Source organism: Lampetra planeri, chromosome 39, assembly GCF_965212315.1.
Source record: "Lampetra planeri chromosome 39, kcLamPlan1.2.h2, whole genome shotgun sequence".
NCBI lineage: Eukaryota > Metazoa > Chordata > Hyperoartia > Petromyzontiformes > Petromyzontidae > Lampetra > Lampetra planeri.
The window spans coordinates 1,385,988-1,528,779 of record NC_136145.1 but is presented as its reverse complement, the minus strand read 5'-3'; the positions used below and the strand labels follow the sequence as shown (position 1 = coordinate 1,528,779).

At 50.2% G+C, this 142,792-nt stretch overlaps 6 protein-coding genes across 10 annotated transcripts in view; 4 read left to right on the top strand and 2 right to left on the bottom strand.

Moving 5' to 3' along the window:
• The window catches only part of LOC144731394 (synaptic vesicle glycoprotein 2C-like), an 18,942-nt gene extending 16,142 nt beyond the window's left edge, over window positions 1–2,800 (top strand). Inside the window, exons 11-13 of the mRNA XM_078612412.1 lie at window positions 618–821; window positions 1,971–2,130; window positions 2,601–2,800. Coding sequence (XP_078468538.1) covers window positions 618–821; window positions 1,971–2,130; window positions 2,601–2,784 — 548 coding nt within the window. The 3' untranslated portion in view covers window positions 2,785–2,800. The remainder of the gene's footprint in view (window positions 1–617; window positions 822–1,970; window positions 2,131–2,600) is intronic.
• Window positions 2,801–15,522: 12,722 nt separating this feature from the next.
• Window positions 15,523–18,101, top strand: LOC144731466 (proteinase-activated receptor 2-like). The gene is made up of 2 exons (XM_078612524.1): window positions 15,523–15,660; window positions 16,441–18,101. The coding sequence occupies exons 1-2, from the start codon at window positions 15,597–15,599 to the stop codon at window positions 17,655–17,657; spliced, it is 1,281 nt and encodes a 426-aa protein (XP_078468650.1). The 5' UTR covers window positions 15,523–15,596; the 3' UTR covers window positions 17,658–18,101.
• A 5,847-nt stretch (window positions 18,102–23,948) lies between these two features.
• On the top strand, window positions 23,949–38,678 carry AGGF1 (angiogenic factor with G-patch and FHA domains 1). Of its 5 annotated transcripts, XM_078612519.1 has the most exons (15): window positions 23,949–24,024; window positions 24,209–24,298; window positions 26,958–27,532; window positions 28,441–28,543; window positions 28,642–28,904; window positions 29,384–29,536; window positions 30,346–30,673; window positions 31,397–31,505; window positions 31,634–31,685; window positions 31,780–31,881; window positions 32,886–33,054; window positions 33,704–33,786; window positions 34,867–34,994; window positions 35,994–36,093; window positions 37,372–38,678. In XM_078612519.1, the coding sequence occupies exons 3-15, from the start codon at window positions 26,993–26,995 to the stop codon at window positions 37,591–37,593; spliced, it is 2,352 nt and encodes a 783-aa protein (XP_078468645.1). In that variant the 5' UTR covers window positions 23,949–24,024; window positions 24,209–24,298; window positions 26,958–26,992; the 3' UTR covers window positions 37,594–38,678. The 5 variants fall into 5 exon arrangements, with proteins under 5 accessions (XP_078468645.1, XP_078468646.1, XP_078468644.1 ...); XM_078612520.1 differs by having other exon boundaries at window positions 23,964–24,298; window positions 31,400–31,505; XM_078612518.1 differs by having other exon boundaries at window positions 23,964–24,298.
• Window positions 38,679–39,295: 617 nt separating this feature from the next.
• Window positions 39,296–51,487, top strand: LOC144731464 (pentatricopeptide repeat-containing protein 2, mitochondrial-like). The gene is made up of 10 exons (XM_078612517.1): window positions 39,296–39,725; window positions 41,558–41,650; window positions 42,537–42,666; window positions 43,562–43,679; window positions 44,747–44,825; window positions 45,652–45,743; window positions 46,673–46,786; window positions 47,036–47,110; window positions 47,836–47,949; window positions 48,878–51,487. Exons 1-10 carry the CDS (start codon window positions 39,560–39,562, stop codon window positions 49,115–49,117), a joined length of 1,221 nt encoding a protein of 406 aa, XP_078468643.1. The 5' UTR covers window positions 39,296–39,559; the 3' UTR covers window positions 49,118–51,487.
• LOC144731462 (uncharacterized) lies at window positions 47,459–94,996 on the bottom strand. The gene is made up of 7 exons (XM_078612516.1): window positions 94,882–94,996; window positions 93,045–93,209; window positions 82,018–82,220; window positions 73,848–73,952; window positions 69,845–71,650; window positions 62,976–63,167; window positions 47,459–57,932 (listed from the first exon to the last, which is right to left on the bottom strand). Exons 4-7 carry the CDS (start codon window positions 73,911–73,913, stop codon window positions 57,108–57,110), a joined length of 2,889 nt encoding a protein of 962 aa, XP_078468642.1. The 5' UTR covers window positions 73,914–73,952; window positions 82,018–82,220; window positions 93,045–93,209; window positions 94,882–94,996; the 3' UTR covers window positions 47,459–57,107.
• Window positions 94,997–106,166: 11,170 nt separating this feature from the next.
• LOC144731461 (semaphorin-4D-like) lies at window positions 106,167–141,395 on the bottom strand. The gene is made up of 15 exons (XM_078612515.1): window positions 140,842–141,395; window positions 130,259–130,411; window positions 125,596–125,744; window positions 124,450–124,509; window positions 122,761–122,856; window positions 122,470–122,560; window positions 121,852–121,968; window positions 121,112–121,254; window positions 120,296–120,495; window positions 119,020–119,155; window positions 117,568–117,790; window positions 116,712–116,827; window positions 116,153–116,316; window positions 114,676–114,740; window positions 106,167–111,689 (listed from the first exon to the last, which is right to left on the bottom strand). The coding sequence occupies exons 2-15, from the start codon at window positions 130,371–130,373 to the stop codon at window positions 111,250–111,252; spliced, it is 2,115 nt and encodes a 704-aa protein (XP_078468641.1). The 5' UTR covers window positions 130,374–130,411; window positions 140,842–141,395; the 3' UTR covers window positions 106,167–111,249.
• Between the last annotated feature and the right edge of the window lie 1,397 nt (window positions 141,396–142,792).

The following is a 142,792-nucleotide window of genomic DNA, read 5'->3' as shown; positions in this document are numbered from 1 at the left end:
CCTGACACAACCATCTCGCCCCACCACCTCGGTGTGGAAAAGTGAATGTCGTTGCTCTGCATCACGATCAGCCACGCGCAGAAGAGGAATGCCCCCGTACCTGCTATCCCCATCCAAGTACAGTTATACTCCGACGTACGTCTCCCCGTTTTATGTCGTTTCGCGAATACGTCGTCGCTTTATTATTCATGATCAACGTTTTTGGGTTAGATCGCGTTATTTATAAATGTGTCGTAACCCTCCACCACCCGACACGGCCAATCAACAAACAAGTGTCACGCTGACAAAAAACTAATAGTTCACTACTTTAGCCCACCGGTGTGTTGAAGCGTGAATCCACAACATTTACAGTTTTTTCAGTACGACGTTTCGCTGGTAATTAAATCCAGCATCATCGGGCAATTTGCCAGAATGGCGAATTGCTGATTGGCCGTGTCGGGTGGTGGAGGGTTACGACACATTTATAAATAACGCGATCTAACCCAAAAAACTTTATTATGAATAATATTCAGAGCTCTGATGAGATCAGGCGCATTCAGAGTGACTTGCTGATGAGAATACTATTTAGACTGCATTATAATAACTATTATTACCGTCCGGTGCCTGTGCTGCCTTAGATCTCTACGACTTCAAGTTCGTGAACAGCCGGCTGATCAACAGCACGTTCCTCCACAACAAGAAGGGCTGCCACATCGACTTCAGCAGCGACTACAGCGCCTACTGGGTCTACTTCGTCACCTTCCTGGGCACCCTCGCCGTGCTGCCGGGCAACATCGTCTCCGCGCTGCTCATGGACAAGATCGGCCGCCTCAACATGCTGGGTAGCGCCTCCAGCCGCCACCACTGCAGGGTTCACCCGCACCGCGTGTCCTCAACGCGGAGGTCGTCGTGGAGGGCGGGGGGGGGGCTGATGGTGGTGGCTATGCACGTGGCATGTGGCACGTGCTCTGGCACTGCGTCGGGGGGGGGGGGGGGCGAGGGTTGGCGGATCACCGCGCGAATGTCGGGAAACTCCCTTCCCGTCAGTGTCGACGAGGTTGCCCATACCCAGAAGCAAGCAGCGCTGCAGAAATGTTCCAAGTCGGTATGGGATAGAGCGTTTCCCCCTCGCATTTGTGTGGGTTTTCTCCAGGTGCTCCGGTTTTAGGCCCACATGGGAACACTCGTGAATTGGTCGATAACACCTTCATATGGTGTGCCATGGTGGCGAGATGTTAACTACCTCGCCTGGTATACAGGAGGTCATGGGTTCGAACCCGACCCTGACGCCTGCTGTGTATTTGGAGTTTGCGTGTCTCTCTGGCTATATAGCTCAGTGGGCCTTACCTGGTAAAATAAAAAAAAATAGTACACTATGAGACCTCCTTTACCAGTGTCAAAATATAGTAATAGGTTTTTACCCTTTCAACTGGTACAAAAACTGACACCTTTATACAAGGGATCATGTTTACAATAACCACAACACAAGCAGTCAAAATGCAAAGAAAAATAAACAACTCTGATAATGATATGCACTGTCCTTGAAGTTGATTGGTCCACACCCGAGACAGCTTTTCTTAGAGCCTAGTCTCCATTGGTGTTGGACCAAATGACGCCAAAAGACCTAGTCTCCATTGGTGTTGGACCAGATGACGCCAAAAGGCGTATTATTACAATAAAAATTGTTCAAATATATAGAGGACTGAAGATCTTGGGCAAGTGTTGGTGCCGGATCATTGCGTGGCTTGTCTGTGGTTCTTCCTCGCTCCTCTGCGTCGTTCTCTCTCTACGAGAGAGAGAGAGCGAATCCTGTGCACATTATAAGTTGACATTATTATCGTTACGTAAACATTGGGGGGTTTGTGTGTGTGAGTGTACCGTTTCCAACAAAGTAGAAAAACAGAACCAGGTTACAGGGGACGGCAGTGCCCGCTAGAGTCAAATGTGCCTAGAGGATCACCCGGCTCTCACTTCGTTGCCCCGTGTGCCAGGCGGCTCCATGGTGCTGTCGGGGATCAGCTGCTTCCTGCTGTGGTTCGGCAACAGCGAGGCGACCATGATCGGCATGCTGTGCCTCTACAACGGCCTCACCATCTCCGCTTGGAACTCGCTCGACGTCCTCACCGTGGAGCTCTTCCCCACCGACCGCAGGTGGCCTGCCATCGGCGCGTCGTCTCGCGACCCACAGGCGACGCCGTTGACGTTGTTGCCCTGAAACTCCCCACCGCTGGGACAAGGCCCTCCCCCCCCCCCCCTCCCTCCATTCTAACCCTCCACTCCTTCCTTGCCTCAGCTGCTCATGTCCGTTCGCGAGCTTCGAACTCTGCGATGTCGCCTGCCGCCCCTTCCGCTGTATCCCTCTGCTTCTCTTCGCTTCGCTCGTTCGCCACTCGAATTGAGTTAGTTCCCTCTCTCACCGCTCCTCACTCGTTCTCATGACTCCTCCACCGTCGCCGGCGTGACGTTGTCATCCTTGCGCGGCACACCTAGGCCACCAGAAACGGCTGGCAGGCACGGCTCGCCTTCAAGCCCGTATCACCCGGCGCATACAGCGCACCTGGGCCAGCACACCTCACCTGCTCTTGTCGTTGCTTCCGCGCTTGTGTCTGCGCCACGGTCAGGGCCACGGGGTTCGGCTTCCTGAACGCGCTCTGCAAGGCGGCCACGGTGATGGGGAACCTGATCTTCGGCTCGCTCGTCTCCATCACCAAGGCCATCCCCATCCTGCTGGCGTCCAGCGTGCTCGTGGCCGGCGGCCTCGTCTCGCTGCGGCTGCCCGACACGCGGAACCAGGTCCTCATGTGAAGCCGACGACCCGCGGGAGGCGAGAGCAGGGAGCGGGCGGGCGGGCGATCGCTCAGACACAAACCTGCAGCGTGATCTTGTGTGACGGGGCGGGGGGGGGGGGCGGTAAGGGTGGGGGGCTTATGATAACTTGGCGGGGGCGGGAAGGAGGTGCATGACACAGTCAGTGTCAAACAAACGTTCGATGCTAAACACAACGATTGAATGAATACGATTTGCCAAAATTTGGTCAATTGCTCACAGAGTTGCTGAATTGGTGAGACCAACCGGCAACGTCGCTCCCCTTGTGGCAGACTGGTGCCCACTTGGTGGCCGGTGCTGCGTTCACCCGGGGAGAGCTGCCACACCTACAGGGTAGTCCGTGGTCGGGGTGGTGGTGATCCGCTTGTGACCACCGTGCGTTCTGCTCTCACTCTCGCCCCCTGTGTTTGATACGAGGAGAGGCAATACCAACAGTTCTTGACTTGACTGTCACAATTTATAGAGGGGGCTCAGCCCCTCCCCCCTCCCCCGCTCCCCCCGAGACGCTGCCAGCCTCGCCGTGGAGCGCAGAGAGAGGCTGCGTCTGATGCTGGACAACCCCGAGCGAGACATTGATTCGCTCCGCTGTTGCTCTTCGCACGTTGTCGATAAGGGGGGGGGGGGGGCAGCGGAAGGGGGGGGGGAAGAAATCTTAAAAGAGTTGCAAATGCGCCCCGCTAGCGTGTTGTGCGTGCGTTAGCCAACACAAGCGTGAAATTGCATTTTTGTCGGTGATGTTCAGCACTCGGCGCCCACCTCTGTATTCGCCCTGACGACGCGCTGCTGCTCCAAATTATGACTACGGTTATTTTGGTTCGATCACAAAATGCCCACACGAATGCAAAGAGGCAGCGGGGTATATATATATATGTGTGTGTGTGTGCACGTACGGCGTTTGTCATAGGTGGTGGAGGTGCATCCCCTTGCTCACGGCACTGCTGCGGAAAGGGCATCCGCTAGAGGGAGCTACAGAGAGCCCTCCGAGAGGGTCGTTGGCCTATTATGAGAAGAGCTTTTCCCCGTTTTTTTTTCTGGCAACAAAACAGTTGCGTTAAGATGTTAAAACACCAAACTGAAACCTTTTACAATAAATCATGTCTGCATTAACCACAATACTTGTGGTCAGAATGCAAACAAATAACATACACTGATAATTAATATATGCACTGTCTTTGAAACTGAATGGTCCACCCGGTGGTGTTTTAACATCTCAACACTTAAAACATAATAAAATCTTAACACTTGTTTTGTTGCCTGAAAAAAAAGGGCGAAAACCTATTCTCATATTTCGGTACTGGCAAAGGAGGTCCCATGAAGTTGGCCTATTCTTCCACACTGCCCAGACAATATATACATATATTTACACACGTGCGTGTGTGCGGGTATATTTGTATTGTATATACAGAGGTCATTGCGTGGCTTAGGAATGGAAGTCAGTTGCAGGCAGCTTAGAGTAGACACACGTACAAAAACAAAGACAAAGATCCCCCGTATATCCTTGACATATTGTTGGGCAAGTGCTGTTCGCAAGCAGCCCCCTATGAAGGCCGGCACGGCACACGAGGGGGTGGGTGGCCAACACCATGCCCGTACACACACACATGCACACACACACATGCACACACACACGTGCACGCGCATACGCGATGGGTGGTCAAGAGTTCGTCCGCTGACCTTTTACCAGCCCCCCCCCCCCCCCGATTTCTCCCACACGCAAAAAAAACATTCCAATAAGAATTTTTGGCCAAATATTGCAATAACGAGGACCTTCTTTAAATTAAAAGTGCTGAGGCAATCGGCGAGGCTTTCCTTAATAGGTAGAGAAATAATATTGCCGTGTTTTTTTTTATCAACTGCCAGTGAGAAGAGTGGGTTCAATATGCAAGTAGGCGTTGTGCATCCGAGCGGGGGTGGATTCGCGTACGCCGCGTGGCAGACCGCTCGTTGATAGGCCGGGTCAGGGCCGGTTGGGGCCCGTTTGGGCCCCTGCAGACATCCGCTGACCAGTGCCAAAGGCAGAATCATGGCGCACGCATCTACCGCCAATGGCTGATAAGCACCCGGGGCCGCATCGTCTGCGATGAGTTCCGTCCAGTAGTTACGTTTACTGCATCAAACAAAAAAACAACAATAGAACTGGCAGTGTTTTGTAACGTTGCGAAGGAAAATTTTTTTTTTTTAAAGGAGAGCTGTTTTTTTGTTGTTGTTACCGTAAGAAATAGCCACGTCCGAAGCGAGAACGTTCGTGCTTCGTCAGATTCATATCGGCCCCGAGGATGAAGCGTGCGTGCGCGTGCCTGTGTGCGTAGTCCGACTGACTGCCGTGATCAACGTTGGCGTTTTAGATTAAATTGCCCCTCCCTGGCGTGCTTATCGGGGCCTTGCTAGTGCTATTAGTTGTACGTTATATTGAGTCTCCCGTCTCCCTAAGTCAACGAGTTAAAAGAGGAATATGAAATGCATACAGCTGGGTGTATACTAGGTAGTCAGACACTACCGTAACCAAAGCACCATTTTAAACCAAATGGGATTTTGTGAAAATTGCATCCCTCGACTGGATCTTTGCAGAGCGCATGTCCCTGGTGTCCAGGAGGTTCGGAGTTTTTTCTTTGATTGATTTCGTAGGTTTCTCTTAGGCTTGAGTCGACAGAGGTGGGTGGTGGTGGTGGGGGGGAAGACAAAGGCCCCTCCGCTTGTGTCGTTGAATTAATCTGCCGGAGCGAGGAGGGCTGGGTGCGTGAGCGTGCGACCCACCACGTGTTTACTGAGGACAGAGGACCGAACCGTGCGGAGAGAGGGGGCAGCCATCAGTTACTCGGGACCGGCGTTAAATTTGTTCACGAGACTTGTGTTTTGTTTTTTACTTAAGCCAATGATGACTGCGAGTGGATGAACATCATCGGGCGTGACGACGACGATGACGACTTAGCAACTGAAAACCCGCGACATGACTCGCTGTGACGAGACGAAATAAACTGGTCTGAATGAAGACGCAGACTAAGATAATACGATACCACTGGTCAACACACTTTTTCTGGCATAAGGTATTCCAACGGTTTTAATGTAATTTTGTGGTGCTGATTCCAAATCTGGCATCAGTTTTTGTCTATCACATCAGGTTTTTGAGATATCAAATATTGCATTTTCAATTAAAACTGCAGAAGAAAAATATTAAATAAATGTGGATATCTGCATAAAATGATACTATAAACACACTATCCTAAAAATACAGCACCATATTTTAACACTAAAGCAGTCACTGACTCGCAACAACTTGCAATCATAAGTGAGTTAATGTCGGGTAAAATCAATGAAAATGGGGTATGCCGATAGCATAAAATGAGATGTGATAGAGCAAATCTGAGATCAGATTTGGAATCAACACCCTGAAATTAGTCTAAAACAGCTGCAAAAGTCCAGGCCAGAAAAAAATCTTTTTTTTTGTTAACCAGTGTAATTCGTTGTTCGCGACCGCAGTGTGCCAAGCTGCAGCAAACATGATCATTCGTTGTGTGTGTGTATACTAGGCTCGCTGACCTGATAACATTGGGAGAGGGAACGTTGCCTGCTTCTCACAGCAAGATTTAATAAATCAGAGTGGGAGCTACATTTTCGGTTGATTTAGTAGACTAGACTTCGAGAATGGGTATATGAAATCCACGGACAAAGGCTACACTGCACAGGTTGTCGTCATCAGTTCGATTAAGACGAAAATGACAACAAATTCCGACTAAGTTAACACTGCCCGGTGCCTCCTCTTGTCTCCCGTCATTTCACCTCCTCATCAACTAAACTAAACATTCATTTTATTTTACCACTGAGCTATATAGCTCTTTTTCAGAAGCAAGCTGTCCACAACCGATAGCTCAAAGAAAGTGGCTTATCATGTGGAAATGCACTTCAGACTAATACTCTAAACGAATGCCCATTCTAAATGTGGAGGGTCAAACCGGAGAAAAGTCGAACCACGGGGATAACACGCAAACTCCAACTATACAGCAGGCGTCAGGGTCGGGGATCGAACCCACGACCTCCTGTATACCAGGCGAGGAAGTTAACATCTCGTCACCGTGTTGGCGTGGTCACCATTCGCCTTGCGAAACGGGAAGCACTTGAGATCCATAATAACGTAAAGAGCGCAGCCACCTTCAGTTACGTTGGGATGCATTTTGTGTTTTTGTTAAATGGACCACAGTGCTCACACATTAAGACCCTTGACCTTTGTAAGCGTAGCCCACGGCCCACAAGCACAAGCGATCTCAGTCCTAACGCAGCACAGTTTCAGCACAGCCTAGGGTTAGGTCAGGACCAATTTAATCTATCGGTGCACACACACGCTGCACCTCCGATTAGCGCGGTTGGCTACGTACGCTGCGAAATAAGTTCAACATACAGACCACGCCAGATGTTCCATTTTGTGTGGCCATGCCATCCGACTCGAGTTTATTAAGAAGAAAGCATAAATATCCAGGTGCCAAAAAAAATATTGACATCATTATTTATTGTGTAGTATATACTTGAAAATATATATCAGAGACATATATGGACGTTAATTCGGGAGAGAGGAATATGCACTTCGGAGAATAAATGTTTATGTTTGGTGTGGATCCAACGCTCGCGAGAGGCAGTGAGTCAAGGTGACTGACATTACGGAGTCGCGTGTGCCTCCAAGGCCCCATGTCCAAGACCAAACGCAGATCAACTGTTCTCAAAGGCACGCAACTGTGAATTCGCAATATGTCACGTAATACGATCGCAAGTAACTCCTGCATTCGTTTATGGCTTTTGTTGAGGATATTGATTCGTTCCGGGATGGAAGAGGGGTGGGTGGGGCATTGATGATGATGGTGCAGTTTTAATTGCTGTGGAACAACCTGAAGATTATGGAATGGCGGTGATGATCTGGAGCACCCATTCATCCTCCGTTGTGAAATTCCGTTCAGCAAGGTTAGTAGGATGACCTGTGCACTTACTCTTATGCCTGTCACCGAAATGCTGTTAATGAAGATGCCCGAACGAGATGGTAAAACAAACACAATTCTAGACACGATGAGGTGGGAAAACGAGGCCTGCGTCGGTCCGCAGGGGGAAACTCGTCAGGAACGCAACGCTCGTGCGGACGTTCCCGCGTTGAAGGGGAATGTTAGGGGGAGTCACTTTTAGTTTCGAGGGTGCAAAGGAAGAAAAAGTGTCGGGTGAAATTGACTCTGACTTGGAATTGCCCGAGGGACCAGTAATTTCTACTGCAATACAGAGGCGTGACTTGGAAACGTGTGGACATTTAATTCACGACTTTTTATTGGTCATTCTTAGATATTGTACAGTGTGAAAACGTGTACGATTAGTGTGCACTTTATTTAGTAATTATTTATTAGTTATTTATTTGCCCTACGTTCAGCGCCGTTGCGAGTGTTTGTGGCCCGATGTGGCTTTTAGAATTTGACAAAATAGCGGGCGTATTTCAGCCTGCTATAAAACAGTACATGCTACTCAGAGTACATCTAAACAATAATTGTAAAATATATATATATATACGGTACATACATATATATAAAATAAAAATTCTAAGACCTATATTAATATACATAGTAAAATAATTTTTAAAAAGCCTCGGCTCGATGTTTTTGCTTCACAGCAATAACGCTGGGGCGTGAAATGTCCCCTCCCCACCCCACCGTGTTATCCGTGTGCCGAGGCGACGCCTGGAATAAACCATTTTCCCACGCCACCCTCGAAAAGTCTTATCTCAGGCGGACCGCATCACCGTCAGCCGGGCAAGCTGTGTGTTGTCGACGAGGCTCAAACGGCTGATATTTAAATGCTCGGATCCCGCTTTAATTTGTTTTTCGTAGCCTCGCACGGCGTACTCGCTGGCTTGTACGCGGGGGGGCGGGGGGGAGATTTCCAGACGTAAAACTTCCCAACGATCGCACCTCCGGTTTAGCGCGTTCGGCCGCGGTACGGTGCGAAAGAAGTTCAACGTCAATTATCGCCGTTGCTTGGGGCCACTGACGAGGCCAATGCGCGCGCATTCGTGGACGCAGAGCCGCGGGAACTGCTCGCTGCTGCTCTGTCGGAGTGTCCAGCAAGTGCAGGAGCAGTCGACGACACGTCGGGGCAATGATCACGCCAACAGCCGTCGGCTTCAACGTCGCCGCCGAGAAAAGCATTTGCGATGGGGCAGCTGCGCCAACTTTGGTGCTGCAGTGGCGGAGAGTGGCGGTTTCGCCCGGCGAGTGAAGAGGAGAGTTTGTTTAATAAGCGACGACGATTGGTCCTACAGAGCGCAGAGCCCTCGGGTAGCAGTGTGATGATGTATCAATCCGTGAATTGACATTCCGCAGTAACCCTCCCACGCGAGCAGCGATGAGAGCTGTTCCACATCGAGGCAACCACTTCTCTTTTCGCATTAGGAAGCGGCGCGGCGAATATTTCCTGGCTGCGATTGCCCCAAAAATTGCCCTGGTGCACCGTGACCCCTGTAGACGCGACCGCGTTGGCGGTGGCGGGAGAGAGGGAGGGAGAGACGCGTGGGGGCAGCAGTGTCCGCCCAGCGTGTGCCGCTGCCGCTACACGAGGCCAACGCGGACCGCGCCGCGTGTCCCTCGCGTCCGTATCGACGGCTGCTTTGCAACCCCCCAGCAGCAGCACCCCGACGTGTCGCGCGTCCTTCCTTCCGTCGAGCGTTTGAACGACGCAGCTCTGGTCGGCTGCTGACCGCGCGGTGGTTCTTACGGCAAAACTCCTCCCCTTTGTGATTTGAGGATTGTGTTTTCTGCGTCGATTATTTTCCTTAAGCGTTCCCCTTTAGAGAAACTCCCCCGCCCCTCCAACCTCCCCCGTTGCTAACACGTGCAGATGAGCATGAGCCAGATGACTCGATGGATCCACGTGTTTATATGTTCGAGCAGACACTCCTCTCTCCTCCGTCCCTAACTCCCACCCCTCTCCGTGCCATTGCTAGGGCTTTCCAGATGCCGTAGTTGTGGGCTACTGCGCTCAATGCTTTTGATTCTGCGTGAGCCATGCTCGTGTGTGGGTGTGTGTGCGTGCGCTTCCTCGCTTTTCTTCGGGAAGAACAGGGAGAGGTTTAGGCAATTGAAATAACAAAATATGAAAGGCAGCTGAAAAATGTGTAATTGTCAATCATTTTTCATATTCCAGTTTACGTTTCTAGATTTCATGGAGAAAAACAATTGGGACCAAATGCGACTGTGTGAATCTAAATTGTATTGAGTTGTTTAGTTTACTGTTCCGAGGTAAAATAAGTTTTACCTGTTGGCATATCCCCTGAAAGTGTACATAAATTACCAAAAACTCAATAACTTTAATCTCTCCCGCATCAGAAACCTGTTGCCAGTATGGTTTGGGGAATACTGTACATCACAAGTTATTAATATTGTTGATTGTTGCAACAAAAAAAAATGGTCGCATGTTTATTTTCGCTCAAGGTGAAATGCAAGCTTATATCTCCACTCAAAGGCCTTTAAAATTATGACCTTTAGGCCTCCTCAACAGAGAGGGGCCTTCGTTACAGCATGGCTGCAATCAGCCCGGTGGCCTTCCCCAAACAAAAACATCCTCTTGTAATTCAACGCCATCACTTATAAATACAAATTAATCATACCATGCGAACGGAACGAAAAGCATCGACCTTAATTTGCGTATTACAACGAAACTGAGAAGCAATTTTAAGTGGCCTTGAGATGCCAGGTTGGAAGTCTGGGAGGCCGGGCGCCTTTCCTGCTGAGGTAATCCCAACAAGGCGAGGGGTGACACCTCTGGGGTTGACCTCACAGATGGGGTCAATGTGCACAGAGGTCAGCCATCGTCCTAGGGCCTCACTGCGCTGTTCCTTCTCCGAGTCACTGCTTGCTCCGTCTTCCTCTGCTCAAGAGCAATTTTCTTTTGTCAGGGTGACCTTGCTTCCTTCCTTACTGTGCATGCGAAATCACGGCAAAGCAACTGTGCTGCCAAAGTGGAGAACTAGGTGTGCTGTAACTACTGTGTCCGTAACGTGTAACTTGAGGCCGCAAGCCCTCAGCCGGTGCGAAACTTGACGGAATCCAAAACAAATTGTGCGAGTCTAGGCCGGCCCACCGAGAGCTTTTTGGAGGTTTGAGGGGGAATGCCAGATGCGGCCTTCCTCTGAGGCCACGTCAGCCCTTTCTGAAGGCCCCCTTGGGCTGCTCCCCTCCCTCTCCCCTCCTTCTCTGGACCTGAGCTAGGGTTACCACCTCCTCTAAGGTACTACAACAAAAAAACTGTGAACATGTTCATGGCAAGAAGAGGAATATCCCACAACACTTGAACAGCGTCATGTCAATTGCGTTGAGTAATGTGTTTTTTACGCAACTGACAAAAACCGGGACTTTTAACGTCTTACGTATTTCCCAGGGAAATCAACCTTAACAAAAAAAAAGACGACGATCCACGGAAAACCAGGGCGGGTGGCAACCCTACCACAAACTTAGCCCACGTAAATCGTGCTTTGCCGACACATTTTGGTTGCAGAAACGTGTGCGTTTTTTCCTGAGCGTTCTTTCCCGGGAAGGGATCAGAACGTGAGATGCTGAGGGCCACGCGAAGCACGGCTGACCGATCCTGAGCCAAGGAAGTGTGGGTGGGGGGGCGTGCTTGTGAACGTCTCTGCGTCGGCCTTCACAAGCGGTCCGACGGCAATCAGCTTGAACACTTCTCATTGAACAAAAAACGATCAAGATTCTCAATGCGGTTCCGCGCATCGCGGGTAAACCGCCTTGCGTGTTATTGCCCACTCCCCCACTCTCCCCCCGGCATCGTTCTTCCCGTGTGCTTTATGCAGAGCTTTGGGGGGCCGTTTGGAAGTCGTAAGGGATTGCATGAGGTCCCAGGGGCTGCAATTGAGCCACCCTGGTTCTTATTGTTTATTTTTAAAGGACGATTTTCCGTAGAATACAACGCATTAAAAGCGAATTACACTTTTCTCCTAAGGCAATGATGCTACCAATCAGGGGAGGGAGGGAGGGAAGGGCGGCGGTGGAAATGTGGCCAGGGAAGAAGGTGTTCGTGTGTTTGTTAAGTGTCGCTGCGTGTCACGTTCCGGCGGCGCGGGCGTGCGTGCGTCGCCACGTGCCCGGCTTGTTTCCTGTCGAATTCACGAGTGCGACGCGCACGCGCGTTCAAGTGTCCCGTGCGCTCTTCGCGGAGTGTTGTGTTCGTGGTCAGTAGCTGTCCGTGATGTAAGTTTTCATAGTGTCCTCGTGTGCCGCGTGAATGTGCTAAATAAAGAGGCGGTGCGTCCGTCACCCCACCTCTGCTCTCGTGTGCACTGGTAGCGTTTTCGGTTTTTTTTTTACAGCCAAACCTCCTCCCCCGTCCTTCGCAAGGAAGCATCGCCTCGCGCAATGCACACTGGGAGAGATTTACATCGTTGAGACGTCACAGGTAAAGGTGCCCTTCCCATTGCTTCTAGATTTGAAGCTTTCGTGACTGCAAGGATTCATACTCTTAGGTTTTTTTCGGTAAAGTCACGTAGGTAATTTTTTTAAATTAATGTAGTAAAGCAAATTTCATTCCACCACGGGGCCCTCTGGGAGTCCACAGTCGTCTGGTTCAGCGACGGTGCTGCCCTGTCCTTGAACTCCGGTCATCCTCGCAGCAGCAGCAGCAGCAGCGGCTTGTGGCCGTCCGTCGAACAAAGACGGTCACTGCAACGCGCGCTTTCAGATGCGCCTCGGAAGCCGTCTGGAACGCTCTTCCTATCGACGTTAGGAAGCTACTGGAGCTGTGCACTTTTAAATCTAGATTGAAAACTAATTTCTTTAGAACTGCTTTGCGTGTTTAGTTTGTTGTCCTTCCATCACACCTCCGATTAGCAGGGTTGACTGCGTACCGTGTGAAAGAAGTTCAACATACATACACGGGTCCCTAGAAATCATTCAACTCTGGGGGCGGGAGGGGGAATAAGGCCAGCCACACCACCCGCTGGCAAATTGTCCGTGCGTCACGCGACAAACGCCGATGCTGCCACGCGAGCCACCGGCGAGTTTCCAAATTTTTAGGGAAAACACGCACTCCGCGCCTGGCCCTACATGGCCGCTACGTGTCAAGTTGTGTAACAGCGACGCAGGAATGCTGCACAAAATGTTTCCACAAAGTCTACGCACCAGACGGGTGCGAGTTGGTAATTCGTCAGACGTCCGTGCACATAATGATGCATGCTCAATTACGCAACAAGCTTGAAACATATACAAACGTCAGAATAAATAAAAACAACATATCTGGCCAGCCATATGAGTCGGGTACAAAGTTGAATAATCTTGGGGACACACGCACGCTCGCACGCACGCAGGCACGCACGCGAACCAGCAGGCTAGCCGCGCGCTATCGCCCGCGAGCAGGGCGGGATGAGCCAGGGGGTCGGCTCTCGTGGTCCCAGTGGGAAGGGTGATGTCTTATCTCGATCCCCACAGAGCGGTCACCCCCCACCCCCCACCAACACCGCCCCGCCCCCCCCCCGTCCTTATCGTGAGAGCAGCACACCGGATTAGACGGGCGGCGTCTGCTAAACGCGTGTCCGCGCCACCGTGAATACAAAACGCGCGTGCCATGTTTGAGCTGCACGAGGGCGGGTCATGCGCATCGGGTTCAATGGACAATGGGTTTCAGCAGAGCGACTTCAGCAACGCTTCGTGACGAAGAGCTTGTGCCGCATTCGTCCGCGGGCATGCAATGCCCCTTTTGTCAGTCGACCGCTGCTAACAGGGCCTTGGCACACAGTGCCAGATCTTGTTTTGTTTGGGCCTTGCCTCGGCACCCAAGCTTTGTTTCGACTATACAATGCTCGTGCCGTATTCGTTGGAGCGATATAATTGGAGCATGATTTTGGTTCAACGGTCTCAACGAATTGCCTTCATGTAGCGATGTAATGTTTTTTTTTGTAATCTGCTCATGGGATTTAGTATTCTACCTATTGCACCTTGAACATGCGTTTGCTGTTCATGTTACTAAATGTAATTACGTAGATTTGTTGAGAGCTTTTTGGAATAAGTGAGCACAAGATTATTTAATTGGGTGGTAAGAGATCACTTAGCGACTGGTAATGGGAATCGGTTGGCAAATTGGCGTTCAATAAAACAAAATTTGATCCAGTGAAGGCTGAGCAAAGCGTAACTTTAAAACCTTTATGGTGTATTTTAAGGTAGAGACATTGATTATTCGCACATATGTTACAGATGCTCTCTTTTCAGTCCCAAAATTCCATATTCATGGGCAATCAAACAATGTTTTGCCGAAAACATTCACAACATATGGCATCAACTAATTATCATCGTCAGCCATGATCTATCCGCTGCTCGATGAAGGCCTCCACAAGCCGATAAAGCAATGCACCAATGCAGCTAGCTCCTGCACACGAGCTGACTTAATCACTCCATCGCCACCATTGGAGGCATTCCTCCCACGCATGCTCCCTCCGTCAGCTGCCACTGGGTGACCGCCACCACCACTGGCCATCATCTCTGCGGGTGGCGCGGATTGTCAAAGTCCACTTTTCCTTTTCTTCCCTTTAAAAAGGTCAAAGGTGTATTACGGCACGTTGCACTTCTTTCGCTCCGTACGTAGCCAACCGTGCAAGTCGGAAGTGCGGGATAATGGGACGTCTCTAACTTGTGGTGTCTCTAAGAAATTGCGGTGTACGTTTTCCCATCGAAGTGCTCCTCGTTTTGTCTCCCAGTGTAAATTCCAAGCTGGCACCCACTCCACGATTCATTTAAAAATGTTCAACATTTGTTTCAACCTACTTGTAAATGTCCGTGTTTCTGATTCATGCGTCGTTGTAGGTGATATACCCTGATGAAAAACGTCATTCCTATGCAAACTGGTATGTTGCTATTTATGATTTAGTTCAGTTCTCTGTGGTATCAACCCAATGTTATGGTTATTACCAACCTCTGTTTTACCTGCTAAACATATAAGGGAACAATTCCCACGCTGGTAGATTCATCTTTTCAGCAAAGTTGCTGTGCTTTTCGGACCTTCTACAAGGACAACCACAGCCAGAGACCGTCAGCACTGGCAGAAGTTGCAATACAGTGCAGCCAGGGAATGTGCAAACTAACAAGAGGAAAATAAAAACAACAACTGGATTTTAAACGAAACGTCAAAACATACTGCGAACAAGATAAACAATAAATGTTGCAGTGGAACAAATGACCGGCGTGATGTCTTAGCCAGACAGGATGTGTTTGTTTATGAAAGTCCCATTTTCGAGAAAGGCGTGCGTCATGAAATCATTACAGCATATGGTAAATCAACAATCACACGATGCGAATGTGGTCCCATTCTGCTATAGATGTAGCATAATGGCATTTTTTTACGTAACAAGACGATGCTGGCGATTACAATGTTTTACAAGAAATGTATTCAATGTAATGTTTGCATGGCTATATGAAATACAGTGGCCCTCGGATAGGATTGTTAATCCCGCTGTACACTAACGATCCATTCCCGTTCCTTCCATCCCCTCGATGTTTCCGATGCCTACTTGAGCCTGCGGTGACCGTGTAAAAAATAAGCTCGCTGGCTCCAACTGGATACAGCTATACGCAGACTGGCTCCATCCAGTTCCTGTCCGCCTCTAAGGTCCAAATCGGACGTTCCTGCTACTTTCCCACTCGCTCGCCTTCCTCCTCCTCCTCCTCAAAAAGTCACCACCCCACCCCGGGCAAGAATAAAAAGCTGCAGACACGTTTCCGGCCGGCCAGAACCCTCTTGTGGATTTCAGGAGTCAAGCAGTGAGCTGCAGAGACATGGATCGGAGATGCGTGCCTATACTTGCTGCCTTGTTGTTGGTGACGGTGGGCGCACAGAGCGGTGAGTAGTTCTAACGCACGGATTATATGGCCATGCCGCTGTTGGAATTCAGTTTCTAAATTTAACTCCATTGCAAAAGATGCGATTTTATTTGGTTTAATTCTGTCGTGGAGAGCAGCGGCTTAAGTGGGTCGTTTAAATACTCTGTTACGAACCCAAAGACCCGTGTTCGATTCCCAGCCATGGCTAAAGTCAGTGGTAAGTGATGGCTGAATTGGTCATGGGCTTTCTCCATATAGAGTTGACGAAAATACATTCAAGCTACAAATTCCAGGAACAATTTAACGTAGATACCAATGACTAATTAATGTTGTTGTGTCATTTATATAGAAATGACCGATTACTTGTGGGTGTCTAATTTAAATATAAATGTACAAATTACAAATTTAACGAAATTTCATTTAAATTACACGCCATGTAACATGTAATTCAGGGCGAACGGCATGTCGGCCTGCCCGCTTCAACTCACAACGACCAGCGTGGTGAAGTACGATCAAACAAACCTCATGGCCGACACGGCATGAGGAGGCCTGTATCCAGCAGTGGATTGACAAAAGCGCTAAATAAAGATGTATTGGTATTAAATGCCATCGTGTAGTTAATTTGACCATAGCTCACCATGCTGGTGAGTGCGGGTTGGTGAAGATGGGAAGGAACCAGGACCGATTCGAATATCACCCACCACTGACATTAGCCGTGGCTGATAATCAAACTCAGGTTTTCTGGGTTCGTAGCGCAGCGTGCTGAACCACCGCATGACCTTTCTCTTCGTATTTGCAGGCGACCACATGGCCGACGGTCGGGAGATGTATGAAAACGACACCATTTTCCCAAGGACATTCGGAGGCAAGCACAAGCAGGTGGCACACAACGGTTCGCAGAACGGCGAGGACTTCGACATCAATAGCGTGCTGCTCGACCAGCAGTCGCAGGAGAAGGCCCGTCTCGAGGGCTCGGAATGGCTGGAAGTGAGCCAGGAAGTCGAAGAGCAACTGACTGGCTCCATCACCACGGTCCTTCTGCCCGTCATTTACATCCTGGTGTTTGTGGTGGGCCTTCCTTCCAACGGGCTGGCCCTGTGGGTGCTGTGCTTCCGCGTCAAGCCCAAGAAACCCTCCACGATATACATGATCAACCTGGCGGTGGCCGACCTCTTGTTCATCCTCTTGCTGCCCTTGAAGATCACCTACCACCTCAGAGGGAACGACTGGCCGTTCGGCAAGATCGCGTGCCACGTCTTCCTCACCTCCTTCTACGGCAACATGTACTGCTCCATCCTGCTGCTCACGTGCATCAGCGTGGACCGGGGCCTCGCCATCATCTACCCGATGCGGTCGCTGCAGTGGAGGCGTAACCGCTACGCCATGGGCATCTGCGTGGGGACGTGGGTCGTCGTCCTGCTGTCCACCGTGCCGCTGCAGCTGGTGAACCCGCTGGCGTACATCGACAACCTGCACATCACCACGTGCTACGACGTCTTCCCGATCGACACGCTCCCGGGGTTCCTCTTCTACTACTACACGGCGCTTTGCGTCCTCTGCTTCCTCGTGCCGTTCCTCGTCACGGTCGCCTGCTACGCGCTCATCATCCGCTCGCTCGCTCGCACGCTCAGGAACGGCGACGGAAACAAGCGGACTCGCTCCATCCAGCTCGCCGCCCTCGTCCTCCTGACGTTCGTCCTCTGCTTCGCACCGAGCAACATCGTGCTGCTGCTGCACTTCGCGCTGCTGCGGTACAAGGGCGCAAGCGACCTCTACATCGTCTACATGCTGTGCCTGAGCTTTAGCAGTCTCAACAGCTGCCTGGACCCCTTCGTCTACTACTTTATGTCCACGGAGTGTCGCCGCAAGCTGAGCTGGAAGGTCAGAGGGCTGGCCAAGGGCGTCTCCAAAACGTCACGGAGATATTTCAGCAGCTTCAGCACTCACACCACCAGCGGATCGACCTACAGCAACGGCAGCTCCAAGTCAAGCCGCCAGCTGCTGCCCTCCGGTTGAGCGGGTCACGCCAAGAGTGGCCCATACACCGCTTTTCCACTTGCACCTCCGAGCCGTGCTAGGACAGGGGACAGCACGATGCGGATGATTTTCCACCGGTATTTTACCGAGCCGAGCCGGAACCGAGCCATGCTACGCTGACCTCACAAGACGTCTGAATCTGGCTGAGGGCCAATCTGTGTATAAAAACAGGGTCACAAGCACATTTCGTCACAACACAGCATCACCGCGCCATGTACATGCGTCTTGAAGTCACGTGTTGCATGCATAAGCTCGTGCAGTGGAAAGCAACCCGCGCTTCTCCTAACCAGTGCCGCGCTGGCTCGGTATAGCTCCGGAACAGCTCGGATGTGCAAGTGGAAAAGAGGCATTCGTTTCCATCCAAAATACCCAGAGAGGGTACAGATATCACTCGCCACTGATATTAGTCTTGGGCAGGGATAAGACTGAGATTACTGGGTTCAGAGCGCAGTGCACTAACCCACTGAGCCACCTCTCCTTCCGAATCAATGCAGTATTGTGCTCTCAATAATACAGCTCTCACAGGCACGAACGGCATTCACAGCTGTTAGCAACTTGCGCTTTGAAGGGTTCATTGTGGCTTTATCTGCGTTTTTCCAGATATGTGGTTTCCACTCGTTTAAAACTTGTTGTTTTTCTTATTATTACTGCAGCATACGTATAGAATTATGCATGGTGAAATACCGTTCGTAAAAAAATATAATATTACTAACATAAAGTATGTCGATGTTGCCAAACCTGCACAGATATGACAAGAACACCAGTTGAGTATTGTAACACAATAATAATTAGAGTTCCCTAGCCAAGAATGCCTCCCTGAGTCTCAAGGCCCTGCATTGGAATATTTTGCCAATCCCACGAATGAGTATTTCGCTTCACGTGGGAAGGAAACCAGAGGACCCGGAGAAAACCCATACATATGATGGGGTAACACTCCACGTTCTGCACAGGTATATGTAATACTGGTAGGAACCTCCTGGTTACACCAGCCCATAGGGGATTATTGTGTCCGTCGTGCAGTGAGGGGCTTGGTGGGGAGGGAGGGGCTGAGTGGGGAGGGGAGGATGGGAAGGGGCTGGGTGGGGAGGGTGGGGCTGGGTGAGGGGTGGGAGGGGTGGGGCTGGGTGGGGAGGGGCTGGTCACCCCGTGGTGCCCTTATGAAATTCAACGTTTAACCTACTCACGCCGGCTTTTGCCCGCCCTCACAGTCGGGCATATTGCGGAATACACCACGCCGCCGCCGGTTTCCCAGGTAGTTTCCCACCCAAGTACTAAGCAAGCTGAACCCTACTTAGCTTCCAAAATCAGATGATATCGGTCACATCCCAAGTAATGTGGTCAGTCAACCTGCATGTTTTATCCTCGGCCATTGTGATGCGTTTTAAATAAGTGGCCTTTATGCACCAAACGAAAATCTACCCGAGACCCTGACCTCAATATTTAACCTCTATGTGCAGCCTCTGTGACCGCAGCTCTGATATATCCAGGCACAGCTGTGGTTGGGATGAGCACGCTGCTTGTATGTCAGAATGTTCACGCTTGTGGATATGCTGTATTTATGAATAACTTATAATTATACCAAAACACATATTTCCCTCAAGCTCTGTATCCTGGATATTGTTTACTGTTAATGAACAAATAAACGCTGACGTGATAAACATACAATACGGTCATTGACATTCTTTGCCTCATTGTTATTTTCTCCCGTAAAAATACACAGAACGGAGTGGTGCTGTGCATCCAGGCCATTGTTATTCGTGCAGAATGATCGTCAGCATCTCTTCATGCGCCGCAATCAAACGCGACACAGGCGTTGCCACCTTTGGACGTAACAAAATATGGACCAATATCACGCAACACATGTCTTACACTGCGCTTGAAAATCATATATCCTGGCTAATTCAGTGTTTGGGACAAGGGCGTCACACCATGCACGCTATTTAAGAAGTCAAAATAGTCATAAAGTGTACGGCTATTGCAATTGAAAAATGTGCTGCCCATTGACAATGTATGGTGGCAGCCCTAACACAGTAGAGCCTGTAATATAGTTGATGTCCCAAATACAGGGGTGGGAACATTGTATTACTGCGGGCCGATTACGATGCTCACATCCCTTTAACAACACCTCAGTCTAAACTAAACCTTTTTTATTTTACCAGGTAAGGCCCACTGAGCTATACGGCTCTTTTTCAGAAGTGACCTGGCCACAAATGATAGCTCAACGAAGTGGCTTATTGTGTGGAAATCTATAGCAGCAAAATACAGTACTCGAAACGCATGAAGGAAAGAAAACGGAGAAAAGTCCACGCGACCACGTAAACTCCAAATATCCACCATACTCTCTGGGTCTTTCGGTAAAGTCACGTAGATAGAAAAATGTAATAAAAAATAATATATCATGACATTTCGATCGCAACACAAACAATCGTCCTCAGGCGGAAAAACATAATCCAGCAGTGGAACTGCTGAACCAGGGAGAAACACAGCGAGAGAGCTGTTACAACAAGAGGTTACATATGTGGCGAAGGTCAAGCAGGCGGGGTCTGAGCTGGAAAGGAAATCCATCCCCGCACGCAAGCACGTCAGTTGTCTTAATGGGGGAGATGAGGGAGAGAGAGATTAGGGAAAGAGATTAACATGAAATGAGCTTCCGTCCCCGCATAAGAGTATCGTCCCCGCACATGCCCACAACAGCAGTGTTAATTGGAGATTAGCACTATGTTGATGGGAGAGATTAGGCAGAGAGATTAGGGGGATTAGTAGGTTAATGTCACGTCTATGTGTAACACAAGCTGCGGTGCTGCAAACTGCGCTGTGAGAGGCAAGCGCGTCTACACAAGAAAGCCACCACAACTGTGGTCGCGCCAGTGAGACACAAAGCCCATCACACAGCCAGAACCATCGATACATCGAGGCTAAGGGAGCAGAGGTGGCCATGTTAGTTAGACCCCAGCCCGTTAATACAGACACCTAACAGCAGACTTCCAAGTTCACCACTTGTTCAGACCAACCAAACGAGATCTTGCACAATATTATTTTAATATTCTTTGGTTCTTTCGGTAAAGTCACGTATATAGAATAGTACAAATAAAGTGAATAAAAAAATAAAGAAAAATAATATTTAGAAACACAAATGTAGACTGTAGCCTGGTTCTTAATCGGAGTGAGTGTACTGGCAATCTATAATGTAGACTGTACCCTGGTTATTAAGTGTGGTGAGTGTACTGGCAGTCTATAATGTAGACTGTAGCAATGGTTATCAAGCTGTGTGAGTGTACTGGCAGTCTATAATGTCGACTGTAGCCTGGTTCTTAACCTCTGTGAGTGTAGTGGCAGTCTATCATGTAGACTGTAACCTGGTTTTTAGCTGGTGAGCGTATTGGCAGTCTATGATGTAGGCTGTAGCAATGGCTATTAAACTGAGTGAGCGTTATAACCAGGCTACAGTCTACATTATAGACTGCCAGTGCACTCACTCCGATTAAGAACCACGCTACAGTCTACATTTGTGTTTTTAAATATTATTTTTCTTTATTTTTGTATTCACTTTATTTTTATTATTATGTTTCTATCTACGTGACTTTACCGAAAGGACCAAAGAGTATGAATTTCTGCAGTCACGAAAGTTTTAAGTCAAAATTATTTTAAGTTACTTCACACCTTACATTATACGTATTTAAGCATTCATTGTGCAATTACGTATTTAATTGTAACACCTGGATAATCCCTTGTAATGGGACATCTCGTTTGCAAAGATGACCATGGAAGAAATGATAAGGCTGACAAAGGGCTGAATTTAGTGTTCATGGAAATGACGTGGATTTTGTCCAGAAAGTGGTATAATATCTGGGTATCGCACCCCTGAATAAGCCGGTATTTCGAGAACACAATGCAAGCTATATATATGTGTAAAACTTTTTTCGCACCGTACATAGCCAACCGTGTTAATCGGAGGTGCATATCCGTATTTTAACTCATTAACAGAATGTTATTTTCATGTCTAGTCAATCATTGCAATAGACGTTATTTTTGTCGCAAACATGTTTTGACGCGTATATGTTGCCATCGGACGAAACGGTAGCAAAGCGGATAGCACACTTTGTCATATAAACTTCGCCAGCTGAGTTCCATTCCCTGCTAACATCCGTGGCGAGTGATGTCCAACCCGTTCCTGTGCCTCCCCACCCTCTTCACGAACCCGCACTGACCAGCATGGTGAAGTATGGTCAACGAAGGTCACCCGTTCGATTCAATTTCCCGACGCGGCAGTGCATGACAATGGGGCAACTTTCTGTAAATCTACCCCGACTCTCTCCATCCAGCAGCAGTGTGCGTGGGTCACACCACATCACTGCGGTGTGACCCGTGGCAACTCCAACCAAGACATCTGGCCAGCGTAGAAGTCATCGAAACACTCTCTGTAGCTCCCTCCAGCGGTGGCCCTTTTCAACCAGCAGTGGGGTGAACAAGGAATTGCAGGGCTGCGCCTTTAACATTTAGCTACGGCACTGCGGGTGTATTAGCCATGCAAGACGGTGCCGTCCGCTTCACTCATAGTCGACGATAAATATCCCGTGATGTCATTCGAAGAGAAGTAGTGATTCAAGAGCCGAATGGCTCACTGGGCTATACCAAATAAATGGAACTGAAGGCCATTGTGTGCTAGCGCCATGGGGTGTCATAAAAAAAAATATTGATTTATTTTGCAAACACGTAGCAACAGCGCCCCCTACTGTGAAAACTTGGCAGGGCCTCCCAGAACAAGAGTTCAGAGACGGTATCGATATTATCTCCATATATATAAAAGGCAAAGTTGTGATTACGTGTGTCTGTTCAAAATGTTTAGCGTACTTCCCGACATGCAACAAACTTGAAATTTGCCATGTGGGTACTTTCCAGACTGTACACCATGCAAACATTATTAAAATATAGACTTTTGTATTTTTTTCTGTGGGGGGGGGGCGCAATAATGCATATATTTTGCACGGCAAGTGAGCGGTGACGTCACATACCTATCATGTCACCCGCATGCGGAAGCGTGACGTAGTGTGCCTGGTGACGTCACGCCGTGTATCCCACACAAATGCGCGGCTGGGGGGGGGAATAGGTAATAAACTTTTAATTAGCCATGTGGCTCGCTCCCATACTGTACACAATGTAAAACGTATAAAAATAGACTTTTGTATTTTGGGGGGGGGGGGGGTGACCATGAAGTGTGTGGCGAGAATCGATATCTGGTGAGCGTTTGTGATATCGATTAAACGGGAATAGGACGATTCTAAAGAAATCTACAACCTTCGATTACTTTGCGCGGTTTAAAGAATCGAATCTTGGCGCGCGAGCTTAACTTTTTTTTCCCACGGGCGTTGGGTTTTATTTTATTTTTTTATGAATCAGATAATGATAAAAGTTTTCTTTTCATTTGTATTTGTTATGTTTTTAGCGTTTTGACAAGTTTTAAAATATATATATCCCCCGGGCAACGCCGGGTACTTCCCGCTAGTATGTATATAATTTTAAACCCAGTTTTCTACTTTTATGGCCTCGTTCGAGTGAATTATTTTTCATTTTTAATGTCACAGTGTGTTTGATGAATGTCTTGAGTTATTATTTGTAATTGTGCACCAGGCTCTACCGCAGTATCCCCAAATGTTTAATTTGAAATCGATCACGGCCTTACCGGTTACGAATGATCTAACTGTTCATACGCCAATGCAATAACTTGTTAACCACGAAACAATTTTAAATGTAATTATCATCAAGCCGCACGGTGTAAGTGACCGAAGTGATATGAAGAAGGGCCATTACCACCCAGATCACCATCGCATACCGATCAACCTTTTTATCGATCAATGCAGACCTATGAGACCTTACTGGTCACCACGTGCCCCTATAAATCTCTACGTTCATCCTAAAAAATCCCATCACAAGGGAGAAACACAAATAGACAATCACCACTACTACGAAAGCTTTAAATCGAAACACATTTATACGTACGCGATCTAACCCAAGGACGAAAAAAAAACCTTTATTAAGGATAATTTTAGTGGCGAAAGCCGAGGTGGTTGACGTTTTACTTATACTTCAGTTTTAAAAAAAAAGATTCGATCCATGAAAAAATCTGAATAGGTTTTACCCTTTCTTATTCTTTCATACTTTGTTATATTTTCAACATTTCTGATTTTTTTCTTATATTTTCATACTTTCGATACTGGCCAAAAAGAAGTCCCACAAATCGACCAAAAGGAATCGATCCGCGCCGACTGGAAACGCATTCAGTAGCGGAATCGAATCGACGAGCGGGCCTAAGATGTCGGGTCCCCCCGCGCCGCTGTAACCGCTTCAGGTTCCCCGCTGCCTCCTCCACCACCACCACCAGCAACACACCCCCCCTCGTCCCGCCACAGCAACAACCACCCCCGTCCCAACGCCGCCGCCTCCTCGGCAGCGTGAGACCCTCCGGCCGTGTCGCTCTCCCTCACGCTGCTGCTGTCCTCCCCTATGCCCCTCATGGTGTCCGTGTACCGCAGGTGCGGCTCGGGTCGGGCCGCGGGGCCGTCGGGGCGAAGCGGCTCGTGCACAACGCGGCGGCGGCGGCGGCGGCGGGGAGACGGCACCAGGTAAACGCCGGTAGTTGTCGTTTGTATTTGACTTGGCGAATAGTCGAGAATCGCGGTGATTTCCCACCCCCGCCCGCTCAAGTTGAGCGAGCGTGGAATGCCCGGGCTGTCGACTCTACCATCGCCGTCAGTTTTTTATAAACACCCCCGCACCCCCCCACTCACCACCCCACCCATTCACCCCCCCACCCACTCACCACCCGCCCACTCACCACCCCACCCACTCACCCCCCACTCACCCCCCACTCACCCCCCACTCACCACCCGCCCACTCACCACCCCACCCACTCACCACCCCTCCACCCACTCACCACCCGCCCACTCACCACCCCACCCACTCACCACCCCCCCACCCACTCACCCCCCGCCCACTCACCACCCCACCCACTCACCACCCCCCCCACCCACTCACCCCCCACTCACCCCCCACTCACCACCCGCCCACTCACCACCCCACCCACTCACCACCCCACCCACTCACCCCCCACTCACCCCCCACTCACCACCCCGCCCACTCACCACCCCACCCACTCACCCCCCACTCACCCCCCACTCACCACCCGCCCACTCACCACCCCACCCACTCACCACCCCCCCACCCACTCACCCCCCGCCCACTCACCACCCCACCCACTCACCCCCCACTCACCCCCCACTCACCACCCGCCCACTCACCACCCCACCCACTCACCACCCCTCCACCCACTCACCACCCCATCCACCCACCCGCCCACTCACCACCCCACCCACTCACCCCCCACTCACCCCCCACTCACCACCCGCCCACTCACCACCCCACCCACTCACCACCCCTCCACCCACTCACCACCCCACCCACTCACCCACTCACCACCCCACCCACTCACCACCCCACCCACCCACTCACCACCCCACTCACCCACTCACCACCCCACTCACCCACTCACCACCCCACTCACCACCCCACTCACCCACTCACCACCCCACTCACCAACCCACCCACTCACCCACCCACTCACTCACCCACCCACTCACTCACCCACTCACCACCCCACCCCACTCCCCCACCCACCCCACCACTCCCACCCCACCACTCCCACAAAGTGGTAGTCGTTTTATCGACCCCCTCGAAGGGATAGTGGGCCGAGACCAACACCCCCCCCTCCTGACACGCTTCCAATTGTGAGCCGATCGATCTCGCGCTCATCCAGCGGTGGATCTGACAAGAGGGCCTCGTGTGTACGGCCAATGGACTGTACCGTGTATTTCACGCGTCTCCTCTCTAGCCACTGGTATCCGCAACATTCACGACGATGTTAAGGTATATATGTACGTATATACAGGGTGTGACATGAGTCTGGAATCGTAGGGAAAGTAAAAATTTAAAAGGCAATACCGCTTTCATTCAAATTCAACAGCGACCATTTTCCACGAGTCGAATTATCAGGACTCGTTCTTCCTTACTACTCAGACATCTTGGGCCTGCAGAAACAAAAACGTATATGAGTTCGTTATTGTTACCTATGATGCCAGACTTATTACCTATACTGCCAGACTTATAGGCCGCCCTATATATTTGAATACAATTGCGATAGTTGGTCACATAGGGGACTGCATCGTTAAACCCCATGTAGGAAGTGAGAATGTGGAGGTTAGTAGAGGTTTTATTTTGTCTACAGAGACATGTTCTTTGATCCAGGACGAGTTAAGAAGTCGGCATATTATGTCGATATGCTTGAGGCAGGGGTAGTCTGTTTTACTGCATGGGTTAGGGCAGAGGACTGGACTTGAACAAAAGTGACTGAGGAATATTGAGATTTGAATATAGCTGCACGTGGATGATCCTAGGAATTAAATTTCAGACTTGCGTAGGCCATGTGGAGTTGGGACAGAACGTGATGGGAAAGCGGTGTTGGATGTGATTGGTAAGAGTAGGAGTAGGTTGATTACTTGTGCAAGACAGAGAAGTGCAAGTCACCTAGACAGGCACTGGAATGACACCCAGAGGTTGGTGACCAATGAGAAGACCTAAAAGTCCAGATGGTGGCGATACTACATAAAGCGAACAGATGCTTGGAGGTCACTGTCAACTTCTAGCCGTGTGGAAATTCCACGTTGACCTCTTCACTTTGACATTAAACACACAAAACACGAGCGTAATCGCTGACCCAGTAGGACCATTACACGCTAACCAATGTCAGCAGTCTGTAAACGTCGCAAAGTAACCAGTTAGAATACGAACCAATTATCAGCACTGTAAACACTCCATGCTCAAGCAAGCATTGGGTGGTATTCGCCCTCGTTGGCAACCCGAGGACGGTGATGGAACTTACACTTTCCTATGCCAAGATAATGTTTATCCCATTGGACAATAACTTGATTTCCCACGAAGTGCTACTTAAGTTTATCGACCCTCGATATATCAGAGATTTGAACGGTTCACCTTTCTATTGTGAGTGAATCTTTCTAATCGCACTGCCACCCTGGCAGATGAGTTGTAATGCTCATGTGCAAATGCTAAATAATGCAAACAGTGTAGATGCTAAAATGTGTCCACACTGGTTACGCATTAACCTAATCAGACTCTCGTGGACAAGTGTAAAATATGGCACGCTGTCTAATTTATATAAATGTTTTATTTAAATGATTAATTTGAATGATTATGATTGCGTGCATGCAGAGATTTGTACCTGGACTTACGAAGACTTGAAGGAAATGGAGCAACAGGAGATGGACGACGTGTGCGGAGAAGATGAGATCAACTTGCACGGAGAGCACGTGCATGAACAAAATGGAAGTGAAGGGGGGGGTGTCCAGTGTGAGAAGTTGACTTTACAAGAAGACCCACCGCAGTGTGGAACGTGGCAGGAGGAGGAGGAAGAAGACCACACGGCGATGCGGCGAGGGGAGAGTGCGGAGACACAGGAGGGGGATGGAGGAGAGGAGACCCACACGTTGGCGGAGAGTGGAATATGGGGGGACACTGGTGACGACCACACGGAGATGCAGCGAGGGGAGAAGGTGGATACGCAGGAGAGGGACGCAGGAGAGGAGACCTTCGCCGTGGCGGAGAGTGGGACACGGGACACCGATGACGAGTTTGAGGAAGATGGCGTTAGAGCAGAGGAGCTCTCAGACCTTCCGGAGGACGCAGAGATCCTGCGGAGAGAGCTGATTCTGTGCCGTAAGCGGCTGCAGAAAGCCGAGCAGCTTCACGGCACAGTTCAGCGCTACAATGATGATCTGCGTGCTCAGGTGCCAAATCATTCTTCGAAGTCATGTGTTCAATCTTATAAAGTATGCTGTCGGCTACTTAGATGGCCTTTTTGTACATCTATTCTGCGCCTCTTATCTCGTAACATCCACCCCCATATCTCATTCAACTACATTCTTCTCTTTCACCTTTTGTCTCCTTATACTTGTTCTGTCCTGCACTGGAATCTACATAGCCCTTCTAATTGCATCTTCTTTGCCTCTTCTCTAGCCTCCCTTTCCTTTTAGAAAATATTAGCAACCTCTGCTAAGGCTATGACTTCGTCATTCCACCTCCTTTGTATGTATAACATCTTTCGCACCATACGTAGCCCACCGTGCTAATCGGAGGTACTTGTTTATTCCCAGCATCTGTCTCCGCATTCTCACCTTTATTCTTTCAAGCACACTTCCTCAGTGCCCACATCTCTGCACCATGTAATAGCACTGCTCCTTTCACTATTCCACATGCTTGATTATTACACACAAAAATAACTTGGTCGCCAGTTGTAATGAAAGTGACTGAAAATCGCTTGCCTTGACACGTGCATATTCATAAGCTGAATTGAATAAGAGCATCTTTATATTCTTGGTTCTTTCGGTAAAGTCCCGTAGAAGGGAAATAATAAAATAATATTAATATAAAACAATAAAAATTCTCACGACGTTTCGACTGCAACACAAGCAATCATCATCAGGTGTGAAATCCACAGCAGTCGAAACGTCGTGAGAATTTTTATTGTTTTATATTAATATTATTTTATTATTTCCCTTCTACGTGACTTTACCGAAAGAACCAAGAATATGAATCCCTGCAGTCACGAAGGCTTTAAATAAAAATTTAAGAGCATCTTTGGCAATAATTTGTTTATATTTCACATAGTGCTGGTGGCATGTTTGTGTTTTGACAGGTGGAGGTGCTTAGCAAGCAGGTGCACGAATTGAAGAAGTGTCGGAGGCAGAAGACGAATGCGGAAACCCAAACTGATGACACTGCCGACACTGCCCAGCTTGGTAAATAGACACTTTGGATTGTTATTATTGTTTTTTCTTAGCGCAATGACGCATCGCATGCTTTGACAAGATCGACGTTTTTAATTGTCGTACCGCAGGCTACGAGTATGGGCTTTCGGAGTATCAATCAGTAGAGGTGGCGGAGTCTGAGCAGCAGCCGCAGCAGCCTCTGGAAAATTCAACATCACGGATTCAAAATCCGACCGTGGAAGCCGCAGCTGCAGAGGCGGAGGCGGAGGGGGTGTCGCTGGCGGACAGCCTACGAGCAGCGGCCGAGGACGCCATGCAGCAGTCGGGCATGGTGTACGACGAGGGAACGGGACTGTACTACGACTACACCACAGGGTTCTACTACGACGCTGTAAGCCCACCGTTCCTGCATTGTCCGCCCATGTAATTTTAAGTGGAATTATTCTTCCCCTGCCTGTGGCTGTAAAATGGGATTTACAACTCTTTAAGTCGGTCAATTGCTGTCCTCTATTGCAAGGAAGGGTAATTGTACCAAACATTTTACATAACAATTTTCTCTTGCAATGCAGTGCTAATTATATTTGGTTAAAGTAAGTTATTTGTGCTTGTAGACCAAAAATATTTATGTGTTGCAGTTTGTGGTTAATCAACCCTTAGACTGATACGGTGTGAGCTGGTCCTCATCCAGCAGCAGAGTGACAAGAGGGCTGTAGATATTTTGTGGCAGTTTTTAACTAATTTAACCAGAAGACTGAACACCATTTATTGTTGGTTGACTGTTGGGCCTTCCACACGTATGTTTCGCACCATTGCTTAAACTATCGAATCTGTTCCTCCAGATATAAATGTTTGTGTTTTGTATTTTTACAGACCACACAAATGTATTATGACCCCAACAACGGGCATTACTATTACTTTGACAGCGAGAAGGGTACATATGAATACTACACGTCGGTTGACCTCCAGCCAGCAGAGGGCACCACCAAAACCAAGAAGAAAAAAACTAAGAAAAAGGATTTGGAGGTGAGAACTTTACATTGGCTGACTGCTCATTGCTGTTGGTTCTGTATTTTGAGTGTGGACTTGAATATAATAACAAATATGGTGGGGATATAATGTGAGGTGTGTGTTACTGAACGAGTCTAATTGTACGCTATTAATAGCATGGAAGGTATTGCAAACCAAACAGCAGCTTTTGTGAAGAAAAGTCATGTGCTTGTAGTACTATAAATATACATGATAAACGTGATATTTTATAACAAATTCTTCAGAGTATTGATTTCTACATCTGTAATTTTTGTTTTGATTAGGCAGAGCTCTATAAGGTGACAGGCTCATTGAAAAATCTGAACCTATCTGGATACTCTGGCCATTTTGATGGTAAACAATATTTTTCATTTTCTTTACACATACTACAGTACCATTTTTATTTGCTTAAACTGCAATCCATATATTTTTCATTTTCAGTAAATTTTGAAAATGCACTGTTGCCTACTTTATTGAGGGCGATATTGGCACGTAAAATAAAGATTGATTGATTTACATCTTATTGAATTGCATAGTGTGGCAAGATAGGGCAGTTGAGGCTATTATTTTAGCACCAAAGTTTCCGCTCTAGCTGCTGTTTGGTTACATGCAAACCTCCTTTCTAATTGGCCACGCGCTTCATTCGGAATATACTGCAGTAAACTATTATTGCAATGAATGTCACTACTCATTTGTATTGACAGATTCCTTCAATTGATTAACCTCGCAAATTGAATTTTAACACAGCGATCATTCTTGAAAGCAAAACATAGTGATTGTCGATATTTTCTGTTTTGGCTTTCAAGAAAGAAGAAAAAGCTCGCCGTAGTCCAAAGCGGCGCAGCAGGGAGCGGAAACGTGGCCGGGAGGCAGAGCGGGAGAGGTCTAAAAAGCGGCTAAAAACATCGGGGCGGCACCACAGAAAGGCCGCCGTCGACTGTATCACGGACGATGAAGATGAGGAAAGGGAAAGGAGGGAAAAGAGGAGGAGGCGCAGGCGGAGGAGTAGTTCCACAGAGCGCGGTAGCGAGACGGAGGAGGGGGAGATATCGGACTCTGAAGACTCCGCGTCGACCAGTAGCCACAGCTCCTCCGATAGCAGCACCCAAAGTAACGTCTGCGATGACTCGGAAGGTGATTACATGTTCAAGATGATAAATATTGCAAGTGTCAATCGGGGCGTGAACGAACATGTAAATAATGGCACTATTATCACCATACTTAGGTTGTCACAGATACATTTCGATTTAAAGCTTTCATGACTGCAGGGATTCATCTTCTTGGTTCTTTCGGTAAAGTCACGTAGAATGGAAATAATAAAATAATAAAATAAAACATTAAATAATTCTCACGACGTTTCGGCCACAACGCAAGCAGCCGTCCTCAGGTGAAGACCAGGTCTGTGAGAATTATTTTATTATGTTTTATTTTATTGTCACAGATACTTACATGTAAAGCCATTTTGTCAGTTCAATGGTTGATGAGGACCTCCCCACGATCCACAAGGTGTGTTGTTTGACTGTACTTCACCAGTGTGGGTCAGTGCCTGATTTCTGATGGCAAGGATAATAAATGTAGGAGCGTAGAATCACAGTACAACACTGAATGTGTCTGTACTTCCTCTGCTGCCCACGACTTAAGTCGACCGTCCAAGAACCATCCCGGCTCAATCCTACTTACGAGATCTGACGAGATTGGCTACATTACGGGTGATTTAGTCACGTGTTGTTTACTTAGATTTCACAGATATGTGTTCCTGTTTAAAAAAAAGTAAAACTGCCAGACTAGTACTGGTGTTGTTTTGCTGGTTAATTGGTATTTAAATTAACCGCTTTTGATGTTTCTCTTGCGCTAAAGTAGAGCAGCAGTGGCCACCCTGCATCAGGGTGATGGTGGTTCGCTCTCCAGTTCTCAATCTGGGCACTCTCTTCATCATCACATCGGACACCATCGCCACTATCGGCAGGTATGATCCCTGCCACATCAGTGACTGAAACTCGGACATTTGAGAAATCCCCCCTTTTATAGGTGTTGTTTTCCCGAAGACACAGACAGATGTCCTGATTTGACAGATACATCTATTTTGAATTTCAGGGCAAAGGACATGGACCACACCATCAGCATTCCAGAAATGGGTGTCAGCAAGGTATGAAGCTAATGGAGCACATTGTTTATAGAAGATAAGCAATTATCCTTCAGTGTTTGCAATATCATTGTATATCTTTTTTTCCCTTCGGTAGTTTCATGCAGAAGTGCACTTTGACCCTGAGAGGCAGAAGTATGTCCTCATGGACCAGGGCAGCCAGAACGGGACTATCATCAATGGAAACAGAATCCTGCAGGTACTGCACACACAGCAAAACAAATTTCATTATTTAAGACATTGTTCAATCACAATCTTAAATATGTCAGAGCTGGCAAGTTGCAAACAAGCCGATTATTTCTGGTGACGTAAGTATGTTGAACTTCTTCAGCACCGTATGTAGCCAATCGTGCTAATCGGAGGTGATATGGGATGGTAACAGTGACACAAATGATAGTGGGTTCAGTTATATTCATATGAAAGGTGAGTAGGATTGTAAAGCTCTCTTATTGAATTTTTTTACATTTTTCCCCAGTATTATTCTGATTGCGCTATCGGCGTCATGTCACGGGACAAATAAACTATTTCGAACTCTCGCAGAACATTGCAAGCCTTTGTGTAAGAGAAGATCCAACAGAAACAGATATCACAAAGCTACCTCTGAGAGCCTTTCAAGTGACCTGGTCCATGCCTTGGAGGCCAGCAATGTGTCACCCGTTCTACTACGCGAGAGAAGTTTGCCACATTACGTGCGGAGTCAGATTTAATCTAACGTGATGTATATTTGTGTGCAGTCAATTTTTACCATGATTAGATCATCGACTTGCTACACCTTCAGCTCCCGGTTTGATCATAGGTGGCAGCCTGCATTTGAACCCAGGATCTCTGGGTGGAAGCTCAGCTCTTTGTCCTGTGTGTCACCCAGCCCACCTCGTAAAGATTCCTTATGCAAGTCTCTTACGGGTGAAGTTGATGTGCATTGTGTTGGTGAGTTAATTTAGGGGGAGGGGGGCAGATTAACAGCAGGTGGTGATTAATTTAAGAGGCCCAGCAAGTTCCTGAGTAGGTCCTGGTATGGTACCTATTGTGTAGAGCAGCATATAAAACGGGCTACGAACAGCGCTAGAGAGGGGGAGGAGGAAGGGAGACATGGGCTTATGTGTCGGTGGATCCGAAGTTGGGTCCGGTGCAGCACTGGGATTAGGTTATGCAAGTCGAACACACAGACTAACGATCAACCTATCCGAACTTTCCTCTCTTCAGCCAAAAGAGCACAGCGACCCCCACCCCCTGGACCATGGTGATGAGGTGAAGTTTGGGGAGACTGTGCTCTCCTTCCACATCCACCCTGCCTCCGAGACATGCGATGGCTGCGAGCCGGGGCAAGTAATCGCGCACCTGCGTCTGAACCAGAAGCAAGCTCCACAGACTGGTAAGCTAGCATGCACAGCAAACGCACATCTGCTGGTTAGCTAATAGCCTTACCAGTGTTACATTCATCATAATTTGTATTTTAGTCACATTCTTTGTGGATCTCGTTCGTCATCATTCCCTTAGTCGAATCAGCTCAACCAGTAAACAAAAAAAGTAGCCCTACTCTTCGTTATGAAATGTTGGTGTGAGGGTAGGCAATTTCCCCACTCTCTGAATATGAGCAATATGAGCTAATCAATTAACTCACTAATTATTTGTTGTATATATAGCCAATTACCATTTTGTTTGCCTTCCTCGGTGCATAGCAGTCTCTAATAGCATCAATCATCTTAGTCCGTTTTCTTCGTTCAGACTAGTTAATTTAGTCTTGTCATAGTGCTGCTTAGATCATAGGCAAGTTTGATAAATTTCACTCACTGAATCATTTCACACAAAACACCCATTTCACAAATATTTTCTTTACCGATTTCATTCAAATGATTAACATATCTTGCTCTTGTTAACCTTTAGCTTCCAGTGTTGTCTGGGGGGGAGGGGGTTCCCTGAAATGTTGGTTTGTTTATATTTTGCTATTGCCTGGAAATTGGCTGTATAAAAATGCAATCGTCAGAATTGAAGTTGTGTGTGCATCACTGTACCGACACAAGGTTTTTCGTTGCTGAGCAAGAAAGAGAAGGAGAGAATTCGCCTCAAGGAGTTGAAACAGATGAAAGCGAAATATGGCCTTCAGGTATTGGCAGCATTTCGCGACTCCTCAAATTACATTCTTGACATTTTCTTCCTGCAGTATTTGTCATCGTAGGACCAAACGACCATACACAACAACAAGCGCGTTTAAATGTGTAAATCTGCACTCGGAAGTGTAAAGTCACATCTGAATGTCACCTATCCACTCTGTGCATGGTGTCACAAATTTTCTAAAGATGTTCACAATTCGATCGTTTCACACACAGTAATGCGTTTTTAATATCACGTACATTCACTTCTGAAGCACAGCAAAGCAGTTCGCCATGTTTATAGCAGTTTGCGCATTATTTTTTTCCAGTAACCTGTATTTGCATGTTCTCTATAGGTTTTCACGAATCGGATATTTTCACATTTGTTGCTACGTTACACAGGCGTGAATCGCTTAACGAGCGAGATACGAAAGAAGTTCAACATCAAAACATTCTGTGAAGTACGAAGACTCGTGTAACGATCATCGTTTTCCCAATGATCTCATGTTAAAAGCTGAGCTGTTTCGGCCCCAAAATTTTCCAATCTTGTACGATTTTTTTTACGTGAGAAATACGAATTTATAATTTTAATATAAAGTAATACAACATCAAATGCAACACTTGCCACACAGTCGAAGAACCACTGTGATTGCAGGTGCCTGTCCTCGGCGTTCGCAAATAATTTACGCCGCCAGCCATCCAAATTGATAAATAAAAATGATTCTTGTAGAAAGACCACTGATTTAGTGAGACACGCCTGTACTGTATATCCATTTGAAACAAAGGACATGTTTATTAAATCCACCCCTGTCTCACCAGCACACATGTGTCCACTACAGTTAGATCGGCAGGTCTTGTGTAGTGGAGAAAACTGTGGCTACTCCTGATCTCTTTCAAGACGTCTGGCTGTGTGGAAGAATCGGCCAAATACACTCAAGAGGCGCTACCTACAGCTCACTCCATTGGATGCCCTTCTGCCAGCAGTGGCACGTGCAAGCGATTGCAGATCTGCACCTTTACCTAATTCTACATGTAAGTTGAGTTTTCCTTCGGTTAACCGTCTCTGGCCCGTACCTCCTGTGTGGGTGCGTTAGGGGGGTGCGCACGAGGACCAGGAGGTGCTCAACAACTCCAAGTACGCGAACCGTGCAGAGCAGCGCAGACGCACCGTGGGGAGCGAGCACCCCCACCACAAGGACGACGCGCCGGCCTCCTTGCACGAGTGTGTGAGCTGCACACACTTGGGGGGGTCTATGTCCTGAGCACCACCTTGTGTGGAAAGCATTATATGCTGTCCAATTTCGATTTAAAGCTTTCGTGACTGCAGGGATTCATCTTCTTGGTTCTTTCGGTAAAGTGTCTCATTCTTCACCTGAAGACGGCTGCTTGCGTTGTAGCCGAAACGTCGTGAGAATTATTTTATTTTATTATGTTCTATTTTTATTATTTTATTACTTCCCTTCTACGTGACTTTACCGAAAGAACCAAGAAGATATATGCTGTCCGTTAGCCCCTAAGCAGCGTTCACAATAAAATTACCAGTCTGAAAGTGTGTATCTTTGTTGGTTACGCTTTAACAACATCGTTATTTAAAAGCACATGCGACATTACAAAATTTTCTTTAGCTTAATGTACTGCCCTTTGTCATTCCCCTGCTAGATAAAAGCTGTGTCGGTTCTGGGAATTGTTTGACCATATTTGACCCCGATGGTCAGTGCAGGTAGACAAAAGTGTGGTTGCCTGGATCAGTTTGGACTCGCCACTGATGGTAGCCATGGCTAGCGGTTGCTGGGGTCACAGTGCAGTTTATGAACCACTAATAAAATGCATAAAGGATACAATCTTAATTAAATGATGAAAGGGGCGCCACTGTGGCGAGATTTTAACTACCTCGCCTGGTATACAGGAGGTCGTGGATTCGGTCCCGACCCTGATGCCTGTATATTTGGAGTTTGCATGTTCTCCCTGTGGTTGCGTGAATTTTTATCCTGGTACTCCGGTTTTACCCTCACATTCAGAAACATCCCTTTTTAGAGCATTTGACTACTATACATTTTCACGTGATAAGCCACTTAGTTGAGCTATCATTTGTGACCAGGTCGCTTCTTAAAATGGAGATATATAACTCAGTGGGCCTTACCTGGTAAAATAAAAAATAAAAATTAGTTTTATAGCATGTAGCCCAGCCATGTTACTGCTTGACGGCCATTCTGTCCTACAGGGAGATCGACAGAGGGAACAAGGGGCGGAAGCTGCTTGAGAAGATGGGGTGGAAGCACGGAGAGGGCCTGGGAAGGGACAGTGCTGGCATTAAGGAACCGGTTGGTGCCACCACACACACACTTGTACAGGGTGTGGCAAAAAGCAGGAACCATACATCGATACAATACATTATAACACATTCCTGCGGAGGGAGCTGGTAGGAACGTTGGGTTGCTCGGTCAATGGCCAGGGTCAACGGCGGCGTGGTGTATTTCGCAAATATGGCCGACTGAGGGCGGGCACAAGCCGGCGTGAGTAGGTTAAACGTTGAGTTTTATAAGGGCACCACGGGGTGACCAGCCCCTCCCCACCCCTCCCACCCAGCCCCACCCTCCCCACCCAGCCCCTCCCCACTCTCCCCTCTCCACCCAGCCCGACCCCTCCCATTTTTGGATGCACGACGGACGAACACAATAATCCCCTGTGGGCTGGTGGAACCAGGTGGTTCCTACCAGTAACAGATGCTCCAACTGTGTATGATACATCTAAATCCGTTTCGCACAGGATGCTTGAACGTTCCTGAACATGTCCACATTGGTCTGAACACACTTGGCTTGTATTATGCAGTAAACAATATTTACAACGTGGTCCTGAAATTACGAGTTACTCAACTTTACCACAGCCTGTACTTGAGTTATCACACTGGCAGGCTGATGCAAAATGTTTTTTTAGCTTTGACGTAACTAAAATATCGTGCTTGTCGGCACAGTACAAAATTGTATTAAACTGCTTTATTTGTTAAATGCATATTAAGCGGAACAGTGCTGCATAAGTAAGCTTTTACTGTTGTGAAACTTTCATCATCATCATTAGCCTTGATCAGTCCCCTTGCTGGTTGAAGGCCTCAAGCCATTGTCATTGTTTGTGGTCCCACAATACAACAATCGTGATGAAATGGATGCTTAACTTCATAACGTATGACACAACTCTAGATTTGAAGCTTTCGTGACTGCAAGGATTAATATTCTTAGGTTTTTTCGGTAAAGTCACGTAGGTAAAAAATTAATTAATTAAAGTAAAATAAAAATAAAATAAAAATCACGACGTTTCGGAGGCAACACAAGCTTCCGTCTTCAGGTGGAACCGTCACAGCACGATTGCTGTGTCAAGTGCTGTGACGGTTCCACCTGAAGACGGAAGCTTGTGTTGCCTCCGAAACGTTGTGATTTTTATTTTATTTTACTTTTATTAATTTAAATTTTTTACCTACGTGACTTTATCGAAAAAACCTAAGAGTATGACACAACATTTAATTGCACGTTTTTTGTGTTCTATCGTTGACATTTGGGAAATGTGACCCCTTCGTACCCCCCCCCCCCCCCTTTGTTTTGCTGCAGATCAAGCCGCATGCGATGAACAAACAGGCAGGGCTGGGCTCGGCGCCTCAACTCCCAGCGGACTCTCCGCTCCTGGCGGCCGGAAACAGCCGCCGGGCCCAGAACTGGGAAAAGGCACGGGAGCGATTCGAATCGTTTGCGACGCAAAAGAGCAAAGCTGCTGCTCCTCCTCATCCTCCTAAGAAGGGCCAGTGGGTCTTAGGGAGTGGAAAGAAAACTTGATGATGTCGTCTATTGTGTATACATTAAGGAGCGGTGTATATTTGTAAACATGCAGATGAATGCAGGAAGTACATTTTGTATTCTGTACTGGGAAGTATTTAAAAAAAACGCTTGGATGTACTTTTTTTCTGAACCATTTGTGAGCATATTCTTGGTTCTTTCGGTAAAGTCACGTAGAAGGGAAATAATAAAATAATATTAGTATAAAACAATAAAAATTCTCACGACGCTTCACACCTGATAATGATTGCTTGTGTTGCAGTCGAAACGTGAGAATTTTTATTTTTTATATTAATATTTTATTATTTCCCTTCTACGTGACTTTACCGAAAGAACCAAGAATATGAATCCCTGCAGTCACGAAAGCTTTAAATCAAGATTCACTTGTGCAACTGGTTGCTCACAGTAGAGACAACCACTATTTGCAAGCTATTTTGAGTGATTTGGTTGTGCAACTGTTGGCTCATGTGTGAGCCCAACTAAAGGTAAAGGGGTGACAGAGAAACTTCGAGAGGAGCTCAATCAAGCTAGAAAATTCGGATTTGGAGCCAGGAATGTGTGTATCAAGCAAGCAAAGTGACCAAGGGTGATTATAGATTTGAGGTTTTCGTGACTGCAAGGATCCATACTCTTTGGATCTTTCGGTAAAGTCACGTAGATGAAAAATAAAAATAATTAAATTAAAATAACTAAATTAAATCACGACGTTTCGGAGGCAACACAAGCTTCCGTCATCAGGGGGAACAGCCACAGCAAAATTACTGAATTTACAGCAAAATTACTGAATTAACAGTAATTTTGCTGTAAATTCGTCAGATGCCAGATGAAAACTAATGGGAGAGAATAAAACGTACTTTTATGCAAATTCTCTCGAGTTCTGTTTAAAATGCATCTTTGTACGTGTATAGGTTGTGTTATATTGTTTTCATACATTTGAATGTAAAATATTTTTGAATGATTCATTTAGAAGTAGTCATCGAAAGTACCCGTATTGTAATCTGTATATGGCCATGAATTTTACACAAAAAATGTTCACATTTGGCATGGTACCAGCACATGTGTATAAATAAAAAAAATGCTTCAAACGTATTGTGTCGATGCTTTATTTGGCGCTATTTGATGTTTAGGTTTTGATATGGGAGTGTCGGTGTAGTGGTTCGCACCCTGTATTACAAACTTGATGTCTCGAGTTCGATTCCTTGTCAGGGTTCATACTCTTAGTTTTTTCGGTAAAGTCACGTAGGTAAAAAGTTTAAATTAAAGTTAATAAAAATAAAATAAAATTAATTTTTTTACCGAAAAAACTAAGAGTATGTATCAGCGTGCGGTAGCGTCTCGCCTGTGGTGTTTACGGTAACGCGTCTCGCTTGGCGTGTTTACGGTAATGCGTCTTTCTTAGCGTGTTTACGGTAATGCGTCTCGCTTGGCGAGTTTACGGTAATGCGTCTTTCTTAGCGTGTTTACGGTAATGCGTCTCGCTTGGCGAGTTTACGGTAATGCGTCTTTCTTAGCGTGTTTACGGTAACGCGTCTCGCTTGGCGAGTTTACGGTAATGCGTCTTTCTTAGCGTGTTTACGGTAATGCGTCTCGCTTGGCGTGTTTACGGTAACGCGTCTCGCTTGGCGAGTTTACGGTAACGCGTCTCGCTTAGCGTGTTTACGGTAACGCGTCTCGCTTAGCGTGATTACGGTAACGCGTCTCGCTTAGCGTGATTACGGTAACGCGTCTCGCTTGGCGTGTTTTCGGTAACACGTGTTTCGAGCCGCCTGCCACCGTAGAGGGCATGGCGCATGCACCCGGTAACAGCGCCACCGTGCCCACTATCACCACAACCATAATCATCACCGCCGCCGCCAGCGAGAGCGGATAAACTTACAACTCACTCGCGTGGAGGCTCCCAGAGAGACCCGTGGCCTCGTCTCCATACCGGGCCGGCGCTCTGAGCAGGCGTTTTGCTGGAGACGCCATGGGGACGCTGCTGAGGACTGCAAGGCCCGGGATGAGCCTCCTGGTCTCGGGCGCTCGGCCCCACGGACTTCGGGGTCTCATGACGTCCGGGGCCCGTGCCCGGGGCCCTCTGTGGGACGCCGACAAGCAAAAGCCTCCGTCGTGCTGGTCGTGTACGGCAGGCGGTAAGGGTGTTGCCATTGTCCTGTGTGCCGATCTTTAAAGGTGCATTGAAAAATGTTGAAACTCCGACTGATGCTCCTGCTGTTGTGGAGTGACTCATGCAGCCAGCTATGGCTGCAGGGTTTTGGTGGTACATGTTGTTGACGTCGTTTATTGTGAAAATTCGGTCACAGTTCCTATGGTCACTGTTTCATTGCCTTTATGGCTTTATTTTGGTGATTTTCGAAAAGTTTTTTGGTTTGGCCATGTTTGTTTGTTGTAGTACAGAGTTAGACTGATGGCCTTAATCTAAGTTGTCTTGTGGTTGTTGTTGTTTGAGTTGCATCCCACTGGGATGTTTGCACACAGTGTTGGTGTACGGTGCTTTTTCTGCAATATTTTGCTGTCTTTTCTTGGATTTTCTGTTTGCACATAGTCACTTAGTCACTTTAAGATGTTTTCTTGTTCATGTTTTTGTTTTCTGTTTGTTGCGGTTGCACCCGATTCAAGAGCCGAATGGCTCACAAGGCTATACCTAATAAATTAACTTGAACTTCGCGACGCGAGAGGTTACTTAAAGTCAGTGCCTCGCTGTTCTATAGCAGTAGACGAAGCCTGACTACTTTCCCTGATGCCAACCACAACCTTAACGCATGCCCTAACTCTCACCATTGCCACTATACACTATTCACCTAGCGTTACACTAGCTCCGTCATCTAAAGCTGTATCCACGCACCACCGACCTTAACCCAATAACTCAAACATTACAGCTGCCCTCACCCGAGCCGTGACACCAACCTCGCCTAAACCCTGGCCCTAAATTCATCTCGTATCCTACTCACGTTCACATCGGTAATTCAAGCCCGAACGCCAACGTGTACGCCTTACCCTTGCCAGAGCTCCGAACATAATCGCCCTAAGCCCCATCTCTAGCCATAGCCCCAACCCTCCTGTTGTAAACCCAGCAAAAGCCCCTAAATCCTACCTCACCATAACCCTCAATTCAACCCGTAACTATCGGTGTCAAAAATCCGGATAGAGTAACAAACTCACACTTGCTCCATTAAAGTATGAGATGATGTTGTTGCAGAAACATGCCAAGGGTGTCTCTTGTATAAGATGTAAAGAGATGAGGATGTATGTGAAATGCAATTGCAAGTGAAGGTATAATGCATCGACACAGCACCCATGGGTTGGCGTAAAGCCCTTGTTGGCATAGCCACGCATGGAGATTGTTGGGAGACATAAAGATTGTAGATAATGTTCGAGGCTTTGATATGAAGTGTGTTCTTTAATTCCTGTTATTGTCTGGAGTATCTATCAATGGATCCACCCCTGCGTTGTATTACATAACCCTAGGCAGTGTGCATAAGGATTGACAGTTATGAACGAGGGTTATACGTACGCAGGGTAGAGACATCCATCATGTTGACTGTTAAGAAAAGTACGTGGGTTTGGGCAGTACACCTCGCTGACGAGGCGTGATGGTTGGCGGTCGAGACTAACGTCGGAGTGGCAGCCACAAGAGGGAATGCTGTGGAAATGGAGAGGTGAAATCGCAGAGCCATGAGAGATGGTAATCGCTTGGGGAGTCCTTTATCCAGCAGTGGATTGGCCATGGCTGATTATGATTATTAAGGGTAAGCGCGGTGCTAACTTGCGGTGGCAGGGAATTGCCTGCCGCACTCCCAAAGATGTCTCGTTAGCGCTTTCCGAGATTGAAAGCGGACAGACGGCTTCTTGTGAGCACTCCAATTCGTTATCAGTAGTTCATTACTTTGCAAAATAAAGGCGTGGTGGAAAAGCATTACAAAATGCACGCATGAGCATGATTTTTCCTGCATCTTCGTTTTAGCTCGCAGGTATCTTCTCACCGACGACGTCCTCCGGTTGAGGGAGTTTCAGCAGAGGAAGATCGCTGCAGCCTGCCTCATTTACGGGAAGAGAGGTACGTGACCACGTGTCCCGTGCACGCACGCAACCTCGTGTCGGTCCACTCCTGCATGAGGGTTTCTCCATTGCCGTGTGGATCGTGGGGGGATTGTTCACATTTCACCACGCTGGGCAGTGCGGGTTGGTGAAGGTGGAGCGCATAGAAGCGTTTCAACGTGGTACAGTACAACAATGGATTTTTCTGCATTGCCATCTGCTGCCCACCATGTAGCCTAGCAGCAGCCTGGTTGGTACCCACCCATCTGAGTCTTGTCCAGGCGCACCCCTGCTTACCTTGCGAGATCTGATGAGATCGGGCGTTTTCTGACTGATATGGTCATAGGTGATGATAAATGTTATTGGCAGTCCCAGTCGCTCTCTGTTAGGGGGAAACTTGAGTTTTCAATTGAGGTACATTGTTTGTCTTCAAGCTGGTCACATCAGTGGCTACACGAAAAATAAGTCATGAAATTTGGTTTTCCACTTAAATTGGCTACAATTCCAGATTTGACATGTTGAACAAATATCACTGATTGACATGTGATGAACTCTGTGCTGGATGCATAAGATCTGCTGCACGCTGTAATGTGGATATAAGGAGTTCTGTTGAAGTGACGTGTGAAATAATAACTCCACTGGCACAGGGAGATGCACTGCTTGCTGTGTGAGTTCAGAATAGAGATACCTTCGTCTGATGACAAGTGACAGCATTTTTGCAATATAACTGGGAAAACAATATAAAAACGGTGCAGTCGTCAATATTCATCACCTGGTTAATGACAAGAAAATATTTATACATTTTTGCGAAGGTTATATTCGTTAGTATTTTTTTAGTGTAAGACATTTATTGTATGTTTACTCATGAGAAATATACACTGCATTTCCTAAATCACCTTGTGCAGATTCGTACATGGCGCTGATGGAAGAGAAGCTTGCCAATCACCAGTTGATCCTCACGGAAGATTTAAAGACCGCCATTCATATATGTCAGACGCCAGTTGACGCACAGCTAATCATCAAGCTCGTATACAGGTCAGTTGATAATGGCCAGCAGTTGTTTATAAGAGCATCTAAAAGAAGATTATTAAAGGTTTCCAACCATGGTCGGAAGAGGTTGCGCATTGGATCTATTCCTCCGTTTGTCTATGTGATGGAGGGCTTGCGATAACTGTTGTAAAGACGATCGAATGTCTACCCAACTAAAGTGTAAAATTGCGTTCCTTTAGGGTCTAACCTTTGAGAAAACCGGCCAAATTGATGACGTTCCCCCAAAATCTTGAGACACAAACCAGAGCAGGACAAGCGTATGACTTTTCCCCTGACTGCTTCCCATCGGTTTCCATACCGCTAATTGTATACCTACAAAGTCATGCATTTAAAATTGATTATCACACTCACGTTGCATGCAGTAGATTGTACGTGTAAAAAATTATATATTTTGCTTATTCACATGTGCCGTATGTAATAGGATGTGTGTTACCCCTGCAGCCACTAGAGACACTACATTCACCACAATGTCGAAGCAAACGATGTTGAATCAAATCGCGACTTTAAATCGTGACGGTTGAGGGACAAAACTTAAAAACCCACAAAATATGTTTGTCCACCAGGTGGTGTTTGTTGGGAGCAAGCAGATTCAATGGATGGAAAAAGTGAAATATTAAGTTCAATGTGCGACCATCTGTGGGGAAATGACACAATAAAAACTATCAACAGGGGATTTCAAAGTGTTCCAATGAAACTAGCATGGGTTATCTTTACAATAATATGTGTGTGTATGGGCTATCAAGTTTGTCCAGGGCACTCCTCGCTTCACTGAATAACGATGGGGTGGGTGAATCTTTCCACGTCGACTGCAGTCCAGAACCCAGTGCTGTTGACATTGACCCCGTGTCTGGCGCGATCATTTACTCGGTATTCTCGGCAGATATCACGCGGAGAACAGCAATCTCTTGTTGGGCGACTTTAATTTCGGTCCTCTGGTGTGTCGCCTCTTCTACGAGCTCGACATGGCCAAGGAAGCGGTGCAACTCCTGATGGACCACGTGAGTCACTCCCGGCTCAGGTGCCGCCATGGACACTCGCCCATCCCTCCTCTTGTCCCCCTCCGCTCACTTATCGTAACTTTAGTTAAAAAACAATTGCTCCACGGCGAAGAATCGATCCGGTTTTCTCGCTTAAATAACCACTGCCCGAATAATATTGTTTTGTGGAAAGTCAACAGTCTGATGGTTTGGCAAAACAAACAAAAAAATTTTGAGGAAAATATTTGCTTTGCATGTGGTGATACAGAACGGAGGTCTGTTCACATACAGACAGTCCCCGTGTTGCAGAATACCCGACTTACGGAAATCCGACCTTACGGGAATGTTCCCATTATTAATCATCAAATTAAATGCGCGGAAATGTTTGCGTTAGCTGCAAGTAGTGCAGCGCGGTGAGGTTGCGGATGAACACCGTGGAGCGAGGCGTAAGGCGGGCAGCGTGAGGCGGGCAGCCTTACGCCTCGCTCGAGCATCACACGGATTAAGGCAAATGGAATTTATCATTGATTTTGGGGGAAAATTGTTCAGTTTCCGACACACGGAGATTTTTGGTTACGGATCATCCTCGGGAACCGAACCCTTTCCGTAACCTGGGGACTGTCTGTGTACGTGATGCTGTACTTTGAAAGAGGCGCGGTCTGACGAGGCCAGGTGGCACTGCTGAGATCCTGCAGTTGATGATGGCTTTCAGCCACTCGTGATTGAACCACGTTATCCGTAGCCAGTTGATTTGCTTGATCGCACGAAAACAAAACATCGCTTGAAGTTTGTTTGATTTTTTTTATAATTTGTCAAAATGTTATCTCCTATGAGAATTGGTTTTGTCTTGCGACGAACATTTCTCCTCTGGATTAAAAAGGTAACTTGAAGGGATCTCGAAAGTAGTTCTGTGGAGTCTCCTTCTCTTGACCGGTGTCTGATACACGGGGTGATGATGAACGGTTACTGCAAGAGTTCTGAATGGACACTCAGTCCTGCAGCGCGATGCCAATAGAGCAACCGTAACAACAAAAAAGATCATCACGATATGTTGACAAGAGTGAAATACGTCTTCCCATGTGTTCCAGAAATTGAAGGACTTCTTTGGCGACCACACGTCCTTTGCTGTCATCACTGATATGCTGTACGAGAAAGAAGACTACGAAGGTAAGAGAAAGCACAAAGCTGAACAACCAAACTTTTTATTTCACCTGCCAAGGCCCACTGAGATATGTAGCTCTTTGTCAGAAGCAACCCGGCCACAAATGACAGCTCAACAAAGTGGCTTATTGCGTGGAAATGTATCTAAGCCAAATACTCTAAATGTATGTTTCTGATGGTAAAACATATTTCATCGTGCACGATAGCCCCCTGTTTTGGTAATATTTGATAACGTTTTATATCTCTGTCAAATCGTTGCTGATGAAGGCCTTTCCATTCCGTGTTGGTCAAGGGCATTGTTTGACCATACCTCACCACGCTGGTCAGTGCGGGATGAGCTAAGAGGAGGGTGGCCAAGGACCTATTCAGATACCGCTTGCCGCTGATGTTAGCCGTGGCCGGGAATCGAACTGTGGTTGCAGGGTCCATAGCGCGGTGTGCAAACACTAATCACAGTTTGACCCAGTAACTTAGTGTCAATCCACAACACCCATACGTAACTTGGGTACTGCATATCGTGCATTCAGATGCACTTCTGCAGCCAGCTATAACGGTTTTCCTTTCGATATTAGGAAGCCACCGAAGCTTTGCAACGTTTAAATCGAGATTGAAAGCTCACTTCTTTAGAACTGCTTTTTGTGTTTGGTTTGTTGTCCTTCCCGCACACCTCCGCTTCGCACGGTTGGCTACGTACGGTGCGAGAGGAGTTCAACACACGCACTTACAAGCCTGATTGCCATGTGTCTCTTGTTCCTGGGAAACAGGTGAGCGTTGCGAACGACATTGTCAATTGACTAATTCTCCTTTATTGTTGTACTCTGCGCTGTTCTAGGCGCTTTGAACGTCATCAAAGAGATGCGGCAACGTGGGACTCAGTATACTAAAGACACGTACCTCCTGGCGCTGGCGCTATGCTACAAACTGGTGAGCACTGCTGAAGCGAAGCCGGTGTTCCTTTGGCAGTGGCGTGTGGGTGGGGGGGTTAGGTATGTAACGATAAATCGTATTGTGGTTGAGAATCTGGTCCTTTCTGTGCGTGTTTATTTTGTGTAAAGTGTTTACGCGAGCTCTGGTACCACCAGAGGGCGCTACGTTTATGGGGTACAGTGTTCATGGGGCAACTTCATTGACTCGTGACCCTTAATCGTGGCGGTGAAATTACAACGGGGGGGTGGGGGGGGGTAAATGTGTGTTGTCTGTAATGGGTTCAACATTAAAAGCGCAACCACCACAATGTCACAATTTAAGATTTAAATCATAAATGTTCATAAAGTCGTGACGTTATAGCACAACAGACTATGCTCTTATTTCTAGATTTGAAGCTTTCGTGACTGCAATGATTCATATTCTTAGGTTTTTTTCGGTAAAGTCACGTAGGTAAAACATCAAAATTAATGAAAATAAAATAAAACAAAAATCACGACGTTTCGGAGGCAACACAAGTCTCCGTCATCAGGTGGGACCCCGCCCCCCTCCCGACCGATACGTTCCATTCATTGGCTACCACATTCTGATGAGCTCCCCCCCCCCTCTCCTCCCCCCTTCAACTTGCTTATAAGGGATTACATCTTGAATCATTGCCTCACTTGATGCAGCTAATTCGGCTGTGACGGTCCCACCTGATGACGGAGACTTGTGTTGCCTCCGAAACGTCGTGATTTTTGTTTTATTTTATTTTCATTAATTTTGATGTTTTACCTACGTGACTTTACCGAAAAAAAACCTAAGAATATGCTCTTATTATCATGACGATGATTAGCCTCGCTATGATGACGACTCATGCCGAAGGGCTCCAGCTCACGGTCCGCTCGTTGCGTCCTCTGCGGGGGGTGGGGGGGCCCCGTTGCTTCCAGAACACGCGCGAGTCGTACGAGGTCTGCCAGAGCGTGCTGGACGACGCCGAGATCAACGTGCGCCCCGTCGCCCGGCGCGGCTACTGCTTCGCCGTCATGCTGGCGATCAACCAGGTGCACGGGGGGGGGCCAGCTGCTGCCAACCCGCGGGGGCGGGAGGTGCCGCTTGCCGAGATGGACCACGTGATAATTGCACCGGCACGCACGTTAAAAACATCGCAGGGGAACGGTTAATCCGCAAACTTGGATGATCGGCCCGTGGGTAATTGAGCGTTACGTGTGTTTTTGAAGGACTTGATGAAAATAATGTTTAGTTATTGTTTAACTTCAACCCCCCCCCCGCCCAATTGTGCTTTTGCTTAGGGAGATCTCAAAAATGCCAGGGCCCTGTACAGCCGCATCCTGAAGCCAAACTCCAAGGTGTGCCTCAATCTGCAGGTGAGTGCAGGACGGATGAGAAGCCTGGGCATGCAGGATTTTTACCATTGTACAGCTTTGGCAACAGATTGTAAATTTGCTTTCATCATCATCTTCAGTTAAAGGACACATGTACAATGTGACTGGGATTGGATAAACATCCATCCAAACATCCATCCCATTGCCAAAAAATTTGACTGCAGGTTGCCTATTTGGGATTACAGCAGCAACATCACCCCCTCCTGCGAAACACTGGGCAGGACCCTCCTGAAAGAGTCTTGAGACCCAGCGAGGCTCCCCTGGGCAAATGAGTACAATAACAGTAATTGACAAATGGATTCTCATACTCATGATACATGCATAGAAGTGTGTGTGTAAGAATCATTTATTTACAATGAATGCACCTTACATGAAGACAGGAAAATCTATTCAGGGGTGTTGTGGAAAAGCTTGACAACCCAAAGCTTGATATTCAGTTAATTTTGATTATACAATACAAACTATTAACAATGTGAGTTGTGAAGTTTTCCAATTAAGCTGTCGCGGGTTATCGTGCACTGTATTAGTGGGTTGTGAATTTGTATTTTTTATTATCCAGGAGAGGCATCAATTCTTGAATGGCGTCATCATCGCCACCCTACATCGCGACGATTCCCAGAGCCCCGTTGGGGTGGGTTGATGACCTGTTCCTGGCCGGCGCCGTGGGTCCGCCCCCCCCACGTGCCCTTTGCCCCCCCCCGTGGCAGGTCCTGCTGGCTGCGCTGACGGGCTCCCGCGCTGAGATGCTGCACCTCCTCAAGTGCGTGCGCGACGGGAACATCTCCGACTTCGTGCACAAGATCGAAATCTGTCGGGACGTGGTGAGCCGGGCCGTCGGGGCGGACTCGCCTGCGGGCCGCGGCACCGCAGGCCCGGCACGGCCCTCGATAGTTGGTGGCAAGACCGACTCCCGTTAGCGAAGGGTTTGAAATCTTCTCGTCTCTTAGTCTTTTTGGCTGTTGAAATAATCGCGGGTCAGTCATCAATGACTGCAAATGAATGGCTGTGTTGAATTTGGTTTGAACTTAATTTTCCAGAAATCTATCTATCTCTGAGGGGAAACATTTTTCTCGTTATGTATGTTGAACTTCTTTCGCACCGTACTTAGCCAACCATGCCAATCGGATGTAATATTGCAATGTGACGTATTCCTCTGTAGCAGGGCTGGTGACGGCGTGAAGTTCCCTTAATTTGGAGTAAGAGGTCATTGAGGAGAGGAGATCGGGTGGTTCAGAGTACGGAGCTGGCACCGCTGAGATCGTGGGTTCTCAAGTTTAGCGAAGTTCATGTTCTCAACACGGTCGCCAATACAAAAAAAAAAAACCTTCAGATGAAATTAGTTGTGCACTTAACCCGTTCCAATGCTGTACGTGTACGTCATCAGATTTTATTCCGATTCCTTTCCGATGACGTACATGTACATCATCAGTACGAAAACGGAAGACAAAATAAAATAACTTTATCGGTACGCAAGTCCATGCACGAGGGACGTGTGGTACAGTGTGGTGGCAGCTATCATGGATTGCGGTCGTGTCGCTATAGTTCTCTGCGGCGAGTACAATGTCTTTAAAAACAACGGCACTCTGCCCTCTAAATGAGATTAACGCTGAACCGCTTGCTCGTTCCGAGATTCAGAGGTGCAACTTGCAGATGTCTCGGAATGGAAAAGGTGTTCATTTGGGTGAATTCCGGCACGCCTGATTGTGACCTTGACGGTCGCTTGCCTCCCGTTCCTCCTGCCCTGCCCAGATGTCGCAGGTGCAAAGTTCGCTGGAGGGGGAGGCGGGCGACCCGGAGGGCGAGGATCTGCAGAACCTGTTGGGGCACCTGGAGCGGATGGGCCACATCTCGGCCATGCCGTTCGACACGCTGCTGTGCAGCAAGCCCAGGAGTCAGCGTAACCTCAGCTGCCAAGCGCCGAGGATGAAGGGCAGCCGCAGCGTGGGCAAACGCATCGGGGCGCTCAGCCAGACGCTGCTCACGGAATGACGAGGACGACGAGCGTTGGTGGTGACCACTCCGCACGATGTGGCGCTGCGTTGGTTAAAATGTTTTTGTCGCGCAAGGACAATTAGTCGATGAGGTCAATCAATCCACCAAAGACTGCAATCGGCTACTTTTCTGTGGTCAATTACTTTGGTCGCTTTGAGAATGAACTAAAACTGAAGTAAAGTTATTTTTTTTTTTTACCAGGTAAGGCCCACTGAGCTATATGGCAGAAGCGACCTGGTCACAATTGGCAACTCAACGAAGTGGCTTATCGTGTGGAAAATTATAGCAGCCAAATAATCTGAACACATTTTTGAAAGTGTGGAAGTAAAAACCGGAGGACACGGAGAAAAACCCACGTGACCATAGGGAGTACATGCAAACTCCAAGTGTGCAGGCGTCGGGGTCGAGATCAAACCCACGACCTCCTGTACACCAGAAGAGGTAGTTAACATCTCAACGCCGTGGTGTTTTTTTACATAAATGCGCACATTTTAAACGAAGTTGTAACCTCACTTGTCATGCGAAGATATGAACATTAACAGCCGGAGAAGTTGAATGAGCAACATTTTGCACCGCAAACGTTCCGTAAAACTCTTTGCTAAGCGCACAGGTCAACACAACCCTGCGGCGGGGGAGGTACGGCAAGGTTGAGAGGTCGCAAAGTCGGGACGTCTCAAGCGACCAGAAGTTCCACACGCATCAAGAAGCTAAATATCGCCGAGCCAACACCACTCGGATCCTGGGTTAGAATCCGTGTTTGCTCGGTTACTAATGGCTGCACAAAAAGCCATCGCGTTCAATTTTAATTCTGCCGCTTAATTTTGGCAAAATTCCGGCTCTTTGACGATATTGGTTTCAACGTCAGGTGACGCACATTGCTCGGCGGTAAGCGAAGGGGAAACTGCTGCCCAATACCGTGTGAAGCAGAGGTCGAGTGAAAGCATCTCGGGATGCTCTGACGTTCATTCCCGTGGGCTGTTCTTCGAACACAAAGTCTTGCACTTCTCTGCGAGAGATTCAAATGGATGTTTCCCGTGTCGTGATAACGGTAGCAAAACTTAGAAATATTTCTGGGAAAAGTTTGTTGAAATTAACACGCGATGAGAACTCCGTTTGACCCCATTTCCCGGGCACATCGAGCAGTGGGCCCGCTGTCTTTACCCCTAGGCAGCGTTTCGTTTCCGCTGTGGTCTGGTGTCGGTGATATCTTTCAGTGTGGTGCTCAAGCCACGTCGCTGCTCTGAATCGGGCTGGCTCGGCTCTTGAATGTGGCTGAACCGACGAGCGATGTTCCCATGGCAAATCCTTCCGAGCCAAACTAATCCCAAGTGAGCGTGGTAGATACCCCGGGTCCCCAGTTGAAGTGACCCATGCCGCACGCTTTTACCTGGGTTCACCCCAGCATTGGTTGCAATGTCGCAAGGGCAAATCGAAATGAAAGCACATGCTTTCTGGACGTAGCACGCTTAGTCAACCTTAGAACGCGGTAAAAATGTATTAGAACATATCGGTATGTATGTTGAACTTCTTTCACACCGTACGTAGCCAACTGCGCTAATCGGAGGTGCGGGGAAAGGACCACAAACTCGTGTAACCCAAATCTACTTGAAATCACATTCGTAAAAATTACACTTTCAGACTACTGTCAGACGCCACCATTGGCTACGGAGGGTTGGGTTAAGGAGGGTGGAACTCGCAGAGCCCGACGACTTGCGTGCAGTGCTGGGTTAAGCTAGTGCGGGGCCTGTAGCATATGTTATTAAGGGGCCCTAAAGTAAAAAAAAAACAATTACTTGCATAGTAAAGTAATTGTATTTTTTCATTTGCTATACAGCCAGATAATACGATAAATCAATGACCTTAAACACCTGGTCGTTCATAAAAGTTGAAGGCAGTATAGTACGATAGTAATAGAGCAAGTGCAGAATCACTGAACCGAAATTAATAGCTTGAAATCATTTAGGGGGCCCTTGAAAGTGCGCGACTTGTAGCAGATGTAGGTACTTTTTCTACGAGAATAATGCGGCACTGCTCACGCCGCGTGGAAACCCGTATCCAGGCCCTGGTGCCGATCCTGGGCCAGAACTGGGCTATTCCTGGGCCAGCAGAGCTCGGTTTCGGGTGGCCATGGAAACGCGGCATTGAACGCGGTGGGGCAAACCGACCCGTGCCAAGAGCACTAAGCATCGGGACTCAATCGTCAAGGCGGCCACGGGTCTTTATTGGAGCTGACGTGAAGTGCGCATGACGTTTGTATGGAACACGTCTGTAAAAAGATGTAAATGTAATCTTTTTTTCTGACGACAAGATGCATTGACTGTATTTAAATACAGAATAGGTTAACTTTAATAAAAAATATGAAAAGCAGCGTTGTGATTATGTACATTATTTCACATTCGTTATCAAATACTTGTATTTAATATGCTACGGAGCAGCTACATTACGGCTTCTGTGTCGTCTCGTGGAGCGTTTGCCAATTTCCGGATTGGAATGCAATTTAATCTACAGGAAAACTAAAGGAATGGCTCATTAGAACATGTGTAATATAGCATGGGTGTGCAGCGGGTTATTAAAACAATCACATGGATCAATCGTGCATGTACATAGAAGGCCAAATACACGTCCGCAGACTGTATAAGGTAATCGTATCACGGCGTTTTGTCAATTCGCTGCTGGATATAGGCCTCCTTGTGCTGTGTCAGCCATGTGACTTATACTGGTAGGAACCTCCTGGTTACACCAGCCCACAGGGGATTATCGTGTCCGTCCGTCGTGCATCCAAAAATGGGAGGAGAGGTGGGGCTGGGTGGAGAGGGTGGGGAGGGGCTGGTCACCCCGTGGTGCCCTTATAAAACTCAACGTTTAACCTACTCACGCCGGCTTGTGCCCGCCCTCACAGTCGGGCATATTTGCGGAATACACCACGCCGCCGTTGACCCTGACCATTGACCGAGCAACCCAACGTTCCTACCAGCTCCCTCCGCAGGAATGTGTGTTAACCGTACTTCACCATGATGGTCAATGCGTGTTTGCGATGGTCGGTGGAGAGGCGGGGGATAACCGGTTCAGATATCGCTCATTTTATTGACCATGATCAGGAATCAAAACTCTGGCGGCTGGGTTCGGTCTGTAGTAGCGCAGTGCGCTGGCCACCGCGGCGCCACCCCTCCACTCCAGAAGTTAAAATGTCTCGGTGCGATATCAAAAGTGATTGGCTTCACTTGAAGGTCCGTGGTGGGGGGAGAGGCGGAGGTTTCCCTGGCCACTTGCTCCTGACTTGAGACGTCACTCTTCACGGCAGTTGGTTCTTATAACCTTCACTGCTGCTTTTTCACCCCCTTCGCTTCTCAATAGTTCATGTTAATAAATACGTAAAGTTTGATTAAACGAAGGAGTTGTACCATCGTGCCCGTGCTTAATTTGCGTTTCAACTTTCTAAGAAAATCTGGCCATGTCTCGCAGCCCCAGAAAGGGCATTTCGCACCCCCAAGTGGTTGCGTGCACGCCAGGTTATAAGAACCACCGCTTCACGGGATGGATTATTAGAACACTCATCCGTACAGGAACTGCCCCCCTTAAATGCCCTCTCCCCCTCCCCCTCTCTTCTTTTCCCATCGCTAAAAACAAGTCTGATCTCCTGGCAGCAAATTTATGGAATTGAGGGGGGAACCAAATTGCAGCGGGCGTGGCTTTATCGAGTACAAATTATTTGCAGTTTAAAAAAAAAGAATGAAGGTAGGATTATAATGTTTTTTTACACCAAACAAGCAGGAAAATGATGTCCCAGATCTAGCTGAAGTCTTGACTCACGCGGTTTAAAGAGTGACTGACGGAGTACCTGGGGCTTTCCTTAGCCCGACGTCTCGTGCAGGGGCACAGCAACTGTGGGAATCCGGACACCCACGTGCTTATATATGGCCAAGACATACAAACTACAACAAACAGCCACGTGATTTGTTCAGAAACATTTTGTGTGAGTAACGCGTTAAGCGAGGCCTTACCGTAACTACGAGTTGAGCAGAACTCGTGTGTGACGGAAGTCAGGGGGCGAAGGTCGCCTGCAATTTACCCAGCGTCCACCCGCGACACCTTCACTCGGGAGACTACCACCCCTCCCCCAGCCGCTTCCAGGTAGGGCTGAACGATTTGGGGAAAATGTCTAATTGCGATTTTTCTGACAAATTGCGATTTGGTTAGCGATTACATTTTTTTAAGTCAAGCTTCAGTTCAATATTCACTGTGTAATAGATGTAAAACATGTGATGGAGCATTACCACATGATACCATCAACATATGAACTGCTCTATATATTCTAATGCAAGGATGAGAACTTAAAATACATTAATTGCTTCCAACATGTATCTATTAAAATGTTTTAATTGAAATAGAACAATCAAACATAGAACAATTGTTAAGTGAAATAAATCAAGTTATAATAAACAATAAAACAATTCCAATAAGAAAGTCACAGGACTTTTCAAATCGCTAAAAATCGCAGCCTTTGCGATTTGCTAATCGCATTGTTTCAAATTGCGATTTCGATTTAAAAACGATTAATCGTTCAGCCCTACTTCCAGGGCGACTGGGTGTCACCACTTGCCTCGTGGCACAACAGTGTTCCTCTCGGGTTCCACGTCCTCCACCACCAGCATCGCCACGGATCGATCGAGCGAGAAAGCCTTCTCACGTGAGTCCTCTTCCCCCGTGGTTGTGTATCTCGAAAAGTGCCTTTTAGCCCTCCCGATGTGTTTCCACGTCGTTCCGCGCCTTCTTCGGCACGGCGTCCCGACGTTTTCGCTCCGGCACGGCGACCGAATTTGCAAATGCGGACACTTTGTAAGGAAGGCGTAACCTGGCGAGCACCTTTCCCCCGATTCGAATCGGGAGCGACATTGCCCCGTCGCTCCCGAGCGCGTTGAGAAGGCGAGCCGGGCGTTGGATGTGAACTTCATGCAAGACAACAACATCATCATCATCATCACCACTGGTTTAACGACAGCACGTGCCGTAGCAGCAGCTGTTGTTGAACGAGAAATGTGAGTTGCGCGCGGTTTGAATGCAAAGCGATTTGCCAGTGAGTGACTTCAGCACCCCAGGTCTGGAGAGCGACGCGAATTGCTCAGTGACAGGGGTCTGAATGGCTTGGGGATGCATGTAAAGGATGTACGTTGAACTTCTTTCGCACTGTACGTAGCCAATCATGCTTCTCGGAGGTGCGGGGGAAGGACGACGAACTAAACACAAAAAGCCGTTCTAAAGAAATGAATCGGTCGGAAGGGGCGTCTGTGTGTACACAATTGTTTAAGTTATAATAAGCTTGCGTTGGTCGATTTTATTGTTGTACGCAATTGGACACTTAAGAGCAAACAGGTAAAATATGACATTAAAAAATATAAGCACAACAAATATGTTTTGCTTTGCTGTAGATTTAATGCAATTAACACACGAAATAAGCCACGCGGAGAGGAAAAGTGGACCGATATAAAACGTGTGCTTCTCTTAGGGATAATAAAGTTGTAAGGGTTGTGCCCGCACACTTGTATTCATGGTTTGAACATTTTGGTACACTATAAAGCCATTTTACACTCGCACATACATGCTATGGGCAGTTCCTGTTAAAAACGTGTCTCTTAATAATATTGCCAGCACGATTCGAATTGCAATACTGCAATGTGAATTGTACAATTTATTCGTAAATATGTCAACTCTTCTCCAGAGCACGTAACATTACCATTCAGGATGATTACAAATGTCTCCAGAAATGACGGAGGCTTACATTAAATTATTATCCAGTCCTCAAAATAACTCATGAGCACGTGGGGTCCTGGAGTAATTTTCCCATTTCTACCATTATTATGCCTTTCTCTATTCAGATTCCTATTTCTTTTGTTCAAGCAGTAGGAAAATTCCCAAAATGTGTCTGTTCAGATCGATGCTGAGCAGTGCATGTCGAACAACCGGTCAGTAAGAAGCACAGCGTAGAGGTGAATCAAAATAACACACATCGATAACACTGGTCAACACACTTTTCTGGCATAAGGTATTCCAAGGGTTTTAAGGTAATTTTGGAGTGCTGATTCCAAATCTGGCATCAGTTTTTGTCTATCACATCAGGTTTTTGAGATATCAAATATTGCATTTTCAATAAAAACTGCAGAAGAAAAATATTAAATAAATGTGGATATCTACATAAAATGATATTATAAACAAACTCTCCTAAAAATACAGCACCATATTTTAACACTAAAGCAGTCACTGACTCGCAACAACTTGCAATCATAAAATCAATGAAAATGGGGTATGCCGATAGCATAAACATGAGATGTGATAGCGCAAATCTGAGATCAGATTTAGAATCAGCACCCTGAAATTAGTCTAAAACAGCTGCAAAAGTCCAGGCCAGATTTTTTATTTTCATTGACCAGTGGAATAACTCTGCAGCCAGTTGCACGGCACAGATGTGACGTGGGCCCTGATGCAAAGAATGAAATGGGGGCCCCTGTCCAAAATCCCCTTTCTGCATGGCCCCAGTAGCAGGACCCCTCCATCTCATAGGTGCCAGTGTCAGATGCATCTGCACACTCGATCGCTGCACCACTGACTGAATCCATACCTGTGACATGTCCATACCTCAAGCAGAGCCAAGGTGAGGGTCGCCCAGGTGTGGCTGTGATCCAACACCTACTGCCCCCCCCCCACCTCACTCCATCAGTTATGCATCAGCCAACACCTCTTTCATGCGGTTGAGCATCCCACAAAGCATCGTCGTGTGATGAGGTGACATCACATTTTCCTTGCGACACACAACTTCAACTGTTGTGCATTCGTACATTCGCAAATGAGCACGGAGCACCGACAAGCAGACACGATGGCACCATTTTTTTGGGCAAAAAAGCAAAATCACATGTAACATGTGCCGCGCAGTCTCCTCAAATGTCCCTTAACAGCGCCTGAAAGCTACACTGCTACGGTGATAACTTGTGGACAATTCCGTGGTTAAGCGGCGTTAGAAAGGTGAATTATTGCGCTGTTCTTGCAATGACGCAACAAACTAAGGGTGAGGATCAGTGCGATGAGTTGTGCATGGGAACGCGAGAAGTCGTTTTGGTGCGGTGTCGTTATGCCTGTGTAATTGTGGTGCCATCTCCATTACATATACACTGGACAAGGTGACGGTGGTGGGGGGGGGGCAGCCTGGGTAGGGGAGCCGATAGTGGCTCACTCATGATGGGAAGGCAGGAAAGTGACCGACCTGGACTGTGACTTCCTTTGATTTAAATTTGATTTCTTAGAAAAGTTCCACATTGCAGTCAACCGCACGCCCGGCAATGAGCACCAAGCAATCCAGTCCGGGTTTTTCAGCCACCCGCAGATTATGAAAAATAACCCCCACAGATATGATGTGTGTTCCGTTATCACGTGTTCATTAAACTCTTGGGAGGGAAAAACATCATCGACGAGCCTGGCACGGATCATTGTCATACTAGTCGAGAGTCATCTCGTATATTCCTGGTGTCTATGATTTACAGAGCCACTGTAGAAGGCAGGTGGAATTACTTTGTGCGCCCAATCACATTGTTGTTTGTCATTGAAGCAGAAATATGCGCTGCCAATCCAATACATGCCAGAAATACGTGTGTGCTGCACTTTGTACGCGTCGTCTAATAAGTGGACGGCTGTGATGACTTCAGCTAAATCCAAAATGTGCAGGGGCTGGTTTATTAAAGGATTTGTACTCAAAAAAGTGTAGACAGGGCTTAAGATTCCAGCCGGCTCTGCCCTGGTCGACAACGCAGCAACATTTTTCCAACGGGGCGCCAACTTTTGGCAAAAAACCTCTCGCGATATATCCTCGGCTGCTCGTCGCACGCCGACTCCGGTCCAGCAGCGACCTGGAAATGATTTGGCGAGAGACGAAGGCCCGGGCATTGAGCACGTGACGTCGGGGAGAGGAAGCCGCTGCTGAGACGAATCCCCTCCGCGCGGCTCAGATTTGCGAGCGGAGCCAGTGGCAGCCGTGCCCGTTGATGTCTCCGCGGCGCTCGCACGCCACCCCCGCCGCCCGCACGGTCCCTTTGTAGTCGTCCCAGCTCAACTGCACATCGCGCACGGAGATCGCCTGCAGGCCCCTCCTGTCGTCGCAATGGACCTCCTCGCACTTGACGTGAACGGGGCTCGTTTCCGTGCCCTCGGAGAAGGCGCGCGCCTCTTCCGGCGCCGTCCCGCCCGGCCTCTCGGCCACGCGCGCCGCCGCCGCCGCCGGATCCCCCCCCGTGCACCCCGCCCGCGACAGATCGAACGGCTCCACCTGCTCCCAGAACGCCACGATGGCGCCGTCACGACCCCCCTCTTGGGGGGTCACGCGAGGCCCTCGCGGCAACTTGTCCGAGAGCGCCCGAGCTCCGGCTCGCGCGTTCGCCTTCGTCCGGCAGCGCACGCGGTGCTGAATCGCCGCCCGCGCCACCGATGCCGCCGCAGCTGACGACGACGATGTCGCGGCGGATTGGCGAAGCGACGCCTCCAGCGACGCCGGCTCGATGCGGCGGAGGGGGGCGGCCGTGACGGAGAGGGGGGGGCCGCCGGCGCGCGGCGCCCACGCGGTGGGGGGCTCCGGCAGGAGCGGCGCCGTGGCGTCGTCGCCGTCCCACGCGGAGCCGTGCGGCGCGCCGTGCTTCATCTTGGTGTGCCGCGTCAGGTTGCCCTTGAGCGTGAACTTGCTGGGGCAGTGCGAGCACTGGAAGGGCTTGCGCGAGGCGTGCAGGTGCAGGTGGCCCATCAGGTTGTGCAGGCGGTTAAACTGCTTCCCGCAGATCTGCCGTCGACAGCGCGGGGTTAGCACAGCGGACGCGCGACTCGGTGCGAGGTTGAACATGCGGCGGTAGCGCGGAGCCCGGTGCAAGGGATGAAATGCGCTCTCCTGTACAATCCACCTCCCCCTCCCTTGTGGGGCCCTATGGAGATGCATGGCCTGCACGAGTATATGCAGCGTACATTGTTATTAGATGTTTCCATTTACAAGCATAGACTCGGTAATGTTCATGCCAAATATTGAGCTACGTGATTTCTAGGACGCGATTCATATTCGCGGCAGGCACTCCGTCCCGATTGTCTACACGTATTAGATGCACGGCCAACGACCACATCACCTTGAATGTGCCCAATTCCACCAGTACTCAGGAGCTAAGCGGGGATCAGCCCGGATCGTGCGGGGATGGGGTGACCACACTGCATGGCAGGGTGTGGATAGGCTGCAAGAGCAGTGCAGCAAAATCCACTGTTGTCCCGTACTTCTACGCTCACCAACCCCACACGTGCCAGTGTGGGGAAGCGTGCTCAGGTGACCCCGACTCTCCGCACACCCGGGCGAGCCTCTCCTCATCCAGCAGTTGGATATCGACGAAGGGGGCTGTGCGTGCGCGTGCGCGTGCGTGCGCGTGCGTGCGCGTGCGTGCGCGTGCGTGCGTGCGCGTGCGTGCGTTCCCACCGGTGGGGCCGTCACGAGCCGCTGCTCGCAGCGGGGGTGATGTTCGCACGGGGTGGGGGGGGGGCTCGTCAAGGGTGAATTGAATCAAACGGCGATGGAGTGACACGCTGAAAGATTTCAGTGATTTTTTGTGTTGCTCTTTATTTTGTAAGTGCACTTTGCGCGCAGGGACGCGTCGGGCCGCCGGGACCTCGGGGCCCGCGTGGTTCTTTTTGTTGTTTCGAGGGCCACGAACCGCGGAGCTCTGCGCGCGGTCGCGGCGACTGCAAGTGGGGGGGGGGGGGGGGGCTTGGTTATCGGCGATGGGGGAAGATTGCAAGGGCGGCCGTGGCACATTTATTTACCTCTATCTCGCCTCTCCCATCTATCGGCCTATCCATCCTTCCCTCCGTTGCTCCATTGCCATTGTACACACGTGCCAGTGCTGCACAGGTAGCACGTGTACACGCGTGCGTGTATGCGAGACGCACACGCACGTGGGCGTGGTGGCTAACGGGCGGTGGCGCAGTGGTTAGCACGCTAGGCGATGTACCGGGCAACCCGAGTTCGATTGCCAGCGACGGTTGCCGTCGGTGGCAATCGTCTAGAAGCCATCCTGGGCCTCTATGAGCTCGACTTAGCATTACATGAAGAACGGGCACGCTGTGTGTAGGGCATCTGGTGTGGCCGGAACCAGGCGTCGTGTCGGCCACACCACCACCTCACCCCATCACCCATTCACGCCGTGCCTCAACAGTCCATATGGCGACAGAGGGATGTCTCTCTTTGTGTTTTTTGCACAACACGACTGTGATCCTGTGCTGTTCCACCGCACTTGCTATTGAAAGTGACAATCTGCTTTGGCGTCGGGACTCAGAGCACCGTGAGCCACGTTGACAGTGACTCGAGCTTTATTGAGCTGGGACTGCATTTGGATTGAAATGCGATCCACTGAGAGAAGTTGGATCGAGATGTCCGATGTGATCAAACGATCTAATAGGATTGGCATAGATCAAAGCTGCCGTTGCATTCGTAAATGTATTTTTTACTGTACACGCTATATATTTAAATGAATTATAGTTATAGTAATAGGTTTTTACCCTTTCAACTGATAAAAACCTATTACTATATTTTGCCACTGGTAAAGGAGATGTCTCATAGAGTGAATACTAGTTGTAAGTAAACGTGTCTTTCTGATATTGAGCGCATGGAGTGGGCCCGAGCCAGTGACATATATTCCACATCACTGTGGCAGGGGAAAGTCTCCCCACGGATAGTGTATTACAGAGTCGGCACTGCCGCTTGCCTGCGTCTGCTGTGATTCAGTTCCGTGGGAGGGTGGCCCTAGGTGTTAAACGTCTACAGGGACTCCTCTACTTACGAACGAGTTAGGTTCCAGAGGTCTGTTCGTAAGTCGATTTGTTCGCGAGTCCAAGTTCACTCCTGTCGATTCCAAACACGTTGTAGGGCGTGTACACTAAACGCGGGGAATGGCTTTAAAAGTTGTATAATCTCCTGTGTATGTAGATGCCACTGGCTCCTTACGTTCTGCAGATGCAGATGCCAACACCACCGCCATCTATTGCGCAGCGGTTGAACTTACGACTCTCGGTCCGAACAGGCAACTGGACATACGGACCAGGGTGTTTGTACCTCTGAAAGTTCGTAAGTAGAGGAGTCCCTGAACACCAAATGTAGTGCTTGTCCCACTCTTTTTTTATCTTTTCGCCCCCTTTTATTGGAACAAACTTCCCCCTCCACGCTAAGTCGTCGCCTTCGCTCGCTACGTTTCCGCTCCTCACTCATAGCGCACTTGTTGACCCTGAGCTCACCCCACGACGACTCCTTTCATCTCCCCCTCGTAAACACAACCCTTAGCGTTCCCTTCTTAATATTCTCATTACACGGCTATCACTCATTCACCCCATTCATTCACTCATTCACCCCATTAATTCATTCACCCCATTAATTCATTCGCCCCATTCATTCACTCATTCACCTTATTCACTCATTCGCTCATTCACCCCATTCAATAATTTACCCCATTCATTCATTCACTCCGTTAATGCATTCCACTCATGGTCATTGACTGTCATCAATTTCACCTTCACCGAGTACACGCATCATCGCAGATTTGCCCCCATTACTTCCTCTCCTCGAATTCATTCACCTAGTCTCCACCATTACATTCACACACACACACGTTGTTGTACCGTTGCTCATTCTTTGTAAAGCGCCTTGATTATGGAGCCATATTAAATTCCGTTAAAATAATGACAACTCCAGTAAAAAGGGTTAATTCTGAACAATTACCACAATCACTATCCTCCTCCTCTGTGCTCCTCTCTGTGAGCTTACGCACGTTTATTTTAAATATCGCCAGGATGCAGAGCTCACATTTGTGCTTTTTGCGACGGGAAGTCGGGGCAAAGACAAAAAAAATAGCAAAACGGGGAGGGAGAGAGAGAGAGAACAAAGCGAGAAACATTTTTTTTAAGACAAATGATTTTTTGACGAAATAACACATTTTGGCAGGATCTAAATTGGAAAAGATGCAAAGAACAGCGCGAGGACAAATAGTGAGGTCATGGGAAGAGGGAAGCTTGGAAGGGAGTGGGGTTTGGAGAGGCGACTGGGAGCGGAAAGTCGGCGAGGGAGGGACCTCCTTCCGAAAGCACTCATTGCGGGCCGCAGTGCGCCACGGGGCCTCGAGACTCCGCGCACAAACAGCTCCGTGCCAGGAGACGTCAGGAGACGTTTGCTGATGCCGCTGCGTGCGGGCGCAAACGTCGCAGCGGCCGGGCCGCCAGCCCAACCTGCCTGCCTCGCGTCCAGCATTTTACATTTTTACGTTTCCCCGAGGTCGTTTTTATTTCGCCTGGTTTTTCTTGTTTCATTCACCCGAAGTTTCATTCGCAGGTGCGCCGTTGGCGTCGCGTGATCGCCCACGTGAAGTGTCCGTTACACACTCGCCGTTTCGTGAGCAGCCCATCGCCTCCGTGTTATGAGAGACTGGTCCGCGGAAGGCGATGCCGCAGAACTACTTCTGAGAACCCTCCGAGCGGCATTTTAATTCAACGATGCCGAGGGAGCTGCACTTTTCCCGCACGCCCTGCCCTGCAGAAATGTGCGTCGCATGGCAGTAGAACCAATATTTTGAACAATTCTAAGCTGGAATTTAGCGAAATGAACCAACAGAAATGTATTCAGTGTGGTGCATTTTTTGCACAATCATTAGAGACGAGGCTGTGGGCATAAACTCCCTGCACTTGAGAACCCGAGTCAATGGCTACTCAGTGCTCTGACACGACAATTATAAACCCCCTAAGCCACCAAGTAGAGCCTGACCAGATACCCACCATACCCGCAGGTGACCCGCAAAGCGGGAGGGCCGAATCTACTGCTGCATGTTCACGGCGTGCTCGCTCGGATGCGGGTCGGACGCGACGAACGTGAGCCCGACCCGCACGGCCGGCCCTGAACACGACTTGGCGCCGACCCACTTTGCCGATGACCCTCATCTCCTGGCGGGTACCCGGCCCGACGCCGGACTCGACCCTCAAGCCCCCTCGCCCTGCGTAGTCGTTCGCCACTGCACGCAGGAGGCGAAGCCACTGCTCCTCGACGTTACACTTGGTCCTGGCTCAACGCTCGCCACTAAAGCAACCGATCGGGAGGCTAGCTCTTATTCTTTGGTTCTTTCGGTTAAGTCACGTCTAAAGATAAAATAATAAATTAAATAATAGCATATTACGACGTTTCGATTGCAACACAAGCAATCATCATCAGGCATAAAAGAAATAGCAACAAAAATCTAACTAGAAAACTATAGACAGACATACAAGCAGACAGACATCACAAGGACACAAAGAGAGAGGACACATATCGGCACAAAGAGCGAGGTCGTTTCTGTGACGGTGCCTTAAATTTTCTAGTTAGATTTTTGTTGCTATTTCTTTTATGCCTGATGATGATTGCTTGTGTTGCAATCGAAACGTCGTAATATGCTATTATTTGATTTATTATTTTATCTTTAGACGTGACTTAACCGAAAGAACCAAAGAATAATCCCTGCAGTCACGAAAGCTCCAAAATTAAGGCTAGCTCTTGTTTGTTCCCCATCTACGCACGGACTTGAGGCCACCATTTCTCGAATGAAGAGATCTTGACAGCAGGCCGGCAGTCGAGTGACCTCCGTCTGTCAATCTGATTGGACGCTGCCGTCCCAGCTGCTCGCTGAGGGGAGCTGCAATCTGATTTTTTCAGATTTTTGCGAAACTAAATTCAGGCCGCGAAAATTTCTGCTCAACTCTGCGCTGGTGGAGCCCAGGTGTTTTCAGGTTAGAGGTGGGGAGGAGCGGTTGGGGGTGGGGGGATGGCACAGGGCCTCACCTTGCAGTGGAAGGGCTTGCTGTCTGAGTGGACGATCATGTGCGCCTTGAGCGTCTGCTTCTGCGTGAACGCCTTGTGGCACAGGTGGCAGTGGTAGGCGCGCACGTTGGTGTGCGTCAGCTGATGGCGCTTCATGTTGGCCTGCAGGGTGAACCCGCGCCCGCACACGCCGCACTTGTGTTCCTTGATGCCCTGCGGGGAGAGCCGACAGCGGCGGCAGCGGCGGCGGTGATCGTCGTGAGCAGAGCAAAGCCAAAGTTTGGGTCCCGGGGAAGGAATTAGTAAATGAACGCACGCATCAAACACGAGTGAACGTACCGAGTGAATTAACATATACAAATCTAATTTGTCGTCATCATCACGAGCCATGGACAGAAAGCACGTAATATTTCGTCATTTGTTTCCACTTTACCCTGTCCTATGCTCAAGTAGTGGCCACATCTTTCTGGCACCAATCTCTTATGGTGTCGTTCTCAAGCCATTCTCGGTTAGGCCTTCCTCCCTTTCCGGTTCCTTACATTTTTCGAACAACAACAAACACACTTTTTCAGTTGTTGTCCATCTTCCATATACTTCATCTCTGTAATCTCTATCACGTCTGCATCTCTCTTCTCTTATCTTACTCGAGTAAATTTTTAGGTTTGTCCACATTCTGTGTATTTTTGCTACGTCTCTTTCTGCAGTCATCTCTCTCGGATTTCACCATTTTAAGGGGGGGTGGGGACACTAATTGACAACGCCGCGCCCCCCTCTGCCACTGTGTGTGTGGATCGGCTCTATGCTGCCAGAGCAGTGGACACCTGGACGAATGAGGGCTGTGTCTGAGCCCTCGGCTGATGTGGCGCCTCTTGCCGAGTGGGACCACGAGCTCCGACAGGAAGAGGGGAGGGGATGGGGGTGCTGCCGTTCCCCACGCTTCGCTCGTCGATCAGCGCGCGGCATCAGCTGTGGTCGTGCTGCCGTGGGGTGCGTGCCTGCGATCCGCTTGCCCTGGAGCCCCATGGCGTTGGTGGATCGTGTCGAGAAATTGTGAAACCCGCGAAGGTGGCCCGGGAGATGGTAGCACAGCGAGTTGGTGTTTCTCCTGCACCTCCGATTTGCATGTTTGGCTACGTACGGCGCGATGGAAGTTCAGCATAACACACGTGATGTTTTGTTTGCCGTTCGCTCGGCAACGCCACGAAAGACTCACAAACGAAGCGGGTCCATCACGCTCCTCCGTCCCTCTCTGTCTCCCTCTCATCTCCTCTCATTCCCTCTCTATCCCCTCTCCTTCCCTCTCTATCCCTCGGCCTCCCTCTCTTCCTCTCTCCGAGTCGTTGGCCGGGCGCGATCTCGAGTCCGCCCCGCCAGCATCCGTGTCGACTTGGGCCGTGAGAAAAACGTATCTGCCTCCCGCCCACACAAACACACGTTACCACCCCTCCCTCCCTCCCCGAGCCCCTTTCCGCTAATAACCTAACGCCCCTTTGGTTCCATATCTCCCGTGCTCTCTCCCCTTCTCCTTTCCTTCCTTCCTGGCTCCATTGTTTTTCGAGCCGCCCCATCAGCCTTTCTCAGGCCCTCTTGCGGCAGCCCCCATCCCACTCCCAGTTCCCACGTTCCGTGCTCCTCACCGTCCCGCTGTCACCCGCCCGCCCGTCGAAACGCCACGCCTGCCACATTCTTGCTCTTCCCTTTCAGCGGATAAAGTGAGACGTGGGGGGGGGGGCAAAGGAAACCGGGGGAGGGAGGGAGGGGCGGGGGGGGGATTTGTGCGGCGAGGGGCCAAATGTGATCCCCTTTTGTGAAGAGGAAATATCGGCAGCAGGAGTAGCGGTAGTCGGGTCTCATTTGTAACAAAAACAAATATATACATGAATTTACAGCCATAATAGAGGTGTTTTTGGGGGGTTAGATCACGTAAATGTGTCGTTAAACCCGCCACCACCCGACACAGACAATTAGTAAGGTTCGTCACGTAAACAGAACATGCCAATAGTCACGAATTGGCACGTTCTGTTTATGTGACAAACCTTGCTAATTGGCTGTGTCGGGTGGAGGCGGGTTTAACGACACACTGATATTTACGCGATCTAACTGAAAAACCTATCATGGATGATATTGGTCGTGGAAGCCTACTAAGTGTGAAACGAATCTATAGCCCTTTATCAATCTACAGGTGGATGAAGTCATCCCACGCTTATGTCGGCCGTAGGGGTTGTTTCACCACACCTCACCATACTTCACCATACTTCACCATACCTCACCACACTTCACCACACTTCACCACACTGCACCACACTGCACCACGCTGGTCAGTGCGGGTTCGTGAAGCCGGATGCTGGACGAGTTGTGATATCGCTCGCCACTGACTTCAACCGTGGCTGGGAATGAAACTCGTAGCACAGCACGCTAACCACTGCGCCACTGCTCCACCCCAGTGACACACACTTATCTTCAAATGTCCCATCACCTTGTACTTTAGCAGTCAACTCCTTCTTCCTAACTCAACTATTTAGCATTTTATTTTATTTTACCAGGTAAGGCCAACTGAGCTATGTAGCCATTTTTTAGAAGCAACCTCGCCACAAATGATAGCTCAACGAAGTGGCTTATCATGTGGAAGTGTATAGCAGCCAAATACACTAAACGCGTGTTTTCTAATGTGGAGGGAATAAACCCGGAGGGCTTGGAGAACTTCCACGCAACCACACAGAGAGAGCGTGCAAACTCCAAATACAGAGGCGTCAGGGTTCGCGATCGAACCCATCACCAGTATACGAGGCGCGAGGTAGTTGACGTCTCGCCACCGTGGAGCCCTATGCTTGCAGGTTGGTGAATGGGTTAGGGTGTGGGGAGCACATGCGGTGCAGGATTGGATCCACTGTCACTGTTCTGACCGGGAATCGAACTTGCACATATTCTTAGGTTTTTTCGGTAAAGTCACGTAGGTAAAAAATAAAAATGAAAATTAATAAAAGTAAAATAAAAATAAAATAAAAATCACGACGTTTCGGAGGCAACACAAGCTTCCGTCTTCAGGTGGAACCGTCACAGCACGATAGCTGTATCACGATAGCTGTATCAAGTGATACAGCTATCGTGCTGTGACGGTTCCACCTAAAGACGGAAACTTGTGTTGCCTCCGAAACGTCGTGATTTTTATTTTTATTTTACTTTTATTAATTTTAATTTTTTACCTACGTGACTTTACCGAAAAAACCTAAGAATATGAATCCTTGCAGTCACGAAAGCTTCAAATCTAGAACTTGCACATCTATGGTCCGGCTTGAAGTTGCGACCTGAAAACAACGCGGGAGGTTTCGTCCGTGAGAAACTGCAGTTGAGACGGCCGCAGAGGAACCTGTGACCATGATTACATCCCTTATTGTGCGAATTTGGGCAGGTGCGATTATGAACTTTTACCGCCGCACGTGTGCGCCCCATAAGGAAACCTACAAAACCTCGTAAACTTTCACAGGCTGCACTGCAGAAGCGTGTAAAATGCTCACATTTCCTTCTCTGCGTGTGAACAAAAACTATCCCGCAGCGCGTGCAAAGCGGCGCATGGAATAATGCCAATTCCGTGCTGGTGGACCGCTCAACGTGTCCTCGGTTCGACGCAGGCGAAGCTGAAGGTCCCAGGGTGTCGGCGTCTGTGCTCCAAGCCTACTGCTGATGATGGAATGGCAGCAACGGCAAAAATAACCGGGGCCTGCAATTGCCTCGTCCGCACGGAATGTAACTAGGCGTGTTGGTTTCAGTGAGCAATGCGCGAGCCGCTGCAATCGTGGCCTCCATACGTCCAGGATAAAAAAAAAAATAAAGGACGTTTATCTTCTTGGTTCTTTCGGTAAAGTCACGTAGAAGGGAAATAAAATAATAAAAATAAAACATATTATTTTATTATGTTTAATTTTTATTATTTTATTATTTCCCTTCTACGTGACTTTACCGAAAGAACCAAGAAGATGAATCCCTGCAGTCACGAAAGCTTTAAATCGAAAAAGGACGTTTACTCACTCGTACCCTATCCACTGGCGGTTGCAGACCTTTGAGTTGAGCAGGATTAGTTGCCTGGGTAACCCAAGGGACGAACGATTGTTTTGGAGGGAGAAAAATGCCGAGAGAAGCTAAATAATAATCCGAAAACGGAACTTGGATGAAAAGAAGAAGTTCCATGCGACCGGAGAAGAAAATTTACTGCGATGGCATAAAACATTTATTATGAGCAGAAGTAGAAGCTGGGAGGGAGGGAGGGAGTTAGGAACAAAAGTGTTCATAGAATAATTTGGGCTCATCAGCAAGTATTCCAGTGACGAATTACACAAGTTAATATCTTGAAAATGTCATAACCCGTCATCGCCATCATCATCATGATCACGACCCGTGGGCAGATAGCCCGTTGGTGTCCACTGCACAATTTGTCATCTGTTTCCACTTTCCTCCGTCTCGTGCCAACATGCTCAAGGAGTGGCCACATCACGGGACCTCCTTTGCCAAAATATGAGAATAGGGTTTCCCCTTTTTTCTGGCAACAAAACAACTGTGTTAAGATGTTAAAACGCCAAACTGAAACATTTTACAAGGAATCATGTCTGCACGCCTTTTGGCGTCCTCTGGTCTAACACCGTTTGAGACGAGGCTCCAAAGAGAGCTGTCTCTAGTGTGGACCAATCAGTTTCAAGGACGATGCATATATTATCAGAGTATGTTTTTTTGTTTACATTCTGACCACAAGTATTGTGGTTAATGCAGACATGATTCCTTATAAATGTTTCAGTTTGGTGTTTTAACATCTTAACAGCTGTTTTGTTGCCAGAAAAAGGGGAAAACCTATTCTCATAGAGTGGCCACATCTGACTGGCACCAATCTCTTACGATCTCGTCAAGCCATTCTGTGTTACGTTTTCCTCTCTTTCCTATTCATTACATGTTTCCCCCGAACAACAACAACAACACACTTTAAATGCTCCTGTTGTTGTCCATCCTACATGTACAATGTGTCCAAATCGTGCCAGTTTCCTTCTCATCACTGCCTGCATCATCAAGTTCTCTTCTTCAACGTGCAACCTTTGTCTTACCTCTACGTTTGAACACTCTGTGGGCCCAGTTTTGATGCAGCCTCCTTCTATAACAACACATTTCGAGTGCCAATATCATAGCTCTGTCAGTCTTGTCGTAACCTGCGTGCTTCACGTTCATGTCAATACGAAGTAGATCGTGGGGTTTAACGACCTCTTCATTTCGCCCTCGACGTGTTTTCCGGTACAAACTGTGGAATAGGTCTTTTTCATCCAACCAACACAAACGTTTATATTTCATGAGTAAAAATAAACATCGAACGACTCGTTCTACATGGAATCGTTCATGCAAATTGCATCTGACGATCGCGGAGGAACAAACAGACCAAGCTGGAAGTCTGCCAGGAGAGGAGCCGGTGCCAACAATTGTTCTGCAGTTCCCTACATATCAAGATGTTCTCGGCAAATTCGTGAGTGTTTATACACGCGGCAAGAAACCGGAGCACCTGGAGAAAATCGACGCGTGTGAGGGCGCAACGCTGTATCCCAGACAGCAGGGACAGCTTATATCAGTCCACACTTTGCTGTGCTGCATTGTGCCGGTGAGCCCAGGGTAACAGCGCCTCTTCGATCCCCACGGGAAGAGAGTCTCTCAACATTCGTTATTTATGCGTGATCCGCCAACCCCTCACTGCCTCCACAGTGCCGGATTACAAGCCACGCGCGTAGCCACCACGTATTCCCTTTGTGGGGAAAAAATATACAGACACGGAAAAAAGATATCAAACGGATGGAGATTGAGCGGTGGCACAGTGGTTAGTGCACTGCGCTGTGAATCCGACAAAGTCCACCTTGATTCCCAGCCACAATGAACGTTGGTGGCGAGTGAATACTAACTCAGTCCCCCTCCCCCCCTCACCAAACCCGCGCTGAGCAGTGTGTGGGGAAGTATGGTCAAACAATGAACGTGACCCACAAGGCCTCGGGAGGCTTGCATCCGGCAGTTTGATTGACAAATGGCTGCACGTTACATTACTTACAACTGGCAGTGAACACGGTGACGTCTTTTTTTTTATGAAAAAGAGAATAGATAATACAAAATTTAATTTTCACAGGGTTCGTCTTGTGACATTCTCATTTACAGACGGCGGGGCAGTGTTTTAATGAGTGAAGTCGCTCTCACGCAGCTGTCTACCGATGGAAATTATACATTTTCATCACGAGATGTGTGTACCCCGTACTGTATGTAAAATAAGATTTCACAGCGCTAGTGGCCGCCTTTTGTAGGAACGTGGCCATTTTTTTTGTTTGGCCACGCTTCGTGATATTGCGTGCTTCCCGAAATGAGCATGGAAGTTTACTCAAAGTTGCGTGTAACGAGGGATACGGATCATGCGCGGATTCTGTAACGATTTGCACCGCGCGTTTGACCTCGATATAGTTTAAATTAGCGATAATGACTCTCGCCTTTCGAGCCGAGCAAACGGCATCACGCCACGCGGTGCGAACCTTTCATCACTGTGGGTGGTTTCCTTCAGGTTACGGTCCACAATGTAACACACCCTCATTCTCAAACGTTATTTATATTTAACCATCTTCACAAGGTATATCGTGGCTCCCCGTTACAAACGGACCGAGCTGATTCATTATTGCTTTCAACCTTGGTTGGAGGGCATGGACAAGGGAAGGGACCTCGAGAGATGGCGAACGGCTTGTGCCTCCATCCAGCAGTGGAGTGATGACTTGCTGATCGATGACGACGATGATGATGACCGTGTGGCGGGGGGCTTTCCTGGGGAAGTGCGCGTTGGGAATGAAGGGAGATCGGTGGCGCTACCTCCTCACCTCGTCCGCCCGCCTCACCTTGTGGATGAGCATGTGCTGCTTGAGGTGGTGCGACTGCACGAACTCCATGCCGCACTCGGTGCAGATGTGCGGCCGCTCCCCCTTGTGCTTGAGCTCGTGGTTGTGCAGCTGGCTGCGGTACTGAAACGTCTTCCCGCACTCCCCGCACGGGAAGCCGTCGCGCGTCTCTGCCGGCGCTCCATGCTGTCCATGGTGCTGAATGCCGCCGCCGCCGTGGTGGTGATGGTGACGCACGACGCGGCCTCGGTGCTGCTGGTGCACCGAGGCCTTGTGCCTCCGCAGCAGGGCGGCGCTCGCGAAGGCCACCCCACACGCCGCGCACCGGCGCTCCGAGCCGGGCGCGGGCCCCGCGTCCCCGCCCGAGGCCGCCGCCGACGACGCCACCGACGCCGCCGACGCCGCCGCCGACGCCGCCGACGCGACGTGCCGGCTCTGGTGCGCGCGCAGCTCGCTGGGGTAGGCGAAGCCGCGGCCGCACACGCCGCAGTTGTAAGGCCGCACGGCGCTGTGCTGCATGAGGTGCCGCTTGAGGTGGCTCGTCTGCGTGAAGGCACGGCCGCACACGTGGCAGCGGTGGGGACGCGCGCCGGCGTGCGTGAGCCGGTGCGTGTTGAGGTGGCTCAGCTGCTTGAAGAGCTTGCCGCACTGGGTGCACGCGTGCGGCTTGACGCCGCTGTGGCCCAGCACGTGCGTGACCAGGTTGTACTTGGAGGTGTAGGACTTCTCGCAGAGGCGGCACTGCCAGCGCCGCTGCCCGTCGGCCGTCTCCACGCAGTGGGAGTCGTCGATGCGGTCGCTCACGTCCACGCGGTCCACGGGCGCCGGCTCGCAGGGCTCGGACCGGCCCTTCCGCCGAGGCCACTTCTCGCCCTGCGGCGGCAGGCGGGTTTCGCCCTCCCCGTCCGAGCGCGACGCCGCGTCGGCGGCCGTCGGCGGCGCGCGTCTGTCCGCGGCCGGGGGCCTCCCATTGCGCTCGACCTTCGGGTGCCGTCCCAGCCGCTCGGCCACCTCCCGGCGGTAGCCCCACACCTGGGCCAAGTGGAAGCTGTTGAGCATCATCTGCTGCAGGTCGATCATGGGGGGGTTGATCGGGGGCCCCCATGAGAGGGGCTGCCCGGCGCTCGTGCTTTCCAGCGGCCCGTCGCAAGGACTGGGCCCGTTGTAGAAGCCGGACACATCGTAAGGGCCAGAGCCGTTGCAGGGAACGGATACCTCATAAAGACCAGCGCCGTTGCAGGGGCTGGGTTCGTTGGAGGAGCTGAGTTCATCGGCGCGGCCGAATTCCTCGGAGTGGCTGCGTTCATTGGAGTAGCTGATTTCGTCGGAAGAGTGGCTGGGTTCATTGGAGCGGCTGGGTTCATCGGAGGAGTGGCCGGATTCTATGGAATGGCCAAGTTCATCGGAAGAGTGGCAGGGTTCATCAGAAGAGTGGCCTTGTTCATCAGAGCGACAGGGTTCATCGGAGGAGCGGGCGGGTTGATCGGGGCGGCCGGGTTCGTCGTAGGAGTGGCCGGGTCTGTCGCAAGGGCTGGAGGAGTCTTCTTCGCAGCGGCTGGGCTCACCGCAAGGGCTGCCCACGACATCCTGGCCGGGGCCCGGGCTGCGATGGACCAGCTTGTTGGGACGCCTCTTGCGCTTGCGAGAGCCGCACTCGCCGGCCGTGGAGCGGCCCTCGGAGTCGGGCTTGGGGGAGCCTCCTCCAGGCCCGTGGGGCGACGCGCGGCACTGCCCCGGGTCGTCCGGGTCGTACTGAGTGGCCGCCTCCTTAAACTCCCTGGTGCCGAATTGGCTGCGCGAGACCTCCTGTGTGCAGGGGAAACGCCTGTTTTTAAACAAAGCAATTATTTACATATATTTAAAATAGTGACACTGCAAAAGCTGCAGTATTTTAAAGTCAGAGAGGAGAGAGGAGGCTTTCAAAAAAGTTGACATGAAGGCCCTCTGCTTTTATATTTTTTATCGGTTTTTTCTGTGTTGGTTGAAAATGTTTCTTCCAGTCCTCAGGGACACAATCTGAGAACTTCAAACACGTCGAGTGTGTATGCGTTTGCGCGCGTGCGTGCGAGCGAGCGTGCGTGTGCATGGGAAGCAAAAGTGTCATGGTTGTCACAATGCGCCACGAACCCGGTGACCCGTTTTCAATTCCGGCTCGTGACCAATAACAGTGGCGAATATTTTAACTGGTCATGGGCCCTACCCGAGGTCGAAAAAGCGTTAAATAAGTATGCGGTGCGGTCTGTAAATATCGCCACTGGGGAGACAAAGGCGTGTGCCGTGTCGTCCTTCATAGCCACTCATTAACAGGGCTTACCCCAAAAGTCTGTTGAAAGCCATGCGGGGAGGGGGGAATTTTTGTCTTGGCGCACACACACGTGTGTGTGTGTGTGTGCGCGCGCATGCGATGATATGGTGGGAAGAGAAAGGTGGCGTAGTGGTTTGTGCGCTGCGTTATAAACTCCCGTGACCTGGGTTTTTATTCCGGGCCGCAAAATAACACGAGCGGCAAGTGAAAATTGAACATCTTCTGGGTCTTTTGCAGGTCGACTCGGCCTTAAATGCATGTCTGGCATTGCGGTGTGTGGCCGCCGGCATTGGTGAGGCGGTCGTTGCCAGGCAAGGTTCTCGGCCACGTCGCTGATCGAGAACAGCACTGCCCTAACGAGCGTGTGTGACTACATGGGGGGGATCTTTGCCTTTGCGCACAATACCATGTAGAACAAATATTCACACGTGGAGAATTACCGTGCAAGGTGACGTGGTCATTGCGCGTGGTCGTTTTGTTTGGTGTTGCGACGAGACCGCTTTTATGTTTACGCTTTATGGGCACATCCGGAAGGGCCACTGCACAAAAAAATGTCACCCGTTATAAATACGTTTATTTTAATTGTAATGGTAGCGTTAATGATGAATGTGTTGACAGGAGTTTGGCTCGAGCAAAGCTCGGTATTTGATTGATATGACGGTACTAACACCTCGTAGGCGAGTTTGATTGAGTTTGCGCACTTAGAGTCAGAGCGCCTCCCTGCTCCAACAAGCACGTGGTGGCTCTCCTTTGCAGTGATGCCCTAAAACCCTTGGTGGAATTTCCGCATTGTTTTTTCACACATTGTGCTTTCCCCCCTGATTTTATTCAAATTGTTTGCAATTGGCGTCACATCTTGAGATAAAGACGCCACCGGAAATCTCAAAGAGCGGTTGCGAAACCCCGTATTATATAATGGCCCACAGAAGCGGATATTACAGAACTACTTCTGAGACCCCTTCAAGTGACCTCTGGTGCACACAGCAGGAGGCAGCAATTTCCGACCCACGCTGCCACTGAGTCATGTTTGTCACCTGACAGCCAAACCGATAGAAATATTTAATTCTCAGCGGTGGAATTTATCCGAATTAGTTGCGAATCCAAATTTGAATATGACTAATTTTTTCTCCAATTAGTTTCTACTGTCATTGTTTGGTCGGTCTGAGATCATCAACTTGCTACACTGGAGAACTCGAACTTATCACAGACGGCTGCCTGGATTCAACCCCAGGATCTCAGTGGTGCCAAGTCGGCCTAGCGAGCTTGAAAAATGCCGCGCTGTTACTTTCTGCGGTCGCCTTAGCTATCCATAGCCCAGTTTGGAAGCGACTCCCGTCGGAGTGGAACTCAACTTCCACTCAATTGCAGGGGGGTTCCGACGGGCTGACAAGAACGGGTCAAGGAGCGCGCACACAGAAAGAGCGCGGCTGCGATGGAGATCGGTGGCCACCACGCCAGCGCCCCACGAACGTGGGATTTTTGCACACAGCGTTGGTGTATGGTGCTTTTTCTGCAATATTTTGCTGTCTTTTCTTGGATTTTCTGTTTGCACTCAGTCACATATTCACTTTAATATGTTTTTTTGTTCGTGTTTTTGTTTTTTGTTTGTTGCGGTTGCACCCGATTCAAGAACCGAATGGCTCACAGGGCTATACCAAATACATGAACTTGAACTTGAACGTGCCCGCGAGCATTTACCCGAGCGTCTTCGGCGTGGTGGGGCACGTCCGTGGTCTGCGTTGACGCCTCCGCTGTCAGAGCCATGGCGAGGTGGGCGGCATCGCCCCCCCCCGCCCGCCGCCCCTGCGCACAGAAACCCGTCCGCGCTCAGCTCGTGAATTATGAATCGGCAAGCAGAGGGAGAGAGAGAGAGAGGCTTTTAATTGCAATAATTCAAAATAAAACGGGGCCTCTTGTGAGCCTCCGCCGGTGAGAGGAGCGTGCCGGGCGGCCGTCTCCTGCGCGTGACGTTCCCATCGGGGGGGAGGGGGGGCTGGGGGGGGAGGGGGGGCCTGGGGAGAAAGCGCCGGTGGGGGTTCTGGGGTGACTATCGGATGGGGGATTTAGAGCTCTAGAAATGCCAAGGAGGCAAAGAGGCAACTGCGGGTGGGCTCTCATTTGAGCAGATATTAACCACCCCCCCCCTGCCACCCCTCCTCCTCCCGCGAGAGGAGACGAGGTGTCAACATTACGTCGCAAACTAGCGCGACGATTACAACGAGAGAAGCGGGAACGTCGCGCGTCCGACCCGCTGGGAGAGCCGAGGAACAGGCGGTTCGCGTGACGAGTTGGGAACAATGTTCACATCCCATAGGGAGGTGACAGTGGCACCGCGCTAAATAGGTTACCGGACAGAATAAAGCGCCAACCGCTCTAAACAGGGCGACGTGCTTCTCGGCGTACTTCAGAAGTGAGCGTACGTAATGCGACATTGAGAATGCTTCGGTGAACACGAAATGGTCAGATGTAGAAGCAACTTCGGCAAGCGACGGTCACGCGGCATCGCGCGCTCACATTGCACTTGGCTGTAGACGGCTCATGGGTCGGGGCCCAACGTGTGGCGCGTGACGTGTGGCACATGCGTGGCACGTGCGTGTGGGGCATACGTGTAGCGGCCCATATGTGTGGCGCATACGTGTGACTTGTGGCACATACGTATGATGGCCCAGATGTGCAATTGTTTCCAGTTTGTAATTTGGGGCTGTCCGCAAAGGCGTTGACCGCGTAGGGTAGCTGTGCCCTGCACCCTCCCTCCTCTCTCTCTCTCTCTCCCTGTGTCGCACAGCAAAATAAGCGTCCGTTGTTAACTGCAATCGAATTAGCAGCAGCAGCAGCAGCAGCGTTTAGTTAATCCGCGAGGGAAGTGTGCTTCGATTGCACCTGCAGCGCGTCAGCGGGAACGGGGCTATTAATACAAACTGTTCTCTGTGAGCCGCTTGCCATCCCAATTATCATTTAACATTTATCTGAGAGAGAGAAAAAAAAAAGCGAAATGTTAATGGATTTGATGGCGTTGTCTCCCACTTGAGGAGCACGTGACAATCCCCAGTATTTGTGTGAGCGTGTGGCCGTGAGTAGTGTGGGGAGCGGTGGTGCAGCGGTTAGCGCTACGCTGCGCTCAGAACCTGGCGACCGGGTTCGATTCCTGATCACGGCCAACACCAGTGACGATTATCTGAACGGGGTCATAGGTCTCCCCTAGGTCGACTCGGCCTCAAATGAGTGCCGGCCTTTATAGGTGCTCGCTAACAGCACTTGCCCCAACAGCTTGTTCAGGCTATAGGGGGATCTTTGTCTTTATTGGTACGTGCATATGTATGTCTGTGGAACTTCTTTCGCACCGCACGTAGCCAAACGTGCTAATCCGAGGTGTGCAAAAGCGGTCGAGTTTTCAATCTCGATTTAAAAGTACACAGCGCCAGTGGCTTCCTAATACTATGCGCAGAGTCTGTGTGTGTGTGCATGAGAAGATGGACCTTGGAAGGCATCTCGAACATAGCTCTGTGATATCCGCTTGCGCTGACCGTTCTCCGGCACGATGGGTCGTGCTCTTCTGCAAGAGTTCTCAGCGGGGACCAGAGGTCGCAAACGGGTTTTGATTCCTTACCCGTACCCGTACCCGGCCGCACCAGGGTCGCAAATGGGTACCCGTACCCGGCCGGGTATGGGTACCCGTTCCCTACCCGTACCCGTACCCTACCCGAAATGAGTGACAAACGGTTACTCAACAGTGACTCACGGCCTACCTGTACCCGTACCCAGCCGCACCAGGGTCGCAAACGGGTACCCGTAACCGTACCTGGCCGGGTACGGGTAGCCGGGTATCGGGTAGGGTACGGGTATCGGGTACCCGGTTGCGACCTCTGGCGGGGACACCACGGCCTCGCCTCGTGGCGCGATGCCGATGGCACGTTCCGGACGGCGGCGAGCGGCCTCGCGAAGAGGGGGGGGGGGGGGCTCTGGGGGGCCGATTGGTTGTCACGGCGGCCAGTACTCCGTGCTGTGAGCTTCGCGCTGTTTGTTGAACCGTGGGGCCTAGGGCACGCCCAATTTGTCCGTGCGCGAGAGCCGTGAGCGGTTCGCATCCGTGGTAGAGGTTTTAGTTGGGTTCGATCGCGTGAGATGTAAATGCGTCGTTAAACCCGCCACGTGCCCGGCACAGGCAATTAGTAAGGTTTGTCACGTGTGCTGAACTAGACACGCAGTGGCCTGTTTTGTTTACGTGACAAACCTTGCTAATTGGTCGTGTCGGGTGGTGGAGGGTTTAACGACACGTTGATATTCACGCGATCTAACGAACAAGAAACCTCGGGAACGGAACCCGTTCGCAAGTCGGGAACCGCCCGCGTTCGTCATTTCCGAAGATTCTAAACGAATTATTCCGAGTGCGGTCTCAGCGTACGACAATCACATGTCGCCCCCCACCCCCTCCCGTGCTTCCGTGCGTTTCTCCGGTGGCCGAGACACGGACGCAGACGCGGGGACGAACAAGGCTCGCGCCGGCGCCACGAACGAGGAAGAGTCGCCGTGCACAGCCGTTCCGCAACGTGACCACGGGCCGCGCAAACTCTAAAAAAAATCTCTAAACAAGCTGCGGCTTATCGGCCAAAACAAGCTCTTCCCCCCCGCCCCCCATCCCGTTCGCCCCCTCGGTAACAACCGGCAGAGGCCACATGTCGGCTCCCCGCAAGATTTTTTGGAACGGGGTTAGGGGGGGGAGTGGGTGGGCGTATCGGCCTCGCCAGAAGGGGTGAAGGGGTGGGACGCTGCCTCGCTGGATAACACGGCAGCCCCCGCGCTAGGGGGGGGGGGGGCTCCACCTGATAGCATCGCTCGCAATTAGTTCCTGCTGATAGCCGTGCCAGCCCATGCCGCACAAACACACACACCGAGCACGATGTACACGCTCGCCCCCCAACCCCCCACCTCCCCATGCCCCGACCCCGCCTCCTTTCCCCTCCACCCCCCCTTGCCCCTCCCGCCCACCCCCACCTTTCTTTCCCCCGCCCCCTACTTTCCCCCCACCCCCGCTGCCCCCCCATCTCCCCTTGCCCCCCCATTTCCCTCCAACACCACCTCCCCTTTCTCTCCCCCGCCCCCCTTTCCTCCCGCCCCCTCTCTCCCCACCCCCACTTCCCCCCCCACCCCCACATCCCCCCGCCCCCCACCTCCCCGACTTGCACGTGATCACATCTACCTCTGAAACGCACGAACTGCCTGGCGCCTGCACACCTGCTGGGTCTGTGCACGCTGGAGTTAAGCGCTGATTGCGCTCTGTCGTGTTCAGTGACAATCATCATAACGCCTAAGTTTGGCGTTGTTCCGAGCGGGCATGGCGACCCGTTCTCAGGCGTGCCGTCGTTCGACCCCCCCCCCCCTTCCCGCAGGACTTGGGATGAGTCGGGGACGTTATTGGGATTGCTGCTCTCGGCAGAGAAAATTATAGATCACGACGTTTCGGTCGCAACAGGTGAAGACGATCGCTTGTTGTTGCGATCGAAACGTCGTGATCTATTATTTTTATTTCAATTTTTTTCTACCCACGTGACTTTACCGAAAGAACCAAAGAGTATGGATTCCTGCAGTCACGAAAGCCTCAAATCTAAATCAATAAATACGCTTCGACGAGCGCGATTCAACACACGTTATCGTGAGCGTCGGCTGCGTACATGCATCGAGTACGTAAGGAATGGCCAATAAGGCCAAAGCAACAGACCGCCGAGTTAATAATTATAAAGACGCGCGTAAGCATATTTAACATTTTAGAAAGTTCACCGCCGTAGAAGTTGACCGTGATTATAAATCGGCGCGAGTCGGCGGCGGTGCCGATATCCCTCTCCCGTAGGATGTCGCGCTCCCCAACGCACGGCAAACATCGCCCCACCACTTGGGTCCCTCACCCGGCGCAGTTGCACCGCCTGCACACTCAACAGCTACTCCGCTGTCCTGAGCTCCACGCGGGTCCCCGGGACTCCAAACTAAACTATTTATACGATATTCTTAGGTTTTTTCGGTAAAGTCACGTAGGTAAAAAAATTAAATTAATAAAAGTAAAATAAAATAAAAATCACGACGTTTCGAAGGCAACACAAGCCTCCGTCTTCAGGTGGAACCGTCACAGCACGATAGCTGTATCAAGTGAGATGTAAATAGTCTTTGCCCCAACAGTCTGTTAAAGGCTATGGGGGGAGGGAGGGGGGGGAGTTTGTCTTTGCATATGAGCAATGGGCATTACTCGTGAGATGGGACAAACTTTCAACTGTTAAACCATTTTTTTTTTAATTTTACCAGGTAAGGTCCACTCAGCTCTTTTTCAGAAGAGACCTGGCGATCACAAATGATAGCTCAACGAGAAGTGGCTCATCGTCAGGCGGAAATCTATAGCAGCCAAATACCCTAAACGCCTGGTGATGTTGATTCTAAATTTGAAGGGAAAACCCCGTGGGCCCGGAGAAAAATCCACGCGGCCGCGGGGAGAGAAACACAGCACACTGCAAATATACAACAGGCATCAGGGTTGGGATTGAACCCACGACCTCCTGCGTACGAGGAGAGGGAGTTAACATCTCGCCGCCGCGGCGCCCGCGATGCCTGCCGCTGCTGCTTGTGGAAGGATCGCCTCTCGAGCGCCTCGAGCTTAAATCAGAAACCCCGGAGGGTGGCGGCCGCTCGCCGGCGATTTCTCACTCTCCGAGCCCCGAAATGCCACGCGTTGGTGACGCGCGACATGGGCGAACAAGCGACGCGGCTGCGCAGAGAGAGGAGAGATTCCGGGACGGAACCCTCGCTCCGGACGCTTGAGGGCGGCCCGGCAAAACGCGACCGTCGCGTTTCGCCGTAGGCCAATGCCGCGCGGATCCAGCGTGGTGAAGTATGGTCAGGAAACTCATGGCGAAGGCGGAGTGGGCAAAGCAAAGTGCGGTAGCCAAAACCGGCACTGACCGGCACGGTTGGCTATGGTCACACAATTGTTGTGGTATTCATTTTCTTGGTTCTTTCGGTAAAGTCACGTAGAAGGGGAAATAATAAAATGATAAAAGAAAACATATTTTGTATATTATTGCATTATGTTTTATTAATTATTTTTATTATTTTATGTATTCCCATTCTACGTGGCTTTACCGAAAGAACCAAGAAGATGAATCCCTGCAGTCACGAAAGCTTTAAATCAAAATGTTGTGGTATTGTTTTCTGTTTTCTGCATTGTTTCCCCACTGGACATCTGTGAAAAAGACCTTCATAGCTCATCGGATTTCTCCAGCATGAATAAAGATTCCGATTCGCACAGCCCCTTACAAACCGCCATCCATCCAGCAGTGGATTGACAAGGGGCAGCGATTCGTACGTGCGGTGTTACACGCAGCGCCCCGAGCAAAACAAACTGCACCTCTTGGTGGGACCGTGCACACGCCAAGTTGACGCTTAGCCAGACCCCGCGAGGACAGTAGATGAGACGGGCTCTTGCCATCCCCCCCCCCCACCACTAACTCGTCCGGTGCTCGCTGAGCTGCATTGGCTGCCGAACGAACACATCACAAGGTCGCAGTCATCACACACAAAGTGCCTGCCACAAATGAGGCACAATCACCTTGCTGGTGTCGTCAAGGAGCAACAACCGCCACGCAAACTCCGGTCATCCTCGCAGCCGCTTTTGGGCTAACCATTGAGCAAAGGCGGTCACTGCATCGCGTACTTTCAGATGAGCCTCTGCGGCCGTCTGGAACGCTCTTCCTTCAAGATGCGAGGAAGCCACTGGAGCTGTGCACTTTTAGATAAAAATTGAAAACTCATTTCTAAACAATTGTTTACATGCAAATGCCCCTTTCCAAGCCATTCGTTTCTTTGGAGCTGCTTTTTGTGTTTAGTTTGTTGTCCTTCTCCCGCACCTCCGATTCGCACGGTTGGCTACGTACGGTGCGAAAGAAGCTCAACGCACATTCGTACGAACGTGGCAACATCCCCACTGTGTCAGGGCCACGTGGGGTGTCAAGTGCAGGCGATGTGCGCGATAATGCCTTCCAGTTAACTTTAAATTTCCCTTATTTTAGGAGCAGCTGCCAGCCAGGCGAGATACGAGACTGCTTTATCTAGGGGGAAACCTGGGATTAAATGGGCACTGCTTGTGTACATTTAGGAACACGCCCGGGCCCATCAAGAAGTGTACCGTCTCTGTGGGGAAGGGGACACGGTGAACAACACGGGGTTTCATGATCAAATATTCGCAGGCAGTTCTTGATTTAGTGATCGGGCTAAATGGTAATCTGATGCACGACGTTTTCATTTCTGTCTTCTGATAAGTCACTTGGTGGAACGTGTCCCTTGGGGCCTAGCACTTGATAATGACTTAATTAATAAATGTCATTTCGGCGAATTAACTGGTATAATTCCGCACGTGGAAATGGTTCAACATGTGAGCGAAAGGGGCGTAAATATTTCGTAACGACGGTGACACTGCTAGTAGCTCTGCACCGCTTTCTCCCCCCCCCCCCCGTGTGTTTTTTGGATTGTACCGTGCGTCGTTTTGGCATGATGTCACTTCCTGCAGTTCACTTCCTGATATTCAGTCTCCCGGCACGTGGGGCGAAACGTCGGACATCAGCCCCTGCAAACCGCACCGGAGGTTCCGAGCTGCTGCGACGATATGAAACGGGGGGTGCAGCGGGGGTCGTGCACTCTGACCTTTCGCAGCTTAAGGCCGGCGGCAAACTCTTAAACAGGTGCACAGCATCATTAAATACTCCTGATTGAGCACAACATGAAATATAGATCACAGCTGTGACGGATCGTATAATGTGCCCTGGGATTAATCAAATAAAGGTGATACTTATTAACACCTTCTTCCACAGACCCCCGGCTCGTTTGTTATTTTTACAGAGCGGTCATATCGAGCTGCCAAACTGATGCCCAAGTGTTCGTGCGAGCCTGTTGCTCGAATGCAGACTTCTCGCTTCGCGTCGTATCGAGCCTTTTGCTCTACCTCCATCGGCCACGGCGGACGGGTGCACGGCGGTACATTGCGTACGGCCACGGTGGAGTTCTCCATCTGAATAAGATGGCTTTTTGAAAGATAAAACTAAAATGTTAAGGTTCATTCATATGATTATTTGGCAAGCCTTCAAGAGAGTGACGGAAAGTGTATATTTAATTAAAACTTATCAGGGCATGCTTTCTTTTTTTCTCTTGATGTCAGCTTTCTGTTATTCCCCTTTTCACGAATCGGCCAGCCGTTGCACCCAACTAAACATCCCCGCTCGAGTTAAAGATGGTATAGGTATTCCCAACACGGTTTTTGATGATTTGGGTTCGTACCGGTGCACTTGACCACATTACAACTAACGCCCTGCACAGCGCAGGGCAGTTCACGGTTGCCCGGGCACAGCAGCCCGGGCACAGCTGTCCTGGTACAGCTGCCCATGCCCTGCCCAGTGCAGGGCTTTAGTTTTAATGTCGTCACGGCTGCCCGTGCCCTCTGCCATCGACCCTCTCTCAGGTCGACTGTGACCACCACGCCGATTGTGACCACCACGCCGACCGTGACCACCACGCCGACCGTGAGCACGCCGATCGTTCGAGACTTAAAACAGCACCGCTTCGCCACGTGAGCTCGACTTGAAACTCGAACCACGGGGTCCCGACGAACCGCGTTACTCTCTCTCTCTCTCGCATTCTCACGTTAACAGTCGCAGATGGTGGAGACAAGAAGCCAATCGGTGATGAAAGCTCACGCTGCCGAGGTGTCACACGCCGGCAGCGACAGCGGCTGATGCGTCCGGTCCGGCCGCTCCGGCCAAGACTCGCGAGGGCCGCGGACGTAGCGCGAGCGCTCTCCTCCCCCGACCACCCCGGCCCGTGACTGATGCGCCCCCACCTGCTGTTGCCCGGAGCGCTGCTTACGGGAGGTCGTGGTACCTCGCGGTGTCGACGACGCGAATCAGCGGCGCGATGAGCTCCAGTCGATCCGGCGCTCGCCTCGTGCGCTCGACGGCGATGACGAGAGAGAGGTCCCCCCAAGGCTCCCTCGCCTCCACGGTGGCAGCCTCTGTCGCTGCTTCCTCCCCGCACGCGTTCGCGCTGGTTGGAAAAATGGCAGCGATGAAACGATTGTTGGGGGAAAATGTCACGATTTTATACTCGGATGGCTCGGAGGTGACACTGGGGGGGGGGGGGGCTGACGCCGAGGGGGTTGAGAGCGCGGAGGAAGAGCACTTCGATGAGAGAGGGGCAGGGAGAGAGGGAGAGAGGGAGAATTAAGGGGCAGGGCTGTTTGGAACACGAGTCGCCCTCTCGGTTAAAAAAAGTGCACAGAAGGAAGGAAGGGAGGGGAAGAGGACTCGAACAAGCCTCCACTTCCTCTTTTTTTGTTGCAGCCACCAGGCCGCCCACCAGACATACAGCTGCACTGCAAAATGCCATCGACTGATCAGCCCCGTGTCGTCCACCGTTACATTGGGGCATTTTGGGCTAAAACCGTCGTCCCTTTTCAGCGACTCGCATCTCCACGGGCCTTTCCGTTACAAAAATAATTAGCCGTATGAACACTGTCGTCGGAATGATGATGTTGTTCAATTACATCCCACTGTCAATCAACTGCTGGTGAAGTATGGTCAACCCCCCCCTCCCCCCCTCATAACCGACATGGTGCAGGGAGGCCTTCGTCTAGCAGTGGATTTAAAAAGGGATGAAACTTTACGTAATTATTGCAGCAGCACATAAAATGTAGTACACATTATTTGGTATTATCTGCTAACAGACATTGCATTGACTTTCAATCCTATCAACCCATACGGCCCATATTCAGGTCCATACGGCGTTCAGCCGTTTCAATTCGAGCAAAATCATGTTTTTTTTTTGTTCGTGTTTATCCCTTGTGATGGGACTTCGTAGGATGAACGTTGATGTTTATAAGGGCACGGGGTGACCAGTAAGGCCTAAATTGGTCTGTAATAGGGTCGGCACTGACAAGGGATTGGCAGGTATGTAGTGGAGGGCTAATCGAGAATCCGTCCTAGTATATATCATGCAAAGTGAATGTTCATGTGTTAAAAGCCATCATCAGCCAAGATCTACCAACAGCTGGCTGAAGGCCCTCCCCAAGCTGTCGGATCTCAGTCTTGCGATGCAACAGTTCGACTAGCTGTTGATTTGTATCGCTCCATCTCCGGGGTGGACGTCCTCTCAAAGCGCGCGTCCCTCCTTTGTCTGCTACTCCGCCGTGAGTCTCGACCACTGGCCACGACGTGCCCTGCGCAATCCCACTCACTCTCCTCCGCAGGCCCTATGACGGTATCTTTCACTCGCTCGCGTCCTCCGGTTCCGCGCGTTCCTCTTTCTGCCTCTCGGTGAAATTCCAAGGATCTCGACGCTTCTTTGCGCCAAAACTTTCAGGTTTCGTTCCATTCTTCATCGTCGTCGGTGTCCGCGTTTCATCGCCCGCGTGCTAGCGCTCGTGTCACCGCGGTAATAGCGGGCGGCGAGCGAACCGTGGCGGCCGCGTTGTGGCTGCCGCGGCGGCTCTGAGAAGAGCCAAATAATCGCTGTCGCGCACCGTGAGCGCCGCGCCACGGCGATGCTGCCGCACCTGTGCCAAGATCGGTGCGACACAGCGATCGAGTCGGGCAGGCGGCGCAACTGCCCCCGGGACACCACGTGCCGGAAGGCTCCGGGCGCCCGGCTAGGAAGAGAAAGCGGTAAATTCGAACGGGGGGGGACGGGGACCCATTTTAATTCCTCGTTTTGCACCAGGGCCCCATGCCGACGACGTGAAACGCAGCTGGCCAAGATCACGTCATCCCACCCCCTCGCTACCCTCATCATCGTTGGCCTCTTCAGCACCGCCGCCGCCAATGAACCGACGGGCTCTGATGTGCTGGGGGCACTGCTCGCTGGCGCTGCCAGGCCTGGCATTTCGCTCCGAGTCTCGCAGAGAGATTTGAAAGGAACCGATTGCGACGCGGAGCAGAAATGAATTATGGAATATTACGCGTCGCGCCGTCTGAATGCTGCTTGCGACGACGACGATAATTGATCAATGATAACAACAAAAATAAATAAATATACTATAGTTGTTTGGGGGCGGAGGAGGGTGGGTGGGTGGTGGTGGTGGTGGTTTGTAGAATAAAAGGCAGAAGAAAAGGAATGAAGAATGAGCAGATATAAAAGGAGGTTGGGGTAACATCGCGCACGCAAAAAAAAAAAAAATGTGAAGCAACGGGCAAAAAAATGAAGATAAAAGAACAGCGGGGTAGAGAGAAATAGGAGAGCGATGAAAAGCAGGATAATGTGACGGAGGGCGGGAATGGGAGGCTTGAAAGAGAGCGGCAAAGGCTCGGGCGTGTGTTTTGTGATTCTGCGCGGAGCTGAGAGAAAGGTCGTTTCAAAAATGGATAGATGTGAGAGAGAGAGGTGTGTGTGAGGGTGCGAGCGAGTGGCTTCCTCTCCTGCCGCTGCGAGGAGGAGGAGGCGGAGATGCATAGAGATTGAGGGGAGAGGCCGTGGAATGGGAGGCGGGGGTGGGAGGCAAGGAAAAGGGCAGAGTGATGGAGAAAAGGGGGAGGCTTGAGTGGGTGAGTGTGAAAGAGGTAGAGAGAGAGAGAGAGAGGAGGGCAATTTGAGAGAGTGGGGAGACGGAGTGAAATAGTGCGATGGGGAGGCAGAGTGAGAAGGGGGATGGGGTCAGGGGTTTGGGTGAGAGAGGAAGCTGCATCAAGGGTTTGGGAGGAAGATGTTGAGATAAAAGCCGAGGCAGTTGTGGAGAAACAGAGAGCGAGCGTGGCTTAGCAACGGAGGAGAGGGGGGGGGAGAGATACACCGAGGGAAGGAGGAGGAAGGTGGAAGCGAACACAGGATAGGTAGAAGGGGCATGGTGGGAGAGGGAATGAACAGAGTGAGACAGGGAAAATGGGGTCGGGGGGGGGGGGAGAGTGTCAAGAGAACACATCCATAGAGAAGAGAGAGAAAGGCAGCCACAGAGATACGGATGCGTGCGTGTTTGTGTCTGTGTGTGCGCGTGATACCGACTTTGTGTTTGTGTCTGTGTGTGTTTTTGTGAGACTGAGCGGGGATGATTGGAGACTGATAAATTCTCACCAACGTGGTGAGATTTTAACTACCTCGCCTGGTATATGGGAGGACGTGGGTTCGATCCTGACCCTACCTCCTGTATATTTGGAGTTTGCATGTTCTCCTCGTGGTCGCGTGGATTTGTCTCCAGGTCCTCCGGAGTGTCCCTCCACATTTAGAATGAACATCACGCGTTTAGAGTATTTGCTGTACATTTCCACGCGATAAGCCACTTTGTTGAGCTATCACTTGCGGCGAGGTCGCTTCCGAAAAAGATCTATACAGCTCAGTGAGCCTTTCCTGGTCAAATAAAAATAAATTGTTGAGTCTAGAGATGGACATTTGGAAGGAGGAGCAGAAGCTGTTGGGAACGCGGACGACGGCCCTGACTACCATCCCGGGCCGAGCGGTGGACTAAGTGATGGAGCTTGCGGCGTCGCCCTCACCCCCCCCCCCCCCAAGTGCTCATCCCTTTTGCTCCGGCACTGAGCATCGTCTGGGGTTCAAGAGGAGTGGCTCGTCTGGTTTTTTTTGTATTTTCGTTATGAATTTGGAGGGCAGTTTTTTCCCTTTTCTCACAGCCCAGATGCAAATTCACGATCTTGGCACCCAGAAAATAAGGGGGCAAGCAGGATACCCTTCCTTGGTAAACATTTGCAAGAGTTGTCTTGAAGAAAAAAAACTTCCTATTTTATTGCACTACTTGTAAGTTAGGAACTGGAAAGAACGGAAGAGCTAACAGAGAATGGCTTGACGAGGACAAACAAGGCTAGTGCCAGAAAGACGTGGCACCACCTGAGCATATTGGCACGAGACAGAGGAAAGTGGAAACAAATGACGAAGAATGCAGTGGACACCTCTACAGGCTTATCCGCCCATGGATCGTGATGATGATGATTTGCCCTCTCATCATGAGATAAATTCATTATCGTATTGCAAGGCTGCAGCCAGCAGATCCGTGCGGTGTGAAATGGGTCCATTTGACCTGCTGCAGCCACTCCAAGTGTGACGTTAACCACGGCATAAAACCACAAATTGAATCTCGAGACGGTTGTGTTAAATCCTGAAAAGTCACCGAAGCACCGGTGGGCACGAGTGGGGCCAGTCAATAAATGTTTCCACCCCTAATAACAACCACAACAATAACAACCACAACAATAACAACCACAACAATAACAACCACAACAATAACAACCACAACAATAACAACCACAACAATAACAACCACAACAATAACAACCACAACAATAACAACCACAACAATAACAACCACAACAATAACAACCACAACAATAACAACCACAACAATAACAACCACAACAATAACAACCACAACAATAACAACCACGGATAATCATGCGTGCGATGAATTTGTTAATTTAATTTATTTAATTGCCCCTTGACAAGTGGCAGGCGGTGACAACCAATCAGCTGGGGCTTCGCTCGTGGGTCACGTGACCGACGATTCTGCATCGCGTGGAGCATCCTGAGCGTGAAGTGTCCAGCCGGAGCGGAGGTGTTGGCGTTTTGTTGTCCAACGTCGTGCTAGCGAGGAGCCCCACGTCGTTGTTTAATTTTTTTTATGTTTTTTAATCTTGCTTCACGTTCCGCGTGTGGCTCCGATCATTGTTGTTAATATTCGTCCTTTCGTGGCTCTGGTCCAGGTCGCATGAAGAGGCGTTAAGTGTTCTGCTTGCTACCCAGTTGCGCGCAAAAACAACAGCCTCGCAATCCTCCTTCCTCCCAAAAAAATAAGAAGGAAAAAAAAACTCTCCCTTCCTTCCTCTCTCTCTTTTTCATTTTTCACCTTCCCCTTCGACCTCTTGCTTCCTCCCTTGTGAAACTTCCTTCTACCCCCCGCCCGACGCACCCCCCCTCCGTCCCCACACCGCCCCTCCTGCCCCCCCCCCCCCACAGTGAGTCGTTACACTTGCCCTGTCGGCCCCGGGGCTTGTTTTGTAAAAACCTCGTTGCCCCAGGGGTGACTGCAAAGGGCTCCTTCTCACCTCTGAGCTGGAGGTGGGTTCGAGCCCGGGACAGGGACCTGAGCGACACTACGTTTTTATCGATGGAATGTTTTCCCGAATAATTGTTTTTTCAACGTCTCAGTCAACGATGAACCGAGTGGATGAAGATCACGCGGCGTGACAATCACGACTGCGCGCCCGAGACCAGAGCACGACCCGTTATAACGATATGACACTATGAAGACGCGCACTGAGATAATTCGGTACATATTTTTTGAGGACTGCTGTGAAAGCTCGAGGAAGACCAAACACGGCAACTGAATGTGCGTGGTGTGTGTGTGGTGTGTGTGTGTGGTGTGTGTGGGGTGTGTGTGTGGTGTCTGTGTGGTGTGTGTGTGGTGTGGTGTGTGTGTGGTGTGTGTGTGTGATGTGGTGTGTGTGTGTGGTGTGTGTGTGTGGTGTGGTGTGTGTGTGTGGTGTGTGTGTGTGGTGTGTGTGTGTGTGGTGTGTGTGTGTGGTGTGTGTGTGTGGTGTGTGTGTGTGGTGTGTGTGTGGGGTGTGTGTGTGGTGTGGTGTGTGTGTGGTGTGGTGTGTGTGTGGTGTGTGTGTGTGATGTGGTGTGTGTGTGTGGTGTGGTGTGTGTGTGTGGTGTGTGTGTGTGGTGTGTGTGTGTGGTGTGTGTGTGGTGTGTGTGTGTTTTGTGGTGTGTGTGTGGTGTGTGTGTGGCGTGGTGTGTGTGCGTGGTGTGTGTGTGTGTGGTGTGTGTGCGTGGTGTGTGTGTGTGTGGAGTGTGTGTGGAGTGTGTGTGGTGTGTGTGGTGTGTTTTTGTCTGTAAACATTTTCACCCGTGTCACTCCACGGGGGAAGGGGAGTAGAGGATCGACTACGTGGGTCTAGAGAAGAGCCGCTTCCTGTGCGCAGCACGGGAGGGTTCTGCTTCCTCGCGGTGAGAGGGCCGAGAGAGGCGTGAGTACGAGCACAGGTACAGGCACAGGTGAGGGAACGGGAGTCAGAGTTGCTTTTGCCCACCCTTCGCGATTGGCCAAGTTGCCGTCGGGTTTAATTGCCTAGGCAATGCCCCGAGAGCACTGGAGAAGTCAAGTGGGGTAGGTCGTGGGCGCGTGTTGGTGTGAGCAGGGCGGAGCGGGGAGGGTGCGAGTGAACGCGATGGACAGAGACCTAACTGCGCAAAGTCGCGGGTGGTTGTTTATTGTTCCTCGAAGGGAAGGCTGGGGAAAGTTGACAGTGGGGCAAGATGACAGTGGGGCAAGATGACAGTGGGGCAAGATGACAGTGGGGCAAGATGACAGTGGGGCAAGATGACCCGCAAAGGGAAGGGAGGCCGCTTACGGAAGTGCCCAAGGCAGACATCGAGGAGGGCACGGCTCAAGATGAGCAGCAGGAAGACAGGAGGAGGAGGAGGAGCGCCGGGCAGGACTGGGAGTAGGGGAGAAGGAATGACCGCGCTAAGATGTCGGGGACCAGAGGGTGATGCTGAGAGTGGAGGGATGATGGAGAGAGAGAGAGAATGAACGGGCAGAAATGAGCTGCACGGAGCAGCGTCTGTTCTAACATCTAGCGGCAGAGAGAGTGAAGGGGGTCGGTTTGGGAGTGGCCACAGTGAAGTCACGTGGTTTACGGCAAGTTTGAGCTGACTTAGAGATGTATGGGCAGGGAGGGGAGGATTACATTCCCCTAAACTTAGAGAAAATTTTATTTCTGACTGTTTGAGTCGATGAGGCTTTGACTAACTCAAATCCACAGACGAAACCCTGACTACAATTCCACGGGTTGTTGTCAAAGAGACTAAGATTGTGACTGGAATGAAACATGAATCGGGTGTTATTGTTAATCAAACGGGAAGAATGATGGCACAGTGGTTAGCGTCCTGCGCAACGTGGCCATCGAGCTGTTTGACTCCCCTCCGATGTGACATCAGCGGCGAGTGACGTCTGTAGCGGCGTTGAGCCCCCACCCCTCCAACCTGCACTGACCAGCATGGTGAAGTATAGTCCAACGACCTCCATCGCTGATATTGTGTCAAGGACCTTGTCCAGCATTGGATTGATTGTACAGTTTTGTTCACCCCCCAGTAGCCTCAATGCAACATGGGCATATCATGACCCTCATATTCTGGTGTCTCGCGTGTAATCTACAACAATGGACTGATGTCGACAGTTCTCTGAGTGAAAGAATACATTTTCGAACGTAAATATTTCCATACTCTTTGGTTCTTTCGCTAAAGTCACGTAGATCGAAAATTTATAGATCACGACGTTTCGATCGCAACACAAACAACCGTCATCAGGTGAGACAAACACACCAGGAGAACTGCTGACGCAGGAGGTACATTTCTGGTAAATATTTCTGTATTTTCAACAATCAAAGCGTGGACGCGGAACCAGGATTTCAAGGGTCGCGTCACGTCGGCTCGACATGGATGGATCCAACACTCCGAGCTATGATTCAAAGCGGAGGATACGCCTCCCTCCTGGCAAAACAATCGCGAGCGTCGTCCTGGAGAATACAAGTACCAACATAAATAAGCGGACAAATCGCCTCCTTCACACCTCGGTCCCTCCACCGAACGAGTATCTTTTAAATAAATTAACGCATCCGGTTAACCTCACGGCCTTCTGGGAATGCGTAATTTCAGCAGCATTGCTTTGAAATGTACGCACTCCCAAAAAGGCCGTGCGGCTCATGGGATGCGGAAGGGGGGGGGGGAAGACCTCGGTTTTTTTTTACGTGAAGAAAAAGGCAAGTGAAGGAGTCCGCATCTTCAGCTTCTTTATTTTCGTCCATCGGAAATCGTGGCGAGCGTGGGCTCGCGTCGTGACTTGTGCCCGACCCTGCACAGCGTGACCCTTTGGCTCCTCAGCGTCCTCCCCCAACCCAGGCCCGTGCGGTGATCGGGCCGGAGGGGATCCTCCAATCGGTGGTCGAGGTCCTCGTCAACGCACGTGGCCTTGGGCCGATCCCCTTTACCGTTAACGGTGATGGCTATAACACATCTGCGGGGACCGTTTTTACGTGGCAGTATCAACACGGTGAAATCAAGAACTTGATGCCTTGCAAATAGGTGCCTATTGGGTGCTTGAACATCTTAACGCCTGTGCTGTTTTGCCAAAAAAGGTGTCGGGGCTATAACGTGCGCAACAAATTGCGGGCAAAAGCAATTGAAAATGCCGGCTCAAAATTAAATCTAATTAAAAATGAATTTGCCTGGGCTGGAAAAGCCCTAGATGTGTTTTGCATCGGCTGCAGAGGGAACACCTAATGTGTTGTTGGTCAGAGCTCAATTGAGGGATCATCAATTAGTTGCGGCGGTGGCAAGATGTTAACTACCTCGCCTGGTAAACAGGAGGTCGTGGGTTTCATGTGTTCGATCCCTACCCTGACGCCTGCTGTATATTTGGAATCCGCTTGTTTCTCTCTCTCTCCCTGTGATCGCTCAGATTTGTCTCCGGGTCTATCCCTCTACGTTTAGAATCAACATGCGTTTATAGTGTGTTTGGCTCTTCTAAATTTCCACTTGATAAGGCACTTAGTGAAGCTATCGTTAGTGGTCAGACCGCTTCTGAAAATGAGCGCTATAACTCAGTGGGCCTTACCAGGTAAAATAAAAAAAAAATGTTTAGTTTAATTATCTGGAGAGAATGCTCCTGAAATATTTTGCACACGGATAAAACAAACTAAAGGTTTTGTTTATTCCTCTCTTTCACTTTTTTCACACGTTTTACAATTATCGTATTGAGTTTCCCGTTTGTCGTATAATTTGACTGTGCTTTATCCTGTTCGCCGCACTGTATAATTCTTTCATTTATTCCTGCAGTTTATCTCACTTTTCAATCACTCCTGTCCTCCTTTGGCTTATCTTTTCATACCCCCCCTTTCTCAATTTAGAGCAGAGAATAAAAAGGAGATTGCAAGCGATATGGAACGTGGGTAGAATTACGGAGATGCGTTGAATGAGCGCTCGAGTCGCCCACCAGAGCACGGTTATTGAAATTTTGGGAAATATTTCAACGGGATGTGTCCACACACGCATATTCGCACGCGTATATCTACACACGCGCTGCAGGAATTCTGTAATGTGTTGAAATGCCACTTTAACCCCTGGCCAAGGTTCCAAATCTAAAACAGGCTGAATTATCAGTCGTCAAAATATTGTGAAATTTGAATTGGCCCCAAATACTGGAAGTAAAAACACCACAAGTTTGGACACTGAGCCGCTCTCACGCCGCTTAAAGTGGCTGTGATTTGAGTAAAAATTACAGCAATTCCCAATCCACTGCTTGGTTGAAGGCCTCCCACACGCACCGTGGGTTTTTATTCACCAAATATGACCATGCTGGTCAGTGCGGGTTGGTGAACGCGCAAGGGCAGCACCGCTTTGGATGTCGCTCGCCGCTGATGTTAGTTGTGGCTGGCTCAGGTCACAGGGTTCATAGCGCAGTGCGCTAACCGCTGCACCACCGCTCCTGTCTTTCAATCCCAAATTTTGGCACCTATAACATCATTGATTGCTATGAACTGGAACGAATTAAAAACGCACGTGGGTTTTTAATTCACGTGGGGTTTTAAATGGAAACGAAGTTGCTGACAAACATCTATTCATCCACGTGATTTGTGGGAACGCCCTCACCCTTCACGTGTATGGCCATCACGCAGTCGTGCTCATGCGTGGATGCCACGATTTACTGTCAGCCGCACGTCGTTTTTTTCCCCAATTGATCATGACCCATTGCTCAACTCTGCTTTACAAACCCTCAATCTGAAGTGTAAATTCCACATTGTTATGGTCGGGGTGAGTGAATTTTCCCATGGGGGGCAACAGCCACTGCTGATTACCCCACAAAGCGTCACTTCGTTTGTCAACCCCCATCCCCCCCCGGAGTAATGCAGAAGGACTGAGTCGACCACCAGACAGGGTCTGGGGTGGAAACCACCCGTTAGCGCGCCGTCTACTCCACTTCCCCGCCGTGCCGCCGGAACGCGATTAAAGGTCGCGTCGGTTCAAAATGCCGCCCGAATTGTGCTCGAGAAAGTACGCGACCTGCACGCTCGCACACGGAAGACGCGCGGTCTTGTTTTCGTGACGCGAATCGGATACAACGCGATGAGCGAATTTGGGAACGCGTTCTTTTTTATGACGCAGATGCGAAGTTGGATATAGAACGCGATGGAGCGAACAGAACTACTGGGAATAGGCGGTGGTGTGGCTGCCTCGGTGAAGCAACGCACAAGGCGGGGATGCTGCTGGATTCTTCTCGGTGCTATATATTATTTAGTATAACGCGATTTGTCCATAACGTGGTGTTCTTCAGGAACGCAACTACCGCATTATAGGAGAACAGAGTGTACTGCGTGGCTGTGTGTACTGCGTGTACTGTGTGCACTACGCGTCTGCGTGTCTGTGTGTACTGCGTGCACTGTGTGTACTGCGCGTCTGCGTGTCTGTGTGTAACGCACGAGGAGTCACAACCGACACCCACGAGTGGGACGGCAGCGCGCTCCGTCCCCCGCTCCTACAGGTGCCGCCCTCCCACCTCTCCTCGTGGCGGCTTTGCTCCCCACACCTGGGCCGACCGGAGTACGAGAACACTCCCTGAAGGTTCGTCACAGGATCTGTGACAGGCCTACGATTGTCGCGATCACAAACAGGCAAACAAAAACGAGACAGCGGGTCTTGAGTCACGCTGGAGACCCGGGCGGCTCAAACCTGGGACCCGGCGATCGCCTGGATTTCTCACCCGAAGCGAAGGCTGATGAGAAGTGCAAGGAAGGGCAGGAAGAGTTGGAGGAGGATGAAGAGGAGGAGGTGGTGGTGTTCCAGGCGTGCTGCGGCTCTCTCGAGCGGCCCTACCTGGGAGACCCGCAGCGCTGTGAACTCCAGAATCGCCCGGATCGTTATCGGCGCACGCAGGGCAGTCCACTCCCGGGGAACCCTCGCGTCGAAATCGATGAGACGGGTGGCAGGCGATACCGATCTCGCAAGCGCTCCCCTTGAAACGCTCCTTTTGTTTTCTCTCTGTGTGTGTGCGAATGGAACTTTTTGAACAAAAAAAATAATGGGAGTAGTTTTTATTCGCTTTAATATCGAGTGCGGTGCGCGAGTGCGCGTGGCGCGTTTCACGATGGGGAGAAGTCGGCGGGGCAAGTGCTGTGGAGCGACGCGCGATTATTAAACCCATCAACGCGGAGGGGGGGGGGGGGTTCGGGAAGTTTCCCCAGAAAGAAATCGCTAGGTGCTTGCAAACGAACGGAGTGGTGTTTGATGAGTGTGAATGTGGTGGACAGCTGCAAACACCGGAGCATCGAGTGAGCAACTGATCACTGAGACGCACTCCCCAGAAACACGGCTTGCATACACTCTGCGTCTCCTAAAGCTCTTGGCCCGGATGTCAAATCCACACGTGAAAACGGTCAAATGTTCGCCGTTGCTCCCACACAGGATCATCAGCGGTGTAAACACGTTATCTGGGGCACGGTGAGTTGCAGGCAACAAGCAACAATCGTTTCTGAGAAGAAGAAGAAAAACATCCCACGCACTCCTGACAGCTGGCTGAAATATTTATGGACCCGTTTGACTTTTCGAAATGCTCGTACGGCTCACGCCGCCGCCCGCCCGTCCTCTGCGCCTTCGAGACACTGTTGTTCTTTCTCTCCCCTGCGAGATCGTTCCTCCGAGATTAGCGCGATAATTTAAAAGGAGAGGGGGGGGGTAAAGAGAGAGAGATGAGAAACCCGATACCAAAAGACGAACGCAAGCGGTAACAGGATCGGAAACCGCGACCGTTTGCGATCCAGCTCGTTATTTTTATTTATTTTTGCTGCTAATTGCTGAAAATTTAACACCGTTGCTCGTTCTCTGAAAAGAAAAATGTTTTGGTCATTTAGCGATGATTTTTGTTGTTGTTGTTGTTGTTGTTTGTTAGCAACATCTGTTTCAAACCAAATGTTGGGGAAATTCGGCAGCGGCAGTCGGCAGGAATGAGCGCTCGCTTTCAATACGCGTAAATGTGTTCATTATCTTGTGTGCGGCCGTGAAATGTTCTAATGATAAATTGTGCAGCTTCCCCATGCCGAGTCGATCATATCGCGGTCGTGTGACCATACTTCACCGCGCTGGTCAGTTCGGGTCGGTGAAAAGAAAGAGCGGGGTGGAGACCCCGGGACCGGTTCAGAAACAGCTCGCCGCTGATAATAGCCGCGGCTGGGAATCGAACCCAGACGAACCGGCCTCACCATGCATTGAGCTCACCGCTGCGCAACCGCTCCTCAATTCGGAACTGAGTTTAATTCCCACCATTAAACACGAGCGCCAAGTGGCAGTTGATAAAAAATGAATAGATTTCATGGAAGTCTTAAAAAAACTAAAGCCTCTTCTGCACGCCGTAGTTGCTACAGACATCGAGAGTGTTTCCAAGTTCCGTACGACTGTCCATCGTACCCGCCCCCCCCCCCCCCACTGCAGAGATGAGACGGCACTTGTGCACACGCACGAGTGAATGGACATCACTTGTGCACACGCACGAGTGAATGGACATCGCTAGGGCACACGCACAAAGGGGGGGGGGGGGGCACAGCAGCACCTGCAGCCCGAGCTCGCGCGCGCACCTCGCAAGCAGCGCCATCCACGCGCTCCGAAGCGCTCCCGACGCCGCCGCGGAGCGGCGCGGGCAGACGGTCCTCGCTCTTACCCGGCGCTTCGCTTCGCCCCTCCTCCTCCTCCGCGGTGCGCGGCCCCCGGCTCCACGCTGCCGTCTCCGGCGACGGAGCGAGAGAGCGGAGCGTTCGCTCCACGAGGGAGGGGGAATCGCAGCACTCCGGCGTGGAGTGTCTGGCACTCGGATTGGCACGTCTGCGATAAAAGTGAGCCCTCTCTCCCCGTCGTGCATTTGTGGAAAATTAACCTTTACGCTGCGCGCTTTAAGCCGCGTGCCCTTTTCGTGGAGGTGTGGGCTGGGCCCGGCTTTCAAAGGCACCGGGCAGGGAGTGACATCTCCTGACCAGACATTGACTCATCACCCCGGTGCCGGCTTCAGGATTTTTTTGCACCATCATCTAGCGCTGGCAAACGAGTGGGCCCTTAACCATGGCGTGACAAAAACAGCTGCTGCTGCTGCTGCTTCTGATTATTTTTGCGTTTAGTTTGTTGTCCTTCCCCCGCACCTCTAATTAGCAAGGTTGGCTAAGTATGGTGGTGTGAAAGAAGTTCAACATATGTACATATAAATGCTCATAATGTGTTTTTGAAATGGAAATTGTTTCTTTGAAGTTCATAATCACAGCTGTTATGTTTTGTAAAAGGGAAACAGCACTTGCAATCGCTTGTTCATGCAAGAGCCTTCATTAGAGGGAGCTTGAGAGAGCTCCCTTTAATAAGAGGGTGTTTGGCCTACTCTTCCACGATGACCAGATGTGTTGGAAGAGGTGGGAGGAAACCACACTTTACCCCACCACACGCGACCTGCCGGTCGACCAACTCCGAGGAGCACAGAGGCACCAGCTGATTCAAGAACTTTGTCCAACATTGTTATGCATGTCTGTTAAACTTATTTTGCACACTACGTAGCCAACCATGCTCATCGGAGGTGCGGGGGGAATGACGGCAAAACTAAACACAAAGCGCGGCGGTCGTCACGCTTAGTTGTGACTGCCGCGCTGCGAGATATCTCAAACTAGCGACCTCTGGATTGCAAGTCCAGTGTGCTGACCATTCTACGTTTTGAGGTGGACACCGTTAATTACATCACTGATGTGGAACGAAGTTTTGCGCTTCGGACAAGGCACCGTTGTTCTATGAGGAATCCAGAAGATCGCAGTCCTCACTGATGAGCACATACTTGTCTCTGTCCTCCCCAAGAGGAAGAAAGTTAAATTCCCCTCTTTACCACGGTAAAAGGCTCATGCCAATAAAGAGAGTTTCAAATGTCAGCCGCTTGAATATTCCTAATTATAGTTAATTCAACCTTGGTATTGTTCAGAATGCACATGTTTAATAAACCCCTAACCCGCACTCTAAATGTAATCACGTTCATCATCGCTTTGTTGTGAGGAGCGCTTTGTGGGATATGAGTGAATTATGATGATTGTTTATTATGAGTGGATGCCAGTCAGCAGCATTGGCATCTAGCAAACCATGAGTGCAACGCTCAATCGTGGAGCTCGCTGATCACAATAGTCGGTATCAGCAGCCGTGATCTATCCACTGCTGGACAAAGGCTTTCCCAAAGTCGTCGTCATCCCTCGCGGTTCCACGATACGACAATCCATCCAGTGTCTGCACATGAGAATGTTTAATCGCTCCATCTCTGCGATGGGCGTCCTTGCGGGCGTATTCCCTGTATTAAGGACCTCAAATTAAAACAATTAAACGGTGACAATGCAGTTCTTTACGGTTCAGAAACACGGCCAGAGACGCTTGGAGCGACGCGTCCTGGCAGTCCACATTCAGACAGACAGAGGAAGGCGCGGATTGGTGAACACTCGCAAGTTCGTGACGCCCTTCAAATCGTTAATAAAAGTGGGTACGGGCGGGACGCGTCGCTCAAAAACGGGGCGATGGTCAGGAACATTGACGGCAGTGGGCGCCAGGGAACGGGAGACACGCCCGGGAGGACATCCTCCGGGGAGACGGAGCAACGAACTCTGCTCGCGTGCAGGTTCTCAGTGGGCGGTTACACCGCGGTGGCCTGTGCAGGAGGCCTTCGTCATCCAGAGGTGGATTGATCGTGACTCAGGAATAATCATCATCATCATCAGAAGAAAAACTCGCCCGTTCCAATCGGAACTGAAATGCGATGTCGATCGCACGACGTCGTTGGGACCGTTTCCTTGGCCTCAGGGTCGCGTCGTGGCCGCTTTGAGATTGCGCGCATCCCGTCGCCCATTGGCACGACGAGGCGTCATCTGCATGTGCGCAGTATTCTCCGCGCTGTCGTGTTATCATTATCGGGGCGGACGACACGCAGGGTGCACAACCATCGCATCATCTCGTGTCGCGGGGCAGGAGAGAGTGCGAGCGAGACGGAGAGAGTCGAGTGGTGACCCCGACAATGGAAAGGGGACGCTGCGCAAAAAGGTTTTGGACGGTGTTATTCGTGGATGCAGGAGGCTTTTGTCTGCGTCTTCGTGAAGGATAATCATAAACAGTGAATCAAATAATAAATAGGCGAATGACAAGGGGGGAGGGGCGGGGGGGGGGATGTGATGAGATTGACGGTGATGAAAGGAGAGAAGAGAAGTCACCTCCGTGGCTGCTAAACAACAAACCGTAGCACGGACCGGTCCCCAGCTTCTTTTGTCCATTTCACCGCAAACGAAAAAAATAAATAAATTTAAAGCGGACGTTTAAAAAAAATGAGCGCTTCCTTTGCCGTCGACCGAATGAGGGAATCACGTTTCGCGAGCGGCGCCTTCACGTGTGGCCTCGTAGTGCTGAGGGCACTGAGGCTGTGAGACGTGGCCACTTTGTGCCCCGAGAGGTCGCGCGTGTTTGTGTGCCCCATCTCTGCTTGGGAGTCGATGAACTCTGCCCGGTGGCATTTCTTGCGAGTGCACATTTTGAGCATGGGGGGTTTGAAAGACAAAGCGAAGATTGGCAAAGATCGCCGGTCTCGTCTGTGTGTGTGGGGCAGCGGTAGTTGTAGCGGTTAACAGCGCGATGCGCTCCGAACCCGGCACCCTCGAGTTCGACTCCCACTCAAGCCAATACCAGTGACGATTATCTGAACCGGTTTCTGCTCGCCGAGATCATTTTTGCTCGCCGTGTGTGTGCGTGTGTGTTAAGTCTTCCGTTATCGTGCACATCCCACGCGTGTACCCTCAATTAGGATGGTGAGCGTGATGTGCGCAGACACCGCACTGCCCCCGCGTGGCTTCACGTCGATTCCTCGACGTGGTGGAAAAGGTTAAGGCAGGGCAGTGGCACGATTTCGGACGACGTTTTCGATGCGTTTGGATATGGCCGGGAAATCATGAATAAAACCAGCAAGTGGCTTTTCACTCCATGAGTGTACAGGCGCATGGGCGCACACACGCACGCACACACGCACGCACACACACACGCGCACACACACGCACACACACACACGCACACACGCGCGCGCACACACACTCACGCACACATACACGCGCGCGCGCACACACACGCACGTGCACACACACGCACACACAGACGTGCACACACACGCGCGCGCACACACACGCACACACATACAGGGTCCCTCCCATCAATATGTCACTAACAATGATATTCTCAGCCAGAGTTAAAGAAAAAACACCCACCATTAATCTGCTTGGCACAACAATCTCATGAGCCTCAAACAACACGCAACACGTGTGAAGAGCAACGCAGCCTCCTCTATGCATTCTGCGCCAACGCCAACCATCTCAGCATTTGCTGGACAAAGTGTACCGTGGCGTGTGGCTGTTGTCCACAACGGGTGTCGCTGCGTTGCCCCCTGCAGCCCAACACGCACATTGCTGAGATGGGAGTCCGTGCAGCAGGCGCGCGCGCGCGGTCTCATTATGGGGAGCGGTGGTGAAGCGGTTAGCGCTACGCTGCGCTAAGAAACTGGCGACCCGGGTTCGATTCCCGCTCACGGCGAACACCGGTGACGATTATCTAAACCGGTCCTGGCCTCCCCTAGGTCGACTCAGCCTCAAATGAGTACCCGGTGCGATGTGTAAACATCGCCGCTAGGGAGACAAAGGCGGCCGGGCGTGGTGTTGGCCACCCACCCCCTCGTGTGCCGTGCCGCCTTTATAGGTGCTCGCTAACAGCACTTTCCCCTACAGTCTGTTAAGGCTATACGGGGGGCCTTTGTCTTTGTTTGCACCTGCGTGGGGAGAGGCAGTGCGGCGGTTAGCGCTACGCTGCGCTACGAACCCGGCGACCCGAGTTCTATTCCCGCTCACGGCCAACACCGGTGACGATTGTCTTAACCAGTCACGGGCCTCTTCCCCTTGATCGACTCGGCTTCAAATGAGTACGGTGTGTAAATATCGCCACTGGGGAGACAAAGGCGGCCGGGTGCGGTGCTGGCCACTCGTGTGCCTTCATAAGTGCTCGCTGACAACACTTGTTTCTACAGTCTGTTAAGGCTGTACGGGGGATCTTTGTCTTTCACCTGCGTGCGTGCGTGTAGCTTGCTGGATTTTCTTTGGCACATTTGTCTTGGCCCTATGCGGTAGGCATCGGTGTGCGTACTTGAGGGCATGTGGAGTGGTGGCACAGTGGTTAGCGCACTCCGCTACCCACCCGGCGACCTGATGTCCATTTCTGGCCACAGCGAACATCAATGGCGAAGTGATATGAAGACCAACCCTGGGCCCTCCCCTAGGTCGACTCAGCCTTAACACGATTACCTAAGTAAAAATTTACATTCGTTATTGCGGACTGTTATGGGTCCAGTCTGCCACGATTGCGTACTGGGTTGCATTGTGCAAGCATCATCATTGGGGAGACAAAGGCGGTCAGGCACGGAGCTTTCCGCACCGCCCGCTCGTGTGCCCGTGCCAGCCTTAATAGGTGCTCGCTAACAGCACTGGCCCTAACAATGTGATGAGGCTATACCGGTGGGGGGGGTCTATGTTTGTGTGTGTGCACACGCCCAAGCGAGACGCTGCAGTGCGAGAGACAAAAAGGTTTTTTTTGTAAAGAGAAGTACGGGGGGGAGGAGGGGGGGTGGTGGTGACGGGGGTTGGGTGGGTGGGGTGGGGAAGAGCTCACTACAAAAGATGAAAAGACACATCGGGCTGATATGCCCTTTCCGAGAGATGGATGCGTACAGACAAAAATGCCAAAAGAAATACAGTAACGCGGAGAGAAGCACGGGCGCTCTCGCAGCCTCCTCCTCCGCTACGGGCACCCCCCCCCCCACGCCACGAGTCCGTGCGACGAGGCCCAGGCCAAACGATTGTAGAGCGCACGGTGGTGGCGGTGGTGGCGGTGGCGACGGCCTTATTGAATTCGTCTTTTTATTGTCATGCTGAACCCTGTGCATCATCCATAATCGCCATGTACACGTTTTCTGTTGCGTTTTCACGACAATTTTTTCCCGTTGTACAATTAGATACACATTTTAGGTAGCCTCTAAACGCCATCGCATCTCGAGGCTCTTCACTAAACACATCAAATTTCAAATTTTCTTGCTGTAGATTTCACACCTGATGATGATTGCTTGTGTTGCAGTCGAAACGTCGTGAGAATTTTTATTGTTTTATATTTATATCATTTTAGTATCTCCCTTCTACGTGACTTTACCGAAAGAACCAAGAATATGAATCCCTGCAGTCACGAAATCTTTAAATCAAAATAGTTTATAGTTTAGTTTTAGGTTGGCCTCTATATTATCTGTATTTGTTTCCTCCCATTTCCGTGAGAAATTTATATCCGCGCAACAGCGGGCTAGCTAATGGGTCTGTAATTCTATAAATCCTTGTTTCATTTTCAAATGTATTTTTTAATGCATGACTAAACAACGACACCAACAACAGATCGACGCGCATGTAAGAGTAGATCAAACGTAGGAAGAAGTTAAATCGACTTTTCAACGGGAGCATAAACCAGCCCGCAGCGTGACGACTTGGGAGCCCGCGATGCAACGGTGGGTGGAAGGAGCAGAGAGGAGAAGCGTGATCGGTAAATTTGCCAAATGGGGGTGAGGACCGAGAGAAGAGCGCAATCGCCTATTTGGGGGATTCGCAGCCAGTGGCGACGTGAAGGCAATGAACACCCCTCGAGAAAGAAATGGAGGCCGCACACTTTGGGGTGTGCATTGCCACAAGCGGAGAAATTGTATCCGAGATAGATTCTCAGAGGGGAAGCTCGCGGAGTCACAGACGTCACTTTCCCCGGCGAATTCGGCACGGGAAGTGATGACCGAGCCGGCTCTGCACGTGGGCACTGCCGACGAGAGGGCAAAGGTGTCTGCCGGCAAGAAACACGAGTATTAACGTAGACTGATAGTCGTAATACCTTGAATTGAAATAGCGTCATTCATGCGAAAAGCTTTCAGTTATTTATTTCAGTTTCATGTATTAGGTATAGCCCTGTGAGCCATGCGGCTCTTGACGCGGGTGCAACCGCAACAAACAAAACCATGAACAGAAAACATCTTAAAGTGACGACGCGCAACAGAAACATCCAGGAAAAAACAGCAAAATCTTCCAGAAAAAAGCACCGTATATCAACGCTGTGTGCAAAAATCCCAGTGGGATGCAAGTCAAACAATAACAACCATAAGACAATTTAAATTAAAGTCATCAGGCTAACTCCATACTTCAACAAACAAACATGGCTTAACCAAAACGTTTTCGAAATCACCTAAAGAAAGCTATAAAAACAATGTAACAGTGACCATAGGAACTGTGATTCAAATTTAACAATAAACAATATACATAACATGTACAACCATCCCACAATATTGTACATTCATTATATGTAAGGACCAAAGCACATGTACAGCTACTCCGGAGGAAAGGAAAACCCTACTACTATCAAGCAAAATCTAACAAATTAATAAACAAATGAAGAAATGGGCACCAAAACAAAAAAGCACAAACAACAACAAAAAGCGATCACAACAAAGAAACGAGTCCACGAAGGTCGATAACATCCCAGAACGCACTTTGTGAGACCGGAGAATTATGACCGATTCTAAGCAACAGATTTAAAGTCCAGGAGAGGGGAAGGGATTAATAGGCGCGCACATCACCGCTTCACGAAATGAAATAGCTCGCGTGGGGCGACGGACCGAGCGCTCAAAGTGGGCGGCGAGAGGTCGAAGGGCAGCGGACGGAGCTGCCCGGAGCAACACAGAGCACGTTATGTAAGGAGATGGACACCTCATTGTGAGACTAATGCGACTATAAATTGGAGAAGACAACGTAAAAACAAAGCAAATAAGTTTCAAGATGTCATAAAAAGGAATTGGAGCATGAAAGCAGCAACGTGGACTTTGGTACAATCACAAATGGAAAGATTCAAACAACAGAAATGTGTAAAACGCACCCAGCGCCTGTGCGTTGTGCAAGAACCGGCAGCACTTCCTGAAGAAGTGCATTGTGGTCCTTTAAAAATAGATTCGAGCCACTGTGACCGACTGACTGCAGCGGTGATGCAGTGAAAGGCAACGACTGGCGTCAGTCGGTCACATTTGCTTTAATATGATGTTGTGGTGACCAAAGACAAAAGGCGCACAGTGCAAATATCGAGGAACTGCTGATGGTTTTTACATAATGCACAAAGGCTGTGTGCTCTTTCATCATCATCATCATGATATGGGCAGATAGCCTGAAGGTGTCCACTGCACATTCCGTAATTTTGTTTCCACTTTTCTCTCTGTCTTGTGCCAACATTGCTCAAGTAGTGGCCACGTCTTTCTGGCACTAACCACTTACGATCTCGTCGTCAAGCCATTCTCTGTGAGGTCTTCCTCTCTTTCCAGTTCCTTCCATTTTCCCGAACAACAACAACAACAACACGCTGTTAAATGCTCCTGTTGTTGTCCATCCTACATGTACAATGTGTCCAAGTAGTGCCAGTTTCCTTCTCACCACCGCCTGCATTATCGTCCGGTTGTCTCATTCCACGTGCAACCTTTTGTATTACTTCTACTCTGGGCAACTCTCTGGGTCCCATTCAGATGCTCTTTCACACTCCGGTATTGAGTGCGGTTTGAAACGTACGGTTTTACAACCTGCACCATGACGCTGTCCCTGATGTATATCCTCATCATTTACAGATTTCGTTGAGAGAGCAAGGTGGAACCCTGCTGCACGGTAGACACAGAATCAAAAAGTTGGAGGGGGAATCTTAATAATGAAGGAATTTCATGGGGATTTCGATCGCAACTAAAACAATCATACTCAGTCTGTTCTCCTACAATGCCGATTGGTGTTTTTGGATATAACGCGATTGAGTCAACAGAACTACGTCGCGCGAGTAGGAATAAGAAGTCGTACGATTGCCACCGCATATCATCGCACAAGGCGGGATGCTGCTGGATTATCCTAAATGCTACCCACGCGCCCCAAGTCTTTGTTCAGCGTGCGTACGCCTCTCACGTGACTCATGTGGCTGCCACCCTCCCCCACCCCCCCCCCTCTGCAGACGCTGCTCAGCGCTGCTCGATTCCTGCTCGCTCCTTCCTTCTCTGTCTCCCTCTCTTCCCTCCCGTCCCATCGTCACGCTCTCATCCCCAACATCGTGGCCGCGGTCGTTCCTTCTCCCCCTCGGCAACATCTCTCTTCGTTGCTGCTCATCTCGAGTGGGGGCGCCCTCTTTATCGTGAAGACTTCTGCTGCTCAGTCTGCCCTTATCTCACTTCCCCTTTCCGTTCCCTTTCCACACATTCAATCCTTGGCTGCTTTTCCCCTCCCCCGTGGTGTGCCATGAGTAAAAAAGTGTTATGTTTTCGAATGCAGTAATCCGTTGCGGGCGTTGGTGGATCATTTGTAAACAACAAAAATATACCAGACCGTACGATGCGAGTGCTTTTTTTTGCAATTTGCAACGCGTGCGGTGGGACTTTCGTTACAAACCCAGGCCCCTAAGCGATGGCAATAGCTTGAGGAGGCCCTCGTCCAGCAGTGGATTGGCAATGGCTAATGATGATTATGAAGTGGTAAGTTTGGCTGTTCTCTTGGAAGTACGCCATCACTTACCAAAATAATATGTGTACGATGCGTGCGTAATTGATTGGCCACGTAATGGCCAACAGCTCCAAGGATCCTTGCAGATGCAGCTCCTGAAGGAAGCCCACATCTGTTCTCTGTGCCGTCCGAAAAACTCCGTCGATGATAGCCGACGGTAAGACCGCAATTCCGCTGATCTGATTCTCCACTGAATTTGTCCACAGCACCACAGATTGTGGAGACTCGCGCTCAACCAGTGAGGCACGCGCTCTCAATTGGCGACTTTGGGTAGCGCCGTGTCTCGCTCGGCCCCGTGTCCGACGTTTCGCCGTGTGGTGCCGGGAGCGAGCTCCTTCCTGAACAATTGCATTTTTGGCAGATGCGTTATTCCGTCGCGCCCGTGGAGTGAAACGTCGGACGACGTCGCGAACAACACGCGGTCACAGCCCGAAAACTCATCGAAATGCCATACAGCCCAAAACCGCCAAACGTTCTCTCTCCTTTCGTGGTAGATGGCTGCTACGGTGCTCCCCCCACACAACTGCTCTACTGCTCCCCCCCCCCATCCGAGAGGAACTGGAGACGGGGGTGCCGAGAAAAGCAATAGATGTTAGCATGAGGTGCGGTGATCTATGAGAGGGTCGCGGTGTCTTGGTGGCTAAGATGTTAACTACTTCGCCTGGTATACAGGAGGTTGTGGGTTCGATCCTGACCCTGCTGCTGGTCGTGTGGATAGAATCAACGTGCGTTTCACAGAATTTGGCTGCTAGAAATGTCCACGTGATGATAAGCCCACTTCGTCGAGCTGTCATTTGTGGCCAGGGTTCGCTTCTCAAAAAGAGTTATACGTCTTTTTGGTTCTTTCGGTAAAGTCACGTAGAAGGAAAATAATAAAATAATGAAAATAAAGCATAATAAAATAATTACATTTATATTTTTTATGTGTTTTTTTTTATTATTTTATTATTTTCCTTCTACGTGACTTTACCGAAAGAACCAAGAAGATGAATCCCTGCAGTCACGAAAGCTTCAAATCGAAATTTAAGAGTTGTACGGCTCAAGTAGATCTTACCTGGTTTAAAAAAAAATGTGTTGATCGTGGGGTGCGCATGTCCCGAGCAACAGGGGCTGCCAGAGTGGCGTGGGGAGGCCGCAGCCTCTTCCCTACGACACCCGCCTCTCCCACTCGTCCCCGGGGCGTCTCCGAGCCCAGCTCGCTGCACATAAGCGGCCGTGCCTCGAGAGGGAGCTCCTGTACCTTGCGCGCTGCCCCCTTGCCTGCCTCCCCACGGCCTTGTCCCCCCGCTTCGTGTCTCGTACGCCACTTGGGTTGTGCGCGTTGTCCATACAGAGGAGTTGTTGTCCTTCCCTCGCAACTCCGATTAGCACCGTTGGCTACGTACGGTGCGAAAGAAGTTCAACGTACATTGTTCTGTGGCCACAGGTTCGTGAGTATATCTGGATAGTGTGTCCTCTGTTCCAACAACATCGGTGACGAATATCTGAACCGGTCCTGGGCCTCCCCTAGGTCGACTCAGCCTTAAATGAGTACCTGGTGTGGTGTGTAAAATATCAGCACTGGGGAGACAAATGCGTGGTGTTGCCCCGCTGTGCCATCCCTTAATCGGTGCTTGCTGAACCACTTGCCCCAAGTCTGACGATGGCTCTAGGGTGGATCTTTGTTGCCTCTGTGCGTGTGAGTTGGCAGCCTTCTGTGTCTGGGTCGCCGACTTCCTCTCTCGTTCTGTGGCCAATGCTCGCATCTGTTGTCAATCCAGCGATGTGTTCTGCGCCTGCGCGTGTGACTTCTGACCCGGGGGGGGAGTCAACCCAAAATGTCAAGTTCGTTGGCTTTTCTAAAGTAGGACATGTGGCGTGGATATCAAGGGCGAAGGCGGCGTAACTGCAAGTGGAGCGGGTGGGGTGGCTGGAAATTGGTGCATGGGCATCGCCCCGTCTCATTTGCCCCATCGGGTGGCCCACGCCCATCGTGCTGCTGGATAAGGAAGCTGTTTCACACGTGGCAATATTATTCACGGTCAAGATCGCGTAAATATATAAATGCGTCGTAACACCCGCCACCACCCGACGCAGCCAATTAGTAAGATTTGTCACGTAAGCAAAACGTGCCAATCATTTACTTTCCAACACACCGATGTGGGGAAGTCGGAACTAATTGGAACCAATTGTCTGTGTCACGCGGTGGTGGTGGCGGTGGGTTAACGACACATTTATACGTCCGCGATCTAACCCTAAATAACCTTCGTCGTGGATAGTGAAGCTGTTAGGCGCAAGCTTCCTGTGACTCGGGAGGAGGTGGGAAACGCAACCTTGAGCCGACTCCAAACGTCGTGAATGTTTAATGCAGATGAACAACAGCAACAACAACCAGGAGATCTACTTTCACAACCACATACGACAGCGCACAACCGGCAACACTACCACCACCAGCACAACCGCACGCAAAAACCACACCAACCCCACTTCCATTCCGTGTCTGAGCCACAAGAGGACACCACGACACGCGCCCACGAGCGAGCGCTCGCGCGTAACGGGCTTCTCGCTCCACGGTACTCGAGGTCGTTGGATTTGAGAACAAAAAAGGCAGCAAATTAATTCATGACGCTGAACGATAACCTTTTTTTACATACGAAAAACAAGTCCAGCTTTCACGATGTCCTCTGCAGTCGGAGTGCACCGCAAACGTCCGTGTAGCTTGCGGTCGACCAACACACAACTCCCATCGAGTATGTACATCATCGAATGAGCGGCGTGACATCGGGGAATGCGGCCTGACTTGCGTTACACACGGTGGGCAAGCATGCATAGACACGGTGACACGTTTTCATTTCTGTATCATGCAGTGGAAGTTGGCGAGTGGGGCCAATCCGCACCGACCTCTTGAGAGCTCGGTGCACAGGCCAGGAAATGCAACCAATGAGCGTGTGTATGTTGCATGTTTGTATGTTGTATGTTGTATGTATGGTGAACTTCTTTCACACCGTACGTGACCAACCGCGAAACGTGGCCCAACACAACAGACGGACACGCGAAGCCGATGCCAATTCCCGACTATTCGTACCATTTTGCACCCCTGTTCAGGCGTGGACTTCCATCCCCCCCTCCCTCAATCTCGAGTCCCCACGTGACCTAAGACCGGTGGGGCTCGACAACCAACATAACAAGGAGAGACCGTTTTTTTCCTTCGAATTCGGTGCAGTACTCAATCGCCCAAGAGCCGCAATGCGCGTGCGTGCGTGTGCGCGTGCGTGTGCGCGTTCGTGCGCGTGCGTGTGCGCGTGCGTGCGTGTGCGTGCGTGTGCGTGCGTGCGTGTGCGTGCTTGTGCGCGTGCGTGCGTGTGCGCGTGCGTGCGCGTGCGTGAGTCGCACGGCGTCACGAAGCGGTCCGCATGGAGGCACACAGAGTGCCGACCCCTACCACGTGACCCGAATCGCCCGGAATGTGCCCCGGCCCCATCGGATTTTCGCAAGCTAAGCAGGGCTCGAGGCTGGGGACTGCTCGTGCGGGAGTGACCGCCGTGCGCAAACAACGAGCGAGGTGGCGTGGTGAACAGCAAGGGGGCGACGCAGCCAATTTTTTGGTTGCACTCTATGTCTATGCTCCCGCTTGTATGATCGCCTCCTTCACAAATCCGCACCGACCAATATAGCTAAACTCTGCTACAGGCTACGAGTACAGTATATTCGTGAGTAGTTATAATGAGCAAAAATGCGTATAATGTTAATCGTCGGTCTGGATAAATTAGGATGAAATTTGATTTAATTCATTTGTAATGGTTCATATCCAGTTGAAATCGGGGTTATTCCCGTGAGGTCATGATCACTTATTTAAAAAGCCAGGCCAGGTGACGCAGTGACTCTCACTTGCTGAGGATGGCTTGACGCAGTTCCAAGGCTAAACGTTGCACATTCCATCGCTGCTACATTTGATAGTGAGAGTTGCGGTGGTTGAGACGCTTTGTACGCAGCGCGACAATTTTTTTATATTTGTTTTCGCTGTGTCCAGCGGTTGAAGGTTACACCACAAATAATTGGGCTAATTACGTGGCCGTAGCTCCATAAAAATAACTCGCGATTCATAATAACTTGCCGCGACATCCGACGTGTGAAGCTCGTTATATTCGCATGCCGTATGACGCGTGTGTAAAAATTGTGTAAACAGCGACAAAGTTCCCCCATGTTCACAAATATCTGGTGCCTCCTCCTCCTCTCGTCCGTGTGACCGAGTTGGCCTTGATAATTGTGCCCACTCCCCCAAGGCCAGGCGTGACATCACAGCTTTAGAATTCCCCCTCCACCCCCCAGAATTATCTGTGTGGGAAGTGTTATTATGGGTAGTGTTATTATGGGAAGTGTGATTATGGGACGTGTTATTATGACTAAACTGCATTGCCCGCTGTCACAGAGATATAATTCATTAGCGGTGCCGTGACGTCATTGGCATTGCGTAGCCAGTCGAGTTGAAATGACACCTCGCGACTATTCGTTTTCCGGAGCTCAGTTTCAAGAGACAAAGAAGAATTTTGGGGTTCGTCAACAAAGGCGGCGGAGCGAAACGTCGCCGGCTTGGTGCCAAAAGCGCGCCCGTGGGCTGCCCCGACCCCTGACCCCGTCACGGCGTGCGATCGCCTCCCGGGTTCAGCGAAAGGACACCGACTCCAGGTGAATCTCTTCGAGTGACTTAGCCGCCCAGCCGATTCCTCCCCCACGCGGGGAAAGCCACGGCGAAGGGCTCGAGCCTGCAGCATCTGCACATCGCCGGCGCGGATCTGCAACTCGTGCACGAACGATTGGGAGGCTTCTGTCAGGCGGCGGCTGCGTCGCTCTCCGATGCGCTGTTCCGCTCGTGACCGCGCGAACGCTTCGGCCTAAAGCCCGACGTTTCGCTCCACGTGCCGGGGGCTTCTTCGGGAACTGAATCTCTCCTGAAGGAGATCCCGACGCGTGGAGCGAAACGTCGCGACGGGGAAGCTCGTCGGGAGCGAGCGAGAAAACTTACGCGGGAGCGTCACAGTTACGGGTGGCGGCATCGTTCACAGTCGAGGTTCACGATCAACACTCCGCAGGCGCGCGCGAGCGCTCGCAGAAGTCTGCGAGGTCGTGGTGGCGCGCCGCCGGCCGCGACCGAATCATTCGGCGACTTCGCCGCTACCCAAAGTGTCTTTGTTTGGTCTCTCGCCGCGCGGTGTCCGGGGGACGCGCGGCGGTCGGCTTCGATCGCCGGATGGTCACTTCGCCGTGGCGACCCCCGCCGACCGGCGGTGAATGTGCGGAGAGGTGGTCCCAAAAAGGGGGCTCGGAGAAGTGGGGGGAAGCCCAAACTAAGGCACCGAAATGAAACGTTTTGAGCGAATTATAAATAAATACAGTTAAACGAACATCGAAATACATTACGTGACATGTCGCGAGATAAATACCCCACCACCCCCGCCAAGTGGTGCAAAACATACACCCCGGCTCAAGAATATCAGACAGAAGCATCAATGACAGATGAGACAGCGCCGTACTGGGTGGCCAGGAATACCCTGTTTACATGGGGCCCAAGAGGGAACAGCAAGGGGCGAACAGCAGTGCAGCACCAGGAAGCCAGGGACGGCAGGGATTAGTGCAGGTTACAGCAAAGGACAGCAGGAGAGAGTTGGAGACAGCGAGGGATGACAGGGGTGCAGCATGGCACAGCAGTGCAGTTAATGACGGGATGGCAGGGTGCAGCATGGTACAGCAGTGCAATCAATGACGGGATGGCAGGGGTGCAGCATGGTACAGCAGTGCAGTTAATGACGGGATGGCAGGGTGCAGCATGGCACAGCAATGCAGTTAATGACGGGATGGCAGGGGTGCAGCATGGTACAGCAGTGCAGTTAATGACGGGATGGCAGGGTGCAGCAGGTCGGGAACGGAACAGCAAAGGGCAAAAGGATATGGCGGGACAAGCAGGGCACATCAGATAAGAGTGAACAGCAGGTGACAGCAGGTGACAGCAGGAGAAAAAGGCAGCAAGCGAGCAGCGTCCAGAAGGAGATGGCTGGAGAGAAATGGAGACAGCTCCGGACAGAGCAGGGCCAAACGGTGCAGCAGTAGGAGCCACCAGGCCGAAGGGAGGGGGCGGCTGCCACACGACTATCAAGACGTGAGCGCACCACTCGAGCTGGTGCCACGGGAGGCTTCCGGACACGGAGCCCGTGTCCCCAATGCCTTCCCACACGGGGCGTGCCGATGGGTGCTTGCTCGTCTGCATTGCGCTGCAGGTTCGGCGAGCAACGTAGCCTTGAAGATGCACCGACTTCAGTGGCAAGCGAAGTTTTTAAGTTTTGATTTGATGTCTGGGCAGTAGGAAGCGCTGCAGGACGCGGGGCCCTGGTGCGGAATGTGCTGCCTGCTAGCGCTGCTGGTGCAGAACGCGTGTCCGGTAGATGTGGACTTGGCGATAGATCACAAATTGGTCGGCATCGATGCAGGCATGTGGAGCGCAGGGGAGCATCGTGCGGTGCGCTAGGAGGGACGGACCATGTTGGGACTTGTGGTGAAAATCATCGTCGTTATCGTCGTCATCGTCCTCATGGTCGTCGATGTCACGTGGGTGATCCTCTTCGTTATCCGTCCTCGACGGATTTTCAAGTCATTGGGTTTGGGGGGGGGGGGGGGGACAGTGATGCGCACGCACAGACCCGAAGCATTTTCTTGAAAGTGAAGGCATCGGGTCAACCACACCGGCTGATTGGTGGTGAAAACAAAAAAATCGAACACTTTCCCTGAGCACTTTCCTCCCAAGTTGTTATAATCCACACATCTTCCCTCCATTCGCGGTGCCTCGAGCCGCAGCCCAATGTCGCGCAGACCCTTCCATGCTGCGCTGCTGCTGCTGCTGCGGTGTCACGCTCCGGGCACCGCACTCGGCATCTCACGGCGCGCCAGTTGAAGCAACGAGGCAACTTCATCAACCCGACCCTTCCTCCCTGCCCCCTCACCGCCACCGTCTCTGTCCACTCGCCGGTATGAATGGGCACCTGGCAGTGAGTCGCCCGGCAGGCCGCGTGCGGTGGGGTATGAAGTGTGTGCACTCACGTCTCCTGCTCCTCCAGGAGACGTTGGGCCAGTGTGGACTAGCAGACGAAGGGTCCCCTGGAGGCGCTTTCTCAGAGCTCCTTCAGAGAGTGTGAGGAGGCACTTCCACCAGTCGGGGGGAGGGGGGGGGGGATAGGGGGGGGGGGACACGTGAGACATCAAATCGCAGGGCCACACTTTTACCTTTAACGCCGCGACGGGCTCGGCGGTGCAATTCACTGCCGTTGTCACCCGTCCGCGAAGAAGGTCTGCCACTCTCCCAAGCGGAGAAGAGGGGGGAATAAATAAATTAAAACCCTTCGGAGATTTAAAAAAAAAACTCTGCGCGAGAGCGACGTCTAGAGTAGCTCCTCCTCCCCCGCCAGCGGAGCGACGCGCGTCACGCCGTTGGCGCTCTCCACGACGGTGGCGCCGTTCGCGGCGCGCTCGGAGGAGGACGCGGAGGAGTCGCCGGTGGCGGCGGCGGCGATGACGCCGGCGTGCCCGTTCGTCGCCGCGCCCTCGCCCTTGCCGCGCGGCTGCTGGTCCAGCGGCTCGTGGCTCACGCCCTTGCCCAGGCGGCGCGCCATGCCGCCGGGGCGCAGGCAGCACCAGCAGGCGAGCAGCGCCAGGACGCACAGCGACACGGCCACCAGCGCGCCCAGCGCGATCAGCAGCGGGCCCGACGCGGGCCGCTTCGACAGCGGCTGCCGGCGGCCGTCGTCGTCGTCGTCGGCGGCGGCGTTCGCGACGTCGCCGCTTGCTCCTGAGGCCACCATGCTCCGGCCCATCTTCGGCACTGGGGAGGAAGTCGGAATGTTTGTCTCGGCTGGAGGAATCCGATGAGCTATACAGATGTCCAGTTGGTGCGGGTCAGAACGTTATAACAGCAAACAATAGAAAAACACGATAGGAGTGCAACGTTTAGGAAAGGTAAACAAATTACTTTTTAAAAAATGCACAAATTAAACGAAACGAACTTTTTATCTGACCAGGAAAAGCGCACTGAGGTATTAACTCTTTTTTCAAAAGCGACCTGGTCACAAATGAAAGCTCAACGAAGTGGCTCATCATGTGGACATTTATAGCAGTAAAATAAAATATGAATAATATTACCCTTCAACAATAGCAAATAATATAATGATACAATAATAATATTGGTAGTAGGATAACAAAATAGTAGTATAAATAATTTAATGATGTAAATAATATACAATAAATAACCTGGATAAGAAAATAATACAAACAATATAAATAATGATACTAATTCAGATACCATAATAATCAAATAATAATATGAATAATAAAATTATAATATAAATATGATTATATAAAGAGGGGGGTGGGGGGGGTGAGGCTGGTGACGGCACCCACGATTGTGATCATGGCGCTGGTGAAAATGCTGCAGATGGCTCCTGGTGGTGATGGCACCAGTGATTGTGATGGAATTGATGCTGGATACGTCTCTGCACTGCACGCAGCAAGTATGCCGATCGGTACTGGGCCGACCGAGAGATTGAGGGAGAGACTTGGCGGTGGTGCTTATATCAGATTAATTTTTTTTAAAGGTCACCACATTTTATTAAATGTATAGCCCCTTTGTCAATGTGCTGCTGTATTCATATTCTTGGGTTTTTTCGGTAAAGTCACGTAGGTAAAAATTTAAAATTAATAAAAGTAAAATAAAAATAAAATAAAAATCACGACGTTTCGGAGGCAACACAAGCCTCCGTCTTCAGGTGGAACCGTCACAGCATCACAGCAGTCAAAGTGCTGCTGGTTGAAGGCCTCACTGCAACCTGTCGTTCTCGACAGTTGTTCGACCGTACTTCTCCGCAAGGGCCGGTGTGCCTTGGTGAAGGCGGGGTTGCCCCTGGGACCCGTTTAGACATCGCTCGCCACCGGTGTTTGCCTGCGTCCGGGAATCAACCTTAGGTCGGGGGGTTCAAACTAGCGCTCCATAACCACTGTGCCGCCTCTCCCTGTGAATCACCATGAAGTCGCATGGCATGGAGACTCCGCTGGGGCATTGAGGGACAGCCGTGTGTGGGGGAGGGCGAAGTTGTTTGGAATTACTGCTCGCTTCCCCGCCGGCTGTCACTTTCTCTCGCAAGCGTAACGGACGAGCGAGCGAGACAGCAGCTGCAACGCCTGTAAAACGGGAACCACGACGGTGACCGGGGGGGGGGGGGGAGGTGCTGGCGCCGTGCCGCGGTGGCTAGGAGATGTTAACTACCTCGCCTGGTATGCAGGAGGTCATGGGTTCGATCCCGACCCTGACGCCTGCTGCTGTATATTTGGAGTTTGCGTGTCTCTCTCATCATCATCAACACGGTGGCTCGGAGATGTTGACTACCTCGCCTGGTAGGCAGGAGGTCGTGGGTTCGATCCCGACCCTGACGCCTGCTGCTGTATATTTGGAGTTTGCGTTTCTCTCTCATCATCATCAACACGGTGGCTCCGAGATGTTGACTACCTCGCCTGGTAGGCAGGAGGTCGTGGGTTCGATCCCGACCCTGACGCCTGCTGCTGTATATTTGGGGTTTGCGTGTCTCTCTCCCCGTGATCCTTTCCACATTTAGAGACGTCACACGTTTAGAGTATTTGACTGCTCTAAATTTCCACACGATGATGATGAGCCACTTCGTTGAGCCATCATTTGTGGTAGCCAGGTCACTTCTGAAACAGAGCTTCATAGCTTGGTGGGGCCTTACCTGGTAAAATAAACAAAAGAGTTTAGTTTAGAACCTAAAAGCAGCACGGCCAGCGGTTCGCACTCGCCACAAATGTTAGCCGTGACCGGGAATCAAGAGTCTGGTCGCAGGCTTCAGAGCGCAGTGCCGCGAACCATTGCTGACCAGCTTAACCACCGTGCCACCACTCCACCGCTCCAGCCCAATGTTCCGGGCCACTGGAACATCGGCGCCCTGAACATTTCGCGTTATCGGGCAACGCGAGCGGTGAGCGTGTCGAGTGTCTTGATAATGAATGTCAGCTCGGCCGGTAACCCTGCGGTTTATCAGGCGTTCTGTCTGCTGGTGGCCCTTCCAGAGCCAGTGGCGCGATGTCCCCATTACTATGGCGGGAGCCAGTCTGTCCACGGGAACAACCACCGTTGACTTCCCACGTAATGTTCATTAACTGCATTGGAATGGTTGGCTGAGTCGCCTGCCACCAGATTCGAACTCACAACTTTCTAATTTTGTTCTTTATTACAATTATAACGAATGGAGCACGTTCACCATCCTGTACTCTCCAGTGTGGTGAAGTATGGTTAAAACTCCGAAAATCCTGATGCTTTGGAAAGGCCCTAATCCAACAGTGGATTGACTAGAGCTGTAAATGATGATGATGATGACGATGGTGATGATTGTAAACAAAGGTACTGCTGTTAATTTATCTGGCCTATCTACTCAAACTTCCACAGCATTAACTTCCTGATCCTGTCAAGAAGCATACACCATCACGCAAACTCCGGTCATCCTCACAGCGGCTTTTGCCAAGCTATTGAGCAAGATGAACACCGCATAGCGTGCTTTCAGATGCACTTCCGCAGCCGTCTGGAACGCTCTTCCTTCCACTATTAGGAAGCCATGTACTTTTAAACCTAGATTGAAAACTCATTTCTTTAGAACTGCTTTTTTGTGTTTAGTTTGTTGTCCTTCCCCTGCACCTCCGATTAGCGCAGTTGGCTACACATACATACAAACAACATACAAACAACATACAAACAACATACATACATTCTGTGACACTGGAACTACGACTGGTGTGGACGTGCGTACCTCCTCTCCTGCCACACTTGAGACCGACGTCACTTTCCATCATCGTGAGATTCTGAAGCAGCTCTCTGTGAACGCAGAAACCAAGACGAGTTCATCAAAATGACATGGACAAGCTCTTCGGCGGCGTCTGACCGAATGAATCGGTGTGTGTGCAGTCATCACAAGGGACCGGCAGTGACGGCGTAAGAGGAGACTCATCCGAAGAGTTAACCCCAGTTATTCACTCCACAGTGCTGACCTGCCCCGACTGAACATCTGTGAAACATAGCTTCACATCGCATGCAGTCTAAATAAAGAATCTGATTCAATACTCATTATTATGATTGTGCTCGTTCGCCCAGTAGAGCTTCACTGAGTCTCAAAGAATAATTTACAGGAGGGTCCTGCCAAAAGTTTTAGCTGTATGGGGGCGATGCTGCTGCTGTAATCCCAATTGAGTCATTTGAAGGTGATTTTTTTTTTGCAATGCGACGTTTGGCCAATACTGGTTACATCGCTTGCCTTTGTTTCAGCTATGTGAGAGGGAGCCGAAGAATCTGATGGAAAGCCTTGGATGGAAATAATAGAAAAATAAACATTTAAATTTCGAATCTTATGCACAGTGGCACATGTTCATCATACAGATACATGAGGCATTCGTAATATGTGCTTAATATTATTCAGCCCCATCACCAACGACTGCACACAAAACATGACGTGACATTTGGATTGTCACTTAAGATGGCGACATTCCATATTTGAGATATAAACATTTCAGTTTGATTGGTGTGAAATGAACACCCTTTTCAGGGAAGATACAAGGTTAAAAACTATTTTCAATTTTACCAGGTAAGGCCCACTGAGCTATATAGATATTTTTCAGAAGCAACCTTGGCCACAAATGATAGCTCAACGAAGATGGCTTATCACGTGGAAATGTATTGCAGCTAATTACTCTAAACGCGCCTTGATACTAAATGTGGAGGGAAAAACCGGCGGACCCAGACAAAAATCCACGCGACCATGGGGAGAGACGTGCAAACTCCAAATATATAGGGGTCGGGATCGAACCCACGCCCTCCTGTATACCAGGCGAGGTAGTTAACATCTCGCCACCATGGCACCCAGGTCTGTCCCAAGGGTGTGTGGGTAGAGGGCGCTGATCGAAGTGACCTCAAGAGCTAGATGTGAAATTTCATTTTCTAAAAATGTTATTTGACGCTGGGTGATGCAATGCAGGGCTACATAGTTCTGAATGTGGAAATGTCTTATTTCCATAACATCACTAATCAATGTATTAATTTAAAAAAAAACGTAATTCACTAAATGTATGAAAGCGCTTGTACTCGGAATTGAATTGTAATACGCTGGGAGATATATCAGCTTAGCCCATGCAAATGTAATTTGGGAAAAGTGAACGGAATGATATGCAATGAAATTAGGAGTCAAGGGTGCGTGTGGGTGTTGTGCCGGACTGGGCCGAGGTCAGGGGGGTCACCGTGGGGAGTCCCCTGCTCGCACGGCCGTGCAGAGGGATCGCGATGTGTCCCAGGCACAGAAGGGGTCTCGGACCAGGAGGCAGCGCTCACAGCCCCCGTGCATGGCACAGCCGTGCAGAGACAGCTGGGCCACGCCCGAGGAGGCCGCCACGTACAGCATGCCCTGTACGCACAGCAGGGGCGCAGCGCGCACAGCAGAACCAACACGTTCACCCCCACCCGCCAGGATACACAGCACGCACACGGCACAGCCGTACCCAACAAGGATGCGACGTATAGCATGGTCTGTACGCACAGCATGCACAGCAGTCCCAACACACTGATCTACCACCAGGATACACACACACACACAGCACAGAACAGAACATGGCACAGCCCTTCCATGACAAGGCTGCCACGTACAGCGTGCCCTGTACACAGAGGCACACACAGCACACAGCACCACCGCTAGCACGTGCATGCATGCGTACACACGGCAAGACAACACAGAACGTGATGATCGTGACGGTGACGATGACGATGAGCTTGGACCGTTCTCTCCTCGTTCCACGGCCGTACCGTGCTGGCTGACACGACGATGCTGAGGATGGATTCGTTGTGAGCGAAGAGCTGCGTCTGTGAGACAATGCGAGTCTTCCCGTCCACACGCACCGCCTTGTGTAACGACCCGTTTCCTGGCACAGCGACACAGACGCGCACGGTGAGGGGTCACGGCGACGGTGGCAGTGATGGTCGTGATGAGGATGGTGGAGTTGGTGATGATGGCAGGGTTGGTGATGGTGGCGGTGATGGTAATGTTGGGGATAGTGAAGGAGGTGATGGTGATGGTAGCGATGACAGTGATGATAGCTGTGATAGTGATGTGCTAATGGTGTTGGTGATGGAAGTGATGATGATGATGACGACGACAGTGGTGTTAGTGATGGTGATGGCAGTGGTGATCCATGGCGATGCTCTATGGTTACAGTAGTAATTGTGGAGGTGGTGATGATGATGATGACGACGATAGTGGTGTTAGCGATGGTGATGGCAGTGGTGATCCATGGCGATGCTCTATGGTTACGGTAGTAATTGTGGAGGTGGTGATGATGATGATGACGACGATAGTGGTGTTAGCGATGGTGATGGCAGTGGTGATCCATGGCGATGCTCTATGGTTACAGTAGTAATTGTGGAGGTGGTGATGATGATGATGACGACGACAGTGGTGTTAGCGATGGTGATGGTAGTGGTGATCCATGGCGATGCTCTATGGTTACGGTAGTAATTGTGGAGGTGGTGATGATCCATGGGGATTTTTGCAGATGATGGTCGCTACGACGGCAGTGATGCCGGTGCTGGTTAACGGTGGCGGTGATGTTGCCGACGAGAGCACCGCCGATGACCGTGACGTCGATGCCGGCGGCGCACTTACTCGTGCCCAGGTAGAGCACGAGGTGCGTGCGGTTGTCCAGCGCGGTTGCCGTGGCGACCGCCACCCTCGTGTACGCGTGGCTGCGGCTCAGCAGCAGCGGGAGGCCTTCGCGAGGCCGCAGCGTCTCCTGCAGCCTCGGGTGGTCCTGCATCCACGCCAGGTAGTCGTCCGGGAGGTCCTGGGACGACTCGATGCCGAGAGCCCTCAGTTTGGGAGTGATGCACTGTCGTGTGGAGAGAGGGGGACGGGGAGGGGGGGCACCAAGGGAGTTGGCGCGCTTTCTTACCCACGACAACCACCCACCCGTCAAGCGAGACCTCGGCCATGGTCCTCGCTGGCAATTCGAGTGCCGATTCCCCCCTTTCGGGGTTCGCGCTGACACCGTCCTAGAATCTCGGCCCGAATCCGGGAGAACGCTCGCGAATAATTGTGGAAGAACGCGGACAATCCAGAAGGAACATATCATTCGAGGCGCAAACGTTGCACCTCCTGGCTTTGACATTCCTCCTCGTAGACACTGGTGGAACTATCGACCTATCAGAACATCAACAGGCCGATGCGCGCATCTTTTATGAACGGATAATTTACGAAACCCAAACTACGTGAAAGTAAACCACTGTGGTATGCGCTCCTGTAATGGAGGAAAAGGAAAACTACTCTCTCCTGAAGCCCTGTCGTGGCTCGCGTATTGCTACCATCATGCACAAGCATATAATATAATTCCCTAAGTGCAGTCTACGAAAGCTGTCAAACGTGCAGTCCACTCTTAGTTTTTTATAAATGTTGGTGCGTGGGTCACGCAACTTCTACCCCCAGAATTGTCAAGTCAGCCAATCGGTGAACTCATTAAATGGTGTTAATATACGTCTGTAGCCGTTTACTATGCTCGGTCTCTCTCGGCGCACCGCAGTCGATGTCACACAGTCATCTCGGTATTCATCTTCGTTCAGACTCGTGAACTTCACCTTCTCACAGCCGTGGCTCTGGTCTCCGTTGAGCAGCGGCAGTCGCCGTAGTCATTGTCACGCTCGTCTCGCGGTCACCGTCGACTCAAACAAACAAAACGTTGATGTTCAACACGTAGTAGGCTTTCGCGACCAATATCATCCATAATAGAGGGGTTTTTGGGTTAGATCGCGTAAATATATAAATGCGTCGTTAAAACCCGCCACCACCCGACACAACCAACTAGTAAGGGTTGTCACGTAAACAGAACGTGGCCAATTCGTCACTAGTACAGCTGGCTGTCGCCTGATGAAGCTAGTTGTAATTACTGGCGAAACGTCGTACTCAGATTGTAAATGTTGCGGCTTGGCTCTCCAACACACCGGTTAGTGCTGTACTAGTGACGAATTGGCCACGTTCTGTTCACGTGACATCTTTTACTAGTTGGCTGTGTCGGGTGGTGGCAGGTTCAACGACAAAACGTTGCAGCGGTGGCGGCGAACTTACCGTGCCGGGGCTCAGAGTGACGGTCCTGCTGGAGCCTGCCGTCCCGATGGTGAACGCTCGTTTAGGCGGCCGAGCGAAGGCCTCCTCCACGTCGCTCAGCGTGTACTCGCAGACGGCAGAGTACGGGAGGTCTCCCCTGCAGGGAAACAGACACGGCTGCTGGGAAATGCAAGGAGATAGTGGGGGGGGGCGAGGGGCAGCGCAGGGAGAGACACTGGAATCGAAGCTGGGAGAATTGGTCAGGTGCTGAGCCGGCACTGCTGCGATCCTGTGTTCAAATCTAAGCTGCCTCCTGCAATTAAGCCGGATTTTCAAGGGTCGCAGAGTTGATGGTGTCAGTCTGGTCACCAATGGCTACCCTGAAAAAACATAAAATTGCTTGCCTACTTAATTTGGCCAAATTGCAGCTCTGAGAATGTATATATTGGTTTCACTGCCATGTGATGAATGTGAGTCTCACATGGCAGAGTAGATTGGGAACAGTCCTGCCTTCTATTGTGTAGACCGGAGGCCATCTGAAGGGATCCCAGAGGTAGCACTACGATATCCGCTTGCATGGAATATCCTCTAGCACGAGGAATTGCACTGCTCTGCAATTAAATCGTAATGGGTTATCGAGACGTGGTGCCAATAGCGCAATGGGAATAGCGCACAACATGACGGAAAGTTGGGAGTGAGGCTAGCCGTTAATGTGTTTGTACGAAGCAATGCTTGCGGAGTTCCAAATGCAGGTGGCTCTTTGAAGTATAATCAATAACACATTTGCACTACACGGCAAATTAATATTCCCCATTTTGACTTATATCATCAGGAAGGGGTATGCCTACCATCAAGGCTGACCCTGTGCCTCGCCTGGCTTGGCGACTGGGTCCGACTGCCCTCAACTCGGCCACTTTTGATGGCGGTATCGACGTTGAACTTCATTCGCACTGTACGTAGCCAACCACGCTAATTGGAGATGTGGGGGATGGACAACAAACTAAATACAAAACTCAGTTCTAAAGAAATTAGCTTTAAATCTAGGTGATTGAAAGTGCATAGCTCCAGTAGTTTCCTAATATGGGAACGAAGAGCATTCCAGACGGCCGCAGAAGCGCATCTGAAAGCGTGCGATGCGGTGACCGTCTTTGTTCGATGGCCAGCAGCCAAAAAGCCACTGCCGCTGCGAGGATGACCGGAGTGTCGCGCGATGGTTTACACTCCTCGACGAGATCAGCGAGGTAAAGAATGGACTCCGACATCACCCGGGCACTAGTCGTCACGGCGGGGGCCTCACCACTGCGAGGAAAGCAGGGCGTAGAAGCGCATGTCGCCGTCGCTGTTGTCCCCGTGCCCGCCGGAGCGCGCGGGACGCAGGGTGGACACGTCGCGCAGGATGCTGAACGGCAGCTGCAGCTCGGCCACCGAGCACTCGAGCCGCAGCTTCACGAAGGAGGTCCACCTCTTCTGCAGCACGCGCTGCCCGCCGCTGTCCCCCTGCGCACGGGCAGCGGGACATCCGGGGCTTGTGGTGAACATGCAAACAAGCATGCTCTGATACTGATTGGCCTACACCACATCAGAGACATCAGCCTTCTTTAGGGCCTAGCCTCACCAGTGTCAGACCAGAGAACGCCAAAAGGCGAACAAAGAGACAATGTATATATTCTTCTTTGGTTCTTTCGGGAATGTCACGTATAAAGAGAAAGTAATAAATCAAATACTAGCATACGAAGTTTCGATTGCAACACAAGCAATCGTCATCAGGTATAAATTAAATAGAAACACAAATCTAGTATAGTTATAAATGTAATGTAATACAACAGAGTCGGATAACATAACAGTTAACACCCTACCTGGTTGATGATTTTTGTTTGCATTCCGACTGCAGGTATTGTGGTCTATGCAAACATGACTCTTTGTAAAAAAGGTGTCCGTTTTGTTGCCAGATAAAAGGGTAAAAAAACAATTATCAAAATTATTCAATTCGCCACATGAATGGTCTCTTGCAAGATCTAATGTGCAGGAGAAGAGAGGGGTCAACGAGTGTTTCACGTTTTGTTTGGGACCTGGAACCAATAGGGTGTGGGGTGGCTGGGTGGGGTGGACCCACCGTGCAGACGCGAGCGATGCGCGCCACCCGCGGCTGGAAGATGTAGTCGTACTCCATGGCCGTCTCGGTGAAGAAGAAGTACACGTGGCGGCCGCCCCCTCCCTCGCCGGGCTCCACCACCTCCGAGGCCACGAAGGCGGGATCTGTAACACAGGAGCTGATTTTATCGCCCTATCTGAGATGCATGTAACCACCCTGAATACACCTGATCTCGTCGGATCTCATAAGCCAAGCAGGTTTGAGTCGGGTTATGTACGTGGATGACCAACAGAGCTTGCCAGGGGTTGTAGGCCTGGAGCTGAAGTGGCTCGGAGGTGTGTGGCAGGTTTTTTTTTTTAAATTATCGCATGAACCCAAAGGGATGGATGGAAATAATTGCTTTGAGGCATGTGACCTATTAAAAACCAGTCACATTGATCAAAGAGTTCACCAATACTTGGGAAATATATTTTTTAAAAAGATAACTATTTGCAAACGTGTTTGGCCCTGACAGATAACCGTCCATACTCTTCTACAGAGCTGATTTAATTCGAGACAGGCGGGCCAACTGCCGGCCTGATGTTTCCCAAACGTGTTGCGATGCATAAACGGGCATAGACGCGGCGCAGCATTCGTTGCCGCATGAAGATCGGAGGTGCCGGCACTTCGCTGCCCTGTAGTTTTTGAAACAATGGTACCAGCGAGTCATGGAAAACAACAAAAAAGAGATTACAAAAGACGGAGAGGCGGTGCCGGCGTACTTCTGAGAAACTTGGCTGAGTCTTCCGTGCGGACGAGGGTTTGCGAAGCCGAGCTGCGGCAGATGCCTGGGTTCCTCCCCAGGAAATCCCTCATGGTCGCCGAGTAGAGGTCCTCATCTGCACGAACCAACGGCATTGTGCAAGTTAGCGGTGGGCCTCCGGGGTCGTTTCACCACACACTATTTCACCATGCTGGTGAGTAACGGATTGGTCACGTGTCACTCACCAATGCAGTTAGTTATAGATGGGAAGCGAACTATGGTCGTTGTGTTCATACCGCAGCGCGCTAATAACTGCGCCAACACTCCCCACACGCATGACCATTAATCGGCGATAAATCACGGGGCATGGTGACTCCATTAAGTGACAGTGGCATAAGGGCGACGGAAGAGCGAGGCTCAGTCTAGAATTATTGGTGTGTCCATCGGCTGTCAAGTCCCCCCCCCCAGCGTGACGAACGAGCGAGACAGCAGCTGCAGCAGCGCGCAAACGACTCGGGGCACGGTGCAGACCGGCCGGGGGTGGGGCTGGGCAGTGGAATGGGCGGCTGGTTAGAGTTTAAATCGGCGCAGTGGGGCGGATGTCGGGGGAGGAGGGAAGCACAGCAGATGCTCTCACCCACGAGCACGGAGGAGAACGCCTGCGCCGGGTCGTAGGGACACTTGTCTTTGCCGCTCTCCGTGCCGAACGCATGGCCGCTCTCCGGGTCCTGGGTGCGAGGAAATTCAACGGGCACGTGGCAACACCGTCCCCCGGTTACCCAACGCAACCACACGCCGTTGCTCACCGCAGCCACACGCGGTTACTCAACACAGCGATCACGGACACCGATTTATTCGCGCGTGTGTGTGCCCACGTAGGCACGCGCATGCACGCGGGCAGACTGCGCTGCCGGAGGTTCTCACTCACAAAGTGCGCGCACACAGGGCTGAAGGCGCCGGTGCCGCAGGCCAGCAGGCGCGAGCCGTTGAGGTGCAGTGCCCGCACGTGGTTGTGGCACTCGTCCTGAGGGAACACCAGCACGGGGGTGGTGACGCGCGGGGACTGCTGTCAATTTAGTCGGCGCCCTTTATATTTAGACGCTGTCTCCTCGACAGACCTGTTCTCCACCTGAGGACGGCTGAAACGTCGTGAGAATTATTTTATTATGTTTTATTTTAATTATTTTATTATTTCCATTCTACGTGACTTTACCGAAAGAACCAAGAAGATGAATCCCTGCAGTCACGAAAGCTTTAAATCGAAAAGTCTTGGGCTAGTCGACGAATTATATTTCACTCTGTGGTCCGTGGAATTTCCTCGGTCTCGAATAACGTTGCGATATCATCTTAGTCTGCATATTAATTTAGAAATAATAGAATACAATTCTCAATTGTGAGAATTGTATTTTATTATGTTTATTTTTATTATTTTATTATTTCCCTTCTACGTGACTTTACCGAAAGAACCAAGAAGTTGAATCCCTGCAGTCACGAAAGCTTTAAATCGAAAAGTCTTGGGCTAGTCGACGAATTATATTTCACTCTGTGGTCCGTGGAATTTCCTCGGTCTCGTATAACGTTGCGATATCATCTTAGTCTGCATATTAATTTAGAAATAATAGAATACAATTCTCAATTGTGAGAATTGTATTTTATTATGTTTTATTTTTATTATTTGATTATTTCCCTTCTACGTGACTTTACCGAAAGAACCAAGAAGATGAATCCCTGCAGTCACGAAAGCTTTACATCGAAATTTAATTTAGACTCGTTAATTTAATCTCGCAGTCAGTCGTGGGTAGTTGTAGTCGTCGTGCTTGATGATTTTCATCTGTGGCTATAACCAGGGCTTATTTTTTTTTTTTGTCAATAAGCACGTGGCAAGCAGCCAGAGCTTTAGTTAGGGGTATGTTAGACGTAGTGTGCCGGGTACAGATACAATTGAAATGAAGCTCTGGCTATAACGTTGGTATACCATCCTCCCGGCTGCATTTACAATTGCTTATGTCCACCTTAGCCTCTGGCTTTTTTCCCACTTAAAAAAAAACATTAACAGTTTCGGCTACCGAGTGTGTAGGCGGTGCAGCTGCACAAGTCCCTACGGGCTGTAACGAGCCCAGTGGCTGAACTAGACGAGGGAGGAAATTGAAGATTGGGAGCCCCATTGAATTGGACATCTGTGAAAAAGAGCTTTACTGTGTAGCTAATGGGATTCCTCCAGTACAAATAAATATTCCGATTCTGAATTCCTTGCACGAGGGCCCATGCCAACCACACCACACCAGCGAAAAGTCTCTCTCGGCTTCCCCCCAAACACGCCCAGCTAACTAAACGCTGGTTCTCTGCAGCAGATTCATCATGGGCACGGAATCGCATTAATAGGGGATGGGGAGGCGGGTGTCAGGAGGCGCATAAAAAAGATATATTGAGATAATAAATTACATGAATTGCTGCATTCGCAAAGTAATAGCGTAAGTAAAAATATTAAAATATTTTACAATTATAAATACCCAATATACGATGCTGCCTGCGTCGTAGGGGTACGATCCTGTCTCTGGTGCCAGTGTCCAACCTACGGATGAACCTCGGAGGCTGCGTTGGCGAGTGGCTGACTCACCTCCGTCCTGCCTTTACTCCGGCAGTCTTGCTTGGAGGCATCGTTCGCCTCCCAAGGGATCTGTGGGCACACGGCAAAGGGGGGGCACGCTCGCTTGTGGACTAGAGTTGTTTCCTCGTTCTCCCGGGGAGTAGCGGTGGTTCTAGATTCGAAGCTTTCGTGACTGCAAGGATTCATACTCTTAGTTCTTTCGGTAAAGTCACATAGGTAAAAAATGAAATTAAAATTAATAAAAAATAAAATAAAAATCACGACGTTTCGGAGGCAACACAAGTCTCCGTCATCAGATGGGAAATCTGGCTGTGACGGTCCCACCTGATGATGGAGACTTGTGTTGCCTCCGAAACGTCGTGATTTTTATTTTATTTTTATAAATTTTAATTTCATTTTTTACCTACGTGACTTTACCGAAAGAACTAAGAGTATAGTAGCAGTGGTGTAGCGGTTAGCGCACTACGCTACGAACCCCGCGACCCAGGTTCGATCACAGTTCACGGCCAACACCAGTGGAGATTATCTTCACCTGTCCTGGGCCTTCTCTAGATCGACTCAGCCTCAAATGAGTACCTGGTGCGGTGTGTAAACTTCACCACTCGGGAGACAAAGGCGGTTCGGGCGTGGTACTGGCCACCCACCCCGTCGTGTAACATGCCGGCCGCCATAGGTGTTACTCGCTAACAGCACTTCCCGCAACAGTCTGTTGAAGGCTATATGGGGCATCTTTGTCTTTGTTGGTGGGCAGATTGGTAAGTAGGCAAGGCCTAGTGAGCAGCAGGCGGGGCCACTTGCGGTGGTCCAGTGGTCGTGGCTGTGTAACAGACCGGTTGACAGAGGAAGTGGCTGCCAGCTCACCAATGTGTCCTGGTTGAGCCTCATGAATGTCGCTAGCCTCTTTACGATTGCACGTTGAACTTATTTTTTGCAGCCGACTTCTTTCGCACCGTACGTAGCCAACCGTGCTGATCAGATCTAGGAGTTGGTGGCAGCCGTATTTATAAATCCGAGCAGGAGTCCCACACCCAAGCGGACGCCACCGCCGAGGGTGGTGCTCTGTGGAGCCCTTCTGAGCAGTGCTCCACCCGAGACTGGCGACTGCAGATGTGAAAGGTGGAGCTGTACGATGTGTCACAGGTGGAGCTGCGTTACCACGAGGCTGGGCTTGGAAGTGACGTTGGCGGCCGTGAGACGCAGCACGGCTCCACGCGCCCCCACGAACAGCGCTCCACGCTCGGGCTCCAGCAGCAGCACCGAGGCGCCCAGGCCCGGCTTGAGGAAGCGCTCCACCCCCCGAGATTCTAGACGCACGGGACACGGAGGTGGCAGCGGGAGGGGGTACACATTTCCTCGCACACCGCGCCTGCGTGTGCCCGTGTCCCCGGCGGCGTAGCGGTGGGCGACACGAACCTGGCGACCTCCGTTCGATTCACGCTCACGGCCGACGTAATAAGTTGAACCGATCCTGAGTCTCCTCGAGGTCAACTCAGCCTTAGACGGGTGGTGCAGTGTGTGAGCATCACCGCTGGGGAGACGAAGGCAGTCCGGGCGTGGCTTGCTGGCCACCCGGCCCCGTCGTGTGCCGTGCCGACCTTCATGGGTGCACGCTAACATCGCTTGCCCCAACAGTCTCTTTCGGGCTATACGGGGGGAATCTATTGCCTTTGCGATCTAAAAATTGGCGCGGGTGAAGCACGTTTGTCATCATCCACTGCTGGATGAGGGCCTCCTCGCCCACTTCTGTTGTCGGCCCGTGGGGGTTACGGGGACCCAGATTCAGCAGGCCGGGGCCGCTCCGCGTGAAGTCTGGAGCCCAGACGTGGCGTACTGCGCTGAGAAGTACTTTAGAACGGCCTGTTTAGCGATTGTTGTTTGTTGTCCTTCCCCCAGCACCTTCGATGAGCAAGGTTGGCTATGTACGGCGCGAAAAAAGTTCAACGTAAGTACGGCGCAACGATGGCTGTCGCTGCAATCCACCGCTGTCTTGGCCGTCCACAAAATAACAACAGATTTGTTTTTTAAAAGTTACAAAAAATATTTGTAATCAGGAACTCCGTTGGCATTTGTGGCCGAGCACAGATAAAATAATATCTGAATTCGTTGTCATTACTTCAAAACCTACATGGAAGACTAACATATCAGATTGTAGAGAAAGCAGAAATATTGTATGCATATAGTTGGAGATCATAGTGCATGTTTTTTAGTGCCTTAAACTGTTCGAGTGGCCAAATGAACACTTTTAAACTATTAATATAAATCAATTGAAACCTGGTGAGTTGTGTTGCACGTGTGCACAGTTTTCACACAAGTGGTGTATGAGCCAAATTGTTAAGGGAGCGTTTAATTCACAAAGTCAGACGTTCGGAGGACAAAAGATCATGAGAGGTCACTTCATAATCAACGTTTTTGGGTTTAGATCGCGTTATTTATAAATGTGTCGTAACCCTCCACCACCCGACACGGCCAATCAGCAAAAAAGTGTCACGTTGACAAAGACAAATAGTTCACTGCTTTAGCCCACCGGTGTGTTGAAGCGTGAAACCACAACATTTATAAATAACGCGATCTAAACCCAAAAACGTTGATTATGAATAATATTGGTCGCGAAAGCCTACGTGTTAAACATGAGAGGTCACGTTCGTTCCTGTCCTCAGAAGCGCGCCTGCTTGAACCATGGCGTTAGTCATCCACAGAATTTGGTGATCATTATTTTGGTCGCATTTGCATCGGAATAATTCGGTTACTGGGGCAGGGGGGGTGGTGTTTTTGCTTCAGTGGTTATCGCAGTGCGCCGTGAAACCCAGTGAAGTGAGCTCATTTCCCAGCCGCGGCGAGATATGTCTGATCCAGTTCTGGGACCTGCAGTACGGATGAAAAATGTGGATCATCCATTCGGTACTCTCCCGTGGCCATGCCGCATGACCGACACGGCAATGGGGGGAGGCCTTCAATCAGGTCGTAAATTGGCACAATAAGGTTATGAATAATAATTTTTATTTCGTTATAGAACCATTAAAAGTGCTTTCAACCTCATTGCGGATGGTATTAGTGTGGCTGTCTAAGTGTTTCCTCTGGCAGTGAAACAAGGGCTGGAAAAAAAATGTGCGGAGGACCATTTTCCACTTACGAGTGAACAATCAGAAAAAACGATTGGGTAGAGAGTGGGGAGAGTGATGGGTGAGTCACACTCCAGATGACTCAGTGTTGCTGGGCTGTGACAGGTGTTCAATGTGTACCGCTAACAACATTCCATAATTGCAACATACAAAATATTTATTTGCATGGAGGGGACATTTTCAAGCGGCACATTAATTATTTCTGTATCTGTTTTAAACGATCTACCGAATATCATCTGCAACCCTTTTTGTCAACCCACTGCTGGAACAAGGCACCAATGCCGTGTTGGTCACGGGGGTTGTTTGACCATACTGCACCACGCTGGTCCGTGTGGGTTGATGGAGGTGGGCCTCAGGTCACTGGCTTCATAGAGAAATGCGCGATTCGCGTGTTTTCCGCTGGATTCTAATCAAGAACAGCTCCGTGACATTCACTTTGTGTGCGGTAAAAAAAAACTGCATTTTAAAGGAAGTCGTTAACGATTTTAAATGTAACCCTGACTCGCTATTTAAAATATTTCCGCGAATTACTAACGCTCGTCGAGTGCCTTGCAAATGTAATGTGCGCGATTAATTATTTACAGTCGGGGTTTTACATGCGCAAGACATCCTCAAGCGCGAGCCTGTTAAACGCGGCTTTTCGGTCATTTAAATTATGACTTTTTATCCAGTGCAGCCTCGCTGGGTCTCAAGACTCGTTATCAGGAGGGTCCTGTGTGGAGATGTTTGCCAATTGTCATTCAAGATTATTGACCTCTTCGTCTTCTTGGTTCTGTCGGTAAAGTCACGTAGAAGGGAAATAATAAAATAATAAAAAGAAAACATAATAAAATAATTCTCACGACGTTTCGACCACAACGCAAGCAGCCGTCCTCAGGTGAAGACCAGGTCTGTCTACCGAAAGAACCAAGAAGATGAATCCCTGCAGTCACGAAAGCTTTAAATCGAGATTATTGACCTGTTGGAGAACACCAGAGTGCCCGGAGAAATACTCTTAATAACAATCAAATTTCCGCTCAGATCCCTTAAATCCATTACTGTGCTTCAATCTCCTAGCCACCTTACAACCCCGTGCCCGGCATTCCCATTGGCAGTGACTTCATGCCAGTATGTACCAGGCAAATAAATCCCCGCTTAGCTTTTCAGATCTAACAAGCCCTGGCACATCAGATTGATTGGGTCATAGAAGACCAATGATTGCCCCTGTTAAAAGGGAGTTATCATGAACTTCCACGTACTGGGAAGTCATCATTGGTGTTTTTCCATTTACTATGAGAATTTTACATGTTGGAGGAAACTGAGAGAAAAAAATATAAGGCAAAAGCGCAGCCTGACAATTGCTTTCTCGCTCCACTGCTGACGGAACGGCCTCCACTAAAGCGAGTTCTAGAGATCCCCCCCCCCCGCTAGAGTGTGTTTGGCCTACTCTTCCACACTGGCGAGATGTCGTTTAAGAGGTGGGACTACCTCGACTTTTCATCATCTTGCTGAAACGGACCCACACATTACTCTACCACATGCAACTTTTTTTGGTTTAACACATAGGCTTTCACCCGGCATAGCCAACTGATAAGGTTCGTCACGTAAACAAAAATGCCAATTAGTTACCAGTCCAGCATACCGGTGTGTTGGAGAGTGAACCCACAACATTTACAATTCGAAAGCGAAAAGTGTCGCCGGTAATTTACGTGGTTTAACGCAAAAAAAACCTCCTATGGATAACCTTCTTTTTTCAAAATTTACCCGGTAAAACCCACCGAGCTCGTCACTCTTTTCCAGAGGTGACCTGGCCACACGTTCATCGAAGTGGCGTATATCATCGATTATCAGCCAAATATTCTAGACGCTTGTTTCTAAATGTGGCGGGCAAAACCTGAGATCCGGGGGGAAAAAAACGGCCGCAACCACAGGGAGAGGGGAAGCACGCAAGCTCCAAATATACAGGCGTCGTCGTCAGGGTCATGATCGAACCCACATTTCCCCGCGTACCAGACGAGCAAGATAACATCTCGCCACCATGCCGCCTTTACCTGCCCACGAACTTCCTGGAGGCATTTTACGTGTCGGAGAAAACTGTACTGTAGTTCCCACGGAAAAGTCGTGCGCACAAGCTTATAACACAAAATATGCACAGATGTGTTCGCAACCTACTTGCTGTATCGTCAAAGACTGGACACGTCAGAGGTCTGTAAGTACGTATGTTGGACTTTTTTCGCACCGTACGAAGCCAACCGTGCTAATCGGCGGTGCGGCGGAAGGACGACAAACCAAACACAAAAAGCAGTCCGCAAGAATTAAGTTTTCAACCTAGATTTGAAGTTGGATAGCTCCAGTGGCTTCCTTATATCAAAAGGAAGGGCGTTCCAGACGGCCGCAGGAGTACGCGCCTGAAATCGTGCGGTGCGGTGACCGTCTTTGTTCGACGGCCAGCCAACGCTAAACGTTGAGCCATCGCACGCCGATCAATCTCCGTGTGATCCACCACTCCCTGGATCGCACAGCAGCACCACGGGTTGGCTACATGCGGCGCGAAAGAAGTTCAACAAACGCACATGACCGTAACTGCATCTGGCTCGGTGTGCGGTAACATTGTCTCCGGAAGGTGAAGTGACGGACAGACGGGCGAACGTGTTCCCTTGTGGTGTGGGGGGTGCAGCAGTGGGGGGAGGGAGGGGGGAGGGAGGGGGGAGGCAGCCTACCCTGCTGCTGGCGCTGCGCTGACGGGTGAACCTCGATGTCGCTGAACCCGTGTGACATCACGAGCGTCGCCGCCGTCGCCAGCACGACCCACGCAGCTACGGACGGTGCCGCCATGGCCGAGCAGAGAAGCACGCGGGCAGAGGACGGCGGACCTGGTGCCATGGTGCGGTGGGGAGGAACGGGCGGGGAGTGGAAAGGGGGGGTGAGTTTATGGCCGGCGGGCGACAGCACGGCCTCTTTAGAAGCAACGTTCCCTCGTCACGCGCCGGCGGTCGCTTGGCGTGAGGGTGTCCGTTTTAAATTGGGCAGCTTCCTGGCTTCCTGCGGCGAGCAAATCAATCAATGGATCAATCGGTGACAGTTTTTTTGAATTTAAAGCAGCTGAGAGGTCGCTAATTTACATTGTTTCCTTTTGCGAAGCAAGACCTGGGCCACCGTTCAAGACCGTCGTTCAGTGAGCTTTTGTTTATCAGCAAATAGAAAGAATGCAGTTTAGTTGTAAATGTTTACATGTTGGACCTGGGCTCAAGTGCAACGGCTACTTTTTCCCCCTTTTTTTACAGGTTTATTTACAATTGTGCTCTTGGCACCATGTTTATGAGATGATGTGTCCCACCCGGTGTTAAAGAGTGGCCTGTGGAAGAAGATATCATAAAACTACTTTCTGACATCCATTTCAGTGACCTATTTGCGCACCTTACCGGGTGCTGCGCACATCCGGACACAGTGATATATGTCCGTCGCACGGAATGTTTTTTTTCTTCCAGAGCTCGAAATTAGATAAATAAAATAACAAACGAAATCAAATTTGACACTTTTCTTCTGTACAGATATTCGTTAGCAGGCCGAGACCATAAACTTCCAACAAACCTGAGAACCCCATTTAACCATGGGCTGCTGGCCGGATTCAAACCCAGGCTCTGAACGTTGCCGGTTCAGTTGCTCCGACCCTGGAGCCACCCGGCCACTCCTCGCGGCCGACTGCCGTCGTGCGTGCCGTCAAGGCGAGAGCAGATGGCAAGCTTTGGCGAGAGAGCGTCCCCCGTAGGAATTAACTGGAGCAGCTGGAGCCCGATCGAGCTGTCAAACTCTGGCGCCGTGGGCCCGGTGGGGAGCGAGGGCCGGTTGTTGTTCTCCGCACGCGGTTGGCCAGAGCGCCCTTTGTGGCGTGTGGGGGTGTCGGGGCTCTCGGGTGTCAGTTACGCGGCGTGAGGTCGTGGCCAGATTTATTGACTTGCGCGACAGCGTGTTCACTCTCATGGAAGTGCAACCTTCAATGCTGACGCTTGCTTGTTATTGTTTGTTTGTTGCTGGTCACTCGGCATTTTGGACCCTTTGGGCACCTGTGATAAAAAAAATTAATTTTCATCAGCCGCGGGTGAGTTTTATCCGCGGGTGAGTAGGCGTAGGAAAACGGAACGCCACTGAATCATCCTCCGACGCGCGAGTGGCCGGATTTGATTGTCCAGGGTGAGAAGCCGCCTGGAGTTGGTGGCACGTGGGAGAATTCATCTGCAGCTCCGTTAGACCCTCCTACAGCCAGTCATGATACCGGCCTAAACGTCATCTGTTAAACATGTAACCATACATGGTTTTGCAAATTTAACAATGTTCCTTTTAATTCAAAAAAAATTGCTAGGGGGGAAGAAATTATTTGAACAAACCGCAGCTTCAATTTATATTTCACTCCTCCGGCACAGAGCCGGGAACTCGGAGCCTGGCACGCACACGGTGAAGCACATTGTGCGTTACGTAGCGTACAAACCACTCGCTATGTAGAATGTGTGAAATGCATGTGTCCGGGTGATCCAGTGGCTCGGAGCGTTGCTAATATCCTGAGTTTGAATCCGTATCTCGGGCCACCCGTGATTCAACTGGGTTCTCGCGTGTGGCAAGATGATGGTCTCAGTCCACTCACTATTATTGATTGTAAACTCACATTAAAAACCGCATCACGTTAAACGTAGTTTTTAACTCAGTTTATTAGAAATTGCAGCTCGGAACGTATAAGAACGTTGGCTTTATTGCCTTTTGATGAGCACAATTTGCAGGGCATGTAAAGAAAGTACCCCTTCGTGTGGACAAGAGAAGTTTAGTGAAGTAATTTCAGGAGTAGTTCTCTGACGTAATCAATGACAAAGTGTGACGCACTGCTAGCTGTGAGAGTTCCCGATGACACGCCGTCAATGTCGACGCGTAGAGCACGTTTGGGAATTAAACATGGAACAAACCAAACTACGGTACAGTAACATGAATGTACACTTCAAATAACGCCACACACGCAATGTGAGAACGAGCAGGATGCAATCGTGGCCAACGCCGCTGATGCCACCCTCATCCAAATGCCGCAGCTGCTGCACAGTGACACGTGACCTCCAAGATCAGCCCTCACGGTATCCCACCATCTGCTCTTAGGTCTGCTCTCCCCCTTGGTCGCCGAATTCACGGAGACCGATCCAGTGTTTCCTCCACCCACCCTGCACACGTGTTGCAGGATCGACAAGACTCACTGCCACGTTATTCTCTTCCTGACTGCTGCGTGGCTTATCCTGTTTTGCCGTGAAATTCCAAATGGATGGGGTCTGTGACTAGGGGCATTGCTCACTCAAAGCATGGCTTATTGAACCTAACGTTTGGCTTATTTTGTAGCCCTGTCAATCCCTTTATGCTACACGATAAAATATGAACAGCGGGTGACTTCGTGAAAGAACAGAGTGACGAGTGCGAGTCTGTACACACAGGGGGTGTGGCGGTCGCACATTGGCAAGCGGCATACTATGAACATGGCCACCTGAGTTCAAGTCTATGTCTTGGCTAAGCCAGTGGGGAGTATTATCAAATGTAGTTCTTGGGCCCCCCCCCCCGTCTTCGACTTACGGTCAAAAAAACATTGTATATGAAGGCCTCTATTCAGCAGTCGATTGACAAAGGGATGTACGGTGTTTATGCACATTGCACTTCCACCGCACTATACGTAGCCAACCGCGCTAATCGGAGGTGTGGGTTGCCAGATATTTTCTACTTGTTCTATACATACCTGTGCAGTACTGTACATCGAGAAACCTGCACACTCTTGTCCCTACAAGACTTCACACGCACCATACACTGGGCGTAGTTGCAGCGGGTTCTGTTCGGCGCAGCACATCCGGTGGCAACGCCATCTATTCTACTTTACCAGCGACCCCAAAAAAGAAACATTCGGTGAGAAACGCAGCCCTGGCTTTGTTAACCCTGCCGAGGCCGTTGAGTGGGCCTCTATTCCCTGAAGCCACGGACGCGTGAGCGAGGAAGCTGCCGCTCCGCTGTGGCCGCGTCCACCTCCAGCCGTGAACTTTGAGGTGGCAGCGGGCTGCGTTGGTTCCACTGTGTCAGCAAGCATTGGGTTTTCCAGCGAGCGCTGCAATCCGCAACGACCTCGCTGCCACCCAACCCCACGGGCCTGAACACGGCCAATAAATCCGGCATGAACGCCGGGGCCAAGGGCAGCCTACAAGGTCCCGTGATCCTCGTGCTTCTGGGCCTGCCTTCAATTTGGTTGCTTCAGAATTTCGACGTGATAAGGGAAATTAAATCTCGCGTGACTACAAAACCCACAAAATCGGGTGGTAACGTGCAGTCCGTTCTACTAAAACGCGGTAGCGGTTGCGTTCTTGAATAACACAAAATAATGTATAATGTAGGGTCAAACACAGTCCGCAGTAACACAAGAGATGCGTACGCAGGCTGAACAAAGACTGAGGCGCGTGGATGGCATCTAGAAGCATCCAGCAGCATCCCGCCTTGTGGGATGCTGCGCCGAGGCAGCCACACAGCCGCTTGTTCGTACTCGCATCCAATTCTCGGTGCATCCAATTCTCGTCCGCGTTGTAACAAAAATGCATTCCTTCAGACGTCCGTCGCGTTGTGTTACAATTGTCGTCATGAAAACACCACGTGGCGTTACAGGAGAACAGAATGCATTTAAGGTTGTGACGCGATAAAAACAAAAAACTCCCACGCGGAAGTTGGTCGCGTCTACGTCCTCCGGCAATCGGCACGGTGGAGCGACGGCTCAAAGAGAGACCAAGTTCTTCACCTTCGCTCGAGGGAAGCGTGGAGGAACTGCGTTGGTGCCGAGATGGCTTTGTCAGCTCAGCTCTGATAAAAAAAAAGTGAGGGGGCAGGAGGTCAGAGTGCTGAGCTGGCACCGCTGAGATCCTGGGTTCAGATTTGTGGCAGCTGCATGTTACTCATGCAGCTGCCACAATGACAAATAAAATAATTTGCGTTAAATTTGGTTCTGGATTTTTGGCTAAATTCCAGCTCTGAGAATTCAAATATCGGTTGGAATGTCCGGCGGCAAACATTACTCCCATGCGTAGCGGATGGTCAAAGTTGTGCCCTGCATCGTGTGGACCAGAGGCCAATTGAATGGATCTCAGAGGAAGCTCTGTAGTTCATGGGCCATGGGATGTGTTCGAACACGACAGGTCGCACTGCTGTGCAGGAGTATCAATCAGATACTTCGTCTTATGATGTACAAAATGTAAAATTTTAGCTGGGTACAGATTAAAAACAAAAATTGTATGCATTTATATAGCGCCTTATTCCGAGGCACTTTACAGAAATGATAACATTGTATGTAAGATGATAGTGGCTGAGATAGAGAGTGGGGTTATTATTAAATGTGGTGGTGTAGTCATGGTGACAAGAGAACAGATGGGGAGTAGATAAGGAGGGGTAGAGGTAGTGATAGGGGTGGGCTAGTGATAGGGGTAGTGATAGGGGTGGGGTGGTGATAGGGGTTGGGGTAGTGATAGGGGTTGGGGTAGTGATAGGAGTGGGGTAGTGATAGGGGTTGGGGTAGTGATAGGGGTTGGGGTAGTGATAGGGGTTGGGGTAGTGATAGGGGTGGGGTGGTGATAGGGGTGGGCTAGTGATAGGGGTGGGCTAGTGATAGGGGTTGGGGTAGTGATAGGGGTTGGGGTAGTGATAGGGGTGGGCTAGTGATAGGGGTTGGGGTAGTGATAGGGGTTGGGGTAGTGATAGGGGTTGGGGTAGTGATAGGGGTGGGGTGGTGATAGGGGTTGGGGTAGTGATAGGGGTGGGGTAGTGATAGGGGTTGGGGTAGTGATAGGGGTGGGGTAGTGATAGGGGTTGGGGTAGTGATAGGGGTGGGGTGGTGATAGGGGTGGGCTAGTGATAGGGGTGGGGTGGTGATAGGGGTGGGCTAGTGATAGGGGTTGGGGTAGTGATAGGGGTTGGGGTAGTGATAGGGGTGGGCTAGTGATAGGGGTTGGGGTAGTGATAGGGGTTGGGGTAGTGATAGGAGTGGGGTGGTGATAGGGGTTGGGGTAGTGATAGGGGTGGGGTAGTGATAGGGGTGGGGTGGTGATAGGGGTAGTGATAGGGGTAGTGATAGGGGTAGTGATAGGAGTGGGGTGGTGATAGGGGTTGGGGTAGTGATAGGAGTGGGGTAGTGATAGGGGTGGGGTAGTGATAGTGGTGGGGTAGTGAAAGGGGTAGTGATAGGGGTAGTGATAGGGGTGGGGTGGTGATAGGGGTGGTGATAGGGGTAGTGATAGTGTTGGGGTAGTGATAGTGATAGGGGTTGGGGTAGTGATAGGGGTAGTGATAGGGGTTGGGGTAGTGATAGGGGTAGTGATAGGGGTGGGGTAGTGATAGGGGTTGGGGTAGTGATAGGGGTGGGGTAGTGATATGGGTGGGGTGGTGATAGGGGTGGGGTAGTGATAGGGGTAGTGATAGGGGTAGTGATAGGGGTGGGGTGGTGATAGGGGTGGGGTAGTGATAGGGGTGGGGTAGTGATAGGGGTGGGGTAGTGATAGGGGTAGTGATAGGGGTAGTGATAGGGGTGGGGTGGTGATAGGGGTCAGGTTCGGCCTGGCTCTGGCTGGGGGGGCGGGGGCAAGGAGTAACGGTATGGTGGCCATTGCTACGCAAATATTTCCTCGTGAATTTGGTATTTCATTTGAAATAACGGGTAGGCGTTCATCACTCTGAGTGGGAGTGTCGGTTTCAACAGCCTGGTATTTGGTAACCTTCATCAGGCCGCATAACGCTGCACAGAACCCTCTATGATGTCTACAGCTACGGCATCCGGCAGCAGCAAGGGCTTGCAGCGACCGCTGTAAATACTCAACCACCCAGTGACGTGATGAATACGTCACAATTCGGAGCGTGATTTTTTTTCTGTTGTTTAACGAAAGCATCGATTTTTGTTGTTGTTATAATATAGTGCTGTCTGCAACGTCTGTCTCCTGCGTCATGCGCGACTCATCCCTGCGGTCCGTCTGTCCTGTGTGGAATCAAGCATCGGCACTGTTCGTCTCATTTCTATTGACTCATTGGGTCTCGCTTGCACCAAGATATATTTTATATTTTTGTTACTGTTGTCTGCCCCGCGCAGTCTTTTTATTTGTGCAGCCTATCTAGTTTGTGCTGCCTGCGTCGTGTGTTCCATGAGACTAAAGGTACAATCAGCGTGGAATTTGTAAGCACGTAAATAGTATATTACTTACACACGTTATTTAATTCAAGTATTATGGGCTAAATAATCTATTTTAATTGATGAATTGATCCATCGAGGGATAACGATGCCTCATCGCCACCATGCTCCTAAAACAACATTATCCACAACCGAAAGCTTCCATCTCCGCTAAGTGTGTCCTCAATGATCAAAGGATTCAGCGGAAATGAAGACTCATGTCAACCGCATGCCTGAGGAGTTTCGTGCCATTGACATTCCACCTTTGACCTGTAAACAATACTGGGAAATTCGTAAATGCACCATCAGTAATTTAGATCAATTATTTGAAACATCTGCAAAAATCTCATCAATGATACCATGTAACACATTGTTGTTGTCCTATCATCGTTTAAATGCTGATACTGTGCCTCCCAATACGGAATATCTCAAGGCGCGAGAGCAATGGGGCACTTGAGGCAATCACTCACTCAGGATGTGATGGCAGGCCAAATGCGCTGTTCAAATATTTGAAGATTGCGTCTTCTCTCTCCCCGTGGCCGCGTCGATTTTTTTTCCTCCGGGTTTTCCCCTCCACATTGAGAAACGTGCATTGAGATGATTTCGATTATTTTTGCTGATTTAAACTTACACATGACAAGCCACTTTTGTTGAGCTATCATTTGTGGCCAGGTCGCTTCTGAAAAAGAAGTTAATACCTGAGTGGGCCTTACTTGGTTCCATAAAAATGAGTTTAGTTTCATTTGAAAATATGTTTTGTGATTTGTTTACCTTTCCTATACTTTGCAATCCGAACGTGCTGTTGTACTGTTTGTTGTTGTAACATTCTGACCCGCCCCTACGAGACATCTTTATAGCTCATCGGATTTCTCCAGTACAAATAAAAACATCCTGATTCTGAAATCTCGCTGCGTTAACGCCGTGTCCCCACGTCGATGCATGTCCTCTGCGGCGATGCGCGCAGAGCCGTCGTCTGTGGTTCTCACGGTGAGATCAGTGGGGCTATTGAATGTCCCCCGCTCCATCATGGGTCCCGTTACTCAATCGCCTCCCTGTTCTCAAATTACCGACAGAGCCACGGGCCGAGCACGCCATCACTACCCCATTGTGGAGGGAGACGGAGGCGCGGCTACGCGGTTCCTCTGGCGTCGAGCGGTGGAGAATGAGTGAGCTGTACGCCGCTATTCGACATGGTTTTTGTCATTGGGTTCGCCGTTTGATCGCCGCAGTAAGAAGCAAAAGATACGTAACAATGATGTTGCAATGCATCGATTCAGCAGTTTTAAAAAAGCATGCACAATGCACGCATTGAATCGTGTGCGTAGGAGTTGCTTATTTTTGTTGTCGTAAGCATTGTATGTAATTGGTTCACGTGACCCCCTGCAGCCACTAGAGGTTCTACATTCACCACGGAAGGTAAAATTATTGATTCCCGAATTGAATCGCAACCCCTTAATTGTGACAATTTTTTCTACTTGCCAGGCATTCACATTGTTCCATGCCTCTTGTGTCGTGAATATTTGTATTATATAGAGCCGGGGTAATTACATCGATAATTGCCATTACGTGTGGAACGCGTGTTGAATAGAATGTCGGGTCCTGAGCTTCAGCGCTGAAATAATTTCATCACTGTACAGTGTCAAGTCCATCTCTGTGTCCTGCTAATAAGCCCTGGCAAGCCACTGAGTGCTTGGGCTTAAAAGCTCTCAGGTCAGGCATGTATTAATTCCATTAGGCCATCACTGCTTCACAGAGGTTGATGAACAACACATATTTATAAGAATTTGTTTTACCCTTTCTGGCAATAAAACAGTTGTGTTAAGATGTTAAAACACCAAACTGAAACCCTTTGCAAGGAATCATGTCTGCATTAATCGCATATACCTGTGGTGAACATGCAAACCAAACATACTCTTAGATTTACACTATGGGAACCTCATTTGCCAGTAAAAATATGATAATTGGTTCTTTACCCTTCTATCTGGCAACAAAACTGACACCTTTTTACAAGGAGTCATGTTTGCATAGACCGCAATACCTGCAGTCATAATACAAACAAAAGAACATAACTCTGATAATGTGCACTGTCCTTAAAGTTGATTGATCCACACCCGAGACAGCTTTCCTTAGAGCCTAGTCTCATATGGGTTGGACCAGATGACGCCAAAAGGCGCACAACTCAAAGACAATGCACCATCAGAGTATGAGAGCTCGGGGCAAGCATCTACACTATGGGAACTTCATTTGCCAGTAAAAATATGATAATTGGTTCTTTACCCTTCTATCTGGCAACAAAACTGACACCTTGCATTGTCTTTGAGTTGTGCGCCTTTTGGCGTCATCTGGTCCAACCCATATGAGACTAGGCTCTAAGGAAAGCTGTCTCGGGTGTGGATCAATCAACTTCAAGGACAGTGCACATTATCAGAGTTATGTTCTTTTGTTTGTATTATGACTGCAGGTATTGCGGTCTATGCAAACATGACTCCTTGTAAAAAGGTGTCAGTTTTGTTTCCAGATAGAAGTGTAAAGAACCAATTATCATACTCTTAGGTTTTTTCGATGAAGTCACATAGGTAGAAATAAAAATAAATAATAATAGAAATAATAGAAATAATCATAGAAATAAAATAATAAATTATGACGTTTCGGAGGCAACACAAGTCTCCGTCATCAGGTGGGACCGTCACAGCTAAATGTACTGTATCATGATTATTTATTTGTATTTTTACCTACGTGACTTTACCGAAAAAACATAAGAGTATGAATCCTTGCAGTCACGAAAGCTTCAAATCTACAAACCAAACATGCTCTGGTAGTATATGATGCATTGTTTTTTTTTTAACTGATTGGTCCACACCAGAGACAGCTTTCTTTAGAGCCTCGTCTCACTAACAGTGTTAGAACAGAAGACGTCAAGAGGCGAACAGCACAAAGACAATGCCACTACCAGGGCATTGAGAGCCCGGGGTGAGAAGATGCATCATGGGACCGTCTCTTGCCACTATCAAAATATAAGAATTGGTTTTACCTATTCTGGCGATAAAACAGTTGTGTTAAGATGTTAAAATACCAAACAGAAACCATTTGCAAGTGTTTGATCAGGGAACGCCAAAAGGCGACTCGGCTCTAAAGAAAGCTGTCTCTGGTGTGGACCAATCAGTTTCAAAAACAATGTATCATCATATACTACCAGAGCATGGTTTTGTTTGCATGTTCACCACAGGTATATGCGATTAATGCAGACATGATTCCTGGCAAAGGGTTTCTGTTTGGTGTTTTAACGTCTTAACACAACTTTGTTTTATTGCCAGAAAGGGTAAATCCAATTCTTAGATTTTGATATTGACAAGAAAGGGCCCAACAAATATATTTATCTATATACCTCCTAGCTGCCGATAAACACTGTCCAATCCTTGTACTGACAGATCCTTTATATTTATTTCAAAAAAAACATGAAAAGAGGCCTCAGGCCGAAAATCTGCAGCGGGATTTTGTTATCCAGTCCAACTTGAGCCGTTTTATTTGTAACACATTTCTCAAGGCCGCCGTGGTGCCTTACAGGCAGGCGGAGGAAGGGACCTCGCGCACTGCTCGCCCAATCCGACTCGAAGGCGGCCCGGCGATTAGTTCCCACGGAGGACATCGTCGTCCCCTGCCCGGTGAGACCGCTGCCAACGCCCCGTGCCAAGCGACGCGCGGATAATTCCCCAAATGTGCCGCGCTCTATTAGCGCGAGCGCATGAATATTTAACGCGAAAGCACACGCGCATATTCCGATCATCGCGGCTTTGTAAATTTTTCCCTTCCCCCCCTCCCCCCCCCCCGCATCTTAACCGCACCGCGATACAATCACGGCAAAAAATAAGGCCAGCTCCAGGTGACCGTGGCGAATTCTCACGCGACGGCTTCCTCCCCGTGATTTTATTCGCACGCGCGCATCCTCCCCTTGCCCCGTCGTCAGCGATGTCCGTACGGACGCACGCAGCAGCGCTCGCTGCGTGATGCGAGCGCATCGTGTGCATCGCCCGTGTGGGTGCGTTTCTCGCCGTGCGCGGTGGTAGACGAGCAGCAGGGTACGGACAATTGTGAACGTACCTTGGCGAGCGAGCGACGTGTTACAGTGCCCGGGCAGGGCGCTCCTTCGGTGAGTGTGCAGCGTGCCGCCAGAAGGCAGAGTGGCTATTGTTCCACGTTTCCCCGCAAAAAAACGGACAAAGGCTCGAACCACATCGACCAAAAACAAAGACCAGTTGGCAGGATGAATGTATTTAAGCCTCCACGACTGTGCGGCTGCGTCTTTCACGAGAAGGAAAGGAGAGGCGTGTAACAAAGGAGCGCGGATTTTCTTCCCGGCGTTCAAATGACAAGAGGACGTCGCCTGTCGTACTGACGCCAGATGTTGCACGCGATGACGGATGGCAAGCCGATGCTGCCGATCTCGCCCCCCCTTTACGCAGAAACTGAACGATCGCTCCGCTGCAGCGATTTCGTTTTAAAATACAGGATACGCAACTGACGCTGTTCTGAGCATCGTATATACACACGCGCGCGCGCGCACGTCTAAGACGCAGACGTCATCCGCTTACTGTAATTTAAAACAGGCCACCACCCACAACGTGACGGACGCTCCTGGATGTGGAGAACCGAAGAGCCTTCTGCGTTGGTATCTCACGCTTCCAGTAGGACGCGCCCGAATACCCCCCCCCAACCTCTCTCTCCTCCTCATCCCTCGGCCTTGTCTCTCCCTCCCACCCACCACTAATCCCTCCCCACTCCCTTCCACGCAGTATCTCTCCCCCCCCCAAGCAACTCTCTTCCCAGAAGGGCTGGGAGTTGTTTGTCTGCAGCATTAGCAATTTTTGTAATTTTTGTTTTACTGAGTACTGCTGCGAGGGCTTATTTGAGCTGGGTTTGGCCATTGGGTGACCATAGCTTCTATGACGCCACGGTGGGCTTTGTTAGGATGGGTTTGATGTTAGCCACATATTTGAAAATGGGAATTGTCATTTTAAAATTAATCCTTATTTGATCAGCGTATCAGGTGATGGGCATTGTTTCATATTCATGTTTATGATTAAATCGAAAATGTTGATGTTGGGTTTTTTATTTATTCTTAATTCACGATTTTCCCTTGCTGAGATTAGTTGTATTCTGATGCATGCATATTGGGTGGAACTGTGGTGCAGTGGCTGGCTCGCTGTGTTAGGAACCCGGTGAGCTCAGTTCGACTCCCGTGGATTTACAAAGGGCTGTGCATAACAAGCGTCCTTGTTTTAATCCATTACACGCCAAAAGAAATGTTCATTATGCAATGTGTCTCTTGCACATTTGGCCATGCAGAGACGAACCTTAAATGCGAGTGGCTGCATTTTATGGTTCGTTCAAATGTCACATGCGTGCACAAATATAATGATGCTGCAGTTATGAAACTGCCTTGGCCACTGTGCTTCTACCCTGCTCACGTGCCCGTAGCGCTGCGTCGTGCAGCACGAATCAGGAACATCGTGTGCTGTGATCAGCACCACACGGCTCGCTCCGAGCGCTCGTAACAAAGAAGAAAAGTGTCCCCCCCACCCCTCCGTGAAATATGATCGTCAACCCAAATATCGCGGCGTCGCGTTATTTTTCCATCCTAAATTGCCCCTGCGTGGGCATCGACCGTTCCATTAGCAGCGAGGGCTTGGAGCTGTTATTGTGAGTGTTTCACGCGACCCCTTGGTGTGGGCCCTGTGTCTTTCTCAAGTGCAATGTGAGTCAACCGGGATCAGTTTAGACACTAAAATTGGACCGCGCCTGTCGCAGACGAAGGAGCGTCGGCGAGCAGCGGACATCGAGCTGGCAACGCCGTAACACGAGGTGTTGCTTCCCAGCGGCGCAGCACGCGGCTTGTGACTTGCTCAGTGATATCACATTTTAGCGGCGCTTGCAGCCTGAGCGAGGTGGCGTGGGAAATTGCAACATCAAAGGCGACGTCTAAAAATACACCATGTTACGTTATAGGGCTTGTTTAATTTCATAAACGAGTGCCACTTTCGAGGACGTCAAG

Coding starts and splice junctions, on each gene's coding strand:
- LOC144731466 (XM_078612524.1), top strand. CDS start 15,597: ATGGATCGGAGATGCGTGCCTATACTTGCTGCCTTGTTGTTGGTGACG. Junction 15,661..16,440: donor GACGGTGGGCGCACAGAGCG/GTGAGTAGTTCT, acceptor TCGTATTTGCAG/GCGACCACATGGCCGACGGT.
- LOC144731461 (XM_078612515.1), bottom strand. CDS start 130,373: ATGGCGGCACCGTCCGTAGCTGCGTGGGTCGTGCTGGCGACGGCGGCG. Junction 122,857..124,449: donor GGAGTAAAGGCAGGACGGAG/GTGAGTCAGCCA, acceptor GTGTTCCCTCAG/GACGAGTGCCACAACCACGT. Junction 117,791..119,019: donor TCACTCTGAGCCCCGGCACG/GTAAGTTCGCCG, acceptor TCCACACGACAG/TGCATCACTCCCAAACTGAG.
- LOC144731464 (XM_078612517.1), top strand. CDS start 39,560: ATGGGGACGCTGCTGAGGACTGCAAGGCCCGGGATGAGCCTCCTGGTC. Junction 39,726..41,557: donor CTGGTCGTGTACGGCAGGCG/GTAAGGGTGTTG, acceptor TCTTCGTTTTAG/CTCGCAGGTATCTTCTCACC. Junction 47,111..47,835: donor AGGTGTGCCTCAATCTGCAG/GTGAGTGCAGGA, acceptor CCCCCGTGGCAG/GTCCTGCTGGCTGCGCTGAC.
- AGGF1 (XM_078612519.1), top strand. CDS start 26,993: ATGGAGCAACAGGAGATGGACGACGTGTGCGGAGAAGATGAGATCAAC. Junction 29,537..30,345: donor CTAAGAAAAAGGATTTGGAG/GTGAGAACTTTA, acceptor TTGGCTTTCAAG/AAAGAAGAAAAAGCTCGCCG. Junction 31,882..32,885: donor ATGGAAACAGAATCCTGCAG/GTACTGCACACA, acceptor TCCTCTCTTCAG/CCAAAAGAGCACAGCGACCC.
- LOC144731462 (XM_078612516.1), bottom strand. CDS start 73,913: ATGGCTCTGACAGCGGAGGCGTCAACGCAGACCACGGACGTGCCCCAC. Junction 71,651..73,847: donor ACCACGCCGAAGACGCTCGG/GTAAATGCTCGC, acceptor CCCTGCACACAG/GAGGTCTCGCGCAGCCAATT. Junction 63,168..69,844: donor AGCACATGCTCATCCACAAG/GTGAGGCGGGCG, acceptor CTCTCCCCGCAG/GGCATCAAGGAACACAAGTG.